Source organism: Mesoplodon bidens (assembly GCF_964165515.1).
Source record: "Mesoplodon bidens genome assembly, chromosome: 10".
NCBI lineage: Eukaryota > Metazoa > Chordata > Mammalia > Artiodactyla > Ziphiidae > Mesoplodon > Mesoplodon bidens.
The window spans coordinates 69,247,001-69,362,016 of NC_138172.1; the positions used below are offsets into that span (position 1 = coordinate 69,247,001).

The 115,016-nt window shown below is 44.1% G+C and overlaps 3 protein-coding genes across 3 annotated transcripts; 1 reads left to right on the forward strand and 2 right to left on the reverse strand.

Annotated features, from left to right (window-relative positions):
• Nucleotides 1–3,705: 3,705 nt before the first annotated feature.
• On the reverse strand, nucleotides 3,706–4,260 carry TMEM217B (transmembrane protein 217B; the record flags this gene model as incomplete). The annotated part of the gene is made up of 1 exon (XM_081246804.1): nucleotides 3,706–4,260. The coding sequence occupies one exon, from the start codon at nucleotides 4,258–4,260 to the stop codon at nucleotides 3,706–3,708; it is 555 nt and encodes a 184-aa protein (XP_081102930.1).
• Nucleotides 4,261–13,331: 9,071 nt separating this feature from the next.
• Nucleotides 13,332–13,907, reverse strand: TMEM217 (transmembrane protein 217; the record flags this gene model as incomplete). Its single annotated transcript, XM_081247380.1, has 1 exon — nucleotides 13,332–13,907. The coding sequence occupies one exon, from the start codon at nucleotides 13,905–13,907 to the stop codon at nucleotides 13,332–13,334; it is 576 nt and encodes a 191-aa protein (XP_081103506.1).
• Nucleotides 13,908–35,672: 21,765 nt separating this feature from the next.
• TBC1D22B (TBC1 domain family member 22B) lies at nucleotides 35,673–100,240 on the forward strand. The gene is made up of 13 exons (XM_081246602.1): nucleotides 35,673–35,873; nucleotides 48,951–49,007; nucleotides 55,709–56,016; nucleotides 58,364–58,543; nucleotides 59,091–59,161; nucleotides 60,571–60,699; nucleotides 61,812–61,877; nucleotides 65,677–65,791; nucleotides 83,569–83,675; nucleotides 84,133–84,208; nucleotides 86,727–86,854; nucleotides 87,120–87,215; nucleotides 98,331–100,240. The coding sequence occupies exons 1-13, from the start codon at nucleotides 35,818–35,820 to the stop codon at nucleotides 98,457–98,459; spliced, it is 1,518 nt and encodes a 505-aa protein (XP_081102728.1). The 5' UTR covers nucleotides 35,673–35,817; the 3' UTR covers nucleotides 98,460–100,240.
• Nucleotides 100,241–115,016: the final 14,776 nt, after the last annotated feature.

Consider the following 115,016-nt stretch of genomic DNA (forward strand, 5'->3'; position numbering starts at 1 on the left):
TTTTATTTATTAGAAGAGGGTTGCTAGCCCAGCCTGCACTCAAGGGGAGGTGACGAGTGTGAATATCAATTGGTAGGGACCTTTGGGAACCATATAGAGGCACCTGCCACAGCAAGGAGGCGATTGGACCAACAAGTACAGATTTCAGGGAGAGGTCCAGACAGGAGCTGTCCATATGGGGGTTACCCATGACGGGCCTGAGCCAGGAGAGCTGGGAATGACCCAGACAGAGAAGAGAAGGGCACCAAGGACTGAGCCTGGGAGCTCGTCAATGTTTGGAGGTCAGGGAGATGCAGAGGGACCAGCAAAGGAGATGGAGGAGGGCCAGTGATGTAGGTGGTGAATGGAGAGTGGTGGCCCTGGTGTCCCATAGGCCAAAAGAGAAACCTGTTTGCAGGACAGGGAGGGATCAGCTGGTCAAAAGCCATGGAGAGGTCTGGCAAGGGAAGGCTGAGCTCAGGATTGGGCAGCGTGGAGATCAGCTTAACAAGAGCTGTCTCAGTGGAGTGGAAGGAGTTGCAGAGAGAATGGGAGGCTGGGAAGTGGAGGTGGACACAGCACTTTCCAAGGACTCTTGGTGTTGAGGTGCTCACAGCCTTGTATCTGAGGGCAGCAGGTAACTCTTAGCTGAGCTAATTCTTGGAACTCTGTTTCTCTCTCCACCCCTTCTACACACACACACACACCCACACCCACACACACACACACCCACACCTGCACCCACACACATGACCTTCCCACTGCTACCCCAGCTGGGACAGGGGATTAAAACCCTGAAGTTGGCCTATTTTGTTTTTTGTTTCTGGTACCAAGTTACACATTATGAGACTAGGGTGGAGACACATGCTATTAATCCTCAGTCATCAGCTTGAGGTTCCCTAAATCCCAAAATCAGCCACCCCTAGAGGATCTGGTTAAGAAGGCAAACAGCACTAAGCAAAAGCTTATTGCTGACTGCCATCTGGTGGTCATTTTGGGACCTGGCCTGGATCTAAATCTGTCCCTCACGGGGTGGTGGAAAGAATTGAGGGAATTGTTAGAATACTACCTGGCACAAATTGTGTTCAGTAAAACTGGGCTGCTGTCTGTGCTCATGGTTTGGAGGAGCATGGTCAAAACAGTGGCCCTGACTTCACTCCCAACATTTTTTGAAGGAAAAGGAATTATTCTAAAAGGAGGTCCCTCTTCTTATCTTGGTAAAAGTAAGAGTGCTTCAGGGAACCAAGTAGGACAGTCATATAAGAAGTTAGATGATCTAGGGACTTCCCTGGTGGTGCAGTGGTTAAGAATCCACCTGCCAACGCAGGGGACATGGGTTCGAGCCCTGGTCCAGGAAGATCCCACATGCCACGGAGCAACTAAGCCCATGCACCACAACTACTGAGCCTGTGCTCTAGAGCCCACAAACCACAACTACTGAGCCTGAGTGCCACAACTACTGAAGCCCATGCGCCTAGGGACCATGCTCCGCAACAAGAGAAGCCACCACAATGAGAAGCCCGTGCACTGCAATGAAGAGGAGCCCCGCTCACTACAACTAGAGAAAGCCTGCACTCAGCAATGAAGAACCAGCGCAACCAAAAATAAATAAATTAAAAAAAAAAAAAAAGAAGTTAGATGATCTAGATCCAAATCCTGATTTTGATACTATGGGACCTTGATCATATCACTTAAGTGGCCTGAGTCTCAAGTTTCATCAAACCATAAAATGGGAACATTAGAATTAAAAACTATACAAGGTGAGACTTCCCTGGTGGCTCAGTGGTTAAGAATCTGCCTGCCAATGCAGGGATCACGGGTTTGATCACTGGTTCAGGAAGATCCCACATGCCACAGAGCAACTAAGCCCGCGCGCCAAAACTACTGAGGCTGCATGCTGCAACTATTGAAGCCCTCACGCCTAGAGCCCATGCTCCGCAACGAGAGAAGCCATCGCAATGAGAAGCCCATGCATCGCAACGAAGAGTAGCCCCTGCTCGCTGCAACTAGAGAAAGCCCGTGAGCAGCCAAAAGCAAAACAAAACGAATGAACAAAAAAAAACAAAACAAAAATTATACAAGGTGGTAAATGTAAAGAGCTCTTATTAAAGGTACTCTCCATTAGTTAATAGTAGTGGCATACCAGCTCTAAGCACTGGGGGTGTGTTGCTTTAAAATAGTGGTTCTCGGGCTTCCCTGGTGGCGCAGTGGTTGAGAGTCCGCCTGCCGATGCAGGGGACAAGGGTTGGTGCCCCGGTCCGGGAAGATCCCACATGCCGCGGAGCGGCTGGGCCCGTGAGCCATGGCTGCTGAGCCTGCGCGTCCGGAGCCTGTGCTCCGCAACGGGAGAGGCCACAACAGTGAGAGGCCTGCATACTGCAAAAAAAAAAAAAAAAAAAAAAAAAAAAATCGTGGTTCTCAACTGGGGGTAATTTTGCCCCCCAGAGAACAACTGGCAATGCATGGTGATATTTTTGTTTGTCACAAGGCTGGGGGATGCTAAAAAAAAAAAAAAAAAAAAGAGGCTGGGGGATGCTACTGACATCTAGTGGGTAGAGGCCAGGGATGCTGCTAGACATCCTACAGTGCACTGGACAGACCCCTATGAGACAGAATTATCCAGTCCAAAATGTCAATAGTGCTTGAGTTGAGAAATCTTGGAACTTTTTCTTTTTAATTTTTAAAAAATTTATTATTTATTTATACATTTATTTATTTTATTTATTTATTTTTGGCTGCTCTGGGTCTTCGTTGCTGGGTGCAGGCTTTCTCTAGTTGCGGCGAGCGGGGGCCGCTCTTCATTGTGGTGCACAGGCTTCTCATTGTGGTGGCTTCTCCTGTTGCAGAGCATGGGCTCTAGGCGTGCAGGCTCAGTAGTTGTGGCTCGCGGGCTGTAGAGCACAGGCTCAGTAGTTGCGGAGCACAGGCTTAGTTGCTCCGCGGCATGTGGGATCTTCCCAGACCAGGGCTCGAACCCGTGTCCCCTGCATTGGCAGGCGGATTCTTAACTGCTGTGCCACCAGGGAAGCCTAGAACTTTCTTAAATGGGGATTCTTCTTGCTGTGTTATGAACCAACATGAGGAACTGCTTTCTGAACATTATGAGGAAAGCAGAGTGATGCATGAAGTTGGAAAGGGGGTCTACAGTTACACGCAGGAGTAAAATGAGGCTCCAGATTACTGTGCTCTGCGACATGGTAGCCACAAGCCAGCCACACGTGGCTATTGAAACTGAAAGTAATTAAAATCAAATAAAATTTTAAATTTGATTCCTCGATTGTAATAACCATGTCCCAAGTGCTCAGTAGCCACATGTGGCTAGTAGACAGCACAGATGTAGATCTGTTCCATCAGCACAGAAATTTCTATCAAATAGCACTGCTCATAAAGGATTCAGCAGAACCAGGCATCAGTGGGGCAATCCACAAGAGAAAAGTTAGAAACTAAGGATGTGCAGAGAGGAGGGTACAGTGAGAGACAACAGGATACACCAGTGAGATGGTTAAGTAAGCACAAGGGCGGTCTATAATTAAATGCCAAAACAAGTCACAAATACACATGTATAATAACTGATCCACGCAACCCTCCCTCCCCCAAGGGTCATTCTTAAGCGCATAAAACTCGAGAACCCAGAAAAGGCAAGGAGAATCAGCAGAAGGCAGGCAGGGAAGGGCAAGCCACCGCTGGGGAGCGCTGTCCCTTTCTCTCCCTTCTTCCTGGCACAGTTTAGTTTAACTTGCGGTGCAAGGTTCCCAGCCCGACAGGTGGCCACGAGACAACTGTACCAACAGAGGAGTGTTTGCAGCGGCCTATCTTGCTTAAAGTCTTGAGGTCCTTGTAAAGGGAGTACGCATACTTGGTGACGAAGGGCAGACAGAAAAAGTGCAGGATCATTCGGGAGACCTGGAAAATCAAGTGCAAGTACCTCAGCTCCTTGAACTGCTCTTTGATGGTCCCATTGGTGAGCAGGACCACGGAGAAGCTGAGGAGCTCATAGGTGATGATCCACATGGTGTAGCACAGCAGCCCTGCGTAGTTGCTGATGTGGATGCAATAGAGGAACAAGGAGCTGACCATGAGGGTGATGGTGGATAGGCAGATGTTGATGTGCTTCTTGTAGGTCGTGACCCAAGAGACTAGCTCAGACTTTGTCTCCTTGTAGATGCTGAAGTTGTCCTCGTAGCCGATGTATGCAACCTCGTTCACTTCAAAGATGAGGAACTGGATGGTGTTGAGGATACAGAAGATGCCCATCATGAAGGAGAACTTCTTGTCATTCATTTTATACTTGTTTTACCAGAGCATCGGCTGCAGGAAAAAAAAAATTGTGGAGATACCTGACAAGAGGTCAGTGCTAGCCCAGGACAAATCCTCAAGCCACTAGATGTAAATGGAAGAGCTAAGAGTAATAAGGGTATATAGACAGACAATAGGCTGGAAGTCAAGGGACACGGGCTCTGACCCTGCTCTGGCCTCACTAGCTACAGGTGAGCACATCACTGGGAAGTGAGGGCATCACTGGCCTGGAATAATCTTCAGGTAGTTCTGCTCTTCCAGCGGCAGCCATGCTTTAAGGTGGCACAAAGGGTACTCCTGTTGGTGTCAGGCTTGTGGGAATTAGGAAGTTCCTGTATCTGGAATAATGGTAGAGTCAGTTCTGGGCTCCTACTGGGATATTCGTGTCTCCAAAGAAACACATTTTCTCAGAAAACTAGCATGGCTCCTCAAGGGCCTAGAATTATCCCTGACCTTCCCCTCGGCCCCCTTTTCTTTCCTTCCAAGCCCTTAAAAATGTAATTTCCCTGAGTTACTCCCTGGGTCTGACCCAGAATTGTCCCAAGTCACAGGATTCAGCCAGCAGTGAATGGAATGGGGCAAGGTTTACGGATCCAAGGCTGACTATCTCATTTGCCCAGGGTGAAGGTGCCACAACAATAAGCCAGGTCGTTCAGGCGACAATCCAGCAGGCAGACCCCCAGCTGCAACCTAGGTTGACCTGAACTCTAGAGGCTGGCTCCAGCCAGGGTGGAGTTGCCTAGCACCCTCGGAAGACCTGTTGAAGGTATTTATGGCGGAGGGCCCAAGGCTGTGGTAGGGCGGGCCCTGGAGCAATCGTCCCTCCCAGATCATATCGCCTTCTTACTGGCTCCTGGTTCGGAGAACTCCAGAGCAAAGCTGCCTCCTCTTCATTCCCCACACTGGCCAGCTACCACTGTGAGGGCAGAGAGAGGGGGAACAGTCACACACGAGGGGAACATGTGCAGGCCTCTGGTTGATGTGTTTCCGATGAGGGACAACCAGTTGGAAGTTCGGTATGGTTTCCTTCTAAGGTCACTGGACAGGGCTCCTCTTCAGTCCTGTCAGAGCACAGACAGGCTGCCATCCGCCTCCCTCCAGCCTTCTCCTCACTCACTCTATCAATCCCAAATATTCTTTTTTTTTTTTTTTTTTTTGTCAGTAGCAATTGTTTTATTGCTATGGTAAAATATACATAACATAAATCTTACCATTTTAACCCTTTTTCAGTGTACCATTCAATGACGTTAAGTACATTCATACTGTTGTGCAAGCATCACCACCCCCCACCTCAACTTTTTCATATTCTCCAAGAAAAAACTCTGTACTCATCAGACACTAATTCTTCCTCCCTCATCTCCCGCCAGCCTCTGTTAATTCTACTTTCTGTCTCTATAAATCTGACTACCTCTAAGTACCCCATATAAATTGAATCATACAGTATTTGTCTTTTTGTGTCTGGCTTACTTCACAGAATAATATTTTCTTTTCTTTTTTTAGGTTAAAAAATTTTTTTTATTGGAGTGTAGTTGACTTACAATGTTGTGTTAGTTTCTGCTGTACAGAAAAGTACATCAGTTAGACATATATTCACTCTTTTTTAGATTCTATTCCCATATAGGTCATTACAGAGTATTGAGTAGAGTTCCCTGTGCTATACAGTAGGTCCTTATTAGTTATCTATTTTATGTATAGTAGCATGTATATGTCAATCCCAATCTCCCAGTTTATCCTTTCCCCCACCAGCATAGTATTTTCAAGGTTCAGCCCAAATATTTTTACACCTTATTCCCCACTAACCTCCCAACTGTGTGTGACTCCACAGTTCAGTCCTTGAGACACAGACCTCTCACTGCACCCCAGGCCCTGAAGGGTCCCATGTGGGGTGGGAGAGGCAGTGTACTGGCCGGTGGATAGCTGCACCGATACTTCCCTGTCCGCATCAACTAAACCTCGTCCCCACTCACAGAGCAGCTTCCAGAGCATTTAAGAAAAATCTTTCTTGCTCCTGTGGGGGCCATGGGTCAGAAAGGGGGCAAAGAAAGAGACAGAATTTCAGGGGAAAGAGAAAGAGTAGCTTTATTTCTTTGCCAGGCAAAGAGGGAACACAGTAGGCTAGGCCTCAAAAACTGTGCCCCTTCCCTGGGGAATAGGGAGAGGTCTTATAGACAGGGCTTGTAGTGGGAGGTAGGTGATAAGGATCAAGGCAGTGATGGGCTTGCATTCTTCTGATGGGTTGATGGTGAGGTAAGTAGGAGTCAGCATCATCAACCTTAAGGTTCCAACTCCTCTGGGGTCCACATGCTTGTGGGTAGCATACCATCATTAATAGTTACCTTCTCCCACCTGGAGGGGGTTTCAGTATCTGAAAAACAGCTCAAAGATATCTTTGTGTGACCTTATCTCAAGGCTGCACTATTGTTTCTCTTGACTGTTTGTTTCTCCCTTGTCTGGCATCCCCTCCCTTCCCTAAATAACAACTGCTTGAATCTGTCCGTTGGAAGTCGGGGAAGGTAATGGAGGCTGAATGAAGGCTATTTCCAGTAATCAAAGAAATGAGGGACACAGAAAGTCTTTGTGCCCAGGAGCCCCACAGGGCCCAGCTCAGTGTCACTGGCTGGATTATTTTAGTACATTATATTCTCCACCCCCCCACCCCCTCACCACCCAACACCCACATGTGAAGCCTCTGATGTTGCTTCTCATAGAGGTGCAGCTTAGGATATGCCCACAGTGATTCTAGGATAACAGTGGTTTTGCCAGAACTCTTCTCCCTCTTTCTCTGACCACATCCAGCTGTTAAGGCCTACTAATAGTTGGCTGATTGCCCTTTTGTTTTCAGTACTGACATGGGGCATAAATTGCTCTATAGACCATCCAATCAAATTCAGTCTCCTTTGAAGTAATATTTCCAGAAGTCAGTGTTTGATGTTCGTTCTGACCCCAGGAGGGCTTCTTCCAATCGTTTCTTTCCCCACTTCTCTCCTGAAAACTAGCTAGCCTACAGTTTAGCCTGAATCTTCATGTGTGATCTACACATCTCTTCTCAATTGCCTTTTGCCACAACTGTCACTATTTAGAGCACCTTTAGGCTTGAACTTCTTGTTCTGTTATGTAAAGAAAACCAGTTCCTTTGGGGGAGAGATTGCAAATATCTGTTTTATGGCTTACTTCTCCCCTGCCTCAGCCAAAACCTCTGGTCCACGGCTCTGGCATTGGGGGAGGGGACAACTGTATGCTTCTGTCTTAGTGATACTCCTGCTTTAGGAGCTGAGTGCTGTGTGGGAAAGGGAAGACAGTAGTCTGGGGTCATCCTGGCTTGCCTCTCCTGTCATTGGAACCACTACCTTACAACCTGGGGCAAGGGCAATTGGAGCCCCAGTATTCTCAGTGGTGCCACACCTAAGGTAATGCCTCCATCCCATGAGTAGGGACTAGGCATCAGAAGGGAGCCGCACCTCTTAGCCTCAGCAACAGGTACCTGGGACACAAGGTGAGAAATGCCAATGTCTGGCTCCTCCTGGGAAGAAAACCCTGACTGGGGGATAAGGGAAAGGGAGCCCTGTGTTCTTGGCTGCACCAGTCTGGAGTAGAGTTTCTACGTGGCTGAGCTGGGAGAGGGGCAGAAAGAAGTGGTTTTGAAACCATGTAACTCAGATTGGGACTTGAACCCATGGTCTTTTAACTGAGATCACACCTGGTCTCAAGACTTAATGAAGTTCAGGGACTTCCCTGGTGGAGCAGTGGTTAAGAAACCACCTGCTAATGCAGGGGACATAGGTTCGAGCCCTGGTCCATGAAGATCCCACATGCTTAGGAGCAACTAAGCCCATGCGCCACAACTACTGAGCCTGCGCTCTAGAGCCCGTGAGCCACAAATACTGAGCCCATGTGCCACAACTACTGAAGCCTGTGTACCTAGAGCTCCGCAACAAGAGAAGCCACTGCAATGAGAAGCCCACCCACCGCAACAAAGAGTAGCCCCTGCTCACTGCAATTAGACAAAGCCCGTGCACAGCAATGAAGACCCAACACAGCCAAAAATAAATAAATAAAATAAAATAAATAAATTTATATATTAAAAAAAACAGATGACAATAGTGGGCTTCCCTGGTGACGCAGTGGTTAAGAATCCGCCTTTCAGTGCAGGGGACACAGGTTCGAGCCCTGGTGCAGGAAGATCCCACATGCCTTGGAGCAAATAAGCCCATGGGCCACAACTACTGAGCCCATATGCCACAACTACTGAAGCCTGTGTACCTAGAGCTCCGCAACAAGAGAAGCCACTGCAATGAGAAGCCCACCCACCGCAACAAAGAGTAGCCCCTGCTCACTGCAATTAGACAAAGCCCGTGCACAGCAATGAAGACCCAACACAGCCAAAAATAAATAAATAAATAAATAAAATATATATTAAAAAAAAAAGATGACAATAGTGGGCTTCCCTGGTGGCACAGTGGTTAAGAATCCGCCTTTCAGTGCAGGGGACACAGGTTCGATCCCTGGTGCAGGAAGATCCCACATGCCGCGGAGCACCTAGGCCTGTGTGCCACAACTACTGAGCCCGCGCTCTAGAGCCCGTGAGCCACAACTACTGAAGCCCACGCAACTAAAGCCCATGCTCTGCAGCAAGAGAAGCCACCGCAATGAGAAACCCGCACACCACAACGAAGAGTAGCCCCTGCTTGCTGCAACTAGAGAAAGCCTGTGCGCAGCAACGAAGACCGAACGCGGCCAAAAATAAATAAAATAAAATAAATACATTTATTAAAAAAAAAAGATGACAATACTACCTAAAGCGATCTACAGATTCAATGTAATCCCTATCAAAGTCCCAACAGGGGCTTCCCTGGTGGCGCAATGGTTGAGAGTCTGCCTGCCGATGCAGGGGACACGGGTTCGTGCCCCGATCCGGGAGGATCCCACATGCCGCAGAGCAGCTGGGCCCGTGAGCCATGGCCACTGGGCCTGCGCGTCCAGAGCCTATGCTCCGCAACGGGAGAGGCCACAGCAGTGAGAGGCCCAAGTACCTCAAAAAAAAAAAAAAAAAAAAAGTCCCAACAGGATTTTTTTTAAGAAATAGAAAAATCCATCCTAAAATTCATATAAGATCTCAAGGGACCCCCAATGACCAAAACAATCTTAAAAAAGATGAACAAAGTTGAGGGTCTCACACTTCCTGGTTTCAAAATGTATTACAAAGCTATATTAATCAAACAGTGTGAACGTCTGGCATAAAGGCAGACATATAGACCAATAGGATAGAATAGAGAGCCCATAAATAAACTCTTGCATATATGGTGTTATGGACAAAATTGTGTCCCCCACCCCAACATCGATATGTCGAAGCCCTAACCCCCAATATGACTGATGAGAGGGCCTTTAGGGAGGTCATAAAACTTAAATGTAGTCATAAGGGTGGGGTTCTAACCCAGTAGGATTGGTATCCTTATAAAAAAATGAAGAGATACCAGAGAGCTCACTCTGTCTCCCAACCTGTGTACAGAAGAAAGACCATACAATGACCAGAGAGAAGGTGGATATCTTTAAGCCAAGAAGAGAACTCTCACCAGAAACTGAATTTGCTGGCACCTTGATTATGTATTTCTAGCCTCTAGAACTGTGAGAAAATAAAAGTCTGTTTTTTAAGCCACCCAGTCTATGGTATTTTGTTATGGTAGCTTGAGCAGACTAATACATATGGTCAAATGATTTTCAGCAGGGTGACTAGACCATTCAACGGGGAAAAGGACAGTCCTTCCAACAAATGGTATTGGGAAAACTGGATATCCACACACAAAAGAAGGAAGTTAGACCCTTACCTTATACCATATACAAAAATTAACTTAAAATGAGTCAAAGGCCTAAATCTAACAGTTAAAACTATGAAACTAAGGGGAAAGCTTCATGATATTGGATTTGGCAATGATATCTTGAATATGACACCAAAAGCATAGGGGAAAAAAAAGAAAAAATATATAAATTGGACCACACAAAAATGAAAAACTTCCATGTATAAAAGGACACATCAAGGGACTTCCCTGGTGGTCTAGTGGGTAAGACTCTGTGCTCCTAATGCAGGGGGCCTGGGTTCGATGCCTGGTCAGGGAACTAGATCTCGCATGCATGCTGCAACTAAGAGTTCACATGCCACAACTGAGAAGCCCGCATGCCGCAACTAAGAGCCCACATGCTCCAACCAAAGATCCCGCATGCCGCAATGAAGATCCGGCATCCTGCATCTAAGACCCTTTGCAGCCTAAATAAATAAATAAATAAATAAATAAATAAATAGTAAAAAAGGACACATCAATAGAGTGGAAAGGCAACCCGTAGAACAGGAGAAATTATTTGCTAATCAGATATGTGATAAATAAGAATGTATAAAGAACTTCTATAACCCAACAACAGCAACACAAATAACCTGATTAAAAATGGGCAAAGGACTTCAGTGGACATTTCTCCAAAGAAGATATACAAGGACCAATTAACACATGAAAAGATTCTCAACATCACGAAACATTAGGGAAATGCAACTTAAAAACAGAGTGAGATACCACCTCATACCGTTTAGGATGGTTACTATCAAAAAACCAAAATAATAAGTGTTGGGGAGGATGTGGAGAAATTAGAATCTTTGTGTACTGTTGGTGGAATGTAAAATAGTACCTCTGTGGAGAAAAACAGTATGACAGTACCTCTAAAAATTAAAAGTAGAATTATCATATTATCCAGCAACTCCACTTCTGAGTATATACCCACCAAAAGAATTGAAAGCAGAGATTTGAACAGATACTTGTACACCAACGTTCATAGCAGCACTAGTCACAATAGCCAAAATTTGGAAACTACCCAAATGCCCATCAATGAATGAATGGATAAATAAAATGTGGTGTATTCATATAATGGAATATTACCCAGCCTTAAAAAGGAAGAAAATTCTGACCCATGTTACAACACGGATGAAACTTGAGGACAACCATAGTCACAGCAGCATTATTCACAATATCCAAAAGGTAGAAGCAACCTGAATGTCCACCAACAGATGAATATAATATATATATATATATAATATATATATTCCAATATATATATAATATATATAATATACATATTCATATATATATAATGGAGTACTACTCGGCCATAAAAAATAATGAAATTTTGTCATTTGCAGCAACATGGGTGGAACTGGAGGGTATTATGCTTAGTGAAATCAGTCAGACAGAGAAAGGCAAATACTGTATGTTTTCACTTATATATGGAATCTAAAAAATAAGACAAACTAGTGAATAAAACAAAAAAATGGGCAAAAGATTTGAACAGACACCTTACCAAAAAAGATATAAGAATGCTAAATAAGCACATGAAAAGGTGCTCAACATCATTTGTTATTAAAGAAATGAAAGTTAAAACCACAATGAGATGCCACTATATACTCACTCTCTCTTCTCTCTCTCTCTCTCTCTCTCTCTATATATATATATATATATTAGAATGGCTAAAATGAAAAACATATTGTCTATACGAAGTACTGGCAAGGATGTGAAGGAATTGGAATTCTCATACACTGGGAGTATAAAATGGTACATCCCCTCTGGAAAAAAGTTTGCTAGTTTCTTAAAAAGTAAAAATGGTATTTACTCAAGATAAATGAAATCATAAATCCACACAAAGCCTTGTACACAATTGCTTATAGTGTTCTTATTCATAATTGCCCCAAACTACAAACCACTCTATGTCTTTCAGTGGGCAAATGGATAAACAATCTGTGGTACATTCATGCCATGGCATACTACTCAGCAATAAAGAATGAACTATCAACATACATAATGACATGGGTGAATCTTTAAGGTCTTAGGCTGAGCAAAAGAAGCCAGGCAAAGAAAAATAAAGATTATGTACTGTATGATGCCATTTATGTAAAATTCTACAAAATGCAAACTAATATATAGGGACAGCAAATCAGTACCTTGTGATGGCTGGGGGGTGTGGTGCAAGAAGGGGCAGGAGACAGGGATTAGGAAGAAACTTTTGGGGGTGGTACATGTGTTCATCAGTTCAATTACGGTGATGGTTTCACTGGGATATACTAGTGTCAAAACTCACCAAATTATATTCTTTAAACATGTGCTGTTTACTGTATGTCAATTATACCTCAAGAAAGCTATTAAGTAAACAAACACTTAACATAATGTCTAATGTTTGAAGTAGAGGTTTGCTCGGTTTGTCTTCCATTCTGGCTTAAACTGCTTCTGACAATTTCTGAACCTGAATTCAAAGTGAAGTTTGTTGTTATGTGATAGTGTGTAATCTTGTGCTGTCTTTTGTGGTTGGCTAATTGATTCATAAACATGATTTAGTTTCTCCCACTAAACTGAAAAATCCTCAAGGTCGGCCTCATATCTTATACTTTTCTGTATCCTCCTGCAGTGTCCAGCACAGTGACTGACAGAAAAGTTTAACGAATACCTTTTGATTAACCACAAGTGTCTTTTGTGCTCCTTGAAAAATTTGGGGGGCGGGGAGTCAAGACAGAAAATGAAGTATGATTTTTCTCTATTTTTATTCTTTTACTTATCTGGAATATAGTATAGAGGACGTAGGGAGAAAAACCATAACACAAAGCGACCTCAAGGCCCCAACACTATTCTTTGTGCTATAACACTCAGATATAAATACAGGTTTGCCTGTCGCTGGGTTACATCAGAGAGCTGTGGGTTGAAGGCTGATGAAGATATACCAAGATGAAAGGATTGCCAGACTGCAATTCAGTTTGATTTCATTCCTCACCCTCTTCGTTTTGACCAATAAGGAGGTAATGACAAGACAAGGGAAGAGGAACTCAAAGAGTGCTTGATAATAAAATGTCCTTTAACTAAACATCCTTAATGAGCAGCGTGTTCCAGTTGTGACTATAGTCACTTTTCTCTCCGTATCCCCCCAAAAGTGTGGCAGTAGAGTCTCTGCTTGCTGAAAAGTGAAAGAGATGGAAACTGAACTACCATGAGAACCTGGGAGATCTGCCTATCACGGAAAAGGGCCAACGTCATTGACTATACTGGCCGGTGGGTAAAGTGTATTATCTTTGATTTCCGCCGTGGGAATTCTCCACGGCCTGTAGAAATACGTCTGTTGTAGGACATGATATTGCCCTGGCTTTGATTTTTGTAGATCATGTAGGCATAGGTGATGACAAAGTACATCCAAAAACAGTGCACCAATATACGGGACACCAAACCAAACCAGCGCATGATTCTGACCTCTCCAATGTTAGAATCATCATTGGTAAGTGTTTGTACTACAATGTTTACAGTTTCATAGAAAAAGATCCAGATGATGTAGATCACCAGGCCCTTGTACATATGGGCGTATACTGAGAATAGGAGCAAGAAGCAGATGATGATGGTGATGAATGATAGGAAGAAGACGATAGTCAAACTCCAGCAGATCATGAACTGTTTTATCAGGATACTTGTACTCTTGGTCTGTGGGGTAAGCTCAGTGCAATTGCTTCTCCTTAAGTACTTCTGTTCGAAGATGAGGTACAAGTCGATGGCCATGATGGTAAAGACCCCTGATAACACGGAGCCCGTTTTGGCGGTCATCCCCCAACAGTGCTGCCGTCTCATGCTGAGACCTCCTGTGAAGACAAATAATATGGGGGAGAATTCTGATTCCTGCCAATGTGGTAAATTACCAGGGTTTCTACCTCCTTCCCCAAATTCACTTTGAGAAACAATAGAGAGAAATATGGAAACCAGGCAATAACAGCTTTGAGAAAGACAGAAGACTGTTTAAAATTAATTGGGAGTGTGAGTGGGGAGGAGGGAGATGCAGTCTGGGCCTTGGTGGCAGTGAGCAGATAAATCGGAGAAGTTGCTCTCAATGCCGGCTCCACATTACAGTCACTGAAAGTCAGCACCCCACACCAATTAGAACATTCTCTGGGTAGGACCCAGGTATCAGTATTTTTAAAAACCTCCCTGTGATTTTCATATGTAGGCAGTATTGAAAAACCCTGAATAGAAAAAGTTAGTTTACATATTTTTAAATTTTGTTTATTTATTTTTGGCCGCAGGCTTCTCTAGTTGAGGCACGTGGGCTTAGTTACAGTATGTGGGATCTTAGTTCCCAGACCTGGGCCCCCTGCACTGGGAGAGTGGAGTCTTAACCACTGGACTGCCAGGGAAGTCCCAGAAAAAGTTAGTTTAAATTATGCTCTTATCTCTTCCAGCACTGCTTTGGGCAACCATTGCTGCCCCCTGATGGGGAAAATTGGCCGCATTATCCAGGCACTGAGTGCAGGTATCTCAGGAAAAAATCAGGGTAGCGCAATGGCCCTGCTGGGGTGAGTTGATGAAAACAATTAGGCTTTGAGCAATCACTCCTCCACTACATACCAAAACTTAAGGAATACAATGAAAGGCGTACTTTAAGGGAAATTTAGAAACTTAGAATAGAATAGCCTTATCATGGAAAAAGAAAAGGCAATAATGAACTGAGCATTCAACCCAAGAAGTAAGGGGGAAAAAAAACAACCAACGATAAGAACCAAAAAAAAAAAAGAAAAAGAAAAGGAGGGAGAAAATAAATACAAGAACAGAAATCAATAAAAAGGAAGAAAAGATAAAACAGAGGGACTTCTGATTGCTAAGGTTATTGGGGCCAACTTGCTGCAAAAAAACCCCCCAACAACTAAAAACTGCTGTATAAAATAGTTTTTAAATATTCTTGAAAGCACAGAAGAGCTGACAAGATAAGAGGTAGGAGACCAAAGACTATTGGAATTCAGGAATTGGGACCGGTAAGCAAACATGAAAGTCAAATTTGCTCCGAGGGTATTTGCCAATCTGGGCAAGCTTGAATTTCATTATGAGAACTCTGTAAGGTAAGGAGGAATGAAATTAAAGCTCAGGGTCCACCAAGGTGGGGAGTCTATTTTTTAAAAATTAATTAATTAATTAATTTAGGCTCTGTTGTGTCTTCATTGCCGTGCGTGGGCTTTCTCTAGTTGTGGCGAGCGGGGGCTGCTCTTCGTGGTGGTGCACAGGCTTCTCATTGTGGTGGCTTCCCTTGTTGCAGAGCACAGGCTCTAGAGAGCAGGCTCAGTAGTTGTGGCTTGCCAGCTTAGTTGCTCCACGGCATGTGGGATCTTCCCGGACCAGGGATCAAACCCATGTCCCCTGCATTGGCAGGCAGATTCCCAACCACTGAGCCACCAGGGAAGTCCTGGTGGGGAGTCTATTAGAAGGCCTTCCCTGTATTAGTCATGGCCCCAGAGGTCTATGATTAGAGTAAAGGGGAATCAGAAGTAAACCTGCCCCCACATCTTGTCCCAAGAGACCCCAAGGAAAGTGAACTTAGTACTACACTGAACATATGCGGGTGGGGGCGGGGGGAATCTCTCCTTGAGACATTGTAACCATAGCTAACCTGTTTATAGATTTGTAGCCCAAATTACATGAAGTATTCAAAAAAACTTTTAAGTCATAAATCTAGTTTAAAGTAGTCCTAAACTGAAGTGTCTCTAAGTGCCTGGCAGAAGCAAACTCAGACCCTCTCTGGAAGGATACATCTTTGTGCTGGTCCTCAAAGTATCACCATCAGTAATTTTTCAGGGACAATGACTAGTACATAGTGAAAAATAACTGAGCATACAAGGAACAAGGAACTGAGAGAACCAGCAGAAATAACAGAACTGCAAAAACACCACATTATTAAACAATTATGATTAGGACTTTTTTTGAATTATTTAAAATTTTTATTTTATTTTTAATTTTGGTAAAATACACATAACATAAAACCTACCATCTTAACCATTTTAAAGTATAAATATTTTATACTTACAATAGTCATCCTAGTGGCTAACAGTGAGGACATTAGAATTAGAGAAGTTAATTTATTTTGCCTAAGGCTGTACATCTGGTCAGTAGCAAAATCAGGATTTGAACTCACACCTGCCTGGCTCTAAAACCAGTCTTAACACTCAACCCACTTGTGCCTTATCTGCCTCAGAGATTTGTGAGCTCAGAGAGCTCAGAGACTCTATTTATCCCACAGCTCCTAACAAAGGGCCTTGCCTAGAAAAGAGCCTTGATTAGAGCAGACCCTTTACTAGCTTCCTTCTGCTTATTCTTTTTTTTTTAATATTTATTTATATATTTGGCTGCATTGGATCTTTGTCGCTGCATGCAGGCTTTCTCTAGTTGCGGTGAGCGGGGTCTGCTCTTCGTTGCAGTGCTCAGGCTTCTCATTACAGTGGCTTCTCTTGTTGCAGAGCACGGGCTCTAGGTGCACGGGCTTCAGTAGCTGTGGCACACAGGCTCAATAGTTGTGGCTCGTGGGCTCTAGAGCACAGGCTCAGCAGTTGTGGCACACGGGCCTAGTTGCTCTGCGGCATGTGGGATCTTCCCGGACCAGGGCTTGAACCCATGTACCCTGCGTTTGCAGCCAGATTCCCAACCACTGCTCCACCAGGGAAGTCCCTCCTTCTGCTTATTCTTAAATGTTAGTCTTCCTCAGTGCACAAACCAAGACGCTCTTCTTACTTTATACTCTCTTCCTAGGTAACATCATTTATTCCCGTGGTTCAGTTGCCATCTACACACTGATGACTCCCAAATCCAGTCCAGTCTTCTACTTGGAGATCCAAACCTGCACACTAAACTCTTCTGCCTCCATTTGGGAACTCTCTTTGGACTGCTCAAGCTCAATATGTTCCAAACTGAGCTTACAATTTCTCCCACCCCACCCTCACCTGCTGCTACGACCTGCTGATATTTCAGTAAATATCAGCGTCCACCTGCCCATTTCCCCATGTACCTACCTTTCTCTCCTCCCCTACATTCAAAAACACTATGTTCCATCTACCCTTCCTCCCACGTATCTCTCGAATCAGTCATTGTTTTTCCCATCTCCACTGCCACCACCATAGTCCAATCACCACCATGTCTCCTCTGTGATTAACACTACTTATGCAGTTGTAGTCTTGATATAATCATGCATGGTGACCCAGCCATGTTGGGAGTTTGGGAGGAAAGGCAGTGCTTATGTGTGTATGGGATAAGAAGTCCTCACTATCATGATGGGAAGTCAATAGAGAATGTCTAAAAATGATTAATCAAGAAATAGCAGTATAAGTATGTAATTTAGAGAAAAAGAGGTACATAGGAGGGGAAATAGAAGAATTGATGTGGTTGCCTGTGGGAAGTATGACTAGGGGTGAGGGGAGTACAGAGGACTGAAGTTTTTATTATAAGCCTTTAAGTATTATTACTACACTTATATAATTTTAATAAAAATAAATTTATGAAAATATAGTTGTTCCATGAATTCCTAATAAATCCAGATCATTAAATAAATCCCACTGGCTCCCTTTTGGCTGGTGTAACTTTAATACAATATGTTCGTAGCCCCAGAAATGGTTTGCTGGCCTCATGGAAGCACGGTTTGCTAGATAACTCTGTTGTAGTCTGAACCAAGAGCTAAAAATGTTACCATGGAAAGTAGTTGGTGATAGTGCAAAGTCTTTTCTGTTTAATTAATTAATTAATTAATTAATTAATTAATTTTTGGCTGTGTTGGGTCTTTGCTGCTGCGCGTGAGCTTTCTCTAGTCGCAGCAAGAGGGGGCTACACTTTGTTGAAGTGCGCAGGCTTCTCATTGCGGTGGCTTCTCTTGTTGCGGAGCACGGGCTCTAGGCACGCGGGCTTCAGTAGTTGCAGCACGTGGGCGCTGTAGTTGTGGCACACAGGCTCTAAGGCACGTGGAATCTTCCTGGACCAGGGATTGAGCCCGTGTCCCCTGCATTGGCAGGCAGATTCTTAACCACTACACCACCAGGGAAGTCTGTCTTTTCTGTTTATTTATGAAATTTTCTGAAAATGATACATCATTTCAACTACTACACAACTAGAAGAGATTCTGATTCCATCTTTGAATAGTTACAACATTTTAAATGGTTTTTAAGTTAAAGATATCTCTACGTAGATTTTTAAATAAACTATACTAGAAAAATAAAAAACTTAAAATAACAGAATATTGTAAAAGAAAGAGTTGATTTTTATCCTTCCACTTCACTTTAACATCATCCTTTTTGAACTCAGTAGAAGTGTGTAATGTTTATTTTTAAATATTCTGTTTTTTGGGACTTCCCTGGTGGTCCAGTGGTTAAGAATCCACCTTCCAATGCAGGGGACACGGGTTCAATCCATAGTCAGGGAACTAAGAACCCACATGCCGCGGGGCAGCTAAGCCCAGGTGCCTCAACTACTGAGCCTGCGCACCACAACTAGACAGCCCGCACACCACAACTACTGAGCCCACGCACTCTGGAGCCCATGTGCCACGACTAGAGAAGCCTGCACGCCGCAACAAAGAAGAGCCAGTGCCCCACAACGAAGACCCAGAACAGCCAGAAAAAAAAAAGAAGTTCTGTTTTTTAGGCCCTGAACTAAGCTTTTATCTTACTTGAGCAGGTCTCATTTGACAATCCGCAGATCAGTCTAGTCCTTTCTGAGTGGGGCTATATTTAGGGCATTGTCATGTGCCTTTTTTGTTTTTTGTTTTTTGTTTTCGGTACACTGGCCTCTCGTGGTCTCTTCCGTTGCGGAGCACAGGCTCCGGACGCGCAGGCTCAGCGGCCATGGCTCACGGGCCCAGCCGCTCTGCAGCATGTGGGATCTTCCCGGACCGGGGCACGAACCCGTGTCCCCTGCATCGGCAGGCGGACTCTCAAGCACTGTGTCACCAGGGAGGCCCTTTGTTTTGTTTCTTTGACCACGCTGCGCGGCTTGCGAGATCTTAGTTTCCCACCGACCAGGAATTGAACCCAGCCCCTCAGCAGTGAAAGCGCAGAGTCCTAACCACTGGACTGTCAGGGAATTCCCTGTTTTGTTTTTTTGGAAGCTCTGCCCTACCAGGTTCAGCCTCAGGGGTAGGGAGGTTCAACCTTGGGGGAGTGAGTTAATTAGTCATGTTCTGAGCCATCCACCCGTATCCTGAAAAGGCAAGGGAAGAAATAGATTGTAGACAATGTAAGGGAGGCATCAATATTAAGAACAGCTTCAAATCACATGAAGCTATTAGCAAATCTGGATGTGACAGAGTTAGTCCAGTTAATAACCAGAAAAGAAGAACGTAATAGGTACTTTTACACTGAGAATATAATAGGTACTTCAGTAAAGAATGGTTTGAGGATGAATAAACTGCTACATATTCACACAATGGGATGTTAAACGGTAATCAAAATGAATGACTGTAGCAACACACAACAACTGGAATGAATCTTAGTAATGTAATAGTAAGTAAAAAAAGTACCAAAAGAAGATATACAGTTAAAAACAACTATAGATATATATTATACACACACACACAATTTTTGGACTGTATATATAGAAGCAATAAAACTATATAAGGGGGCTTCCCTGGTGGCGCAGTGGTTGCGAGTCTGCCTGCCGATGCAGGGGACATGGGTTCGTGCCCCGGTCCAGGAAGATCCCACATGATGCGGAGCGGCTGGGCCCGTGAGCCATGGCCGCTGAGCCTGCGCGTCCGGAGCCTGTGCTCCACAACGGGAGAGGCCCCAACAGTGAGAGGCCCGCGTACCGCAAAAAAAAAAAAAAAAAACTATATAAGGAAAGCAAAGGAATGATGAACTTAGGACTCTAAATTACGATCACCTTGGGCCAGGGGAAGGAAGTGAAATGGGCTGGGCAGATCATATACTCAGATCTAAATTACTGACAAGATCCTAATTTTATTTTGGGTAGAGGATTTGAGGGTACATATTACTTTATTAAAAATAACTAGTATTTTAAAAGTAATTAAAAGAGCTATGCATGGATCAGTGAGGAATATGTCATGCACCGAGGATTATGATGTCTAATTGTGAGCATATGAAGAACAATAAAAAATACTAAAACAAAACAAGGATAATAACAGCATTTACCTTGTAAAGTTGCTGTGAGGATTAAACAAGTTAATATATTTAAAACACTCAGGGGCTTCCCTGGTGGCGCAGTGGTTGAGAGTCTGCCTGCTAATGCAGGGGACACGGGTTCGAGCCCTGGTCTGGGAGGATCCCACATGCCACGGAGCAACTAGGCCCGTGAGCCACAGCTACTGAGCCTGCGCGTCTGGAGCCTGTGCTCCGCAACAAGAGAGGCCGCGATAGTGAAAGGCCCGCGCACCGCGATGAAGAGTGGCCCCCGCTTGCCACAACTAGAGAAAGCCTCGCACAGAAACGAAGACCCAACACAGCAAAAATAAATAAATAAATTACTAAAAAATAAAGAGTCCTTTTAAAAAAAAAAAAAAAAAAAAAAAACACTCAGAACAATACTTGGAACATGGTAAGCACTGTACTATGTAGGAGTTTTTGCTATCCTCATTTTTGCTTTATGCCAAGGGGTAACCACTATTTATTATGCATGTAAAACTACTATTGGGAATTCCTTGGCAGTCCAGTAGTTATGAAACAGGAGGGAAGGGGGCAGGGCACAACCTTTAAAAGAATGACATAGCCCAAGGGCACGACGTAAACTAATTAGAACCAAATAGGTCCAATATAACAAGTTGAATTCCACTAGACCTTAAGCCTCCATATACGCTCATTGTAACACATCAGCAAGATAAATGACACACCCACAGGTGCCATGACAGTTCCAAGGCCAACCATAAAGGTCAAAAAGTGGGCAGTGACCCAATTTATGGAAATCCCCACCTCTTCTCCCAAATAGCTGGAATACCCCTCCCACTCATTAGCCTATGATATTACCCACCCCTATAAAAACTGACAACCCCATATCCTGGGTCCGCTTCCACCTTCTGAGATGGCCCACACTCTGTCTGTGGAGTGTGTTTCTCTCAAGTAACTCCACTTCTAACCTGTCACTTTGTCCCTCACTGAATTCTTTCGGCGATGAGACATCAAGAACCTGAATTTCATTAAGTCCTAAAACCAGGTGTGTGATCTCAGAAGACTGTGGAGGGCTTCCCTGGTGGTGCAGTGGTTAAGAATCTGCCTGCCAGGGCTTCCCTGGTGGTGCAGTGGTTGAGAGTCCGCCTGCCGATGCAGGGGACACGGGTTCGTGCCCCGGTCTGGGAAGATCCCACATGCCGTGGAGCGGCTAGGCCCGTGAGCCATGGCCACTGAGCCTGCGCGTCTGGAGCCTGTGCTCTGCAACGGGAGAGGCCACAACAGTGAGAGGCCCGCGTACCACAAAAAAAAAAAAAAAAAAAGAATCTGCCTGCCAGTGCAGGGGGGACACGGGTTCAAGCCCCGGTCCAGGAAGATCCCACATGCCATGGAGCAACTAAGCCTGTGCGCCACAACTACTGAGCCCACGTGCCACAACTACTGAAGCCTGCGTGCCTAGAGCCCGTGCTCCGCAACAAGACAAGCCACAGCAGTGAGAAGCCCGCACACCACAATGAAGAGTAGCCCCTGCTCACCACAACCACAGAAAGCCCGTGTGCAGCAAGACCCAGCACAGCCATAAACAAACAAACAAACAAACAAACAAATAAATAAAAACAAACCATGGGTTTTGGCCGGGTTTGAGTCCTGGTCACGTGGATTCAAGTCCCAATCTGAGTTACATGGTTTCAGCTAATGGTTTCATCTAGGACTACATGCTTCCACTGCAGGGGGCATGGGTTCCATCCCTGGTTGGGGAACTAAGATCCCATATGCCGAGAGGCGCGGCCAGAAAAAAAAAAAAAAAGTGAAACTACTATTTATTAAGCTGCATTGCAACAGACACCATCAGCTTCCCCCCTAATACTCATTTCCTCTTTGCTAACAGAAGTCTTCTTTTGTCTGGAATGGCAGTGAACTTAGGACACAGGCTAAATATTTGCTTTTCTAGATATTTGCTTGTATCAGGAGTGTCCATTGGACATAGTTCTGGCAAATGACATATAAGCAGAAATCTGCTGGGATGACGTTTGCTTTTCCTGATAAAAGAGGATGATGTGGCTGGCACTATTGTAAACAGATAGGTTAGGGTTCCCCAGAGAAAGAGAACCAGGAATGGCTTTCTTGACATAAGAGAACGCATTTTGGCCTAAGCCATTTTGTGATCTAAGCCTGGCCACAGTGCTTGCCCTTGAACAGGTCTCAGTAATTAATGATCTTAAGAGAGGGAATGCAGAAACAAGGGAGGAGCAGTCAAGAAACAATAGTGCAGCCTTGGGGCAGGGCCCTGCTTCCTCAAGGGGTATATATAACAATAAACATAAAATCTTTTTAAAAAAATTTTTATTGAAGTATAGTTGATTTACAATGTTAATTTCTGCTGTACAGCAAAGTGATTCAGTTATACATATATATACCTTTTTAAAATATTCTTTTCGGGCTTCCCTGGTGGCGCAGTGGTTGGGCGTCCGCCTGCCGATGCGGGGGACGCGGGTTCGTGCCCCGGTCCGGGAAGATCCCACATGCCGTGGACAGGCTGGGCCCGTGAGCCATGGCCGCTGGGCCTGCGCGTCCGGAGCCTGTGCTCCGCCACGGGAGAGGCCACCGCAGTGAGAGGCCCGCGTACAGCAAAAAAAAAAAAAAAAAAAAAAAAGAAAAAAAAATATTCTTTTCCATTATGGTTTATCACAGAATATTCAATAGAGTTCTCTGTGCTATACAGTAGGACATTATTGTTTATCCATTCTCTATATAATAGCTTACATCTGCTAACCCCTACCTCCCACTCCATCCCTCCCCCATTCCGCACCCCCTTGGCAGCCACAAGTCTGTTCTCTCTCTGTGAGTCTGTTTCTGTTTCATAGAGAGGTTCATTTGTACCATACTTAGATTCCACATATAAGTGATAGCATATGGTATTTGTCTTTCTCTTTCTGACTTGCTTCACTTAGTATGATAATCTCTAGGTCCATCCATGTTGCTGCAAATGCATTATTTCATTCTTTTTTATGGCTGAGTAGTATTCCATTATATATATGTACCATATCTTCTTATCCATTCATCTGTCCATGGGCATTTAGGTTGCTTCCATGTCTTGGCTATTGTAAATAGTGCTGCAGTGAATATTGGGGTACATATATCTTTTCGAAGTATGGTTTTCTCTGGATATATGCCCAGGAGTAGGACTACTGGGTCATAGGGTAGCTCTATTTTTAGTTTTGTTTTTTTTTTTTTTTTGTGGTATGCGGGCCTCTCACTGTCGTGGCCTCTCCCGCTGCGGAGCACAGGCTCCGGACGCGCAGGCTCAGCGGCCATGGCTCACAGGCCCAGCCGCTCCATGGCATGTGGGATCCTCCCGGACCGGGGCACGAACCCGCGTCCCCTGCATCGGCAGGCGGACTCTCAACCACTGCGCCACCAGGGAAGCCCTATTTTTAGTTTTTTAAGGAACCTTCATACTGTTTTCCATAGTGGCTGTACCAACTTACATTCCCACCAACAGTGTAGGAGGGTTCCCTTTTCTCCACATCCTCTCCAGCATTTGCTTAACAAAATCTTTTGAGTTTTGCAGGAACTAAGGCCCCCACCCAGGTGGAGGATAGGATGGTGATGTTGACCCTTCTGACTTTACATCAACTAAAGCTTGGACTCTGTCAACCTTTGCCCCAATTCTATGCTGAATTCTCCTCTGCTTGAGTCCTCTCATGAATATGCATGTACCCTTAGCTTAAAACTTCCCCAATTTTGCTGTTTCGGGGAAGCACTGCTTTGGGAAAGACCCCTAGTGTTCTCCTTACTTGCTGCAAGTATTAATAAGTCCTTCCTTCTTTGGCTTGGATGTGTCTGTTGGCTTGGTTGTGTCTATTGGCTCAACATCCACCAAGAGGCAAACCCAGTTTTTGGGTAACACTATCTCTACATCTTCTTTCTTCTTAGCTTGAATATACTATGTTGCCTAGATCCTCAACAGTCATTTGTTACTATGAGGCAACAGGCATGAAGACAAAAGCAAATATGCCAAGGATGTCAACATTGAAAAAGAAAGTCTTTTTGCATTTTATGGATTACTTCTGAAGTTGAATATTATTTTTATTTTTTTGGCCGCACCATGCAGCATGTGGAATCTTAGTTCCCTGACCAGGGGTGGAACCGCGTGCCCCCCCTTCAGTGGAAGCATGGAGTCTTAACCACTGGACCGCAAGGGAAGTCCTGAAGTTGAATATTCTTATAAGTATTGATATGTGATTTAAAAATCTATGTTTAAATAAGTCTAGAAGATCATTTTGATAAGTAGAAAATAAAAATACAAAGTGATGAGAAAACATTAAGGCATAATTTAATTAATAGTATTTTTCTTTCAGTGATACCTGGAATATTAGTGCAACTTGCATTTGATAATATCTTAGATTTACACAGTTATGGTAAGAACTTTACATTTTCTGTTCCTTTCACAATTTGACTTGTGATCCCAGCAGAGAATGTTGCAGCCAGCTCTCTTCAGCTGGATCTCTTTGCATTATTGGGTTGAGGGAGGAAAATACCAACGTCAATGAGCACATTATAAGAGCCTAAGGCACCTATATCAGTTAAGAGTACATTTGGCTGTGGAGAACAGACTCGAACAATAGTAGTTTTTTAAAAAAGAGAGATTTATTTTCTTCTTATAACAAAAAGTCTAGCAGTGGCAGTCCAGCCTTTGGACATTGGCCACTGAGGGGCATGTCTGTGTGGATAATGAAAGGTAGGATAAAAAACTTTTTTTTTAAAACTCTTTAAGTGTATTTTACTATCCCCCTCCGAACTATTATATTAGATATCTATTGCCCTGTAACGAATTACCTCAAACCTTAGAAGCTCACGATAACAAACATTTATTATCTGATCATTTCTGTGTGTCAGAAATCTGGGTGTGGCTTAGCTGGGTAGTTCCGGCTCAGGGTCTCTCATGCGGTTCAGTCCAGCTGTTGGCTCAGCTGTGGTCATTTGAAGGCACTACTCAGGGAAGGGCTCTAGACTTCAAGCTGGTGTGGCTGCTCACTGTGAGAGGCTTGATGTCCTAGCCTCAGTGGTCCCACTGTCCACAGCCCCGAAGGTTGTGGCTCACAGCTCAGTCCCCAGCCTGGGGTCCACACAGACATCCTGTCACTCTGGGGTCTGGGAGGGAGTCAAACACAGGCCCCAAAGTGGTCAGAGCCAGGCACCTCTCCATTCCCCAAGGGTAGGGAAATCCCACTTGCTGTAGGGGTTGGGAATGAGTCCCTTCTCCCTCATCTTTTCAAATCTACACCCACTACCCACCCACATCATCTAGATTTCTGCCTTTGAGAGCCTAGATTTTCCAAAACAGAAGTATTTTAACTCTCCAATGGGGGAAGAGATGCTCAGTCATCTTAAACCTACAAAGGAAAAATGCCTGTCACGCTTTGGTGGTGTATCAACCAACAAGCAGGAAACCAGCCCCAACTCTGAATGAGGCAATTCTGACAATAAATCACACTGCTGCATACAAAGTCCTCACGATTTGACTCCAGTCCAACTTTCCAGGAACATCTCTGAGCATTCCTTCTCATGTTTATAATACTCTGACTTTCTCAAATATCTTTTCTTCCTGTCTCCACCTGGCTCACTCGTACTCATCCCTCAAGGTCACTGGAATCCTCAAGAAGGTGCCAGGGCTCTAGTTTGGCATTTGTAATTCTCTTGGCCTTTCTTTTATGGTTATAAGCCTCACACCAGTATCACAAACAGGAGTGTGACAGTAAGCTCTCCTCTGCATTTGTCTCTTCCACGGGAAGGAAACCACTTCCCAGAAGCACCCCCCAGCAGCCTTCCCTTCATGGCTCACTGGCCAGAACTGGGTCACATGGTCACCCACAGCTGCAGGGGAGGTTGGGGAAACCAGTTCCTGACAAAGCTGAGTAGAATTGCCATCATTAGTTTAGACATATCATGAGTTATGCCCAGACTGGGAACACAGTTGCCTCACCTCTCCAAAAGATGAGTCCCCTTAACGGGGAAGAAGGAAGGAAATGGCTAATAAAGTCTACCACAGAGATCCTGTTCCATTAATTATCCCTTCTTCCCCAATGACATGGCAAGAACTCTTACTATCTGTTTGCCCCTTCGTCCACAGAAGCAGGATTTTTAGATATACACATGATTGGCCAGAATAAGGTTTGCCTTTCCTGGCCTCCCTTGCAGTTGGGTGTAACTGTGTGACCAATCTCTGAGAATGGGTTGGAAGGGGGAGAAATGAATGTAACCACCAGGTGTTCAGGAGAAAGTCATATCTTCCCTTTCCCTCTTCCCAATGGCTAAAATGTGGATGGAGTAGGGAGTCATCTCAGACCAACTGGGCAAGGACATGATAAACACAGAGAGAAGGATCTAGGCTTCTGAAGGTTCCCAGAGCAGAACTGCCCACTTACTTAGGCTCTTACATGAGAGAGGGAAACTATAAACTCCTATCATGTTTAAAGCACTGTTATTTTGCAGCCAAACTTATATCCTAATAAACACAATTGCCTCCAATCCTCTGCCTGTAAGCATGCCAAAGTCTTTCCCAGCTCAAACAATCTCTCCTTTGACCCTGTGTCTCTCTCTGATTTACATTCAGGCTTTGCGTTAGGGCAAGCAACAGGTACTGGCCCTTGGCTGATTTAAGCAGAAAAGGCATAGCTCATAGATGTGTGGAAAGGACCAGTTATCTATTGCCACAATGATGCTACATAAACAACCACAAAACTTCAGTGGCATGTAACAATGAACAGTACTTAGTTCACAAGTCTGTGGGGTTCAGCTTATCTGGGGCTGGGCTGAGCTGGGCTGATTTCAGCTGGACTCACTCGAGTGTCTGGGGTCAACTGTTGGTTGGCTAGACAGTTTTGTTGATTTTGGCTGAGCTCATTCATATGCCTGAGGGTCAACTGGCTGTTGGCTGATCTAGGATGGCCTCAGCTGGGATAACTCAGGGAGACTTGGCCTAGGGCCACATGTTTCTCATCACCCAACAGGCTAGCCTAGACATGTTGTAATGGCAATGGCAGAGGACAACAGTGAGAGTGCTACAGATTGAATGCTTTTGTCCTCCCCAAATTCATACGTTGAAAATCTAATGCCCAAATGGGATGGTATTAGAAGGAAGGACCTTTGGGAGGTGCTTAGGTCATGATGGTGGAGCCCTCCTGAATGAAGAGATCCCAGAGAAATCCCTTGCTCCTTCCACTATGGGAGGACATGGCAAGAAGTTGGCAGTCTGCAACTCAAAATAGAGCCTTTGCCAGAATCCGGCCATGCTGGCACCCTGATCTTGGACTTCCAGCCTCCAGAACTGTGAGAAATAAATTTCTGTTGTTTACAAGCCACTCAGTCTGTAGTATTTTGTTATAGAGTCACAAATAGACTAAGACAGAGAACAAGTGCAGCCACCCAAGTGCTTTTCAAGCTTCTGCTTGTGTAATGTTTGCGAACATCCATTGATCACAGCAAATCACAATAGTCAGTCCAGAGTCAGAATGAGAAGGTCCCATGGGACTTCCCTGGTGGTCCAGTGGTTAAGACTCTTGTGCTCCCAATGCAGGGGGCCTAGGTTCGATCCCTGGTCAGGGAACTAAATCCCGCATGCTGCAACTAAGACCGAGTGCAGCCAAATAAATAAATAAATATTTTTAAAAAAAGAAGAAAAAAAAAGAATGAGAAGGTCCCACAAGATAATATGGATGCAGGGAGAGGTGAAGAATTGGGGCATGAATGCCATCAGTCTACCACACCACATTCAGAGGTTTTGCTTACAGGATGGTAGCCAATATCACACCACAGGGCTGGGCTGCTGAAGACACTGCTGCCGCCAGCAATGAGCATTTGATATCGTAGTTACACTGAGAGAGAGGCCTTCTAGCACCAGACTCTAGATGTTGCTGTTGCCAGAGCTATTCCCCCAAACTGGGTGTTGCTGTCACAGCTGGCACTGCCCACCAAGAATGGATTTTCTTGTTCTCTTTTTTCTTTGCCTCATAAGCTCCTCCTGATTCAAAGTCTAGTTTGGGAAAATTTTATTAGCAGAGCCTATGACATGTGCATATGACTTAGTTCATAAGGAAGGATGGAAAACTAGGTAGCTGCCACTTTTAGCTGCAACACTGGTAGGTGAGCTCTGCTTCTCACAAAGTTTCATAGAGTGAAAAATTCTCCGTACATGGGAAAGGGGTTTATATTACAGGCAACTAAAGAACTAAAACAGAACAACAGTGATGAGGGGGAGGAAGAGGAGGAAACTAGCCTTTCTTCACAGCTAAGCTTCTTCTTTCTCTCTCTCTCTCTTTTTTTTTAGGCTGCACCACGTGTCTTGTGGGATCTTAGTTCCCCAACCAGGGATTGAACCCACGCCCTTGGTAGTGAAAGTGCAGAGTCCTAACCACTGGACTGCGAGGGAATTCCCCTACAGCTAAGCTTCTTGAAAGAGTACACCTAGCTGACTTTTCTCTTCTACTTTTCTTCCATTCCACTTCTATAATAATCAGTTATGGCCACACTAACAATGCAAAACCCAGTGGTTAACAACCACAAGCATCTATTTTTCTCACTCTTGCTTCAGGCTGCAGATCAGCCTGAAACAACTAAATGCTCACCAGTAGTAACACAGATAAACTGTGCTATTTATAAAATGGAATGTTATACAGCAGTGGAAAATGAGGGTAAATCTCAAAACCATCCTGTTGTCTAAAGAATCAAGCAACAGGAGAATGGATACCATACAATATCATTAATATAAACAATACTTTACTTAAGGTTACAAACGTAGGTTGAAAAATATAAATACACAGAGGATGATTAATACAAAATTCTGCACAGTGGTTACACCTGAAGGGAGGAGAAAGGGGAATGCCCAGAGCAAGGGACCTCCAAGAGGCATCTAAGGTACTGGTGATGTCCTGTTGTTGCATCGTGTGGAGAGTGGATACATGCAGGCAAATGCTATTATTATTCATCAAACTATACATATTAATTTTTTTAATTAATTAATTTTATTTTTGGCTGCGTTGGGTCTTCGTTGCTGCGTGGGCTTTCTCTGGTTGTGGCAAGCGAGGGCTACTCTTCATTGTGGTGTGCAGACTTCTCACTGCAGTGGCTTCTCTTGTTATGGAGCACGGGCTCTAGGCACACAGGCTTCAGCAGTTGTGGCATGCAGGCTCAGTAGTTGTGGCTCGCGGGCTTAGTTGCTCTGCGGCATGTGGGATCTTCCCATACCAGGGCTCAAACATGTGTCCCCTGCATTGGCAGGCGGGTACACATTAGTTTTATACATTCTTTCGTGTATGTGGTATATTTAACATCCCATGAGAAAAACCTACTACAGGTGAGGATGTGAAGCAATGGAAACTCACTCATTGCTGTGAGGACCAATATAAATTGGAAAAACCATTTCAGAGAGCATTTTGCAGAGTCTAGTTAAGTGGAAACTGCATATTCTGTGATCCTGCAATATTTTTCTTGGGTGTCCCTAGGCGCCTTAAAGCAATGGGTTTTTCAAACTTTGTGACAACCGCTTACTAAGAAATACATTTTACATTACAATCAAGTACACATAAACGCACACAAACACATGTGTGTATAAGTGCATATAAAGTTGAAATAAAAATTTTGCACAACAATGCCTTTTCCTATTACATGTAACAGGGTCTGATCTTTTCTAATCCTGTCTATTCTTTTTTTTTAAAATTGAGATATAATTGACACATTATGTAACTTTAAGATATAAATGTTCCTGTCTATTTGATTTCATTAAAGGTCACAACCTTTAATGTCAACTCACTAATAGTTGACAAACTGTACTTTGAAAAACACCACAGTAGAGAAAATTTTGCACATGGTAAATGTGTAAAAGAATATTAATTGAGCACTGTTCAAAATAAAAATAACTGGCGATGACAATTGAGGAATATTTACATAGTGGAACACAATAAGGCGGTTAAGTTGAACAAACTAGAGCTCCTTGTGTCAACAGAATGCAGCGTGAAAAAACTCAGTTGCTGAAGCATATGTACAGTGTGTTGCTATTTATAAAGTTTCAAAACATGAAAAACATGTTTATAGATTCGCACATATATAGTAAAACTGGACAGTATGGATGAGAGTGGATCCTGGTTTCCACTGGAGAGGGAGGGGAATGGGATCAAGGAGGGGTAAAATGGGGACTTATAGGTTTTTTGTTTCTTCATCTTGTTATTTATTCTTTATTCTTTTTTTTGGCCACTTGGCTTGCAGGATCTTTTTTTTTTTTTTTTTTTTTTTTTGGTTGCGTTGGGTCTGTTGCTGCACGCAGGCTTTCTCTAGTTGAGGCAAGCAGGGGCTACTCTTCGTTGCGGTGTGTGGGCTTCTCATTGCAGTGGCTTCTCTTGTTGCGGAGCACAGGCTCTAGGAGTGTGGGCTTCAGTAGTTGTGGCACGCAGGCTCAGTAGTTGTGGCGTTCGGGCTTAGTTGCTCTGCTGCATGTGGGATCTTCCCGGACCAGGGATTGAACCCATGTCCCCTGCATTGGCAGGCGGATTCTTAACCACTGCGCCACTAGGGAAGTCCCGCGGCTTGCAGGATCTTAGTCCCCGACCCGGGACTGGACCTGGGCCCTCGGCAGTGAAAGTGTGGAGTCCGAACCACTGGACAGCCAGGGAATTCCCTGTTCTTTAGTCTTCGCTGCAGGGTTGGCAAACTACTACCTGTGAGCCAAATCTGGTGCACTGTTTTTGTATGGTCTGTGAACTAAGAATGGTTTTTACATATTTTAATATTTGGGAAAAAAACTGAAAGAAGAATAATTTGTGATGTGAAAATCATATAGAATCCCAATTTTTGTAGCTACAAATGAAGTTTTATTGGAACACAGCCTTGCTAGTTTTGCAAAGCCGAAAATTATTTACAGCCTGGACCTTCATAGAAAAATGTTTGCCACCCTCTAATTTATTATGTGACATATATTTCATAATAATAAAAATATGGCAGCATTAGAGAAGAATTCTGGAAATAAAATGATGTATAATTCTACTATCTAACAAAATTTTCTAAATTTCTCCATGTTTTCTTCTACTCTGACAAAACCCATATATTTTTATTGAAATCGGGCAAAGACATTTTGCATTCTGCTTTTTCCCTGCTGTACCTCGCTTCATAAACCTTTTTGACGCACAATGTAGCATTCAAATTTGCACGATTTAATGACCTAGCATGCTTCAAGTTTACAAACCACACGCTGTAATTTGTGTAACTGCCTTCTCATGTTTAAACCTTTATATTCTTTTGATTTGTCCCGTTTATTATTGGTTACTAGGCAAAGAATACCTTTGTACACAGAGATTTTTCCCCCCCTCCTTTTGACTTACTTTCTTAGAATAAGTTCCTAGGAAAGAAATTCTTAACCTTCCCTCCACTCCTTCAAACTCTAACTACTCTCTCTTCCTTTCTTTACTCCTATAACCTTGCTTCTTCAGTCTTTTTGCTTAGCTCTTTGCCTTCCCTAACATAATTGATCTCTCTCAGTTGGCTCTGTCTAGTGGTTGTTTAGGTACCGCAAAAACTCTCTTGCTTTTAGATCCCAGCTTGACCTCACTGTCCCTTTGGTGGTCCAACATTTTGCAGTACATTGTGAGGGCTGCTTCTTGCTCTCATTTCTTAACCCTTCCTCTTAGCACAGGGTCCACTCCACTCCTACACTGAGGTTAAAGTCAGCCAGTGATCTCTTTGTAACTTAGTCCAAAGGCTTTTTTCTTGATTTTTATCTCCCCCTGGAGCTGCTACTCTGAAAGGCCCTTCAGGTCTTTCTCTTTCTTTGCCTGCATATGTCTCCATGCACAGTTTATCTCTTCCATAGAACTTTCTCTAAAGATTGGGATATGCCCACTCTTTTGAGTGTGCATTCAACCCAGACATAGCTCATTCCCTTTGCTCCAAAGAGCTTGCAGGCAGACAATATTGAGAGTCTTCTACTTAGAATTTCAAAATCAAACCTTTGTGATAAATTTAAGGATCATAGGCCATATTGTGCCAAGTAACAGAAGATCTACAAAGTGAGGTCCACAAATCGGCAGCATCAGTGTCACCTGGGAGCTTGTTAGAAATGCAGAACTGTAAGCTCCACCCCAGGCCTACTAAAGCAGAATCTAGACATTTAACATGATCCCCAGGTGATTCACATGTACATTAACGTATAAGAAGCACCAGTATCGTGGACCAGTGAGTGCCTATCCCTAAGAGTCTCCATCAAAAGTACTCCAAGGACCCCTTGGGAACCTCAAACCAATGATTTTCACCTTTAGTTGGGCAAAATTTGGTGTGATGGTGATCTTGCTGTCACAGCTATCACCCTTTGATGGACAGGTGGCTAAGTGTGTGGCCACCCTCCTTCATCATTTTAGGTACAGGTTTATCCCTCTGAAGATGCAAAAGGGTTTGAAGAGGACAATCTTTCCCAAGAAAGGAAGACTGTTCTTCAACCAAGAGCATAGGTAAGCTTATAGACTCTTTGGTAAAGTGGACACATCCTGCTAGGGGTGAGAAAAATGGTTCCTATCATCTTTTCCAACAAAAAATGTGTGTGAACAACATAGAACCAAAAGACAAGAATAGTTTATACTCTTCATTCTCTCATTCAGTAAATATTAAGCACCTACTGTGTGCCAAGCACTATTCTAGGTGAGAATAGCAGAGAAGAGCAGAGAACAAAGCAGACAAAATCCTTGCCTTAGTGGAATTTACATTCAAGGGGGTGGAGATGGACAAGAAACAGGTATATAGTATGGAAGGTAGGGAGAGTGCTTTAAAGAAAAATAGAGTGGTGGAGCCCGCTATTTAAGGTGGGTGGTAGGGGAGGGTATCCCCAAGGTGAAGACACTTGGGAATATAGAATGTGGAGCAAGCCATCCAGATATTTGGGGGAAGAGAATTCCAAGCAGAGGAAATGGCTAATATAAAGACCTTGAGGTAGGAACATGCTTGGAGTGTTTAAGGAATAGCAAAAAGGCAATAAGTGTGGTTGGAGCAGATTTAGCAAGGAAGAGAGTGGAACCAAATCATATAGGGTCTTTAAGGAGCTTGAATTTTATGCCAAGGGTGATGGAGCCATTGCAAGATATTGATCAGAGGAGTGACATAATCTGACATTCTAAAAGGCTCTCTCTCTGCTGTGTGGGGAACAGACTCTAAGGGGGCAAGAGTGGAAGCAAGAGGCCTAATAGCAGGCTGCTGTAAAGATGTGGGTGGTTTCGATTTGGGTGGTTATGGTGGGGGTGAAAAAAGGCCCAACAATCTCAACTTCCCTAACAAAGAGTATTTTTAAAGTTATCGCTAGACAAGTTGAGTAAACTTTTTTTTTTTATCTTGGATGGGAAAATGGCTTAGATGTAAAAAATAAAGAGTAAGAATATTAAGGGCTTCTCTGGGTTGAACAATGTTAAGGCATCCCCTGGGAATCAGTGTTATTTAACATTTCATAAATGATTAAGAAAAAGGAATACTTTGAGACATTTCTAGGTACACAAATTATACTCTGCTTTCCACATAGGAAAATGTCAAGTCAACAGGGGGCATCTCCTGGAACATTTCTAAAGCTATGTGAATTGGCTGGAAAGTGGCAGGTCACTTGCCAGGTGGACAAGTGTAAGGCAGCTCACATAGGGGGAGACAATTCAGATGACATCTTTAAGATAATGAACTCTGAACTGCCAGCTGCCACCGAAGAAAGGGATCAGAAGTTGCTGTAGATTAGCCCTTCAACACATCAGCTCTTGTAAAATCCAAAATGCCAGTAAAAGCTCTGGTGGTCCAGAGTAAAGACAAAACATCAGTTTCAACAAAAACCTCAGGAAATCCCTTTTGGATCTCAGTATGCAGTGCTAGCCACCGCATCCTAAGAAAAAGAGTCAAAGAAAGGCAGCTTAAAGGATTAAAAGGATAGAGCAGCTTTTGTTTGATGGAGCAAATGCCCATAAAGGTGACTATCTGAGACAGGATAAGATGAAAGTCTATAAAAAGATGAGAAATTCAGAGAAAATTAAAATAGCCCTTTTCATACAATCTCATGATTGTAAAATCAGGGGACAAAAGAAGCTTGAAAATGGAGGCATTTCTGTGTAGAAAGGGGCCATCAGAGGGCATATAAAAGAAGGTCCTTTAGACCTTCCAATATGTGGAAGGACTGTGCTAGCAGTAACCAGGAGTGGGGGTGGGGAACGATCAGCCTATCTCATCAGTCCTTCGTTGAGACAAAAACTACTCTGGACTAGGGTGTGCTCCCTGCACCCCACCCCCCCAGCCCCACCTCTGTCACTGTGGTATACAACCACAGAAACTCAAAAAGAGCAAAAAACACCGACAAGACAGTCAAAGGATTCAAAATGCTAATATTAAATCTCATTCTGAGTCAAAACTAGGTTGAAAATAAATTCAAGGGTGAAGGATTTATAATTGATTAATAAGGGACATTAAGGATGTTTGAGGGTACGTCCTTAATCTTTGTGATTCATGCCTTGGAGATGCGATATGTCCTCTCAAGAAATGTTACTTTGTAGTCTGAACTGTATAGATAAAATAAGAATATTTCGGGCTTCCCTGGTGGCGCAGTGGTTGAGAGTCCGCCTGCCGATGCAGGGGACATGGGTTCGTGCCCCAGTCCGGGAAAATCCCATATGCCGCGGAGCGGCTGGGCCCGTGAGCCATGGCCGCTGAGCTTGCGCGTCCGGAGCCTGTGCTCGGCAACGGGAGAGGCCACAACAGTGAGAGGCCCGCGTACCGCAAAAAAAAAAAAAAAAAAAAAGAATATTTCCTAAACAGTTTGTCAGCATCTGGGTTCTCATAGTCAGAAAGTGACAGTTATTGGTTGAAACAGAGATTTGATCATTTGAATTTCACCTACAGCACAAGTCCTTTAATAGTGATCAATTACCTGAGGAGAGCGAGGCTCTTGTGAACCAACCGTTACTCACGTGTTGAACAGTTAGCAACTCTGGGCCATCGGGTCAGTATCGATCTTCCTCCACAGATTAAAATATATCAGGGGCCGAACGGAACGGGGGAGGGGAGAAGGTAATAACTAGAGTGTCGTTGAGTTGGGAGATGTTAAAAATGGGCTGCAACCAACACATGGGCCTTTATTTTTAGGTCAAAGATTTATGTATATAAATATATATGCTCTCCCTTTCCAAAAAATATTAGACTCAGGAACCTCATTACCCCCAAAGAAAACAGCACCCTCTCCTCCTTCCCATAGGTCCCTTTCTTTACCTGCTTCTTCTCCTGCCTGGGTTAAGGAACTTTCAGCCCCGCCTCCCGGCTCGTCCAAGCTCCGCCTGCCCGGTTCACCTGTGTGCCCAGCCCCTGACGTTACCGTTCGGCTTCAGCGGCCTGCAGGATCCCAGCTCCCGATTGGCCTGTCTGACCACAGCCTGCGCAGCCCACCAATGGCAGCGGCGCTGGGTGGGAGGGTGCCCACATCCAAGATGGCGCCCCCGGGAGCTGGGAGAGGGTGACCGGCAGCGGGGAAGCGGCCTGGGCTGGCCCTGCGATTGCGGGGTCCTGGGGGCATCTCGCTGGGTACCCCCCTGGCCAGCCTACAGGGCCTTCCCCGGGCCGGAGCAATGGCCGCCGAGAACAGCAAGCAGTTTTGGAAGAGGAGCGCCAAGCTACCGGGGAGGTGAGCCTAGGACGCTGAGAAGAGGGGATTGGACCAAACCCTTCCAGATCCTAAACCCTAAATCCCGCGGGCCTGGGGCGTCAGCGACCCAAGAAGCCTGGTTTGGGGACCTGGGCGGGGGGAGCTGGGGCTGCCTGGTGGCGGGAGGACAGCTGTCAGGCAAAGGAGCGGGCACCGAGCTTTGGAGGTGGCTGGGTGTGGGAGCAGACCCGGGACTGGGGGCGTAGGGCTCTGGAGGGGCTGCCCTTGGCCGGGAGGTGGCCGGAGTTCGGGCATAGGGGACAGTGGAATTGGGTGAATAATCAGTGTCGGTCCTGGGTTTGGAAGGCCATCCCCAGAGCTGCTTTTCACTTTAAACGGAACTCCTTCGTGGGGGGCAGGGGGGTCTCCACCGCGCACAGGTGGTTGTTTGCACGAGGATGGCCCCTTCCGTTGCTCCCCCAGCTCTGCACGTACGAATTTTTCTCCTGGACTCCCAAAAAAGTTTTGGTGGGAGCGTCTGCGGGGGGACAAGAAAAGTGAGGAAAATTCTTAAGCTCGACCTTACTTTATCTTGAGTTGGCCCTTTCCCGTTAGGAATTATTACAGGGTGACCTAGAATTGAGAATATTTCTTTAGCGTTTCCTAAGGATTTGTTCAACCCCAAGTGACCTCTTCCCCTCTGCCTGGTAATGTACTTCTTGAATTAAATTGTTTAGTAGGAGAACAGACTTCCTAAGTTACTCGCCACTCCCACCATCACCCCCTTTTTGGTATATGTTGAGTCTCTTAGCAGTTGTACATTCGTCAGTCTACTGTTGGTTTATAGTTTAAATTTGTTAGGGCGTAGTCCTGAGGAGTAAAAGGAGTGTATATTACAGTCTTAAATTTAAGATTTCTGACAGCCACAGTCTACTTGATAATGAAATTCATGTTTGGTTGTGCCCCACGTGCTACCCTTCCTTATTGATTAATTCAGGGATAATCCTTTAAACCTGTGGTTTTTTTTTTTTTAATAGCAAGAGAGAAATGAGGGTCAGTGGTTGCTATACAGCAATCTTATTTTATTTAGGATCCTGTTAGATATCTGGGGATCAGCTTTAAGTAATACAAGGGAATGCAGAAATAGCTTCAGGTTAAAGTGCTGTGGAATCCCAGTGTTAATATTAATGCTAAAGACTTCTATGTTTTTAGATAGGCACCACTTCCTGCCAACTGATTCTTTTTCCTTCCTGGTCTAGGGAGCTCTCCGGTCTCGCTAACTGCTGTTCTCTGGGGATTTCCATGGTGCGATCATTAAATTTTGACATCTGAAGGTTATAATCAGAACCTATGGGAAAACTGTTAAATCAGGAAGCAGTGTTTGAGATGTGGGACATGGCAAAGTATTTTGTGCCTACTGACTGCTGGTCGTTATTAACAATTTTTGTTTTCATATTTCCTCTTTTGGATTGTAGAAACAGTCATCTTTTTTGCAAAGCACTACTTTTGTGAGATAAGAAGAGCAGTCTTTTCAGCTTCTTCAAGTTTCTGGCTTCCTTTTTCATTTTGAAGAGGAATATACAGGAATAGAAGAGAGAACATTTGAGTTCTGAAAGACTTGGATTATTATGGGACTGTTATCTGTGTGATCAAGGGCAAATGGTTTACTTAATCTTTTTAGGCCTCAGTTTCCTTATCTGTGAAATGAGGATAAAAATACTTTCTTAAAGGTTCCTGTGAGCATTGAATTAAACACCATATTTGTAAAGAACCTAGGACAGTGTTTATTTAGTGCATTGTAGTTGCTCGATAAATACTAGTTATTAGTATTACTGTTATTATTAGAGAAAGTAAACATTTAAAAGAATGTTTCTCTGATCCTTACTCCAGTGCTAGGTATTTATTTTCATTGTTTATCTTAAGGCATTAAAGTGTTGCCAGAATTCATAATAGTACCTTGCTTGTTGAAGAGAAACATTGTTCAGCTGTGTGCTTTTAGCAGGGAAGCCCCAGGAGCCCCTGGTTATGGGAGAAAACTAAAGTTCTTTTAGATAGAAAGTGCTTTGATTTAAGGAAAATATTAGGATATTTTCTCAAGAACAGAACTTTTGCATTTGTATTCTTTCAGTCATACTGAAGAAAAACTTTCTCTGGTTGGGGAAATGACACAGATAACTGTGTCTAGGTCCATGGCAACCTAGAAGTGAAACTAGTTTACTCTTTACAAATTGAAAGGTAAAAATTCAGAGAGGGCAGATTACTTTCAGTTTCTTTGATCATGATCCAGCAACCTTAATTACAACAAATAGGAATTTTATGTAGTAAAATAGCCTCAAGTTCAAAATGAATTAAACATCCTTTTGTAAAATAACAGCTTTATTGAGATAATTCACATATCATAAAAATTCACCCTTTTAAAGTGTGTAACTCAGTGGTATTCAGTATATTCATCTAGAGTATAAATGGTTTTGTGCAGCCGTCACCACTAATTTCAGAACATTTTCATCACCCCGAAAAGAAACCTCATAGCCATTAGTAGTCACTCCCCATCCCTTCCTCCCTCTGGCCCCTGGCAACCACTAATCTTTCTGTTTCTATGGATTTACCTATTCTGAACATTTCATATAAATGGAATAATGTGATATGAGGCCTTTTGTGCCTGGTTTCTTTTATTAAGTGTAGTGTTTTCAAGGCTCGTTCATGTTGTGGCATGTATCAGTATTTCATTCCTTTAATGGCTAAATAATATTCCTTGTATGGAAGTACCTCATTTTGTTTATCTATTCATTAGTTGATGGACATTAGGGTTGTTTCCACTTTTTGGCTATTATGAATAATGCTATGAAATTCATGTGCAGGTTTTTGTGTGAAAGTATGTTTTCTATTCTTTTGAGTATATGTAGGAGTGGAATTGCTGGGTCATATGGTAATTTGATGGAATTAAACATCTTTTTTAAGTTCTTTCAGTAATTCATAAGAGCCCCATGTACTTAATACATCAAATGGCCCTTGTGTGGATGCCTAGGAAGACAGGACGTAGTATGTACCATGTGGTTAAGAATACAGACTCTGGAAACTTGAAACTAGTAGATAAATAAGTTCTGGAGAGTTAATGGACAGCATAGTGATTATAGTCAACAACACTGTATTATAAACTTCAAAGTAGCTAAGAGACTAGATGTTAATTGTTCTAACCACAAAGAAGAAATGATAATTATGTGACATGATAGAGGTGTTAGCCAATGCGACAGTGGTAATCATATTGCAGTACAGTCAGCCCTCAGTGTCTGGAGGGGATTGGTTCCAGGACCCACTCAGATACCAAAATCTGCAGATACTCAAGTCCTTTATATGAAATGGCAGTATGGTTGGCCCTCAATATCCGTGGGTTCCACATCCATCCGCAGATTCAGTCAACCGTGGATCAAACTTCGGAGGGCGACTGTAAGTGTACTGAACCAACAGAATGTACATCTTAAACTTACCCAATGTTATATGTCAATTATATCTCCAAAAAAGGAGAAAAAACAAAAAAGAATGCAAGCTCTGGAACCTGACTGCCTGGTTTCAATTCCCAGCTCTGCCACTTTCTAACTATGTGACCTTGGGCAGTTACTTAACCTCTTTGTGCCTTAGTTTCCTCATCTGTAAAATGGGGACAGACTGTCTACCTTATAAAGCTGTTATGAGGATTAAATGAGATAATGCATAGAAAGTACATAGAAGGTACTCACTAATATTAGCCATTATGAAAATGATAGTTGTGATTACAGTAGCTCCTATTTTTATTTGTTTCTCCTAGTTGCTCTAGTTTCTGAAACTGGAATTGAAAAACTTTGATCAGTGGTGTGTCTGGAGCCCCCAGTGAATCCTGGGTGGAAAAAAATACCACCTATTGTTAATTAGGCAGAGGATTTATGGAGGCACAAAGAAGCCTAATGCAGGGTCTCTGGCTGTCAGGTGTTCGTTAGCGATGAAGAGTATGATTTTGAGCAGTGGTTCTCACACTTTAATGAGTCACCTGGAAGGCTCGTTAAAACACAGATTGCCTGGGGCTTCCCTGGTGGCGCAGTGGTTGGGAGTCCGCCTGCCGATGCAGGGGACGCGGGTTCGTGCCCCGGTCCGGGAGGATCCCACATGCCGCGGAGTGGCTGGGCCCGTGAGCCATGGCCGCGGGGCCTGCGTGTCCGGGGCCTGTGCTCTGCAGCGGGAGAGGCCACAGCGGTGAGAGGCCCGCGTACCGCAAAAACAAACAAACAAACAAACACAGATTGCCAGGCCCCACTTCCAGAGTTTCTTTTTTTTAAATTAATTAATTAATTTTTGGCTGCATTGCGTGTTTGTTCATTGTGGTGCACAGGCTTCTCATTGCAGTGGCTTCTCTTGTTGCGGAGCACAGGCTCTAGGGACGCGGGCTTCAGTAGCTGTGGCTCAAAGGCTCTAGAGCACAGGCTCAGTAGCTATGGCTCACGGGCTTAGTTGCTCCGCGGCATGTGGGATCTTCCCAGACCAGTCCTCGAACCCATGTCTCCTGCATTGGCAGACAGATTCTTAACCACTGCGCCACCAGGGAAGCCCACTTCCAGAGTTTCTAATTCAGTAGGTCTGAGGTGGAACCTGAGAAGTTGAGCTTCTAAGAAGTTCCCAAAGGATACCGCTACCGCTAATCTGGGAGCTGCACTTTGAGAACCACTGAGAAAAAGAGCCCTGAATTAGATGGAAAGAAAGCTGATTCCTAGTGCTGGATGCTTTTGCCGTATGGATACTGAACAATTTTTTTTTTTTTTTTTGGCCACACCAAGAGGCATGTGGAATCTTAGTTCCCCAACCAGGGATCGAACCTGTGCCCCCTGCTGTAGAAGTGCGGAGTCTTAACCACTGGACTGCCAGGGAAGTCCCTGGATACTGAACAATTAATGCATCTCTGTTTTGCTGTCTAATAGCATCTCTCATGTAACACATCCAAGCAGAACTCTTGATTTCCACATCTGCCCACTCCTGCAAAGCTATTCTGTCCATCTCACTTAATGGCCCATTGACCAAGTTCCTCAGACCAAAAATCCTAATGTCTTTCATCCTTCTCTTTATCTTCCTGCCACATCCAATTCATTAGCAAGTCCTGTGTTGGCTTGTCAAAATATATCCTGAATATGAGCTGTTCTCACCACTTCTCCCTCTGCTACCAGGATCAGACTGAGTCCTCTCTTGCCTGGACCACTGCTATACCTTCCTAACTGGTCTCCCTGCTGTGAGTGGAGTCGGTGCCCCTAATCCCCGTTGTTCAAGTCAGATGTAGTTAGGAGGCTACTGCAGTTAGTAGAGGGAGAGGTTAAGAGGGCTTGGACTAGGGCAATGGCCATAAAGGACAAGTTTGGGAATATCTACAGGATTTGGTAAATCATTGGATTTGGGGAGTAAGGGAGAAGGAGGTGCCAAAGAGATGTCACCTTCAGGTTTCTGGCTTGGGTGGTCAGGTAAGATTGTGGTGTCCTATCCTCAGAAAAAGCCACATTTTTGGACAACGTACTAACTACTCCATGCTCAGTTTTCTTATCTATGAAATGAGAAGTCTGGATTAAGTGAGCTCTGAGGCTCTTACCAGTTCTGACGTTGAATGTTAAACTTGCCAACTCCAACTCGTGTCACTGGATATTTCTCTTTTGCTCTGTCACTCACAAAAGCATGATTGAGAGGTAAGAGTAGATTTGGGGGGGGTGCCAAAAATGGGTTTTTCTATCTTGTGCTTTTGAAAGCAGTGAATCACTGGCCCCACTGAACATCTGAGTGTCACGAAATTGTAGAATGTTAGAATTCCACCCTAAGAGCACTGCCAGTGAGGAAACTGAGGCCAGAGAGGGAAAGTGACTTGCCCCAAAGGACACTGTCAATTTTTTTTTTTTTTTTCTTTGTGGTACGCGGGCCTCTCACTGTTGTGGCCTCTGCCATTGTGGAGCACAGGCTCCGGACGCGCAGGCTCAGCGGCCATGGCTCACGGGCCCAGCCGCTCCGCGGCATGTGGGATCTTCCCAGACCGGGGCACGAACCCATGTCCCCTGCATTGGCAGGCGGACTCTCAACCACTGCGCCACCAGGGAAGCCCTACACTGTCAATTTCTTGACTCCTGGTCCACACTCTGCTACTGCTTCCCCCTTCCCTCAATCTCTGCTAAGATTTAGACACCGTCTGTCCAAGCACCGCATCCAGTCCAAGGGTGTGGACGCTGCCATTGAAAAGATGTGGATGAGACTTGGAGTAGGAGAGACAAATGTGAGCCAAAGCCCGGCTCATTTCCCACGTTCTTATTTCCAATCCTTCTGGGAAGGGCTTCTCCCTCTTTTTAAGCAGAAGTGTTTATTGTGAAAGTCAAGGAGCTCTTTTAACATTCAGTGAAGTTGAGAAAAGTGTCTAATCACTTGAATTACTTAGGAGCCCATGGATTTTTAACTGAAACTGTCTCTGTCATTTGGTCATTTTTCATAACACTAATGAATCTGATAGTAGACTCGGCGTAATGGTCCCAGCCTATCTGGGCAGGTACATTACAACCTATTCTTAGCTTGGAAATGCTTTATTGATAAAGTCAGTGACTAGAAGATACTGAATTATCCCTGAAACAGCCAGTTCTGGAAGACTTCCATCAAGTGAGTGTGTGACCCTGCATTGATTGCCAGCATGTTTGGCTTTAAATTGGATAGCTCTGTTCCCATGTTTGCTTTAGCTCCTCTGTCAGTGCTGAACAAACACCTGTTGATTTTTTCCTGCCAAGCTTTTTGCACCGTTCCGACTACGTGAACCAGCTATGCCAATACATCCTTTGGCATTGGTTTATTGAAGAGAACAATGGAGGTTGACCGAGATTTTTGCTTCATTTTGTCTTCGTTGTATCACAGCCCATGGCATTCATTTCTCTGTGTGTGCAGTGTGATTTCTCTGAGAGGCAGTGTGATTGCCTCTTGTTTTTAGGTCTAACTAAACAGAAGTCAGCTTCAACAGAGGCCTGGGTTTCGTATAGTCCCAGCCTTGACTCACTAAGGATTGTTAAGTGCCTGCTGGTGTGTGTCATGCTCTGCCAGGTGGTGAGGGGACTACAGAAAAAGACATGGTGCCACCACTGCTCAGTAGAAGCTGAAAAACTCCTTGGCAGCACAGCTTCCCCTGGTGAGGATGCTGCATATTACTGCCTTTCCAGTTTTTCCACTGAACATATGTTACTTTTGTAATCAGAAAAACTTAAAAGCAGAGCTGGGTAGGAACACATTGTTGAGTGAGAAAAGCAAGATGTAGACCGATATGTACATGCAGTCTTTTATGTAAAGTTTTAAAACATAAAAAAGATATTATATGTTGTTTATGGATACATGAATATATGTAAAAGTACAAAAGCAGATGGGAAGGATTTTGTACCCACTTCAGGATAGTGGTTATCTCTTGGGGAGGCAGGGTAATGGGGCTGGGGACTGCAATTGGGACTTCAGAAGTCTCTCTAACGCTTTAGTTTCTTAAAAACAGAAATGTGAAAAGTGTTAATATTTGTTAAGTCAGAGTGATGGGTTCATGGATGTTATATCTTTCTCTGTACTTTTCTTTGTGTTTGAAAATGTGAATTAAATGCCTTTTACATTTGTGGTAGAGCAAATGTTTTTTAAATTTGTGTTGGAGAAATCAGCCAGCTAGCCATGAAATTAAGTAGTATTTAAAGTAGCATTTATGATTTAGCATCAAAGTAAGTCATAAATACAGTATGATGTCATTTATATAAAGTCTTTAAAACATGCAAAGCAACACTATATATTGTTTAGGGATACATACATAGAAAATGTAAAAACAAAAATGAGGGTGAAAAATACCAGATTCAATAAAATGGTTTCCGGGGAAGGGAGGAAGGGTTGTGCTGGGGTTTCAGCTCCATAATGTCTTATTTCTTTTCTTCTTTTTGGCTGTGCCACGCAGCATGTGGGATCTTAGTTCCCTGACCAGGGATCAAACCCACATCCCCTGCATTGGAAGCGCAGAGTCTTAACCACTGAACCTCCAGGGAAGTCCAATAATGTCTTATTTCTTATGTAGGTGTTAAGCACCTACCTGGGTGTACCCTATATTATGATCTAAATCTAGTTTATTTTTAAAAATAGCTTATTTTTTTAAAAGCAATATAAGCCCTGATGTCTGCATTTTAGGGAATCAGAGAAGGAATGGGTTAGTGGATGTTCAGAGAAGGTCTCATGGGGCAGTGGGTGTAGAATTTGAAGGAATTTTTTAGGATGGATAAGATTTTGAAAATGAAGTAAGCAGAAGAGCCCAGTTTAGTACTTAAGGTGTTTTTGGAAGGTGGAGTGGAGACCAGCCTGCTCTAGAGTTGAGTTTGGGTTTGGGAGGAGTGGATGGTACAGGTTGATAGGTGAATTATACATGCCAGGAGATTGAGCACCTTAATCACCAGGCTCTTTCCGTCTGTCTTCATTTAGTCTCTGGGATCATCTGGGCTTCTCTTCCTTTTCTAACTTCTTGCTTCCCCTTTTTGAGATTCAGTAAACTGATAAATTATACAAAGTGTTCCTGGTACAGATACATCATGGTTTAGTTCAAGAATATGTTAACAAGTTCAATTTATGCTCTGATACCTTTGCTGATGAAGTGCATCATTTATCTTGGCCTTTCTGGCTGTGCCAGCTGACATCTTTAAAAAATAGCCTACCATGATTTTAAGATCCCTTTCATGGATGGTAATTGATGGCCTTTGGTCTTTAAACCTGCACAATTAGGATTGGTTTTTTTCTCCATGGATGACTGGCAGGTGGTAGTACTCATTTATGGAGAGAACCTAAGGATTCTCTCATATTTTTGTACTCAGTCACCCAACCCAACTTACCCATTTGAGATCTTCCTGCAAAGTTTATTCTCTGATCTTTATATTTTACTAATATAGAAGCTTATGGACTTGGAGAGTTCAGGTGTACTCAGAGTATTTGCAAACGTTAAAGTAGAAATCAGTGGCCCTTTGGGTTTTCTAGTTTGTTTGTGCTTTTTGTTTTGTCTAAGCTTTCTCTCTCTAAGCCAAACTTTCCTGTATTCTTTAATCCCTCGTATTTTCTCTCTTCCTTTCCTCTGCCAAGGAAACTCTATAAATACATTCAAGTAGTACTGTTTGTATTTCTGTGGTCCTACATGTGATGGTTAATTTACAAATTACTTAACCTCCCAGAGAAGTTTAGGGAGTAGGGATTCTTACAACTAAAAAGGTCAGGGACATAGTCATAACTAAAGATTGTACACAAGAATATTCCCTTTGGGGAACCTCTTGCACTGTTGGTGGGAATGTAAATTGATACAGCCACTGTGGAGAACAGTATGGAGGTTCCTTAAAAAACTAAAAATAGAACTAGCATACAACCCAGCAATCCCACTACTGGGCATATACCCTGAGAAAACCATAATTCAAAGAGAGTCGTGTACCACAATGTTCATTGCGGCTCTATTTACAATAGCCAGGACATGGAAGCAACCTAAGTGTCCATCGACAGATGAGTGGATAAAAAAGATGTTGCACATATATACAATGGAATATTACTAAGCCATAAAAGGAAACAAAATTGAGTTATTTGTACTGAGGTGGATGGACCTAGAGTCTGTCGTACAGAGTGAAGTTAGTCAGAAAGAGAAAAACAAATACCACGTGCTAACACAATACAGACACAGATGTAGGGAATGGACTTGAGGACATGGGGAGGGGGAAGGGTAAGCTGGGAGGAAGTGAGAGAGTGGCGTGGATTTATACATACTACCAAATGTAAAATAGATAGCTAGTGGGAAGCAGCCGCGTAGCACAGGGAGATCAGCTCCATGCTGTGTGACCACTAGAGGGGTGGGACGGGAGAGTGGGAGGGAGACACAAGAGGGAGGAGATATGGGGTTGTATGTATATGTATAGCTGATTCACTTTGTTATACAGCAGAAACTAACACACCATTGAAAAGCAGTTATACTCCAATGAAGATGTTTTAAAAAAAAAAAGAATATTCCCTTTGGAATCTTAGTAGAAATCAATGTGAATTGGCTACATTTTTATTTAAAAGCAACTTTAGGATCACATCTGTTATGTCAAAGTAGGTACTTGGTAAACTTGTTCTATTTTCTAAATGTTAGGTGAGGAATAAATTACAAAAATTGGAAGGAGGAAGAAAACCAACATTTCTTAAGCACTGAGTGTGTGCCAGGCAGCGTTCACCTCACTACTTGCTAGTGTTACTACCTGCAGAAATTGTGCTGAAGGGCTTCTTACACATTATCCCTTTTAAACCTCCCAACCCTCTTAAGATTGCTTAATTTATTTCTTAAAAAGGTGATAATGTACACAATACTAATTCAGAAAGGTACAAAAAGATTTGCACTGAAAACTAAGTCTCTGTCACAGGGCCCTCCAGTCATCAGTTCCACTTCCATACCACTGCTACTGGTGTCTTATGTGTTCTTTCAGAGATACTCTATAAATACATAGACATAATCGTATATAATTATGTGGATATATTTTATTTTAAAGATTTTTACAAAAATGGAGGTATTATGCATATAATTCTGCATCTTTTTTCTTTAAAATAAATTTATTTATTTATTTTTGGCTGTATTGAGTCTTCGTTGCTGCATGCAGGCTTTCTGTAGCTGCGGAGAGCGAGGGCTACTCTTCATTGTGGTGTGCGGGCTTCTCATTGCAGTGGCTTCTCTTGTTGTGGAGCACGGGCTCTAGGGTGCACGAGCTTCAGTAGTTGTGGCACATGGGCTCAGTAGTTGTGGCTCACAGGCTCTAGAGCACAGGCTCAGCAGTTGTGGCGCACGGGCTTAGTTGCTTGGCGGCATGTGGGATCTTCCCGGACCAGGGTTCCGACCCACGTCCCCTGCATTGGCAGGCGGATTCTCAACCACTGCACCACCAGGGAAGAGCCCTCTGCATCTTTTTTCAACAAATGTTTCATGTCAGTGGATATAGAACTGCCTAATTCTTTTTAACAGATGTACTGTAATTTATTTAGCCAGCCCCATTGATAATACTCCTTTTTCTTTTTTTTTTTTTTTTTTTTTCTTTTTTTTTTTTTTGCGGTATGCGGGCCTCTCACTGCTGTGGCCTCTCCCGTTGCGGAGCACAGGCTCCGGACGCGCAGGCTCAGCGGCCATGGCCCACGGGCCCAGCCGCTCCGCGGCACATGGGATCCCCCCAGACCGGGGCACGAACCCGCATCCCCTGCATCGGCAGGCGGACTCTCAACCACTGCGCCACCAGGGAGGCCCACTCCTTTTTCTTTTAATAGGCAAGTTCAGCCCGTTTATATTTATTGGAAAGACTGATATATTTGGTTTTAGTTCTATTTTTAATATTTTCTTTAAAAAATCTTTCACTATCAGGACAGTACTTGCTTTGGGAGGTAGGTGTGTGTGTGTATATTCTGATGATTTGAAAGGTTTATCTTTTTATTCTAGTGATTGCGTATAACTTTTTACCATATTTCTTCAGACAGTATCTATTGACTCCCTGCCATGAGTAATGATGAAATTAGTAGTTATATTTCCTGCCTCCTCCTCACTTGCTTTTAGTTGATTATATTATTTTTCTTAGTTTTATTTTATATCTTGAAACATACTTATACCTATATTACTTGAGCTATCAGCTTTAAATATCTTTTGAGCCTTGTCAGTAAAAGATGAGGAAATCAGTCTACTTATTTCAATCTACTTTTTCCTCCATCCCACTTTAACATTTGCCAATTACATTATTTTTACATTCTCTTCTGCAACCATAAAGCCTCAAATTTAAGACTCAGGCTTAAGGTAAAATCAGTTAAATGCTCTCCATCAGTCCTTTTGCCATAGTTTCTCCATTTATTTCATTATTAATAGAAGTTTTTCCTCTCGTAGTTTCTTCAGGAAGGAGTCAGGGAGACCATATTCCCTGAGTTCTTACATATTGAAACATGTTTTTCTGTCACCATTGTACTTAACAGTTTGGCTTGATAAACAATTATTTTCAGGTCACTCTTTTTTTCTTTTTTTTTTAAACTGTGAACTACTACAGAAAAGTACATGAAACAATTGTTTGGTATAATACTTGATAAATAATCTCAAAGTGAACACCCCAGAATCCCCCTGTGTCTGTTCTCTCTCACACCTCCTTCCTCCCCCTCAGTGATAACCACGTCCTTTTATGTTAAGCACTCCTTGCTTTCTTTATAGTGTTACTACTATGGATGCACCCCTAAACAACAGAAATCATTTTTGTCAGTTTCTGAAGTGTATATATATATATAGAATTATACAGTATCTACTCTTTTATTCTTTGCTTTTTTGCTCAACACGACATTTGTAAGATCCATTCACGTTACTTTCAGCCTTACTCCATTTATTTACATTGCTGTAAAGTATTCTATTATGTGAACACATGACAGTTTATTTCTCTGTTGATAGACACTTGGGTTATTTCTAGTTTGGGGCTAAAAGGATCCATAATGCTATGGACACTTTTATATGTATCTCTTGATACACATATCTATATATTTCTCTAAAGATATATATTTGGGAGTGAAAATACTGGGTCTTAGGGTATGCATATTTTGTTCTTCCTAGACACAGCCAAACTTTTTTGAAGTGGTCGTAGCTCTTTATACCCCTACCAGCAGTGTGTGAGAGTCCCGTGGGTCACTCTACTCTTGATTTGTGGTGTTGCTTCACTGTCTTGTAGTCCAAGTGGTCCTTTGGGGTAGGTGATATTCCAATTTTATAGATGAGAAAGCATATTCAAAGTGGTCAGGTAATTTAATGCAAGTTTATAGAGGTAGTAGATGCCACAACTGGCATTTGAACTCTGTTCTCTCCAACTCTAAAGCCTTTCCATGCTGCCTTCTTTACAGATAGAACTTCCTGACAATCAGTTACGTAGGGCGCTGAAACCTCACCACGGAAGATGAACATTTTTTTTTAAAGAGCAGGGTGCTATCCTTTGGCTTGGGTATAGTTGTTCTCGGAGGCAACCTGGGTCTCAAAGTCCCTTCCAATGTTGTGATTCAGGTGGTACTCACCCAACATATTTACTTTCCTGACAACTTGCTTCTTCCTTTTTTCCTTGCTTTTAGCATCCAGCCCGTGTATGGAGCACAGCACCCTCCTTTGGACCCTCGGCTCACCAAAAAGTAAGTCAAGATATTTTTCCTTTCATGCATGTACTTCTCCTAAAACCCCGGAACCCTCCCCTACTTTGTTGAAATGACAGTTTCCACTTGGACCTTTTCTAGCATCTCCTCTGCTTTATTTTGGATCAGAAGATGAGCAATCTTCTTACCTCTAAGCAGTCCATTACTAAGTGGAAAATTAACTTATATCAAAGATTTTTTTCTTATATTGGAAGCTGGTATATGTAGGAGTTTAGTGTTGGATTCTCTGTTCTGTGAGAAGGTCTTTATTGATTAAATATTGTCCTGAAATTGAATGATTGATCACCTTCTTCTGGTTTCTGGGGCCCATTGCTTCTGAATATATATATAGGTCTGCCCTCTTCCTTGTTCTCTGAGAATTGAGGCAAATAGAACAGAACTGTGGGGCTGGCAGTTTTCAGGTCCTCTTTCTCTTTGACACACTCAAGGAAACCCAGCCAGACAATGGAGTTAAAAGCTCCCTGGAGACTATTTCTTTTTTTCTTTTTTTTTTTAATCCCACCCCACCCCACCCCACCCCCTGTCCTGAAGGCTATTTCTTCTAGTAACATTCTAGTGAATTATTTTCTAACACAACAGAGACCCTAGTTAAATCCAAGATGTGTGGGTGTGTATTTGTACCCCCAATTATCGCTTTATCACATCTTTCTCTCATAGGCCATCATTCAGCCACAATAAATTTAAATGAGGAGATGGGTCATCTTCTCGCATGTTCTAAGAACTTTTGCCTCTATCTTTGAGCAGGCTTAATCTTAGAGACTTATTTCTAGGAAAGTTGTTGCTTGTAGTGAAAGCTGAATGATTTGAGAGGTACAGGAGACCTAGGTTCTCATCCTTCAGGGGCCTGTGTGATAATATCTACCCTTTCTTTCTTCATAGTCAACGGGGAAGTAAAGATAATGTACATTAAAGTATTTTGAATACCTAGAAAAATACCTTATCAAATATGCATCATCAATATTTTAATATTCTTTTAATAACTTAATGTGTGGTGAACTTTCTATAATTCTACCAACTCATTCTTTTTGCAATTTGGCCAATGTGTAGAAGGTACAGTCTTCTGAATTACTATAGAGGCATGACTGCTGTTCATTTCTGTAAAATGCAGAATTTTTATATCAGGAACCGCTAGAGTGTAAGCTCTCTGTTCACCACTGTACCCTTAGCACCTAGACCAGCAGGTTGCACATAATAGGCACTGAGTAAATATTTAGGGAATGAAGGAATGAAGTCCCTGCATTTACTTAGACAATGGGTTTTTCTTTAACGTTTCTTAGTATGTACCTTGTATTAGATCTTCTTAAAGGGAAACATGTTTTCTGTGGTATTTTTGTGATATTTTCATTAAGTATAATGAATTTTATTTCCTCGTTTTTACCATCCGTGGACTCTCTGGTCTGTTGGCCAGTGTAACAGGCACTGTTAATTACCTTCCCAACAGTCTTCCCTGCACCTGCTTCTTCCTTGCTCAGGAACCACAGTTTTATTCAGTTCTTGAGCAGGTGACAGTGTACTTAGAGTAGGTATCTGGTTTAGTTTAAGCCTTTTATAATAATTCCTTGGTAATACCAGTGACTGGTCTATGATGGGCTCATCTCATTGGTTCTGGCCAATGAGATGTAAAAGAAAGTCTCCTGAAGGAGGGTTCTTGGAAGGATTTTCTTTTTTTGACCAGAGAGAGATCATTTTGTGAAGAAAGCTGCATTTTGCCTCCACTCACATTTCCTGCTTTTCAATGCGTTAGTGTGAAAATGAGATGCGAGGGACTTCCCTGGTGGTGCAGTGATTAAGAATCCGCCTGCCAATGCAGGGGACACAGGTTCGAGCCCTGGTCTGGGAAGATCCCACATGCCGCGGAGCAACTAAGCCTGTGCGCCACAACTACTGAGCCTGCGCTCTAGAGCCCACGAGCCACACTGCTGAACCTGCATGCCACAACTACTGAAGCCCATGCACCTAGAGCCCGTGCTCCTCAACAAGAGAAGCCACCACAATCAGAAGCCCGCACGCTGCAACAAAGAGTAGCCCCTGCTTGCCACAACTAGAGAAAGCCCACGCACAGCAACGAAAGCCAAACGCAGACAAAAATAAACAAATAAATAAATTTTTTAAAAAAGAAAGAAAGTGAGATGCGAAGAACTGTAACAGTTAACTTGTACCCTGAGGGAAAGACAAGAGAATTGCAGAGACACCAGCTCAGCGCCCTGACATCATGGTCTTTACAACTTAAGCGTCATAATTGAGTATTCTGTTCCTTGTAGCCAGTTCTGTTCGCAGCCAGGATTTGTTGATTGGTAATAGATCCATTACAGCATAATTTATAATGGCCTTTGATAAACACATGGCTAATGTAAAATCTGCCATCCACCTGTATATAAGGCAGTGGGATATACTATCCTATTTTATGTTTGGGTCAGAGTCACCATACCTTCTCTGCATCTGTCATCAACTGAGTTTTCCCTGATTCTGTATTTAGGGCAGGTCTTGAGGAATATCACCATATCCCAAACTGCCAAGGCAAACTTTATATACTCTTGTTTTTCCCACCTATTTTTAATTTATTTTTATGTTCATTTTTTGGCTGCGCCGCAGCATGCGGGATATTAGTTCCCTGACCAGTGATCAAACCCGCGCCCCCTGCAGTGGAAGTGCGGAGTCTTAACCACTGGACCACCGGGGAAGTCCCTTTTTCCCACCTATTAATGGTATAAAACCATGAATGTTTCCACTGGTCATTCAGCAGAGTTGTATTCATACTTTCAGTAGAAGTAGTTATTTAGTCTGCAATTTGGGAGGAATATAATTGTCACTGAATAAATTGCATCCCTTTTTTGTGCATGTGGTGGTTTGGTATTACCACTCTACAATCTGGGACAACATCTAGGTCTGCACTGGACCATTTTACAATTCCAGATTGTTACGATAAAACATTTATTGCCCTTATTTGAGTACCTTTGTTTGGGACATTTTTATTACTTTCTCCGCTACCTGATTACCGTTCCACTTCAGGCTACCATTAATTACTGTGTGGTTAATCCTCATCACAGCAGAAGCCTTTACATTGGGTCTTCAATCATCTAAACTGCACGAGCACAGCAAGTCATTACCCATCTGTGTATATTGACTTCCATTTGCCAAATTATTACCATTAGTGATAATATTGCCTGCAATAATTTTTATAGCTCAGATAAAACTAGTCTTACTGCAGAGCGGCCCCATTGGCCACTTGATGGTATGATAAACTTCTAAATTTATTGTTTTCTGAATTGATATCCTAGTTCTGAGTTATAAATCTAGTTCATGTGAAGCCACACTAGTCATTGATATGACTGGATTTAGCAAATTCCCCACTTGCTTCACACCCCTTTACCAGTGTCAAATGTTATTTTTCTAAATAAATTTGTGTTGTATTTCTATTAAGTGAACAGCCATCTCAGTAAAACAACATAGTATTAATCAAATCACAGAATGATTGATCTTTTGTTTCCTAACCCATATAACAAACAAACTATAATTTGGCATACAGATGTAAGGAGGTATGGTGAAGGTGTCTATGCGAGGCCAGGTTGGTTGTAACTTTGATATAGTTCTGTTTAAGTAATTTTGGTTAAACTTCAAGCCACACTGTGGCATTATTGTGCCTCAGGTTAGTTATAGATTAGTTTGGACCATGTTAAAATTAGGCAGCCTGTAAGCCAGAGGCACCCCCAGCTAGAATTACCTGAATTAATATTTTACTGACACTCACCATGGCCCATCTCTTGGTGTGTTATTTTTTTTGTTGTTTGTTTGTTTTTAAAATTTATTTATTATTTTCGGCTGCATTGGGTCTTCGTTGCTGCGTGCGGACTTTCTCCAGTTGCAGCGAGGGGGGCTACTCCTCGTTGCGGTGCACGGGCTTCTCATTGCCGTGGCTTCTCTTGCTGCGGAGCACGGACTCTAGAGCGCAGGCTCAGTAGTTGTGGCTTGCTGGCTTAGTTGCTCTGCAGCGTGTGGGATCTTCTTGGACCAGGGCTTGAACCCATGTCCCCTGCACTGGCAGGCAGATCCTTAACAACTGTGCCACCAGGGAAGTCCCTGGTGCAGTGTTTTGATCCACTCCAGGGTGTGCATATGCTTCACCCAATGTTAGACTAATAGCATCTAGTCAGTTCTTTGACCTGAGTTAAAATTCAGCTTCTTGATTCCTGGTTTATTTAAAGAATTCTTAAGACATCAAGAGGGTATTTAAGAAACATCAACCAAGGAAAAAAAAAATAACCTTGGCATCCAAAGTACTCTTTATCACTCCATTGGAATCGTCCTGTGCAATCTTGAGGTACACATGGTCTCTAAGGAGGAAAACAATAACAGTAGCCACATACTCCTATGCAGCATTTTTTTGATGGCAGATCTTTCTTACACATCCGCCTATTTGTTCTTGACAGTGAACCCACTGAGGTGAGTACTGCAGGTTGTGGATCCTGGATCCCCTTTCACAGAGGAGAAGCATAGTGATGAATACAGAACATACAGCCTCAAGAGGTCTGCAGAGAAGTAATTTGCCTCTGGCTCATGGATTTTTTTTTTTTTTAATATTTTCAGATGCTTTTAAAAAAAAATCTTTATTGAGGTATAATTGCTTTACTGGCTCATGGATTTTGTTTGTTTTTGTTTACGCGGTACGCGGGCCTCTCACTGTTGTGGCCTCTCCCGTTGCGGAGCACAGGCTCCGGACGTGCAGGCTCAGCGGCCTTGGCTCATGGACCTAGCTGCTCCATGGCATGTGGGATCTTCCCGGACTGGGGCACGAACCCGTGTCCCCTGCATCGGCAGGCGGACTCTCAACCACTGTGCCACCAGGGAAGCCCTCCTTCACGTTTGAACTGTTACTTCTTGTAATCTTATGTTATCTCCTGCATCCTGAGTGATAGAATGATATATTTTCCTTTACTCTGTGCGAGACTAGTGTTTGAAAATATGCCTCAGGGATATCTTTTTTGGTGTTAATAATAGGGACTCTCCGATGAGCTGTATGAGTTACGAGTCTGTATTTATCAATGTTAGGAACAATTATCTTTCAGAATAACTATTGGACGTATCTAGGGAGATGGGATGGGTATTAGACCACCCACCTCTACCCAAAGGGATGAAACATCTCTCGGAAATGGGGGAACTTCAGCTCTTCCAGAAGAGCCTTGTTTTTAGTCTAGAGTTGCCCTGCCTTGCTGAGGGAAACAGTGAGGCATTTTAATGATGTTTTTACCCCTCGCATTCCAGTCCTCAGGGATGCTAATTAAGACTGAATTAGAAATGTCCCAACTACCTAGTCCCCTGGAACCAGAAAAAGGGCCCCCAGACCTTAAGGGGTTCACAGAGAGGAAAAGTTCAGGGGGATTTCCCTGGCAGTACAGTGGTTAAGACTCCACACTTCCACTGCAGGGGGCACGGGCTCGATCCCTGGTCAGGGAACTAAGATCCTGCAATCCGCGTGGTGCAGCCAAAAAAAAAAAAAGAAGAGGAAAAGTGCAGGAAAGTAGGAAAGGTCTACATCAGCGGTCCCCAACCTTTTTGGCACCAGGGACTGGTTTCATGGAAGACAGTTTTTCCATGGACTGTGGGGTGGCGTGGGGAGATGGTTTCGGGATGATTCAAGCGCATTACATTTATTGTGCACTTTATTTCTATTATTCAGTCATGTACTGTCTCCACGATTTTTTTGCTGTATTCTACGCTATTATTTATTAAATACATTTGAAAAACTTAACTCGTATATACTCAGTTAATTTATTTTTAAAATAAACCTTATTAGTTCCCTAAGTGGAAAACCAGTATCATTTGCCAAAAATAGAAAGTAACCTTAAAAATAAATACAGTGAAACACAAAACAATCTTATTAATTAACTTCTAAGTCAGATTCTGTTCTTACAAAATGTTGATCCTGAGACTGCCCTCACTTTGTTAAAAAATAGTCGTAAAGACAGGGTGGCAGCAAACTCAGATCTCTCCTCAAGGGCAGCAGGACTTTAACAGAATAAAAAGGGAACAACTTGTTCATTTTGGAACTCAGTGTTTCATAATACATGTGGGCTACTTAAAATTGTCTCTTGTTCTACCAGTAGTTGATGTCCTGCTTTAAAAAATAGTTTAGGTTATGTTGTCATAACAGATTAACTCTGAAATCTCAGTGGATTGACACAACAAAGGCTTATTTCTCACTCACCCCACCTGTCCAGAGTAGAGGCAGGTGGGTGTGGAAGGCAGGCTCCGCTCCACGTGGTCACTCTGTTATCCAGGCTGAGGGAGGCGCCACCATCTGGAGTTGTCATGATAGAAGAAAGCTTACAGAGAACTCACACCTGTTCTTTTATACTCTGGCTCCGAAGGGACTGCCTCACTTCTCTCCTTAGCCCATTGGCCAGAACTAGTCATATAGCGTCACCTAAGTGCAGGGGGGCTGGAAAGTATAGAGGAGCACATGGAATATTTGGAGAGTGTTGCTGTCCTTGTTTTGTCTGGCTCTGCAGCATAGAGGTGGTCTGGATGCATCAGATGAGGAATGGAAATGGATATTTTTTTGTTTGAAGAAGGTAATGATTGTGCATGGGATAGTTTATAATACTATTAATATTATATTAAGCAAGTGAAGATGGTCAGATGTGTCAGACCATTCCTTTGTAACGGTGTCTCCTTTCTTAAAGCTTCATTAAAGAGCGGTCAAAAGTCAGCACGGTTCCTCTGAAGAATAAGAAGGCCTCCAGTTTTCATGAGTTTGCCCGGAACACCAGTGATGCTTGGGACATTGGCGATGATGAGGAAGAGGACTTTTCCTCCCCTTCTTTCCAAACTCTGAACTCAAAAGTTGCTTTGGCAACTGCTGCCCAAGTGCTAGAAAACCATAGCAAGCTGAGGGTGAAACCAGAACGGTCCCAGTCAACGACATCTGATGTTCCTGCCAGCTACAAGGTCATAAAGTCCAGCAGTGACGCCCAGCTGTCCAGAAATTCCAGTAAGTCTGTCCAGCTCCCATCCTTAGGCTCAGCCTCTTCAGCAGAGTGCATTTTAAATAAAAACAGTTTTTTTTAGGGCCTCTCTCAGATCTCCCACTGGATGATAAATAGGCGAGCTCAAGCCTGAGGGACATCAGTGAGCCTAACTGGTCCTGAGCTGTACTTACTCCTCCCACCTGGATGGCTGCCTGGCCCTGGGACCCGGGGTTTCACTTCCTGACACCCGAGTGTTGCCTGCCATTCTCTTCTTCCTTTACCTGTGGTGGGGTCCAAAACTTCTGTGGTTTGGTTGCTTCATATTGCTTTAGGCCTGGTCAGGTTGAAGACTATTGACTATATGTAGTTACAGTTGTTAGTGGCTGAATTTCACAAATGTTTGGCACTGTTGGTTGACTTCCTCAGCTGTGGGGAACAGCCACTAGCATAGGTTGTCTTTTTCCTGTTCCTGAGCGACGGAGTCCCTGTGTCATGGCTCCCTGCCCACCAGGTTGGGTGGGGTGGGAGGAGATACCCTTTCTTTTCAGGAAACTGGCAGCAGTAACTGGTTGAGATGATGGTGGTTTTATCAGATGTTTGGGGATGCTCGGTGTGCTCTTTTAAGTATCCATTGCTGTATTTAATGTTGCCCTGAAGGGTTTTATGGAAGCCAGTAATTCTGAGCTGGAGGGGGAAGTGCCCTCAAGCTAGTGAAAGTTAAAACAGCTGACTGGTAAAGGATGAAAAGAAAGTAGAATGTCAGAGCCCTGGCGCGTGTCCTGGCTCATGTTCTAAGAGAACTTCTTTTACAGTTTCAGACTAAGGTTGTGGTCAGGAAATTAGGCTGAAAGGCCTTTAAAATCATTCAGTCAGATGGGGACAGGCACTGGTTGGATGAATCCTTAATTTTTATTTTAGCCTGAGCAGTGGCTTGGAAACTATCACAGGAACTGACTGCTGCCACAGTCACTTTCTGTTGCTGATTCGGGCCCCAGCTCGAACCTTCAATGACGTGCCCAGGACAGGCATTCAGTGTCCATTGACCGGGTGGCCACAGCTACAGGCTGTGGAAAGTGTCTTCACACGTGATTGAGGGTCTCCACAGGGTCCCAGTGTGAGGGAAGGCCCCACCACAATCCCTAATGAGTTGCCCTTGTGCAGCCAGGACTGCCCAGAGCATTCCTGTTATGAGGTTCCCTCCTGGGAGCATCTGTCTGTCAGTCACTGATTCTGAAAGTGCACACTGGTCTGAGCTCTGCAGCGTGTGGTCTGCGTTTTCTAGGCCCTGTGTTACACTAGGCATCCAAGCCAAGTACTCCATGGCAGTTGTTTCTGTAAACCTTCTTGTCATGCTGGTTGATGAATATTCACTGTTTTATTCTTGTTGTGACTACTACTTTTTAAGGCCCTAATATGTAAAGAATACGAAACAGTCATGAAAGGACAGTCAGAATTTAAAACTGAGTTTCATTTGGGGTAGTAAAATAAATAAGGCTTTTGGAGTCAGGCAGACCTAAGGTGGTATCTCAGCTCTCTCTTGCAAATTTCTTAACCTCTCTGAGCTACAGTTTCCTAATCTCTAAAATAGTGATAAATTCCTACCGTATGTTGGAAGCATCAAATGAGAGGTCATATGTAACTGTGACCAGCACAGTGCCTTAATAAGCATTCAATAAATGTTAGTCCTATACTTCTCATTTCTCCTACCTACCATCTAGTTTAGAAGTGTCTAGAACTGGACACAGAGTTCAGCTTGAGTCTGTGTTCCTGTTATTTCAATTAGAGAAATGTGATTGGCTGGTGAGAAATATGGGAGCACAGAGGAACCTGCCTTAGGCCAGAGCCTCTCACGTGTGTGCAGAGCACAACTAGTGGGCCAAGAACAGGTGAGAGTTGTGCCAGAGGTATTGACCCTCTCAGCCCTTGGGGCAGCTGGCTAGGGCTGGGGCTTTGGGAGAGCAGCCACCTCTGTGGAAAAGGAAGGCAAACACTGCCTTTGACTGCGTTGCCCCAAAACTGGCTATTAGACCCCAAGAAAAGTTCCAGGCTGGGGTAGAAAGAAAACAATTGATTTTCCTCTGAAGTCACAAAAAAAGTTGTCACATTTGCTACCGCAGCCGGAGTCTCTGTTTGCACATAAGGTGCCTTGGTATGTATGATAAAAACGCAGCCCTTCCCCTGGGCGGTTGAATGGAGCGCAGCTGGGTTTCCATCCCCTGGCTGCTCCACACCGAGCACCTTCAGGCAGCACACAAACCATGAAGCCGCAGCTCTGGTGGAGGAGACCAGTGCTCAACAGTCAGGTTTAAGGTTTCTCAGAATCTGTGCTCTTCACACAGCTTGTTCTCTTTCTCTTTCAAATTATCTCAGGTGATACATGCCTGAGGAACCCGCTCCACAAACAGCAGTCACTCCCTCTCCGACCCATCATCCCCCTTGTTGCCCGGATCTCGGACCAGAACGCTTCTGGGGCACCCCCGATGACCGTCCGGGAGAAAACCCGCCTAGAAAAATTCCGTCAGCTTCTCTCCAGCCACAACACCGACTTAGGTGAGTCCCCGTGAGCCCTGGGCAAAAGCTAGGACCTCTTGGTGACTGGAATTCTCAGAGACCTGGAAGCTATTGCTCTTTATTCTTCCTTCTTTTACTTTTCCAGCATCTCCTGATCTGGTGCCCATTGAAGTGACATGCAGGTATTAAGTCAGAAATACGTTACTAGGAATTAGGGACCAAATTAGGTGGGACTGGATTCTCTGGCCTGTAGCTGTTCTGGCTTTGGTCTCCCCTACTTCCAGGTGATTCTTACTGAAATCCACACCTACTGGCCTTTCTCTTCCCCTCTAACTCTAATCTCTGAGCTGACTGGATCACTGCTGCAGAGCCGTGGCCTTGGCACTTTGCTGCTCAGGGCTGTGTTTGGGGCTTTTTCCCTGTGCTTGTCGGTAGCTGGTGGTGGTGGTGGCAGCGGCAGTGGTGGTGGTGGCGATGGCAATCGTCCTACTGGAACGGTGGGAGGCACCAGGCAGTGCTGGCTGAGGCTTGTCTTAGGGCATCTGTGGGAAGGGCTAAATCCAACAAAGCCTTTATCTATTTGCAGATGAACTGAGGAAGTGTAGCTGGCCAGGGGTTCCCAGGGAGGTTCGGCCTGTAACCTGGAGACTCCTGTCGGTGAGTTCTACCCACTGTGTAGAGAAGTATGAGCCTCATACAGTCCTTCTTACCTGCTGAGGTTAGTCTGGTCACATAAGTCTTGCTCCGTAGACTTCTCTAGTCCTACCAGTTGTGGCAGACCTGTGGGACCGTAGTCCTATTTCTTTGCACAAAGAAACAACATTCTTGAGAGTTTACTCCCACACATGTAGAAGAGCACACGTTTGTGCCTATAGTCCTGATCTTGCCTTCTCAGCACCGAGGAGGAAGAATACGGTGAGGCTGGGTGAGCTAGCACTTGTTTGAACAGGCTCCCACATTCCCTGGGCTTCCCTCCTTTTTCAGTAGGAATAACCAAGGTGGTTGAAACCCACTTTGCAACTGTGAAGAGGTGATAAACGGGCCTCCCTCAGAAGCCTGCACTAGTCTCACGTTCACTAAGTAATGGGACACTGTGCCTGTCACTGTGATAGGAACACTTTGATTTCCTGAGCCTGTAAAATTCATTCATTCGTTCAATAAATCCTATAAGGATTTATTGAGGGCCTGCTGTTTGCCAGGCATGGTGCCAGGTGCTGTGAGGACATAGGGAAGTGAAGACGGCACAGCCCCTGCTCTCCAGACGCTTGCTTGCTCGCTCGCTATGGAATGTATCCCTTAGCTGCCTGCAAGGGGACGGCTCTCTCCTGACTGCCCCCACCCCCAGTCTTGCAGCCGTGTAATCGTTGCCCCTGCTTCTTCTAAGTTTAAATGCTATTAGGAGTAGATGTGGTGAGAATGGAAGGGGAACAGGAGATGTAAGAATTGAGAGTGGGATCCAGACCAGGGATAAGAATGTAAGTTGGCCTGGAGCTGGGGCCAGGAGGGGAGCTGCTGCCAGCAGTTCTGTGTCTGGATGTTGCAGCTGCTGTGTCGCAGATTCCATTCAGGTTCCTAAGCTGGTAGTTCTGAATGTTACTGTAGAAAAGAACGTGTAACCGGCACCGACTCATGTGGCACACCACTGAGATATGCCACAGAGGCGGCCACCTCCCCGTGACCCTGGGAACGTTTGTCTCATGCACATGCAGCCCCAGGAGGTCCTGACTTGGGTCCAGTTCCCTCCTACTGACCTACATTCGCTTCTCTACTGTGCCAGCTCTGGAACTCCGTGGTGCTCCAGCAGTACCCGCTCCTAGCGCAGTGCAGGGGGTGCAGGGGTAAATAACCCTGGTTGGCTGTGCTTCATCTGCCCACATGTGCATCTCATTGAATGAGGAGAGGGCAAACACTGGGTGGCCAGAACCAAGATGGGATTTACGCTTGTGTCTTGGCAGCTTTCTTTCAGTTCCTGTGATAGTTTCCAAGCCACTGCTCAGGCTAAAATAAAAATTAAGGATTCATCCAACCAGTGCCTGTCCCCATCTGACTAGCAGTCTTGTCTACAGGGCTATCTCCCAGCAAACACTGAGAGGAGGAAGTTGACCTTGCAGCGGAAGCGGGAGGAGTATTTTGGCTTCATTGAACAGTATTATGACTCTCGAAATGAGGAACATCACCAGGATACCTACAGACAGGTACAGTCATCGCCTGCTGCCCTTTTGCTCACTAGTCATAATCTTAAGGTGTGGCTCCTGGAAGTGCTCTGGGGGTGCGAGTTTTCCAAGTCTTCAGGCTACAGTGTGCTGGTTAGGAATTAAATTTATTCCCAGAACTACTTCCCCTCTTTCTAATTCAGTAGCTCTTATCTTAGCCATTTTAAATAGATAGATTCTGCGGGGTCCTGGTCAGTGGCAGTGCTTCTCTGACTTTAATGTGCATACACATCACCTAGGATTATGATAAAATCCCAACTAGGGATTATGGTAAAATGCAGATTCTAATTCAGGAGGTCTGGGGTGAGACCTTCACTTCTAATGAGCTCCCAGGTGATGCCACCTGCTGCTGGTCCACAGACCACACAGACAGTAGTAAGGGTTATGGGACACAAGCTGAAAGATGAGTTCACTCTGTGGTCCATGCCTCTGGACTGTGACATCAGTGTGTCCTTCTGGCAGCTGCAGTGCCTCTTTAGCAACCATGTTTGTCTGTCTGCAGGAGCCGTAGCCATCAGCAGCCTTAGCAGGGAGTGTTCTATCATTGCACATAGTGGTCCCCACAGCCTGCGGAAAGGTGGAGGGTGTGAAGGGGAGTCTCGTGGTTGCAGAGGGGAAAATACTGGGGGAGGCAACTGTCTACAGCAAGCTCCAAGAATTGAAGTAGCCTCTGCGGCTATTGACACAGTCCTTAGGGTTGTTAGACATTGGGAAATCCCGAAGCCAAAACCAATCATCATGACTTCTTTGGTAACAGAAGTCAGAACTTTCAGTGCCAGGTATTAAAGGCCAGCTCCCTCTAGTTCTCTATCCTGGCATGTTTTTGCAGCTTTCAGAGCTCTTTTACTTCTTGGGAACTGTGGTTTATTTGGGAAGGTTTCCTCACTGTTCAAAAAGCTATTGCTGTCATGGGAATGTGTTCCAGATGCACAGGTAGGTAGGTTTAACTAGACTATTTTTGTATGTCAGTCAATTCTTTCTAAAGATAAATTGTGCTCTCACTCTTACTCCCTTGATTTCCGGTTCCTAAGAAAATAACTCCTGAAAAGAACAAACTGGCATTTGTGTTTTTGGATACGGCTTCTCTTTTTCAGATTCACATCGACATTCCAAGGACGAATCCTCTCATTCCATTGTTCCAGCAACCACTTGTACAGGAGGTGAGGGAAGTGCTCAACATTCTCAGTCCTCTGCCCCCCATCTTTCTGTGGCACCATCTGTGTGGATGTGTGCTTAGCCCTCCCTCCAGGCATGGGCAGGTTTAAGGCTAATCGTGATAGTGTGTTCGCCTATGGAGCTTTGGTCCTTTCAGAGCACTTTCTTATGCATTCTCATTCGATCCTCATAACAAACCTGTGGGCTAAGTAGCACTTTGAGAGGCTAAGGGACTTGCCTAGCATCTTGAGTCTACCTGGTGACAGAATGAAGACAGAAACTACACCCTCGAATTCCTAGTCCTGTGTTTGCTCTGCTTTATCTAGCTGGTGGTAGTTGTGTGTGTGTGTGTGTGTGTGTGTGTGTGTGTGTAGTAAACATACGTAACAAAATTTACCATTTTAACCATTTTTAAGTGTACAGTTCAGTAACATTAAGTACATTCATATTGTTGTTCAACCATTACCACAAGCCATCTCTACAACATTTTTTCATCTTCCCAAACTGAAGCTCTGTACACATGAAACAATAACTTTCCATCCCCCAGCAACTGCCATTCTACTTTCTGTGTCTATGAATTTGACTATTCCAGGTACCTCAAATAAGTGGGATCATACAGTATTTGTCCTTTTGTGACTGGCTTGTTTCACTTAGCATAATATCTTGAAGGTTCATCCATGTTGTAGCATGTGTCAGAATTTCCTTCCTTTTTATTTTTATTTATTTATTTTCTTGGCCGCACTGTGCGGCACGCGGGATCCTAGTTCCCCGACCAGGGATCGAACCTGCGCCCCCTGCATCGGAAGCATGGAGTCTTAACCACTGGACCGCCAGGGAAGTCCCCTTCCTTCCTTTTTAAGACTGAACGATATTCCATTATATTTGTATAAGACATATTGTTGATCTGCCATCTGTCAGTGGACACTTGAGTTGCTTCCACCTTTGGGGTATTGTGAGTAATGCTGCTCTGAACATGGGTGTACAAATATCTGAGGCCCTGTTTTAAATTCTTTCGGATACCTACCCAGAAGTCAAATTGGTAGTGATATGTTGAGACCTAACAAGTTGGCAAAGCACATGAAAGGTTTCAGTGGGACTGTTCATCTTTTGACCAAGCAGTAAGTATTGATATAAACTCCTCAAGATTAGGGATTTCCTTTGCAGCTTCATAGTAGCTAGGATACCGGATGTAATTGCTCTTTGAATTATATTTTCACTCATCCTCATAATAGAGAAAATGTGATAAAAAATGCTCAAAATAATTTCTGTTTGACTTTAGATTATACTCATAATTCTGTTTAAATATAGATGTGTCTACTGATGGGATCGCTCATAACTTACCACTAGCATCAAGAAGATTTTGAGGGTGACACCATTATTTTACCTGTAAGAGTCAGCTCAAAGGAAGCTAAAAGCCGCCCAGGATCCCTTTGTGTCTCCCGTTCAGCTTCCCATGGCTCAGCCCTGCTTATTCCTCATTTTAACCTGAAGATGTTCAGATTCTTCTCTCTTACCTGTGCATGGTTACTTTAAATTTGGAGACAGGGAAAGTAGTTTATTTAAAAGGCTTCTCCTAGTAGTGGAACCTGCCTACAGAGAAAGAAATTCAAACTGTAGTCTTTCCAATTTTTCTTGAATCACCTTTCCATCTAGCAGACTGTAGTTATCATAAACAGAATAAATTGCCAACCAAGGAGCAGAAAATTAAGTAACATTGAATATTGAAAGACTTGTTTTATAAACCTAAAGATACTTGAGAATTGACTATAGTAAGTGAGAATTACCCACACTAGTAGAAGAGGTGTCTCAGAGGTAGACAAGATTGTCCCAGGCTTTTTCTGTAAGGAAGATTCCATGGTCTCCCCTGGTAACCAGGCTTGGTGCTCATCTATTTCTCTCTCTTTGGCGTTTTCACTTGCACAGCGTGAGTGTGTCTGCACTGTCCCATCCTTACTAGAGAGGGATTATTGCAGGTCTCCTGATTCTGAATGGTTAGCTTCCATGCGCTTGGCCATTGTTTAAGCCAGTCACCAGGGATTTGTGTATTCACAAGGAGCTGACAGTGTGAAGTAGAAGCCCTGATAAGTCCTTCAGAAGGATTGATCCGGAAGAGCTTTTAACAGAGACATCCAGACAGACACAGGCCACAGGAGGTGTGAGGAGACAGAGTGGAGCAGGGAACTCTTGAGATCTTCCTGAACGTGGTGGGTCTAGCTTGAGCCACAGTTTCAAGGGAGGGAGGACGGTATTTAGCAGCAAAGAATGTAAGAGGGGTCCCATTGGAGTGTTGGGCCTAACACAAATGAGGACACCACACACTTCCCTCAGCCCCGGGGAGCAAGTGGGCCCATCTAGTGGAGGCAGAGGCCAGCTCATTCCAGGCTGGGCTTTGCTCTTACTGCCTGCGAGGGCAGGGGTGTTGACGGTGGGAGTGTTTCTTGTCTCTCTCTGCCAGCTGGAAGGCAGACTCAACACAAGGGCTGGGAAACATCCTTTATTGTGTCTGGATTCTCTACATCTCTCCTACACTGGCTAACCAACTCCAAAACCATACGACCACTTCTTTTTTACTTTTCCCCATGGGGGGTTTTTTTCTCCCTTGCACCTGACCTCCGAGAGGGCCTCTTCAATCTGCCCACAGAGCTGACTGACTCTGGGCTCTGCAGAGCCAGGTGCTGTGGAGGCCCCTAATCTCCTGTCCCCCCGCATGTAGTCATTTCCACCTCTGTCATCCCTCTGGTGTGGTTCAGAGACCTGAGGCAGCCCAGTCAAAGCCTGTCTAAGGAATGTATTGGGCCCAGGAGTTGTGGTCAGCAGGATGAAGCCAGGGGATGAGTATCAGCAAGCTGAGAGAAGACAGGGGAAAAGCTCCAAGGGCATAGTGAAAACAGAGAGGAGTGTAACAGGCTGCGACAGGGCTGGACTCTGTAAAAGGACCATAAAGATCTTTTCAGGGACATCCCTGGTGGTCCAGTGGTTAGGACTCCGTGCTTCCACTTCAGGGGGCACGGATTCGATCCCTGGTTGGGGAATTAAGATCCTGCGTGCTGTGCAGTGCGGCCAAAAAAAAAGATTTTTTCTTTCTCCCCAGTCCTCTGGCCTCTTGTGGCTAATGTACTTAACCCCAGAGGCTTTCCCCATGGAGGCCCTGGCTGACTTCTCTGTTCTCAAGTTCCTGTCTGTAGGAGTCCATAGGATTTGGTTTATTTGACTTCCTGTCCCCAGTAAATGTCTGGGTTGCATCCTGATATGTGAAATGACTTCCTGCATTTAGAGTCTGTCACTGGTTCCTAGTCAAGCTGGGTTAGAACTAAATCCAGATCTAGATCTCCTTCCGTCTCAGCAGGGAGAAAGGGGAGTGTGGTAAAGAAGGCATTTCCTCTTTAAATCCTGTAATGACCGAAAGAGATTTAGAAAATGTATCAGAACTTGGATATTCTGATATCTTGCTCCTGGAAATAGAGAAACAGCATCTACAAATGAGCATGGTGGCCTGAATTAATGACATCCACAGCAAACCTTTTTCTAAGCCATTTGTGTCACTCTCCTTTGCGTTTCCCAATTTTATATCACGTTGGCTAGATACTGAAAAGAGAAAGGGCAAGGAGCACCTACCCCCGTTTAAAAACAGTTAGTGTCTTAGAAACTTTTTATATTTGTAGACTGCCTTTGTCCACAATATTTTAAAATTTTTTCTACAAATTCTGTAGCAACGCTGAGTTAAATTGTGAGGTAGGTAAATGGAGGGAGGGAGAGTATCCCCGTGATTTAACATCATGTCGTCTTTTTTTCTCATTTTCCTAGATCTTCGAAAGAATTCTATTTATTTGGGCCATCCGACACCCTGCCAGTGGGTATGTCCAAGGAATTAATGACCTGGTCACTCCGTTCTTTGTCGTCTTCCTCTCAGAATATGTCGGTAAGAAGCATGAGTACCAAGTTGAAAAAGCTATTGCTCTTTCTTATCTGTGGTCTGTTTGTTTTTCCCAAGAGTGCAGCCAGTGGGCACATCTTGCTGAAAAAAGATAGTGGCTTTAGAATACACAACTAAACCTGTTTTAACAGCAGCTGCAGCAGCAGCCTGGAATTTCTCTCTCGAGATGGTCACAGATCTCTCCTAAGAAGACCTTTGCCAAAGAATGACCAAATTGATATATTTATGTTCTGCCATAAACAGATGGTTTGATGGTTTGACTGAGGTTCCTTTTGGATTATTTTGAACTCACCTCAACTGCAGGCCCTCATCTGTGAAAGCTGGAATTTTAGATTATACATTAGGCCTTCACACTTCAGTTCACATGCTGTATCTTAGGAGCAGGATGTGGACGTATAGAGCAGGAAAGGTGCCAGAATCTAGGTAATGGAATGGGCCAAGGAGAGCTCTGGGACCTTGGTTTCTCCTCCTCTTTCTTCACCTCTTACCCCACTGGGTTCTTGTCATTTCGAACAGAGTGATTCGCTGTCACGGCAGCAGTTAGGTTTTCTTACAGCTCCAGCCACCTGCTCCAGCCAGGCCTAAATCAGGCAGAGTCTTAAAAGGCATTGAGGATGCTCCACTTTTTTGGTTTCCTCAGTCACTTGTGCTTCAAGACTCATAGGAAAACCTATCTGTCATGGCCTGATGCTTTGTTCTCTTAGTCAAAGAGAAGTTCATGTGGGAACAAGAACATTGAAAAGGATTTTAGAAAACTATCCGTCTACTCCCCTCATTTCACAGATGGATTGTGAGATTCCTAGCCTCCTTATTAGTGGCAGGGCTAAGATCAGAACCCTCTTCTTCAGACTCTGAGGGTGGTGGGTTATTCTTTTTGTAGAAAGCCATTGCAGGGGGTAGGATGGTAATGAGAAGGGGACTGGAGTGGAGCCCCTTGGAGGGGGAGGGCATAAGAAATGTCTCACTTGATCCTTCCCATTCAGGTTTTCTGGTGGGACTCAAAGGCATGGTGTTTTGGTCTTTCATGAGGCAGCCTTTTTTATTTTTCATTACTCAAAACGTAAGGCAACCTAATGATGCCATTCCTTGTTCCCCTTAAGTGACAGCAGCCAGGGCAGAACTGGGAGTAAGGGTGGAAGGTCACACTCTTGTCCACTCTGTCCAGTGACCCTAAGCAAAAGCATATAAATAAAGCTTTTGCTAGAGAACTTTCATTTTCCCCTCACATTAAGAGGTCAGTTTTCAGAGGCACCTTAATTCTGTGTGGTTTAACTTTATTAAAGAGCGGTGCAGCTGGTCTGTTGGGATTTGGGGGTTGATTCTTGCAGTAGTACTTTTCTGAAATGGTATTCAAGGATGAGCCTAGGAAAGTATTAATCCATTCATTAATCTACATTTGAGGTCTGAACGCTGGCATTGCCAGTTTTTATGCCCATTAAGGGAAATCCTCAGCAGCTGCAGTTCTAATTGGATATTAACTATCTTGTTAGCTGTCATTTATATTTTGTACCAAATTTTCCTTTACCTTCTATAGGCGCCCATCCCATTGCTACCATCAGCCCCACCAAGCACTGTGCCTTTCTTTTTTGTTTTTAAATAAATTAATTAATTTATTTATTTTTGGCTGCATTGGGTCTTCGTTGCTGTGCACAGGCTTTTTCTAGTTGCAATGAGCAGGGGCTACTTTTTGTTGTGGTGCACGGGCTTCTCATTGTGGTGGCTTCTCTTGTTGCGGAGCACGGGCTCTAGGTGTGTGGGCTTCAGTAGTTGTGGCTTACGGGCTCAGTAGTCGTGGCTCGAGGGCTCTAGAGCGCAGGCTCAGTAGTTGTGGCGCACGGGCTTAGTTGCTCTGCGACATGTGGGATCTTCCCAGACCAGGGCTCGAACCTGTGTCTGCTGAATTGGCAGGCAGATTCTTAACCACTGCGCCACCAGGGAAGTCCACTCTGCCTTTCTTTGATAGATATGACTGCATTCTGATCTGGGTGTTTGGTTTGTCAGTCTCACCTGCTGACCAGTGAAACCACTGCTGATCCACAGTGTTTACACAGTGAAGCGTGGGCTTCTCTGCCCCTCCTCAGCAAGGAAGCCTTTCTTGGCAAGGCTGTACTCAGTTTCACCTCTGCAGCAGACTTCAGATGGGTGTTTGGTACCTCCTCCTAGAACTAGGAAGGCGGGGCCCATTCTTTTTTTACAAAAACTTTTCAGTTTCAAGCATATGTACAAGTAGAAAAAATAATACCATAAATCCTTATATACCTGCCACCCAACTTCATAACTCTGTCCATTCTTCACCCACTCATCTTTGTGAGTAAGCAAATTTCAATGTCAAGCACCATATAATTTCATCCATAAATATTTCCATATGTACCTTTCAAAGATAATGATTAAAGACACTCACAGCTGTAATGCAATTATTAACATCTAAAAAGTTATAATAGGTCCTTAATATAATCTAATATATAACACTATTCAAATTTTCTTGATTCCCGTAAGTATATTTAACAGTTTGTTTGAATCAGGGTTCAAATCAGGTCCTTTAACAGTTTGTTTGAATCAGGGTTCAAATCAGGTCCACACATTCTACTAATTGGTTGATATGTCTCTTAAGTCTCTCTTAATCTCTCAGTTCCCATCCATGTCTCTTTTCCTTAGGAGTTTGTACCTTTAGCCCTTATTTTTCCAGTTTTCAAAGTAGAACTTGCCAGGCCAACCAGTAATATAACCCTGATTTTTTAAAGCACTTTACCCTTTGCAAAGTACTTTGACTTAGCTGATTTCATTTAGTAGCCCCCAATATCTCTTTAAGGTAGGTGTATCAACCTTTTTTTTTTTTTTTTTTTTGGTCTTTCTCTAGTTGGTTTTTTGGGGTTTTTTTTTGGCTTTCTCTAGTTGCGGCGAGCGAGGGCTGCTCTTTGTTGTGGTGTGAGGGCCTCTCACTGTTGTGGCCTCTCCCGTTGCGGAGCACAGGCTCCAGACGCGCAGGCTCAGCGACCATGGCTCACGGGCCCAGCCGCTCTGTGGCATGTGGGATCTTCCCGGACCGGGGCACGAACCCGTGTCCCTTGCATCAGCAGGCAGACTCTCAACCACTGCGCCACCAGGGAAGCCCATATCAACCTATTTTAAATGAGCTTTCCAAACTCAAACCTAGGTCTTTTGCTATGACTGCATTCTGATCTGGGTGTTTGGTTTGTCAGTCTCACCTGCTGGCCAGTGAAACCATTGCTGATTGCATTTAGTAGCCCCCAGTCTCTCTTTAAGGTAGATGTATCAACCTATTTTAAATGAGCTTCCCAAACTCAAACCTACGTCTTTTGACCTAAATACCTGTGCTCTTTATAAGAATTGGTGGTATCTCAACTTAGATCTATCTAGTGGCTCCCTCTTCTCCATTCCCTGCTCCAAAGCAGGCAGCACATTTCTTATTGCTCCTTTTCTTAAAAAAAAAAAAAAATACAGTAGAGGTACATACTCATTTTGAAAAATCAAGGACTTCCCCAGTGGCACAGTGGTTAAGAATCCACCTGCCAATGCAGGGGACACGGGTTCGAGCCCTGGTCTGGGAAGATCCCACGTGCTGCGGAGCAACTAAGCCTGTGTGCCACAACTACTGAGCCTGCGCTCTAGAGCCTGTGAGCCATAACTACTGAACCTGTGAGCCACAATTACTGAAACCCATGTGCCTAGAGCCTGTGCTCCGCAACAAAGAGAAGCCACTGCAGTGAGAAGCCCGCACACCACAACAAAGAGCAGCCCTCGCTTGCTGCAACTAGAGAAAGCCTGCGCACAGCAACGAAGACCCAGTGCAGCCAAAAATAAACAAATAAAGAAGTAAATTTATTAAAAAAATAAAAACAATATAGAATTGTTATTACCTCACCCCTACCCCCCCATCACCAGAGATAACTACTATTGACCTCTTGGTGTGTATTTTTCCAGTCCTTTTCCTGTGTGCAGATAGAGCTGCATATATTATTTTTCTTTGTTGTATACAGAAAACTGGGATCAAACTTATCCATACTTTTCTCTATCTTGCTTGTTTTCATTCACAAATATCTGGTCAGCTTTCCAAGTTTGGACATATGGATCTACCTCATCATTTTCAGCAATTATATTTACTTTCATCAAATTTTACTATAGTAAACAATTCTTTTATAATAGGACATTTAAATAATCTATAATTTTTAGCTATTATAAAGAACACTTCAGTGAATATCCTTGTACATATTTCTTATGCATTCGTGTTAAAATACATGTTTCCCTGAAAGAGAGCCCATAGAATGGAAATTACTAGTCCTAAAAGCATGCCAAATAGGTACCACTCCAAAATTACACTGCAAAAAGGTTTACAGCAGTTTATACTCCACTAATGTTTGGGTGCACTCTTCACATCCTTAGCAAAACTGGGTATTTTAGTCTAACTGTGTTTCACCAATTCGGCAAATAAACCATGGTTTGTGTTTCAATTTTTATTTCCACTTGCCCATCAGTGAGGTGGTTTATCTTTTCTTTTGTTTATTAGCATTTGTTTCTTTTGTCATCTGCTTGTTCAAATCTTTTATCCAGTCTATGGCCATACCACCCTGAATGCGTCCGATCTCGTCTGATCTCGGAAGCTAAGCAGGGTTGGGCCTGGTTAGTACCTGGATGGGAGACCACCTGGGAATACCGGGTGCTGTAGGCTTAAAAGAAAAAAATTCTTTTATCCAGGTTTTTCGTTTTTTTTAAATAACTTTATTTATTTATTTATTTATTTATTTATTTTTGGCTTCGTTGGGTCTTTGTTGCTGCATGCAGGCTTTCTCTTCATTGCGGTGTGCGGGCTTCTCATTGCAGTGGCTTCTCTTGTTGAGGAGCACAGGTTCTAGGTGCGCAGGCTTCAGTAGTTGCAGCACACGGGCTCAGCAGTTGCCACGCCTGGACTCTAGGGCGTGTGGGCTTCGGTAGTTGTGGCACGTGGGCTCAGTAATTGTGGCTCGTGGGCTCTAGAGTGCAGGCTCAGTAGTTGTGGTGTGCGGCCTTAGTCGCTCTGTGGCATGTGGGGTCTTCCCAGACCAGGGATCAAACCCATGTCCCCTGCATTGGCAGGCGGAGTTTTAACCATTGTGCCACCATGGAAGTCCTATCCAGTTTTTTCTATTGGACTGTTGGTCTTGTTTTGTAAGAGCTTTATGTGGATTAGATATATTCATTTTTCATCTGCTATGTATTAAAAATATTAGGTCAAAAAAAAATATTAGGTCAAACCACATGAAATTGCTAATATTCAACCATTTTTGACACATCCCTCCATGGGAATTTTATATAGTTCAAGCTAATTCTTTTTTTTTCTCCCAGACCATCATTTGTCTTTTCAACTTTGTTTATTGTGTCTCCTTATGTAGCACTTCCTAATTTTTATGTGGTCAAATCTGTCCATTCGACAGGTATTTATTGAGCTCCTCCTATGTGCCAGAGGATAGAGTGACAAAGATAACAGATGTGGGCCCTGCCCTTATGGAGCCTCCCATCTAGTGAGGGGTTAAGGGGCTCACAAAAAATTAAACAAGTCATTGCAAAGTGTGAGAAGGACATGAAGGAAATACCTCCTCCTTTATGGTTTTTAGATTCGGTATATTGCTTAGGAAGTCTTTCCCCACCACAATATTATAAGAATATTCTTCCATGTTTTCTTCTAATATGCTGTGGTTTTGATTTTACATTTAGCTTTTTAAATTCCATTAGTAATTTATTTTCCTGTACAGTGGGGGCTGAGATTTAAAGTTATTGTTCCAACTGGATAGTTCATTTTTTCAACACTATTTATAAATAGTACACCCTTTCTTCACTCATGTGAAATCTCTTTTCATAATATAATATAAATTTCTTTATTTATATGGTTTACTTATTTCTGTCCCATTTATCTCCATTTCTATGCATGTACCAACAGCTTGGATTTTTGACCTTTGCAGTGTGTTTTATTATTATTTCAGGGCTAGTCTCTTTCATCATCCTTTTGTAAAAATTGTCTTGGCTCTTCTTCCAGGTGAACTTTAGAATCAACTTGCCAAATTCAGGATGTAGGGAACCCTTCTGAATTTTTATTGGAGATGCAGTAAATTTACAAATTAGTTTGGTGGGATATTTTTTCTTTTTTTGATAGCAGCTTCGTTGAGATGGCATTCATATACCATACAATTCACCCATTTAAAGTGTACAATTCAATGATTTTTAGTATATTTATAGAGTTGTGTAACCATCAGCACAGTCAATTTTAGAATGTTTTCATCAGCCCAAAAAGAAATCCTGTACCCCTTAGCCATCACTCCCAAGACCCCGCACCCCCTCTGTTCCTAGGCAACCATTAATCTACTCTCTGTCTCTATGGATTTGCCTTTTCTGGACATTTCATAAAAATGGTCATTCCTTTTCATGGTCAAATAAATACTCCATTGTATGAATATACGACATTTTATTTGTCTGTTCATCAGTTGCTGGGTATAAATTAAGCTTCAAAGAAACAAGGCATACAGACTTCCCTCCAGCCTCAAGGCCTTTCCTGAACTAGATTCAACATTGTTTGTGGCCTTCAAGAATAGTTCTCTTGTCTGAGTAATAATGCTGCTTTTCTTCCCTTCTCTAACAGTGCCATATCCTAGTAAGGCAGCTACTGTGAGAGGTGTATTGTTATGACCTCTCTGATATGACTCTCCCTACCACAGGAGGCCTCAGGTATCCTTCACCCATGGAACAGGCCAGGCAGTTGCCCTCGTCATCCCAGGCAGGTATCATCAGGCAGCCTTAGCCCACCACCCCATCTTACTGAGCTGTAGCGTGGAGGACGTGTCCTAGTAGAGCTGTGGGATCCACATGCCACCAGGACATTGTTTGGCCTCTCTCCTACCTCCTCCCCTATCTGTTCTTTATTACTTTTATAAATTGGTACCTGAGCTGGCTTCATGCTTTGTGTCATGTTTGTTGTAAAATAGTTGAAAACGGGGAGAACCAGTGACTCTCCTCTGAGTTGCTAGAGGATTTTTCTGTAGCTGGCTTAGCCCCCCAGTAGCCTCTTTATCTGCTGAAACCAGCTGCTCACATAGAAGTGGGTCCTCTGTGGATAAGCCAGCTATGTCTGGGTCCAGAGGTGACAGTGCTGGAGGGTCACCCCTGGGGAGATACTGTCTCTGGACTGTGACCCCTGAGATGGTAGAATGCCTTTAGACTCTCATCTCCAAAACCTTTTGGACTTAGATGACATTATTGATCTAGCTTGGAACATATTAAGGCCAAATGTAATTGATGATGTGGCCATCACCAAATTAAGCTGCGTAACAGCAACTGTTTAAGTGATGCAAATGAGGAAATCGTATAGAAAAGTGGGGCTCATGACATGTCCTGTTTTCAGAAGAAGAGTGGTGCCTGGTGATTTCTTTCGTTACAAAATGAAACACTGTCAAATAACTCTCCCCCTTCTCCTCTGCATGAAGTAGTACAGCAGGATTTTCATTTCAGGTTTTACTTAGAAGCATGACAGCAGTAGAACTCCCAGAAGGGAAGTCTTTCCCATACCTCTGACTCATGTTCCCTGCCTGACATTTACACTCAGGTATGTCATAAATGACCAGTTAGGATTAGCTTGTCTGCACTGACAGGGAACCAATACCTTAAGCAAGAGAGAAAAGCTCACTTCTCTCACATTAAAAGTCAGGAGGTAAGTAGTCTGGGGCTCCATGGTATCAGGGATCCAGCCTCCTCTGTCTGTTGTTGTCCTGCCATTCGCAGCATGTGTTTTTGTACTCATGATCCAAGATAGCTGCTTGTGCTCTAGCCATCACATCTATATTCCAGCCAGTATGGAGGGGGAAAGGAAGAAAGGCATACTCCTTCTGTTGAAGGACACTTCCCAAGTACATGACACTTGGTTTTGAATCTCTCTTGTCTGAACTTAGTCTTATGGCCATTCCCATCTGCAAGTGAGCCTGGAAAACACAGTCTGTATCCCAGGTGGCCAGTACCCTTACAGGTCCTTTCACCAAGGAAGAGTGGGTTATAGTTATTTATGCATAGTGACAATCTTTGCTATCCCTAGGCTCCTCAGACTCAGTGTTTGACTAACTCCTCTCCATACCCAGCCACACTTTTCTCTCAGTTGCCAGCATTTCCTGTCACTTAAGTCAGAAATGCTAAGACTTGTTCATAATTATTTTTTCTCATTCTTGCATATCCAATCAGTTACAGAGCTCTGATGATTTCATGTCCTAAATATTTCTTGAATCTGCTTCCCTCTCTGTTCCTCCTATGACTACCCTAGCTTAGCCCTGGATTGCTGAAATGGCCAAGTGTGTTTTCCCATCTCTGGTTTTTGTCCCCTTCTTCCCATCTTTCACACCATTTAAACACAGACTTGTCGGTGCAGCTCCTTTGCTTAAAACCCTTCACTAGCATCCCATCACCTACAGTTAAAATGTCCACATTCTCAGGAGTTCCCTGGTGCCCTAGTGGTTAGGATTCTGGGCTTTCACTGCCATGGCCCGGGTTCAATCCCTGGTTGGGGAACTGAGATCCTGCAAGCCACACAGCACAGCCAAAAAAAAAAAAGTCCAGATTCTCTGGCCTGTGCAAGGCCCTGTGTGCTCTGCTTCCTGCCTCACCTCTTAAACTCAGAAATCCAAAATTGACAGTTTGAATCTAAAGCCTTGTCCTGTACCACCTCTTTATCCCCTGGGCTAATCCTTGTGCATCCTTTAAGACACCCCTCCTTCCTGGAAGCCTGCCCTGAGACTTATTCCCTACCCCCACCACCCCAGTGGTACTCTTTCCGTAACCCTGTGCATTTCCCCTTTGTAGGACTTTACCACACCAATTATTGTGTGTTTCCCTCCTACCCTCTCCCACCAGACTGTATGATTCTTTGAGGCCAGAGACTATTTTAAACATCTTTATATTCCCAGTGCTTTTATTTTGGTGTCCAAAATAGGCATTCCATACTTGTCTAGATGAATGAAAGAATGAAAATTTCATAACGTTGCTAGATATTCAGGAAATAGTGCAGCTTTGCTGGGCTTGGCCACTGGAGGGCAGTGAATTACAGTATTCTGCTACTGTGCTGAGACAGTCAAAAGTTCTCTCTCTTGTAAGGGATGGAGATGGAGTTCCATCACTCATTCAGCAAATACTTATTGAGGAACTACACCGTGCCAGGCACTGCTCTAGGCACTGGGGATACGACCATAAACAAAGTGGACGAAAATCCCTGCCTTTCACTTCTAGGTATTTATACAAGGAAAATGAAAACATATAGTCCCCCAAAGCCTGCGTAGGAATATTCATAACAACTGTATTAATATAGACAAAAATTGGAAACAACCCAAATATCTGTTAATAGGAGAATGGGTAGTCACACAATGGAATAGTACTCAGCCATAAAAAAGAATGAACTACTGATAAAAGCAAGAACATGGAAGAAATCATCTCAAAAACCATTATGTTGAACAAAAGAAGCCAGATACCAGAAAAGTACACATTGTATGTATGATTCCATTTAAATGGAGTTCATAAATAATCTACAGTGATAGAAATCAGAATGATGGTCGACTCTTGGTGGGAGATTGATTAGGAAGAGGCAAGGAGAGACTTTATAGGGTGATGGAAATGTTCTCTATTTGGACTGGGGCACTTTATTACACGATGTATACATATGTCAAAACAGAACCGTGCGCTTATGTGTAGTCTAATGTATGTAAATTATATGTAAAACGAAATCCCTTCCACTGAACGTAAATTCTGATGAGCAGAAACTGACAATAAATAGAAAAGTAAGTAAGGTATTTGTTACCTTGACTGTGATAAGTGCTATGCAGGAGAACAGAGGAGGAAAGAAGGGCACAGTTGTGCCCTGTTGGCAAGAGTGGGAACAGGAGCAGGTTTTAATCAGGGTAGTGGCCGGGGTCACACTGAGAAGACCATGTTTGAACAGAGTCCTGAAAGAGGGGAGGGGGTGAGCCATGCAGTTAATTTTTGGTAGTTAACACTCAGATTTTCAGAGGAAAGGAGTTGTTAATAACTCCCCACATGCCCAGGTACCATGGCCCCTGTTGCTGTGTCTTGCTCCTGGGCTGCTGTGGATTATACTCCAGCTCCATGCTCTTAGATCCTGGGAGGCTTCATTGTCCATCTCACGCCCAACTCTGCCCTGCCGATCCTCTTCCTCCCCACCTGGCAAGGTGTGGAGGCCAAAGATGACACTGGACAGGCTTCCGTAGTCTTTCATTGTCTTAAGAGGATGTTCCTTTTTTTCCTTTTAAAATGTAAACTTCGTATTGAAGTATAACATACACTTTTTAAAGTACATATGTCATGACATGCACAGCTCAATAATTTCCCCTAAATAACCAGCACCCAAGGGGAACATTTCCAGCACTGCAGAAGTTCCCTTGTGTTCCCTTCGAGCCCCTCCCCTCACCCCCACAAGGGTAACTATTTTACTGACTTCTAACACCTCGATTTGTTTTGCCTGTCTCTAAACTTTATATAAATTGAATCATAGAGTAAGGGTATTCCACTTTGCATTTTCATGCTACGGGTTTGGAGGGAACTGGGAGTGAGACCGATGCTGAATTTTTAGCACTCACCCTGTTTGGGACTTTACCCCTTTCTTCATGGTGCCTCCTGGCCCCGTCTTCATAGATGCAGCAGCCTCATATGTGATAGTTGAGACATATGAGACTCTTTCCAGCAGCAGCAGACATGTATGTGGAGACGCCCAGTCAGAGTGCTGAGCTGAGCTGAGCTGAGCTGCTTTCAGCAGACAGTTGAGAGCAGTGTGAGCATTTGGTGGGATGTCCAGTGCTGGATTTTCTCCCCTGTAGGAGGTAAGCTCTCCAAGGGCGAGTTGTAGCTTGTCATCTCCGGCACTGTAGGACCCAGCCTGCTCTCTCCCTGGTGGTAAACCAAGTGACACATGCATGCTCACTTGCTGTCTCTCTCATCTGACCCCCCCAAAAATGAGAAATTAGAGGAGAACTTGAGGTAGCCAACATAGTCAAGATGTTTGAGCCTAGATGAGGAGCCTCTGGGCAGCTGACATTGGCACTGGGGACCTTGGACTCCCTAGAGCCTGTTCACATACACAGTGTCTTGGTGACACGCTGCCTGGCTCTGTGGGTAGTCTTTGGGCAGGTCCTAGAAGGTGAAGTGTGTGCTGGACCTGGCCCCTCCCTTGCTCCATAACCTGAATACTCATATAGTTCAGGTTCATGTAATCTGAGGTCATAGCCAGCAGCCACTTGTGTTTGTTAAATAAAAGTAAAAGTAATCCAGGAACCTCAGGAAAGTAGAGATGGTTTAGTGATATGTTGGTTTTTAAAATTAATTTTAGCCAGGCTGCTCCACGCTGAGTAGTAGACAGCCAGAGATCATTCTGAGTTAATATTTACCTTTTAGTCACTGCCCTGATTGACAGGCACGGCGTCGGGAAGGGCTCCATGGTCAGCTGCTTCTCTGTGTCTTGGAAACAGCACGTCTCCTCTCACTCAGTCTGGAACATGGTCCTCATGAAGAAGAAAGGCCCCGTATGGGTCTCCGCTCTTTAGGAGCCTCAGAAGAAGTCTTTCCTCTAATCTCCTCCCTGTCCTCGCTGCCTTTTCTTTGTCAGGTGGTTTGACTTTTCTGGGTTTAGCTGAGGGTTCCCTCTACTTTTTTTTTTTTTTTTAATATTTATTTATTTATTTGGCTGCGTTGGGTCTTCGCTGCTGCGCGGGCTTTCTCTAGTTGGCGGCGAGCGGGGGGCTACTCTTCTTTGCGGTGCGCGGGCTTCTCATTACGGTGGCTTCTCTTGTTGCAGAGCACGGGCTCTGGGCATGTGGGCCTCAGTAGTTGTGGCACGTGGGCTCAGTAGTTGTGGCTTGCAGGCTCTAGAGTGCAGGCTCAGTAATTGTGGCGCATGGGCTTAGTTGCTCCACGGCATGTGGGATCTTCCTGGACCAGCGATCGAACCCACGTCCCCTGCATTGGCATGCGGATTCTTAACCACCGCACCACCAGGGAAGTCCCGGGGCCCCTCTACTTTGTCCATGCTCAGCTGTGGTGGCCTTGTCTCAGCTGCTGCTATCAAATACTTGCCTGAAAAGACCAGATGAATAACACCCAACAATAAGTTTCTATAGCACTTGAACCACTTAAAAATTATTACATACAGATGATCAGATGAATTCCTTGACACTTTTCTTAAAACTGTGTTTCTTTTTCTTTTTTTTAATATATATATATTTTTAACTTTTTATTTTTGGCTGCGTTGGGTCTTCGCTGCTGCACAAGCTTTCTTCTAGTTGCGGTGAGTGGGGGCTACTTTTCGTGGCGGTGCACGGGCTTCTTATTGCAGTGGCTTCTCCTGTTGCAGAGCACGGGCTCTAGGCGCACAGGCTTCAGTAGTTGTGGCGTGCAGGCTCAGTAGTTGTGGCTCACGGGCTCTAGAACGCAGGCTCAGTAGCTGTGACGCACGAGCTTAATTGCTCCGCGGCATGTGGGATCTTCCCGGACCAGGGCTCGAACCCATGTCCCATGCATTGGCAGGCAGATTCTTAACCACTGCACCACCAAGGAAGCCCGAAACTGTGTTTTTCTGGATGAAATATTTAACTCTTATTTTATGAAGTTCTTTAGATGTATAGCTGAAAAGATTTTTTTTTCTTTTCTCAATCAGTTTACTTTTGTGATCAGAAAATATTATGTAAGGTATTCTTTTGAGTCCAGTTTAAAAAAAAAAAAAACAGGAATCAGGTAAGCCAGAGGCTTTGGAAAATAGAAGGGCTGTCTGTAGTCTGATGCCTTGAATCCTCTCATGCCTGCCAGTCAGGCTGATTAACTCTGACCCAACAGATCACAAAATCTAGAAATTGCCCTGCGATCACAGATGGTTCCTGGGACATGCCTAAAGCAGTTAGTGGACAAGTTAACTCTTGTCAGTTTAAGCAAAAGCCGTTCTTCCCGAAGCTGTAGGGGAGTGTTTGAGGCATAGGTGAGGCTGATTTTAGGCCCGAGATCTGGAGTTCTCAGAAAAATAAATACTTGACTGGGGTTACCACTCAGGTGGTACATTTTATCAGCTAATAATGCCGGGCTTGACAGCATGTTCTTGTCAAGCCCGGAATGGGCGATTTGATTTTTATAAAGAGCTTTTGGGTTTCCTCTTTTTGGATGCTTTGCCTCTTAAAACAGCCATAAAATATCCCTTAAAATCTCATTCCCTCCATTCTGAGTCCTGGCTGCTGAACGCTGCATAATAACAACCAGAGACGCTGCCCTCATTGGAGACTGTGTTGCTGGCATGGTTTCCTGTTCCAGCTTCAATTATATGTTGAATTTTCTCTCAAGTGGGACGTTTAATGATCCTTCTGAACAGACTGTTTATGCTGAATGAAGCCCTTCAGAGAGCATTTGGGCCTCCCCTTCTCTGCTGCTTTTTGGTGGTGCACTCAGCTCACAGTTTTTGACTGAATGTGTGAATTTTACCCTCCCAGCAGCCGGAACACTAAAACTAAACTCTCCTCCCACTCTCTGAAATGCTGGTGAGCTCTCCCACTGACCGTGAAAGCCATGGGCTAACAGGCAGGCCAGGCGTAAGGGCAGAACATGGGGAAACAACAACCCCCAACTCGAGTCCCCAAGAGAGGGTTCAGCATCGTATCTGGTCCCTTTCCCCCCTGGACAGCTAAAGATTTGGAACAGGCACAGTTACTGAGAGCTGTATCTTACCAACTTAAACCTCATGTTCAGTTTTCTTCCTTGAGACCAGAAGGTGGAAATGGAAAGCTTTGAAAATTGACTTTTATTCTTTAGGTACGTTTGGAATTAGGTTAGGTTTGGCTGCGAATAACAGAGATCTAAAATAACAGTGGCTTAAACAAGGTAGAAGTTTATTTGTTCCTCATATAATAGCAATAATACTAGCTGACATTTGCATAATGCTTATGACAGGCACTGTTAGCACTTTTCGTGTATTGACTTGTTTAATCCTTACAATGTGCATTGACACTGGTAGGATATTACCACCTTAACAGATGAGGTGTTGAGGCACGAAAGGTAAAGTCACTTGCCTAAAGCCACATAGGTCGTGAGTGACAGAGCCAGGATTTGAGCCACACAGTCTGGCTCCAGTTTGTGCTCTTAGCCACGTGCTCTTCTGTCTGACAGAAAAGCCACAGGTCACCAGGGCTGATGTGGCAGCTGTGCTCCCCAGTCTACTTGGGGACCCAGGCTCTTTCTCCCTTGTTACTCTGCTGTGTGTGGTTTCCATTCCCAGTGACATTCCCACTGCAATGTTCTGGAATGGTAGAATGCCCAGGTAGGAAAAGACCCTTCAAATTATTGTGGCACTCTGGATTTTCTTTTGGGAAACGTGTATGAATAGTGGGAGTGGTTTTGTCTTGAGCCTTCCTTGTGGCTTTCATTTTTTTCTTACAACCCTATTTTCTTTTTCTTTAATAAATTTATTATTTTTTAATTTTTGGCTGTGTTGGGTCTTCATTGCTACATGCGGGCTTTCTCTAGTTGTGGCGAGCGGGGGCTACTCTTTGTGGCGGTGCACGGGCTTCTCATTGCAGTGGCTTCTCTTGTTGTGGAGCACGGGCTCTAGGCGCGTGGGCTTCAGTAGTTGTGGCATGCGGGCTCAGTAGTTGTGGCTCATGGGCTCAGTAGTTGTGGCTCACAGGCTCTAGAGCGCAGGCTCAGTAGTTGTGGTGCATGGGCTTAGTTGCTCCACAGCATGTGGAATCTTCCCGGACCAAGGATCGGACCCTGACCCCTGCATTGGCAGGCGGATTCTTAAGCACTGCACCACCAGGGAAGTTCCACAACCCTATTTTCATAAAGAGGGAACTACTGCCTTGGAAGGTTGGTGTGATCAGTCTTGTTCACTAAAAAGGAGAACACACGCTTCCCTAGCACACTGCTGGGGGTCTGGTCCTGGAGAGTGGTCTGGTGGTACCTGAGGTTAGGTCACTTGAACCTGTGGCCCAGAGTGGTTCTCATATGGTTCCTCTGGCCATTGTTCATGGTAGTGGGAGTTGGAGGCACCTGGATATCCATCCATGGGGGGAACGGATATGTAAAGGGGTGGTGCTCTGTGTGGGGCAGTGAACTAGAGGTCTGTACAGCAACACGCAAGGATCTTAGAAATGTAAGATGAAGCAACAAGAAAAAGGAAATTTTATGAGCTGGGTCTTAGAGCCCAGTATCGCTTAATTAAATTAATAGTATATATATGGCCACTCCCCCCACACACAAGCCCCCACTATACAATAAGTGTTTAAGTTAGAAAAATAGAAAGATTTTTTTTTTTTTTCCAGTACGCGGGCCTCTCACTGTTGTGGCCTCCCCCGTTGCAGAGCACAGGCTCCGGACGCGCAGGCCCAGCGGCCATGGCTCACGGGCCCAGCCGCTCCGTGGCACGTGGGATCCTCCCGGACCGGGGCACGAACCCATGTCCCCTGCATCGGCAGGTGGACTCTCAACCACTGCGCCACCAGGGAAGCCCCCAAAGATGGTATTTTTTGGAAGGATTTTTTTTTTGCGTGGTTTCTCAGACGGACCTTTATATATTATCTTAAGTCTTCATTTCTTCAGGCTTAGTGTTGTTTTACAAAATCTTGTTTGTTCTTTTTTGGTGGTGAAAGGCAGATGTAGTCAGTGGTAGCCCCTTTTTTCTAAAATCATGTGCATTTTTTCCTGACTATAAAAATTATGCTTATTGTAGAATTTTTGAATAGTAAGGCTTAAATAAAATAAAAATTCTTTATCCCTACCACCTTGGGAATAAGCACTGTAAACCTTTGTGATATATTTTGTCTTTCCTCTGTGATTATATAAACACATAAATATTGTATGTGCAGTAGTTGAGAGTAAACCGTAAATCATTTTGTACTTTATTCCTTTCCCTCAATGCTGTGACATGCTTTCCCATGTCATTACAAATTCCTAGTAAACTTCATCTAAAATAAACTATATTGTGCCTACTGTGTGCCAGGCACTGTTGTTGACACTTTACTTGTATTAACTATGGACTTTTACACTGTTCCCAGGGTCATAGCTTTTCTGACAAAGCACCCCGCCCTCCCCAAAAGGGTTTTTACAGCCCTTGATGTCCATTAGAAAAACGCTGTTTATACAGGATGAGAATCTGAGAGTTCTTACACATTTCCCGAAGAAGGTTCAGATATAGGTCTAAATAGAGTAATAATTCTCATAAATGAAAGAGAATACATTTCATCACATGCCTGTGTCTCTCTGCAGCACCAGGGACTGCAGTGAACACCCTGTTTTCAAAACAGGCCTCCAAGGAGATAAGCTGCGTTTGGCACAGAACTCAAGGGCCTGAACATTTCCATGTGTGGCCTCTGACAGGCATGCAGGGACCTCTAGGTTGAGGTGGCCTGTCTTGTCCACCTCTCTCTGGCAGGAAGGAAACATCACGTGACCTCTTCCTTCTTCTAGAAGACTCTTATATTCTCCCCGCTTGTATCTCAGACCAGATAGACAACCTCTCACTCTTGTCATTTAGTCTGGGATTTCCATGAGACGCTAATAGGCGATCCTCTTTAAAAGAGGTCCCATGGCTAAAGAAGCTGGGGAAATGCTGGGTAAGCAAGGTTAAGGAGATTTACTTAATGCAGAATGTCTAATAACCTCTCAAATCCTTTTGTGTGCTATGATCTTCGTGAATCTCCAAGACGAGGATATATAATGCAGCATTTCTCAACCATATTTGTCTGTGGAACCTTTTTTCTTGAGTATCCTATAGGATTGAGGTTTTGCAGAACCCATCTTGATAACTACCAGATTGGTGAGATTAAATCCTGGGAGCTTTCACGGGTTTGGGCCATCTTCCTTCACACACTCATCTTCACTTCTGAGTGGTGAGGCCATGGGTCTGCCTTGTCAGAACTGGGGGATCCCATCTTTAAAATGAACTATTGGGGCTACCTGATCCCACCTTTTCTCACTACCTGTGTGAGTGTGCTAGACAGTTCAGTGAATTTCTGAAATCAAAGAATTTTTCCAGACCATCTCCAGGGAGCTGGATATAGCTCTTTTTAAAAATTCATTTATTTTTATTTTATTTATTTTATTTTTGGCTGCGTTGGGTCTTCGTTGCTGCGCATGGCCTTTTCTCTGGTTGCGGCGAGCGGGGGCTACTCTTCGTTGCAGTGCGCAGGCTTCTCATTGCAGTGGCTTCTCTTGTTGCGGAGCACAGGCTCTAGGTGCACGGGCTTCAGTAGTTGTGGCATGAGGGCTCAGTAGTTGTGGCTCACGGGCTCTAGAGCACAGGCTCAGTAGTTGTGGCTCATGGGCTTAGTTGCTCCACGGCATGTGGGATCTTCCCGGACCAGGGCTCGAACCCATGTCCCCTGCATTAGCAGGCAGATTCTTAACCACTGTGCCACCAGGGAAGCCCCTGGATATAGCTCTTTGAACAGGAGGCCCGAAGTATTTTTTTTCCTCAAACTAAATGAACAAATGCAGTGGAAGAGGAAGATGTGTTGGACCCAGCAAAACTGGTGTGAGAAATGGCCTGTTCAGCATTGTAAGGAGATCCTCAAGAGCCTTCCTGGGACACATTTGCCCATCTGACAAGGGGACGGGGAGGGCAGGCCCCTGTTCCTTGGCATCGCGTTAGCCTGGCTCTCTCCTGGCCTTAAGGACCCTGTTGAAGATACTAGACTCTGTCTTTCTCTCTCCATTTTTTGGAGAAGACCTCCGGACTTTCTTCACCTTTTGTTTTACAGAAGAGGACGTGGAGAACTTTGACGTGACCAATTTGTCTCAGGACATGCTGCGAAGCATAGAAGCCGACAGCTTTTGGTGCATGAGCAAACTGCTGGATGGGATACAGGTGAGTGGTTCTGCCCTTGTGGGACACCTGGGTTGGGGCTCCCTGCAGCCCTTTGGGTTCCTTGTTGTTCTTCTGTATCATACAGGGCCCCCCACCCAGCATGGCTCCCCCCCTTTTTGGTCCATCCATCTTTACCTCGTTCATTAGCTTTACAGCTTTCAAAAGGCAATGGTCTAGTGTCCCCTGGAGCCTAAGGAGGTTTCCATTGTTGCCCTGCCTTTGTCATCAGACTATACCCCTCCTTTCTTCTGTGCTCCCGGGCCATGCGGTTTGCCTCCACAGCCCAGGGCTCTTTTAGGCTTTCCTCACACTCTGCTGTTCTGTGAGATTCCTTTGTTCCCCAAAACACTGGCACCAGCTTCGGAAAAACAGCTTGTGTTTTATAAATGTATTTCAGTGAATATGAGGGATGGTGGCACGACTGTTTGGTTCATCCTGAGTCCTATGTTGTTTGCAGGATAACTACACCTTTGCACAACCAGGGATCCAGAAGAAGGTCAAGGCACTAGAAGAGCTTGTCAGTCGGATTGATGGTAGGTTCAGAGGAAGAATTCTCTAGCAATAGCACAGTGTGATTCTGACACAAGCCAGTTATGCTTGTGGGCATAACTCAGCCCCCTTCCTAGCCACGACCCTTTTCAATTCACTCTATGCTGTTGGCGGCACTGGCATCCTTCCACATCTCAACCGGAAGGTGAGGTGAGAACTCTGCTGTTATGTCAAGTTCTTTTCTCTCCTTAGTTTTCTACCACAGGTCTGGCAGTCCTCCTTCAGCATCTCTCCTCAAATTCACTCTTTCTTCTCGATGTCCATAGTCACAGCTCTGGTCCAGCCTTGCTTGGATTTTTGCAACTTCCTCCTAGAAGGACTTGCCTTCTCCATACTCTTTGCTCTTCCACACCATCTATCACACACCTGCATCTTTCCAAAGCACTGTTCTGGTCATGTCCCTCTTTTGCTCTGAAACCTCCTGTGCTCTCCATTGCTTTTAGCATCAAGTCTGTAGTCTGACCTTGTCCTTCATGCTGTGATGTGACTCAGGACTCCTGGGCTCCATGCCGGGTCCCCGGGTCTGGCTGATACCCCAGCAGGACGTCCCATAGCTCCCTGTGACCTGTCTGGGTGGGGAATATGAGTTGTGGCTTCCTGAAGCAGAATGTCTTTGAGGAACAGGAGCCCTACAGTAAGTCCTTGGCTCTGGTACGGAATCATGGAGTGTTAGAACTGAAGGCAACTCAGGAAGCCCTGCTGTTGACTGATGAGGAAACTGAGGCCCAGGGAGAGAAGTCAGAATTAGTGTCACGTAGAGGTCTGACAGCGAGGTCTTCTGTTAAGAGGAATCTCTAGCACCAATTAATTCCACCAATTACTACACAACTGTTAAGTCCCATTGTCCGGTTTTCTATCATGGATTTTTCTGCTTCACCAAAGTATTCCCTTCCCCAGTGTAGAGACTGTGTATCTTTCTCCTTTCCCAGGTTCTCTTCCCATGAAAACCTTCTCTGATTTGTTCCACTCACTCCAGCTTCCTTTTTTTTTTTTTTTTTTTTTTTGTGGTATGTGGGCCTCTCACTGTTGTGGCCTCTCCCGTTGCGGCGCACAGGCTCCGGACGCACAGGCTCAGCGGCCATGGCTCACGGGCCTAGCCGCTCCGCGTCATGTGGGATCTTCCCAGGCCGGGGCACGAACTCATGTCCCTTGCATAGGCAGGCGGACTCTCAACCACTGCACCACCAGGGAAGCCCCCAGCTTCCTTTTATGACTTAGGATTTCAGTCTTCCCAGCATGTTGGATTATTTACTATTTTTATCCTGTGCATCGTATGTGGGATACTTTTAGCCTCTTTGCATTATTGCCCTGGCCCAGCTGTTAGCTCCTTGATGGGGCCCACATCCAACTCTCTTGCATCCCTCACTTGGATCCTGGTACAGGGCCTGTGCTAAGCTGTCTGACAAGGGCCAGGTTCCAGAGGGTCTGAGCTGTGGTTTTTGCCACTGCCTGGCCTGTCCTTTTTTTTTTTTTTTTCCCTTTTTCCAGCCCTCAAAAATACCTGAAAAATACAGGCACAGTACTTTAGGATGGTGGATTTTTAAATGTATATATCTTTATGCTTTGAATTATAGAAGTAATACTTACTCATTACAAAAATTTAGACACTCGAGAAAAACACAGAATAAAAAGTAAAAATCCTCCCCCTTCCTTAAATTCTACTCCCCAGAAATAACCATCGTTGATAGTTACTTTTTCAAAAATTGTATTAAGTATTTGCCCCATGCAGGTGCTATTGTAAGCACTTTTATTTTCTCACTTTATTCTCCCCCAAACTTTGAGGTATGGACGATTATCTCCATTTATAGATTAGGAAACTGAGGAGGATCGTGATTTCTTTTTTAATCCTGTCAAGCAGTATTTGAGGGGCTGTCATGTAGAACAGGGGTCAGGTTTGTTTGGGTTGCTCCAGAATACTGCACCAATACCAAGGGGTGGGAGTGGGGAGGGAGCTAGTGTCTGCTAGTGTCGACAAGGCACTTTCTGGTGAATCACTTAATCATCAGTGGGTGAGGCTGCCCTTGAGTGGAGTCGGTGAACCTCTTTCACTGGCGGTTTAAGTCCCTGCTGGCTGCCATCTGTCAGGGATGCTGAAGAGGAATCCTCACTGGTGGGAGGATGGCCAAGGTGACCTGCACCGTTCTTTTCCATTCTGGGTTCTTCTCTGATGAGTACCAAGGTCAAGCAGCCAAGTGAGCCTTATGTCTCCTGCTCTATGGCTCGAGCAGCCGTGTGAAGGAAGAAAGGTCCCTAGAATATCACTATGGGGTGTTCAAATAGTTCTACTACATGCAGGGCTGAGTAGTAACCATGCAGTGTTGCTGTGAGGTGGTGGAATCAAACGTAAAGGATGGTTAGATGCCCGTTTGGCCCCTCTGTGTCTGGCTTCTCCAGGGAGAGTGGCTGAAAAGAAATGGAAACCACCTTTCTGGCTCATGTGACTCTTTCAGGGTCCAGTCCCCTAGGTTACTCTCAGGGGGCCAATGATACTTTCTGTTTCAGAGCAGGTACATAGTCACTTCAGGAGGTACGAGGTCGAATACCTACAGTTTGCCTTTCGTTGGATGAACAACCTGCTTATGCGGGAGCTTCCCCTTCGCTGCACCATCCGCCTGTGGGACACATACCAGGTATGAGGAGACCCCTGCCTTCTCCATGCCAGCCTGTCCCTGAGGCACCCAGCTCCCTGCCGGGTGTGCAGTATAGCTGCTCGGAAGTTCCCACCACCTCCTTTCTACCTCTGTGTCTGCCTTAGCCTCATGGGCAGGGCCTCTGCTAAATCTTTTCAGGCCTCTGCTCACCCAGCCATTAAAAGGGTGCTGTTCTGCTTTCCCACCTTGCAGAAGGATTGGCTCTGAGAGGGCTCGGAGACCTAACGGTTTTTTCCCTCCCCAGTCTGAACCAGAAGGGTTCTCCCACTTTCATCTCTACGTGTGTGCAGCCTTCTTGATCAAGTGGAGGAAAGAGATCTTGGATGAGGAGGACTTTCAGGTGAGTGGCCTGGAGCTCCGCCTGCATGGGGGATGAGCGTCGGAATGGGAGTCATCCCTCTAGTGGGGCTGTGCGCATAGAAGCTACCACAGCAGGTACCTGGCTGGAAAGAGCAAAGGAGAAAGGATGCTCATAAGAGGGTGCCCTTCCCAGTTGGCAGGAAGGCACTGGGGCCCAGAGTTCTTCAGTGTGAAAGGGTCTTAGTGCCAGAAAGGCTGCAGAGCAGCTGGGCGGGTCCAAGGGACCTTTCAGTCATTCGCTGACCAGCACTGGTTGAATGTCTGCGACATACTAGGCACCATTGAGGGACTAGGACATACAGAAAGTAGAACAGAGAACTCTGCTCTTGTAGAGCTTACATACTAGTTGGGGAGAGACTTAAAGTAAACAAAAGCCTAGTAAATAGTAAATTAAAATGAATGTTAGAAGGAGATAAGAAATATAATTTTTTTAAAGGTAGAGCAGGATAAAGGGATTATTAGGTGGTAGGGGAGGGACAGGTTGCAATTTCAAAGTAGTCAGAATAGGCTCACTGAGAAGGTGACATTTGAGCAAAGGCTGGGAGAAGGTGAGGGGGCGAGCCATGTGGACATCTGGGGATCTGCGGGGAGAGCGTCCAGGCAGGAGGAACAGGCTTGCAGAGGCCATGGGGTCGCAATATGCCTGGGCTGTTGGTGGAACCATGATGGTGGCCAGTGTGGCCTGGAGCAGAGTGGCCCAAGGGAAGAGTAGGAAGAAGTGAGGCCAGAGAAGTCACAAGGGACCCAGATCATGGAGGACTTCGTAGCCAGAGTAAGAACTTTGGCTTTTACTCTGAGTGGAAGAGGGTCTTGAGCAGAGGAGGGAGATGATCTGACTTACGGTTTCAGAGGTTCACTCTGGTGTGGACTGCAGGTGTGGGCAAGGCTGGAAGCAGGGACACCACCCAGGAGGCTAGTGTAAGTCCTCCAGGTAACACACGAGAGTGGCTTGGACCTGGATGGTGGAGTGGAGGTGTCACAAGCGGCCTGAGCTTGGATATAGAGCCAACAGGAATTCCTGAGGAATTGTGTGTCGAGTGTGACAAAGGGAGGAGTCAGGGTGGCTTTACAGTTTGTGAGAAGCTGTAGGAGGAGCACGTTTATGGAGGAAGATCAGGAGTTCAGCTTTGGGCATGTTGAATTCTAAATGCCATTAGACATCTGAATGGAGAGGTAGAAAAGGTAGATAAATCTTAGGGGTCTGGAGTCGAAAGAGAGAACAATCTGGACTGGACATGTATGTTTAGGAGCCTTTGGCTAGATGGTCTTTAAAGCCAGCGCCTTGCATGAGATCCAAAGGAGGTGGGAGTGGACAGAGGAGAGAAGAAGGCCAGGCCTGAGCCCTGCACCCTCCTACGCAAGAGGTCAGGGAGGCGAGGCAGACAGGAAAGGAGGCAGGGGGGTGACCAGTGGGAGCCCAGCATCCTGGAACCCGAGGCGGGGATGTGAAGAAGCCTGAAGAGGTGGCGGAAGCCAGGCAGCTACTGCAGGGGACCCAGGACAGGGGGATGGGGAGTGGGGATTGAGGAGACAGGTTGCCAGGCTCTGCCATCTGCAGAGAGAGAGGGCTGAAGGCAGTTCGTGGTCGTAATCTCTGGGGGTGGCAGTGGGCTTTTGTTTTTCTGCTTTGTCCGTTGCTGAACTGAGGGGTTTGGGGGTTGCTTTTGTTTTAATGGGTAGATATTCCTTTTAAAAATGGGAGGGGAACGGGGCTTCCCTGGTGGTGCAGTGGTTGAGAGTCCGCCTGCCGATGCAGGGGACACGGGTTCGTGCCCCGGTCTGGGAGGATCCCACATGCCACGGAGCGGCTGGGCCCGTAAGCCATGGCCGCTGAGCCTGTGCGTCCGGAGCCTGTGCTCCACAACAGGAGAGGCCACAGCAGTGAGAGGCCCGCGTACCGCAAAAAAAAAAAAAAAAAAGGGAGGGGAAAAACCAGAGGAGGTTGAATGTTTTTCTAAGTTCTAACTGATACCGTAGGCGTTCTCAAGGACAGCAGCATCTCCAAGTGACCCCCGGGGAAGTCCCACTCTATAATTGGTGTTAGGTGGCTAAAGCACAGAAGCCTGTTCAGCAGATAAATGGAAAGACAGGACCCAATTTGCCCAAGGAAGGGCTTTGGAAGAAAAAAGGAAAGAGTGGGCTTCTGTGAGTAGGTGGTAGCCATGGGGCCGAGGCTGCAGGCAGTGGATACAGAGCCACAGCTTCCACAGCTTCTGCCAACCAGCAGCATGTGTGACGCCCTAGGATAAATGAGAACAAGGGCCTGGACTGGCCACGTGCTGGGCGAGCTGTCAGTTTTGTTAATGTGGTTGATGTGGAGCAGGATATCGAGAGCACAAAGTCTAGTTTGGTTATCATGAGCCAGGCTCGGAGGGCCTTGTCATATGTGATAAAAGTGCTTCCGAGATTAGCTCAGGGAGGTGGACGTGATTCCTGGAATGGCCTTTAGCCATTCACAATATCGATAGAGTACAGGACAATAGTCTGTGACTTTAAAACTCTGGTAGACATGGAGGTATTCTATGCTGGGTAGCATATTCGATTATCTGATGGACCTGAGGTCTTTCTGCACTAACCCACAGAATGACAGTGGACTTTTTGTCAGCTTATTAGCACCTAAGCTAGTCCTACTCATAGAGGAGTCTCCCCTCTTTCCTTTAGACAAAACAGAATGGGTGATTAAAGTTCCTTCTAACTCCATAGTTCTATAATTCTATGAATAATAAAAGAAAAACTGCACCTGGCTGTGTTAGGATAGACGAGCGGTGTCCCTTAGGAGAGAGAAGCATGGCACGGGTGTGAGGAACAAGGGCAGAAGAGCGTTGTGTGGGGTTGTGAGATGCTGTTCTGTGACCTCTGTAGAGAAAGAAGGCCCGTACATCCTAACTGCTAAAGGGCTGCCTGCAATGAAATCACTGCAGAGGAAGCTCTGTCAGTGAATACAGGTATCCCAGAGAGCCAGACAGGCCTAGTCTGGGGGAGAGAAGTTTTTAGCGCTAAAAGCTGAGTGACTTGAAGAGAAATCAGGTGAAGTAGCTGCAGATATAAAAGTTAGAGTTGTGGCAGTTTCAGCAGACTGACGATGTATCACCCTTAAAGAGCAGAGAAGGGGAGCCAGCTGAGGGTATAGGGTGACGCAGCAACCCTCCTTCTAAAGTTGGGGACTATGCAGAATAGTACAGTGGTTAAGCCACGGTCTCTGGGGCCGGTCTGCCTGGGGTCAAACCCTAGCTCTGCCATTTTTCTAGGTGTGCAACCTTTAGCAAGTAAATTGGCCCTCTATGCCTCAGTTTTCTTACCTGTAAAATGGGGATGAGAGTACTTACCTCCTAGGACTATTATGAGGATTATACAAATCACTACATGTGAAGCTGTTGGTGTACTTTGCATATGGCCCTCAAAACAGTGAGCTTATTATCACTAATATTACTTCCTGCAATGTACTCTCTGAGTCCGGGGAGCAATGAAGTGAAGACAGCTTTAGAAACCCAAGTCTCTAAGTGGTTTTAAACTTATCTGAGTAAACTGTGCTAGGCTAATCCTGGGTGAAACCAAGCTGGATGACCAAATGGGGCTGGAGAGGAGGTGTTCAGAGGGTGCAGGGGCAAAGGGCGGTGCCCCGGCTGTGGTGAGAGTGCCCAGAAGAAAGGCATCTATCTACCTCTCCCTAGCTGGGCGATTGTCTGGGGTCTGCCTGGGAGAGGGGACCAAAAACTGACACAGGAGGCTCACTTTAAGAGGTTTCTGGGACTTCCCTGGTGGTCCAGCGGTTGGGACCCTGCACTTCCACTGCAGGGAGCACGGGTTTGATCCCCGGTCAGGGAACTAGGATCCCACATCGCAGCGCAGCCAACAACAACAAAAAAAAGAAGTTTCCTTCCTGAGACCTCTGAGCAAGGGAACCTCAGGCGTGTCCGTGCACAGGTGCTGTAGGGGCAGACAGGGTCATAGGCTGCTTCAAATGAGAGCTTCCAGCAGAGCTGCACCAAGGCTCTTTCATGGTAGAGGGGGCCTCGGCAATTCTGGCCCTCAGCCTGGGCTGGCGTAATAGAATAATGGTGATAATGTTAGGTTGCATCTTATGAAATTATTTTTATAGGTCAAAACAATCAAGTATTGGCAATTTAATAAGGTTCAATCTAACTACTTCTTAGTACTTTTAATGTACCAGGCACTATCCTAAATGTCTCTCTATGTTAATTCATTGCAACAGTCCCACAAGATAAGTTGTAATCACTACCCCCATTTCACATATGGGGAAACTGAGTCACAGAGAGAGATTGACTAGGCCAAGATCACCCAGGGAGTAAGTGTAGAGACCTGGAATCTGTGCTCGGGGCATGGATTATGCTCTGATGCCTCTCCCTCAGGGCCTGGCCAGGCACTTCCTGGGGCACGTGAGCTTGGTTTACGTGGCCCCCCTCCCCCTCCTCCATTATTATGGAGGTAATAATTTCCTAGATACATTATTTTATGTAAGTCAGAGAGAACAGGCACTTGAGCAAATGCCTGGTCACCTGCAGCCTAAAGCGTCCCCTTGGGAAAAGCAGCATATTTGAGAGTCTAGGAGAGCATGGGACCCCACAGATGACTCAGAAGTGATGTTGAGAAGCCCCAGGCAGGGAACTCTAAGACTAATAACCACAGTTCCTTTAAATACATAAAAAGGGAACTGGCAGAGGAGTTGTGGGACCAGCTGATGACTCTAAACCAGAGTAGCAGCTGGTCTTAGAATCCTTTGCTTTCATCTTATGGAAGAAAACCTTGGAGAGATTCCCACTCTGAAACTGACTTCTGTCGGAGATAGGTCAGAGTTATTAAATGAAATAGTGCTAAGCCCGTGGGATGTTCCAGGCCTAAATAACAAACTAAATGTAAATAAATCCCTTGAACCAGATGGCGTCCACCCACCACTTCTGCAGGGACTTAAGGGTAGGATTGTGAAACATTGCCCAAATGCAGGCCCCATCTTCACAGATATCCAGTAAATTGCCAGTTTGAATCCTGCCCAGAAGGGTTCAGAGACAACCCTGGGACCTAAAGATCTTCCACCAAGAACAAGCTGGTGTGAGAAAGGGCACGATTCCTCAACATGTAAACAAAACAAACATTGGAGGGGGACTCGGCTTTCTCTGGTGGGGGAACTTGTACTAGGTGCTTTGACACCAGGGAAGCCTATGAATACGCTTGACTGAAAAAGTTTACATACAAGGACATGTTTTTGAAAGTTTTTATTGAGACCAAGGGAATTGTTTTGCTGCCTCACTGATTCTCAAAACGAGGGATTTGTTTCAAAATACTGATTTGACTAGGAAAGTATTTTTACATGCCTGAATACACTTAACGTTTGCAAAGAATGTTCTAGTATTGCTAGGTGATTCTGTACACAGTTTCATATTTAATAGTATATATTTAATGTGACCTGTAAGTTCTTTGCTGTTAATTATTACTCATCCTCTTTGGTTGTCCTTGGCCCTTATTACAGAGTAAAATTAATCAGCTCTTCCAGATTTCCTTCAAACAGCCTCTTCTATGACTTCTTTTCTTTTCATTCCTTCTCCATCATGTCCCACTTTTCTTACTCCAGGCATGCAGCATATAGTATAGTGGTTATGAGCACAAGCTCTAGAACCAGATTGCCTGGGTTCAAATCCCAGCCTAGCATTACGCTCTGACCCCAGGCAACTTCCTTAACTTCTGTGCCCCAGTCTCCTCATCGGTAAGATGGAGGTAATAATAAGTGCCTCATAGAGTTGATGTGAGGATTAAATGTGGTAGTAGAGTACATGTGAAGAACCCCATGTGGTGAGTAGTAAGTGCTCAGTAAATGATAATTACCATTATGAAGACTATTATGTTTCATGGTCCCCCTCTTCCTCATCAATTCTTCCATCTGTCGGGCATTCTCTAATGACTTTCCCCTGCATTTTTTCTTACCAAGGCCTCTTTGCTTGTTACCTACTATCCCTTCTCCTTTGGCCCCCTTGTCTAATTGTTGTCTTCCCCCTACCCCCTCACACATGGCTCAGATTCTTCCTCTGCAATATTCCGTTTCCTTTGGAATCTGTGGATTCTCAGAAGGTACCTTTTTCAGCCATTTTGAGCTTTTCTTTTCTGAAAGCCGTTGCCCGCTTCTGTTAACGTGGAAACACTCTCTGCTGTTTGCCCTACAAGCTGTCTTCTCACGACTGTAGTGTTTCACCTGACTGCATGTTATGCTTAATGCTCCCATGAGCTGGCTTTGTAACAAATGTTCAGTTGTTCCCCACCCTAGCAGTGTCTCTTCTCTACCCCTTGATTAAAGCACCTGATTTGTGATTAACACCTTCTTTCCCCACACATGATAATTTGGTTTCTACTTCTTTATCCCTAATTTATCAGTGCATGGGCAGGGTTCCCATTGTTACAGCATTGTGTGGGCAGCACAGTTCCTAGGCATGGCCACCAGGTGGCAGAATGGTTCCTCCACCTAAGCCTCCCTGCCCTTCAGAGAGGTGGGAGGTTGACTTTGGTCAGGGGAAGAAATATTTCAAGGCTTCTGGGAGGTTTCTAGCAAGACTAGAAGAATTGGAAATTACAGGTAGAGCTTCTCCTATCAAAGAATATTCTCTTCTAGAGAGGTCACCCCTTTGTTGGTTATTTTTGCTTGTCAATTATGCAGGTGTGTGTAACCATTATAGAAAAATTAGAACTACCAGTAAGCAAAAAGAAAAAAAAAAAAGTTACCTGAAATCTTACCACACAAAGGTGATATATCTCCTTCCAGACATTTTGCCATGCAAATCCATATGAATAAAAACATATTGTATGTACATAACTGTTCATGGAAACATTTTGTATATGTTGTTTTTGTAACCTCTTTTTATCACTGTACAAAATATAGTGGGTGTTCTATAATGTCAGAAAGCATAGATCTATATGATTTCCCCCATTTTTGTATTTTTTTCACATTACATGAGTACATGCTTGTACAAAAATTGTGAAAACATTAAAATAATAACTTGAGTGCAGGGTTTTCCAATTTACAGATTTATCTTTTTTCTTTTCGCTGCGCCACACAGGCCCGTGGCAGTGAAAGCGCAGAGTCCTAACCACTGGACTACCAGGGAATTCCCTTGACTTATGGCTTTGAGTTCTGTTCTCAGGCTTGGAAATCTCAGGGACAGGAGTTACAATTAACAAAGTTTGTTGAATGAGAGTATTCAGTGCTGGTAGAGATCTAGGGAAATGAGCATTTTTCTGGATGAGCTTTAAGTACCTTTAAAATGTTCATGCCCTTTGATACAGTAATTGCATTCCTAGGAACTTAGCCCGAGGAAATCATCTAAAATATGGCTTTTTGCACAAGGCTGTTCATTGTAATTTCATTATAGTGAAAAACTAGAAATGATTAAATGCTCAAAGCAGGAAGATGTAAATTATGGTACATCTGCATCATGGAAAATTCTTTGGCCGTTGAAAATGTCTAAAAGGAGTTTTTAATATTAGAGGAAATGCTTATGATAAATGCTAAACAGATTCAAAATTATTTAGAGAAAGTATTTCAACTGTGTAAAATGTGCAGAAAAAGGACTAGAAGGAAATATGCCAAAACGTTTAAACGTGGCTTCCTCTTGATTATAAAGTTAAGGGTAATTTATTTTTTGATTTTTTACTTTTTTACAAAGTAAACAAAACTTTAAACTTCCAGAGAATGTGTATTACTCGAAAAAAAATTTTATAAGTAGGTAATATACAAAGACTTTATTGTAAAAATTGAAAACAAGGGGACGTATGATGAGAAAAAGTGAAAGTCTCCCATCCCCAAAGGTAACCACTGTTAACAGTTTACCACCTAGCCTTCTAAAAATTTTATATACTTATGTACATATACAAACATATAGTTGTGTTTTTTCTTCTACTTCAGTGGGATCGTACTATGAGTATTTTTCTGCAACTTGCTTGTTCCCCCGCCCCCCTAAAATGTCTTTGATATCTTTGCACCTTGGCATATGTAGGCCTGCTTCATTTTACAGGTGATGCCTTGTATTTCATGATTTGGATAACTGGTTTATCTAAGTGTCCCATACTGACAAGACACTTCCCTCGTGTCCTTTTCCCCACTATTTGAAGCAGTGATGCAGTGCAGACCCTTGTACAGGAGTGTGAATATTTCCTGAGGAGAGGTACATAGAAGTTGAGTTGCTGGATCAGAGACCATGTGCATTTCTGGTTTTTTGTTTTGGTTTTGTTTTGGTTTGTTTGTTTGTTTTGGCCGCACTGCCACAACTTGCGGGATCTTAGTTCCCTGACCAGGGATCGAAACCGGGCCCCGGCAGTGAAAGCTCCAAGTCCTAACCACTGGACCGCCAGGGAATTACCTGCATTTCTGGTTTTGATAGATGTGGCCTGTGTTTGTTAAGATGATATAAACTTGTCTCTTGAAACCAAGACCAGAGAATGATAGTGGCATAAAACAAGGTAGTTGTTTACTTCTCTTCAACTAACAGTCTGAGTGTCGGAGCCCAGGGCTAACAGGGCTCCAGAGTAGCGGGGACGCGGATTTCTTCTCTTATGTTGCTCTGCCATCTTCAACACATAGCTTTATTCTTACGGTCTAAGATGACCACTTCCACTCCTCCATTCATAGCCATTTTCTAGGAAGGAGAGAAGGGTAAGCTTAGGGCAGAACCCAGGAGTTACACTGTCTCCAAAATTGGCCAGAACTTAATCATGCTGGCCATACATAGCCTTGATGTGCTGAGGCAGCTTTGTGCCCTGCTAAATTTCTATTGCTAAAGGAAGAAATTTTATAAAAGATATGCAGGACCTCTACACTGAAAACTACAAAGCATTGCTGGATGGTGCAAATCAGCCAAAGGCAGGGTTCTAGCATGTTGGTGGGCCATTGATATTTTGTATATATCTATTCTCATCCGTTTTTTCCATTTGATGGTTTTCCTTTTTTTCTTACTGATTTGTAGGTACTCCTTTTTTTTATTGTGGTTATTTATTAACCTTTTGTCTTTTATAAGTGTTATATTTTCTTGCAGTCAGTTTCTTATATTTTAACCTTGTTTTTGTGCCTCCGCATATTGAGGTTTCAAAATTGTATCAAATCTGTCAGTCTCTTTTTATCTCTGGGTTTTGTCTTGCTACTATTTCTTTAATAATCAGAAAAATAAGAAGAATATCCAGTTCAGAAAGAAGACAGAGAAAGAACACAAAGTAGCAGCAGAAGCATGGGTAGCTAAATTACAGAGATAACCTAAAGTCTCACATTCATTTTTTTTTTTTTTTTTTTTTTTTTTTTTTTGCTGTACGCGGGCCTCTCACTGCTGTGGCCTCTCCCGTTGCGGAGCACAGGCTCCGGACACACAGGCTCCGCGGCCATGGCTCGCGGGCCCAGCCGCTGCGCGGCATGTGGGATCTTCCGGGATAGGGGCACGAACCCGTGTCCCCTGCATCGGCAGGCGGACTCTCAACCACTGCGCCACCAGGGAAGCCCTCACATTCATTTTTTAAAAATTTATTTAATTACTTTATTTATTATAAATTTATTTATTTAATTTATTTATTTTTGCCTGTGTTGGGTCTTCATTGCTGTGCGCGGTCTGTCTCTAGTTGCGGCGAGTGGGGGCTACTCTTCGTTGCGGCAGGTGGGTTTTTCATTGAGGTGGCTTCTCTTGTTGGTGGAGCACGGGCTCTAGGCGTGCGGGCTTCAGTAGTTGTGGCACGTGGGCTCAGTAGTTGTGGCTTGTGGGCTCTAGAGCGCAGGCTCAGTATCTGTGACTCATGGGCTTTGTTGCTCTACGGCATGTGGGATCTTCCCGGACCAGGGTTCGAACCCGTGTCCCCTGCATTGGCAGGCGGATTCTTAACCACTGCGCCACCAAGGAAATCCTCACATTCATCTTTTACTCTAATATCCTCTTTAATAGGCTATCTCCATGGAGCTGTTTGAGGGACCTGGGCTTTGAAAACTGAATAAGATTTAGATAGGGAAAGGAGAAAAGAGGAGGTGTTCCAAGTGAAAGGAACAACCTAAATTAAACCCTGGAGGCACAGATAAATGTGGCTGAAGTGGACCTGGCTGGATGAGGCTCATATGTTGGGAACAGTGGGAAATCAGCTGGACAGGTTGGTTGAGGAGAGTCTTTGGAGAACAGGGCAGAGGATAAATAAAGTGATTACAAGTGAACATTGGGATTCAGAGAAAGATGTCAAATGCAAAAGGGTACATAGCAGCCTTATCAATAAAGGTTTTGTTTTGTTTTGTTTCCTTAAAGGAAACAAATTAAGTATCTAATAAAAAGGAAAAAAGGGAAACAGGTTGAGTCAATTAAGGTATAGCCACATGCTAGAATACTGACATTGAGAATAATCATTTTTGAAGGCTGCATGGGAAAACACAAAAATTATAGTAGAAAAGGATGGTTAAAAAGCATGTAGGGCTTCCCTGGTGGTGCAGTGGTTGAGAGTCTGCCTGCTGATGCAGGGGACGCGGGTTCGAGCCCTGGTCTGGGAGGATCCCACATGCCGCGGAGCAACTAGGCCCGTGAGCCACAACTACTGAGCCTGCGCGTCTGGAGCCTGTGCTGCAACAAGAGAGGCCCCGATAGTGAGAGGCCCGCGCGCCGCGATGAAGAGTGGCCCCTGCTTGCCACAACTGGAGAAAGCCCTCGCACAGAAACGAAGACCCAACACAGCCAAAATAAATAAATAAAATTTTTAAAAAAACATGTAAAATCATAATTATTATTACAACTATTTAAAGAAATATGCGTGTGAAAAAAGACTAAAAAGGAATACTTTGAAATTAAGAGAGGTATATTTGGATGATGAGTGATTATTTTTCTCTTTTAAAGATCCTTATTTATTGTTGTCATTCTCTATTTATAATATTATTAAAGAAGCAGGTGTTAGTGGATCAGAGACTCAGCAGAGGCTATTCAAGCCTTCCTGAAGGTGAACTAGGGGCCAAGGGCTGTGTGCCGCCTGGGAGGAGGGAGATCAGACCCTTGGGATGCATGACCCAGGAGAAGGGGCTCCATTCCAGGGCCTGCCGGTCCCTTGGTCAGTGATAAAATGATGAAAGTCCTTTCTTGCATTCCAGGGTCTCCTCATGCTGCTACAAAACCTACCTACGATACACTGGGGCAACGAAGAGATTGGGCTGCTCCTCGCTGAGGCGTATAGACTCAAGTACATGTTTGCCGACGCCCCCAATCACTACCGCCGATAGGTGCTGTCTCCCCGCGGGGACCCAGACTGCCCCCATCTCTGATGGCAATCTGATCACTGTGGCCACTGTGCGAGCCGTGGACCCCGGCCAGGAACCACTCCTGCTGTAAAAAGCTCACATCCGCCACCCAGGTCTTAACTTTTTGGCGTGCCTGTCCACCACTCCATGTCTCCAGATGGCTCTCCTGGACCACTGTCAGTATTCCATGACGTGTGGATGGGCCCAGCTCTGGGAGAGGACAGAAAAGGAGGTACAGGGTTGTCTGCCCCTTTAAAAGAAACTGGACAGAGGCAGGGGAAGGCTCAGGGTCTCCAGTCACATTGCCCTACCTGGACTGGCTGTCTCTTGCCTCCCAGCTCCAACTGATACTGTTGCTTTTTTGTGACATAGTTTGATTTGCTCACAGGTCAAAAACGCCTTATGTTTTCAAAAGACTCCTGGCCCCTCCCCTCTACCCCCAATTCCTAGCCTTTCCCCTTCTGCCCAAGTCTGAGCCAGTGACGGGCAGCTTTTTAAGACCATTGTTCTCAGATGGAGGAGGCACTGATGCTTATAACTCTGGGAAGAGGCCTACACCCAAGGGCTAGGAATTTCATTTTTCCTTTTCTCACCAGACATCTGTATGTGTGCCTGCGTTTGTGTGTGTATGTGGGTATACACACCCATCAGCATTTAGTTACATGTCTGAATGTCTGTGTCCAGACTATCCCCATTGCAACCAGCTGGGAAGGGCCCCAGTGACCACATACACAAGCATCCCTTGAGAAGGATCAGGGCAGGGGAGGGAGAAGGGGCTTTTTACCTCTCCAGACCCTTTTTCCATGATGACCCACTCCAAGATACTATGTGTAAATTGTGTTACTATGTATATGGGTAAAGATGTATAAATATATGTCTTCTTTGTAGCAGATATGATTTTATATTTATAATGTGCATCAACATGTGAAAGCAATCTAGGTCACTAGCACAAATGAAGTTGCCAGGCAGGTGGCTTCAGCACCTCCAGGTTGGTTTCTGGGTGCCCTCCTGTGAGGGAAGTGAATGGGAGTCTGCTAGAGTGAGCACAGCCAAGCAGATGGAGCTGCTTTGAAGACCGGGTGGCAGCCAACCCAAGCATCAGTGTCTCAGAGTTTTTCTCTCCCCGCCCCCCGCCCCTCAATCCCTGCCCCAGGCCTTTGTGGAGCATCTGCCGTGCCCCTTACACGTCTTCAGCGATCAGAGCTCCCCACCCTTCTCCCCTAGCAGCCTCCCAGAGAGAGGACTACAGAGGCAGAAGCCCTTCTGCATGTTTTAGCCCCTGCCTTTCCCCTGGAAGCTGGGGAGGGCTTTTGTTTTTACATTTTTAAGTCAGCATTGTATTCAAGACAGAAGCTGTGACTGATGCTCAGTGCCAAGGAGAGGGGTTCCTGTGTGTCCCTGGGGTTTTGGGCTCTTCCCAGAGAGAGAGGTGTTCGGTGTCCCCGACTCACCATCACACCCCACACAGCTCATGAGATGTGTGACCTGTGTTGGATGTTGGGTGTTTGGTAGTGAAGAGGTGGCAGGCAGCCGGCACCCTCTTGGAAAGCCAGGCAGTTTTCCCCTGTGGGTAAGGCCCTGAGTCTGCCAGTGAAGCCCACCACGCTGGCATGTTACATTTCTCATCGGGAGCTGTTTCTCAGGCATTCTTTCTAGCCCTTTCCTTTTCCCCTTCAGTGTGCCTCAATAGTCTCCTTCACAGAGTGAGAGGGCTGTGACCCTCCCTCGATGGACTAATTAAAGAAAGACACTTGTGTTCCCAAGTGGTGGTTTTATTTTTTTAGTTTTTATGTTTGTATGGGAAATTGTGGATAAAGTGAAAGAATTGTAAATAAACAGTGTATTTCCTCCTCCACTGCTGATTTTTCTGCCATGGATTTGTGTAACCTGGAACCTAACGTCTCCTTTTCTCAGGTTCTTCGTGCTGACGCCAGTAAGTACGGGGGAAGAGCTTTCTGTAGGGCAGGCAGGGGACCAACAGAAGATAAGGCAGCCTCGGAGGATGCGGCAAACACTTGCTGAGCACCTCCTCTGTGCAGGACACTGTGGAAACTACAACAATGAGTAACGTGGTCCCTCCTAGCTGATGTTTATAGGGCGCCTTGCCGTGTGCCAAGCACTGTGAAAAACACTTGAGGATTATTTAATTTATCCAAAAAGGAGTATATAATGTAATGGAGGTTAGAAAATGGACTAGAATTTCAGTGCTGTATGAAAGCCTAGAGATATCTAGCTCAACAACCCTCACTGTTCGCAGAGGAAAACCCAACCCAAGACCAAGGAAGGGAGCATCAGAATGAGAACTAGAGGACAGGCCTTGCAGCTTACCTGCACTGTGTTTTTCCCACCAAATCATGCAGAACTAAAATGTTTTGAAAGACTGGCCCTCCATTTAGGGTTTTCATTAAGGTTTTGGTTTTGGGGTTGTTGGTTGTTTTTGTTTGTTTGTGTTTTGTTTCGTTGGTTGGTTGGTTTTTCTCTTGGTAACCTTACTGTGAAATGTCTCGAGAGGCAGTTGACTGCACTTTTCTTCTACAAAGAATAGATTGGAATGGTGGTTTCTCCACCTAGAACATCTTCCTGGGGATCCCTGGAGAGTGTTTCTTGGTTTCATTAGGATTAGATTCAGCTACATGTAACACAAACCAAAAATAACAGCAGAGTTTACACAACATGGGAATTTACTTCTCCCTACCATGAAAGTCCAAAAGTAGGCAACCCAGGGCTGGTGTGATGAGTCTGTTTCACAAAGTCTTTAGGAACCTGGACTCCTCCAGGTCTTCATGGTCAAGGTGGCAGCTAGCACTCCAGCTACTACATCCACTTTCCAAGCAACTAGATGGATTAAAGAAAGGAGACAAAGAAGAGTGCAGGAAATGTGTGAGCAGTGTTCTATAGAAGGTTCCTGAAGGCTGCTCCATAATATCTCCTCTTACAACTCACAGGCTAGGACTTAGTCCCATGGTAGGTCACACCTAGTTGCAAGGGAGGTTGGGGGATTAGTCTATTCCAGGCCACCATTTGCCTGACTCAGAATCAGGATTCTATACCATGGAGGAAGGGGAGAACAGATACTAGGATTCAGGTAGCAATCTGTACAATAAGAACTTACGAAAATAAGTTGAAAATGGAGACCAGACTTTCCCATAAGCATATGGGAGTGGGGTGTAGATCTGACTGAAATTCAAGCGATTGTTCACGATTAACCTTAGAATTTAACCTTTTTCATAAAACATGGACAGTCGGGACTTCCCGGGTGGCACAGTGGTTAAGAATCCGCCTGCCAATGCAGGGGACACGGGTTCGAGCCCTGGTCCGGGAAGATCCCACATGCCACAGAGCAGCGAAACCCATGGGCCACGACTACTGAGCCTATGCTCCTAGAGCTCGTGCTCTGCAACAAGAGAAGCCACAGCAATGAGAAGCCCACGCACCACAATGAAGAGTAGCCCCCACTCGCCGCAACTAGAGAAAGCCCGTGCGCAGCAATGAAGACCCAATACAGCCAATAAATAAATAAATAAATAAAAATTAACAAAACGGAACAAAACATGGACAGTATTTCTACTTGGTGTTATTTGGACCAAGACCATTAATTGTTCCTGAGGCTGGTAGAGAAAATAACTGACCTGGACTAGCCTTCATTCAGAAGTTCTGCTTTTCATTTATGTAGGAAGTTAATCATTTTCTGAAATATGTTTGATCATGATTAGGAAATTGGTGAAAACTTTCAAACTAATCCTGGCGTACTTTGACCTGTAGTTTATCTATTCTTTCTGCGATCAAAACCTCTACGGTTCTACTTAAGTAGGCCTTACCTCTGTTTTTATTCATCTGTGAGGGGACAGTGGCACAGATTCTTCGAATAGTGACCTCATTTGCTCCTAGAGGCATGAATCTCATTTTGAGCTTTTGGCTTGTCTTGGATTGGACTTTCCATGTCAAACAGCTTTGTAAAGCTTCAAGGATTGGAGTCAGAACCTAAGGCCCAGTAACTGAGCTCTTCATTCGTCTCCTCAGGACTTCCAGGATTCCCTTACCAGTTGGAGACAGTTTTGATTTATTAGACTCACGATGGAAAAGATGAGATTCACAGAGGATCAGAGAACATAAAGCACATTGTACAAGACCAGACTCTTTGGAACCTGTGCCAGCTTGCCAGGATAGCCACAGCTACAGCTGATCAGAGCATGCCCTTATTTTGGCAAAGACTGCATTAGAATTATTGGAAGCAAGGAGAATCCCTGTTGAGTTTGATTCAGCAGGTGGTTTGTGAACTGTGGCTTCTGGGTGATGGTGTTTGTGAACTGTGGCTTCTGGGTGATGAATGTGAAAGTCCCTGCTTGAACTGATAGCTGAGGTGGGGAGTCTGGGAGCCAGACTTGGGGGACTCACTGCTTTTGCTGTTGGGATAACACGCTTGTCTCTGTAGTGACCGAAACACACCTGTCCTACCCCACCCAGCTATCTGAGAGAGGAAAACCCAGACCTTCTCTTCAAGCCACTGGTCTCCAAAATTTTTCTCCATCCCTTTAACCTATGTCTTTATATTTAATGTAGGATTCTTAGAGGCAGGATATAGTTGGGTCTTATTCTCCAATCCAGTCTGATAATCTCTCTTTTTTTTTGATTTTTGCATTTAGACCATTTACAGGGAATTCCCTGGCGGTCCAGTGGTTAGGACTCCGCACTTCCACTCCAGGGGGCACAGGTTCCATCCCTGGTTGGGGAACTAAGGTCCTGCATGCCATACGGTGTGGCCAAAAAAATTAAAAAATAGACTTTTTACGAATGATATGGATGTGGTTGGATTTAGGTCTACGATTTTATTTGTTTTCTGTTCCTGTCCCCTTTCCTGCCACTTTTTGGATTATTTGAATATTTTTTAGTATTTCATTTTAATATATCTATTGACTTTTGGTTATATCTCTATACTTTTAAAGAGGTTGCTCTCAGGATTATAATATACATATCTAACTACTTACAGTTAATATTTTATCACTTCAAGTAAAATGTAGATGCCTCACAACTATATAGATCCTTTTACCCTCCCCTTTTTATGTTATACTGTACTTGTTGTATAAATTATGTCAAGGTACATTGAAAACCTTACCATATACTGTTATAATTTTTGCTCTCAATAGTTATACATAATTTAAAGAACTTAAGAGGAGATACTTACAATGTATGTTCTTCCTTAATTCCTTAAGTTCCAAGTTTCCCTCTGCTCTTATTTCCCTTCAGCCTGAGAAACTTCCTTGAGCACTTCTCTTAGAGCAAGTATGCTAATTAATTCTCTTAGTTTTCCTTCATCTGAGAATTGTCTTCATTTTGTCTTCATTCCTGAATTTATTCTCTCTGGATATAGTTATTTTCTTTCAACACTTTAAAGATGTCCCACTGTCTTCTTGCTTCCACAGTTTCTAATGAGAAATCCACAGCCATTGAAATCATTGTTCTATATCTAATTAATCATTTTTATCAGACTGCTTTTTAAAAAAAATTGTAACAATATGTACATGTACATAATATAAAATTTGCCATCTTGAGCATTTTTGGAAGGGTGACCTGGAAGTCTAGTGGTTAGGACTCGACGCTTTCACTGCCAGGGCCCAGGTTCAATCCCTGGTCGGGGAACTAAGATCCTGCAAGCTGCAAATTTTATATATAAAATTTGCCATCTTAATCGTTTTTGAGAGTACAGTTCAGTAGTGTTAAGTACATTCACATTGTTGTACAGCCATCACCACCATCCATCTCGAGAACTCTTTTCATCTTGCAAAACAAATTCTATACCCATTAATAGCTCCGTATTTTCCCCTCCCCCAGCCCCTAGCAACCACCATTCTCTTATAGTTTCTGTCTCTATGAATTTGCCACTCTAGGTACCTCATATAAGTGGAACCACACAGTATTTGTCTTTTTGTGACTGGCTTATTTCACTTAGCATAATGTCCTCAAGGTTCATCTATGTTGTAGCATATGTCAGACTTTCTTTTTTAAGGCTAAGTAGTCCATTGTATGTATATACCATATTTTGTTTTCCCATTCATCTGTCAGTTGGCTTGCTTCCATTTTTTGGCTATCGTGAACATTCCGCTATGAGCATGAGTATATAAATATCTCTCTGAGACCCTGCTTTCAGTTCTTTGGGGTATATACCCAGAAGCGGAATTGACAGATCATATGGTAATTCTATTTTTAATTTTCTGGGGAACCACCATATTGTTTCTCAGAGTGCTTTTAAGATTTTTTTTCTTTTTCTTTGGGTTTATGCGTCTGAGTGTAGGTTGTTTTGTTTCTTTGGTTTTTGGAAGGTTGGTTTGTTTTGGCATTTATCCTGTTTGGGGTTCACTGAATTTCTTGAATCTGTAATTTTATGTCTTTCACCAAAATTGAGAATCTTTCAACTATGTCTTCAAATTTGTTTTTTTTCCTGCACCAATCTCTTACTCCTCCTGTGGGACTCTGATTATAGGAATGTTGGACCCACAGTCTCTAAGACTCTTGTTCATTTGTTTGTTTAATCTTTTTTTCTCCTTTCTGTTCTTCAGATCTATCTTAATCTATCTTCAAGTTCATTGACTCCTTTTCTGTCATCTCCATTCTGCTATTAAACCCATACAGTGAATTTTAATTTCGGATATTGTGGTTTTCGGTTCTAACGTTTCCTAAGTCTTCTATGTTGAGCAATTTTGGATTGTATCCTGGACATTTTGAATACTGTGTGTGAGACTCTGGGTCTTATTGAAATCCAGCTCTCTTCCTGTTGTTTTGTTTTGTTTTGTTTTAGCCACGCTACATGGCTTGCAGGATCTTAGTTCCCTGATCAGGGATTGAACCCAGGCCCTCGGCAGTGAAAGCACAGAGTCCTAACCACTGGACCACCAGGGAATTCCCTCCTGTTTTTATAAGTAAAGTTTTGTTGGAACACAGCCCTGCCTGTTTGTTTACATATTGTCTATGGCTGCTTTGGCATTACAACAGCAGAGTTGGATAGTTGTGATAGACTGTATGGCCCACAAAGCCCAAACTATGTAATATCTGTTCCCTTATGGAAAAAGCTTGCTGACCCCTGCTGTAGAGAACGTTGATTTTGTTTTGTTTTATCAGGCAATCCAGTTAGGTTCAAACTGCAAGTTCTGTCCCATCTTCTAGTTCTGATGCCATTTCAGTTTTTCAGAGGCTTTGCTGTGCTGCTTAGGGTTTGTTTTGACCATGTAAAACTCGTGCTAGTTCATACACAGAATTACGGGATTTCCTTTCTAGGTGGCTCCTCTCTGGGATTCTCCCTGTACTCTCTGGTTCACCAGGGCTCATTTCCTAGTCAATTAACCTGAATGACAGTGTTTCTCTTGACATTTTAGCTGCCTATACTGCTGCCACCACTGCCCCACAATCGAGGGCTGCCCTTGGGACAGGTCTGGGAGAGAGAGAAACATTTTTAATGAGAATTCTGACTTGGAAGAACCCTTTTCCCAAGTCCTCTGGTCAGAGAGATGGGGTTTGTGACATAATAAGAAATATATATATTTGGTCTCTGTCTCCAGTTCCTGACACAGAGCTCCTAAAACCCTTGTAATTTTTTGAGGGATAGGGGTGTTAGGAGTATCTTTTTTTCTAGCATTGGGTCTTTGCCCCCCACCCCCACCCCCGGTTTCTGACATAGATCTCCTAAATCCCTTGGAATTTCCTGAGTGGTAGGAGCATCTTTTGTTCTAATGAGGTGACTCTTGGTGGGCTCCTGGGTGGCTTCAGGATTGGGGGGCTGGTCACCAGAAAGACCAAGCCATGATTAGAAGCTTTGAATTTTCAGCCCCACCTCCCATCCTCTGGGGAGGGGAGGAAGGTTGGGGATTGAATTAATAATTATGCCTACATGATGAAGCCTTCATAAAAAACCCTTACCAAAGAGATTCAGAGAGAGTCCAGTTGGTGAACACATCCATGTGCCAGAAGAGTGGTGCTCCCCAACTTCACAGGGACTTTTCCAGACCTCCCCTAACGTACCTCTTCATCTTCCTTTATAATAAACCGGTAAATGTAAGTGTTTCCTTGAGTTCTGTGAAATGATATCGCAAATTATCGAACCTGAGGAAGAGGTAGGTTATGGGAACCCCCAATCTGTAGCTAGTTGGCCAGAATATAGGTGACAACCTGGGACTTGTGACTGGCATTTGAAACGGGCAATCTTGCGGGACTGAGCCCTTAACCTTTTTTTTTTTAAATAAATTTTATTTACCTTTAGCTGCATTGGGTCTTCATTGCTGTGCACGGGGCTTTCTCTAGTTTTGGAGATCGGCGGTTACTCTTCGTTGCGGTGCACTGGCTTCATCATTGCGGTGGCTTCTCTTGTTGCAGAGCACAGGCTCTAGGCGCGTGGGCTTCAGTAGTTGCAGCACGCAGGCTGAGTTGCTCCGCGGCATGTGGGATCTTCCTGGACCACGGCTTGAACCCGCGTCCCCTGCATTAGCAGGCAGATTCTTAACCACTGTGCCACCATGGAAGCCTGCCCTTAACCTTTGAGGTCTGCACTAACTTCAGGTAGTTAACGTCAGAATTGAGCTGTAGGACACACAGTCGGTGTCTGAAGAGTTAAGAGAATTGGTTGGTGTGGAAAAAACCCACACACTTTTGGTGTCAGAAGTGGAGTTGTGAGTAGAGTAGAAGAAACAAGAGTTGTTTTCTTTTAGGTTTCTCTCGGTTTTTGCTGACTTTGCTACTGTGAAGCTCCCCACTGGGGCCTACTCTCCGGTCAAAGCTGAGAGGAAAAAAAGGAAAAAATTTGAGAAACTTAACCAATACAGATAGCTTCTCCAAGCTCCCTAATTTACCTGCTTGTTTACTTTGCAGAGTTCTCAGGTAGTTGTATTTTGTTGAGAATATTTAGTTGTAACTGTTGGCAGAGAGACTGCAATGGGCTTATTTCATCTTGTCCAGAACCAAAAACCCTTCAAACGTTTTGATCACAACCTACAGTAAAAAAACACATTTTACACTGAGACCCAGTACAGACACACACACAAATACGAGCAACGTTTCACAAACAGTGCCCACCCTCCCTATGCGTGATGGCCTCTGACCTGTTCTATTGTATTCCATTTTTCAAAAATGCTGGTCAAGACTCATTACCGTTAACCTGAGTTTGAAAAACACAGCTCCAAACATTATTACAGAAATGAGAGAGAGAAGGCTTCTACTAGCTGTAATAAATGTAAGCACATTTCAACAAGTCCTGAATAATAAATACTAAAGATGATAGTGCAGTGAATTTATGAGTCAAAAAAATGTGATGAAAATTGCGTTATATTACCTTGGATTGTAGAACTCAAGGTTCTCCAAATGAGAAATAGCCCCACTGTCTCCCCTTTCCCCAACCCAGATGAAAGTGAATTGAGTTAGGGATCTTTGTGATGTTTGTAGTCCCAAAGTAGCCAATTCAGAGTGATATGATTCAACTGTAAGTCACCCCAAGCCTGATTTTATATTAGGTGCTTGATACCATGTATTACTTGTAAAATAAACAGTCTGAAGCCAACTCTGCAATGAGAGGAAAACAAGGCAGTAATTATTGATACCTGATTCCCACCGCCTTCTTTCCCTCCCTCTTGCCTACCTCCTCACCGCGCACCCCCTTTAATAAAATCAGATGGGTAATAAATATTTAAACCGGATACTGATCCTTGGCAAGTTAAAGAACATAGATGCTTAAAGAAACAGCCAGGTGCAGCCGCATAGCACAGGGAGATCAGCTCGGTGGTTTGTTATCGCCTAGAGGGGTGGGATAGGGAGGGTGGGAGGGAGGGAGACGCAAGAGGGAAGAGATATGGGAACATATGTATATGTATAACTGATTCACTTTGTTATAAAGCAGAAACTAACACACCGCTGTAAAGCAATTATGCTCTAGTAAAGATGTTTAAAAAAAAAAAAAAGAAAGAAACAGCCAGGGCCCCAACAAAAAAGGAAGAAGGTAGCTTCCTACAGTACTAATTTCAAGTACCTCCAAACCATCCACCTTAATTACTGATTACAGATACTCCAGAATATAATAAATTCGATGACTTATAAGTACTTCCAAAATATAATAAACTTAATTAAAGGTATCAGAAATATCTTACGACTCTATACTTGAAACCCTATGTTTACATAAAATAGCACTTAATAAACAAGCTGTTCAAAGCAGTTGGTCCCTTTTTTCCTCCTCACCTACTTCCTGTTTTCTAAAACAGTTCTCTTTCAAAAATAAAAGACAGGGCCTCCCTGGTGGCGCAGTGGTTGAGAGTCCGCCTGCCGATGCAGGGGATACGGGTTCGTGCCCCGGTCTGGGAGGATCCCATATGCCGTGGAGCGGCTGGGCCCGTGAGCCATGGCCACTGGGCCTGCGCATCCGGAGCCTGTGCTCCGCAACGGGAGAGGCCATAACAGTGAGAGGCCCGCATACCGCAAAAAGAAAAAAAAAAAAAAAAAAAAAAAAAAATAAAAGACATCTTTCCTTGATTCTTTCAGCATAGAGTCTTCCATTTTGGAGATGGGCAGAGGAGAGAAGGTGGGAGGATAAATGAGTAAGAAAAAGGGTAGAATGAACAAGAATGTGGAGGGTCAGCCTCAACTCTCCACCTCTGACCCCCACCCCCAGACGCAAAGGCTGGATCACCCCTTCTGGGATTCTACCTCCCTTCAGTTACCCTGAATTCCTCCCAGTCTAAGAGACCCATCTGTGCACTCACTGCCCACCCCACCCCCAATTGTAGCAGTCTATTGAAAAATTGGCCTGTGATCTCAAGGTTAGAGAGTACTTAAGGAGAAACACAGGACCTCACCTGAGATGCTACATCAAGACCCCTTTCTTCTCTGCTCTATCTTTCAAAAAAACACAATGAAAAAGTCCCACCTCACCTTTACTGTACCTCACAAAGAGGAACCATGCTTCAAATCAATTGGCAGAGATGTGCCCCCGATTGAATCAACCCTTGCTCACAGAAAGAGCTCTCTCATTTAGACATTTTAAAAACCCATCTTGCTTGGAGACGGGTAATAAAAGTTTAAAATTGATTGAAGGGATTTCTACTTTATAACTTCACCAATTTAAAGAGAAGAAAACATCTTGTTTTCATGCCTGGACAAGGAAGCATAGAAGAGGCATAGGGAGATAGAGTTTATACCTGCAGGAGGTAGCTTCTGCAGAAGCTAGCAATTATTGGGTACTTACCATGTACCAAGCATAACTATCTTACAGGAATCAACCAAATCAATTTTCACAACAATCCTATAAGTTAAATGCTATCCTTATCATTACCCTTACCTTATAAATGGGGAAACAGGCTTGGAGAGGTCAAGTAATTTGCTCATGATCTCATATCATAAGTAGCGGAGCTCGGATTTGAACCCAGACAACTTAGCTCCAACTCCACACACCTCACTACCATGCTGCAGTAGCCTCTGGTTTACCACTGAATTGAGTAAGGGCTGGTCCCACAAAAACCACAGAGTGAGCAAAATGTGATCATTTGTACTCCATCCCCTTATGCCACCTCTATTCCAGGGAGATAAAAAGAAAGGAAATGGGAGAGAGGGAAAGAGAAAGCTTTGTCATGATCATCATTTTAATTCATTAACTTCAGTTCTAAAGTCTGCAGAGACAGCTATCTACCAAAATCCATGCTTCCCTTTCCATAGTATACAATGGTTTCTGGGAATTGGCTGATTAACCGGGGACTACATTTCCCAAACTTGCTTGGATCTAGGTGGTGTCGTGTGACTAGTTCTTTCTAATAAAATATATATCACTTTTGAGACAAGACAGTTAAGAAGCAGGTGTGCCTTCTCCATTCTCTCATCCCCTGTTTTGCTTTCTGGATGCAGAGGACTCCAAGCCCTGGGGAATAGAGGAGCCACAGAATGATAGTAGTCGGAGTTCCTGAGTGACTTAATGGAAGGCTGTCCACCAACCAGGAACACTGCTCTGAATAATTATGTGAGTAAGAAATAAACTTCTATTGTGTTAAGCCACTGAAATTTGGTGTTTGTATGTTACAGCAGCTAGCACTACCCTAACTAGTATATAAAGTAGACAACCAACAACTCTCCAAGTGTCCCCCCACACACACCCTTCCTGTTCCATTTCTTAATCGCTGTGTAACAAACCATCCCCAAACCAAATGGCTTAACATAACCATTGTATTATGCTCACAAACTCTATGGGTAAGGAACTCAAATGGGGCACAGCAGGAATGGTTTAGATCTACTCCACGATGTCTGGGGTCTCAGCAGAATGACTCAAAGGCTGGTATCCTCTAGGGGTACCTTCATTCATAAGTCTGCCATGTTATTTGGGACCTCAGACTATTGGCCAGAACATGTACATGTGGCCTCTTCATGTGACCTCTCCACTTCGTCATGGTTGACTGGGCTCTAAGAGTATCCCAGAAAAGCCATGTGGAAGCTGTATCACCTTTTATGTCATAGCATCACTTCTGCTGGAGTCATATACCCACCCAGGTTCAAGGGAAGGAAATACAGATGCCATCTTGCAATGTGAGGAATGTCAGTGTCACACTGTGAGAGCATGTGGCATGGGCGATCTTGTTGCAATCATCTTGGAAAACGATCTGCTGCACTTTCCCCATATTGTTCTTCTCCTTTTCCCTTTCTTCTTCCTGCCCTGTGCTTCCTTTTCTGCTTGCCATTTTCCTTTCCCATTCCCCAAGCCTCTCCTTTGCCAACTCTAACATTCCTCGGCTCTTTTCAATTAACATTAATTGGGCATATGTAATGAGACAAATGTTAGATCTACAGATATAGATAACAACCTACTTCCTTTTCTGCATCCTGCTCTTTCTTGTGCCTCCATTCTTCCCTCTTGAGATGGGTATAAAGCAAAATTTCTCAACCTTACCACTACTGACATTTGAGACTGGATAATTCTCGCTGTGCGGGCTGTCTTGTGATTTGTAGGATGTTTTGCAACATCCCTGGCTTTTACTCACTAAATGCCAGTAGCACACCTGTCCCTGTCATGACAATCAAAAATGTCCCCAGACTTTGCCAAATGTCCTCTGGGGCTCAAAAATCACCCCCGGTTGGGAATCACTGTTAGAAGGGAAGATATAGGGGAGGTGGAGTTAATATAATCCCCAAATATTAGAAGGCAGTAACTCCAAACTGTTTTCATCATGCACTCATGGTGTCAAAATAAAGTCTGAGCATACAGCCCGATATATGAATATTTATTTATTCATAAAAAGTCTATACATATTCTCTATGTTCTTTTATGTAAGTAAAAATATTCACAAAACTGGACATTTTTAAAAGAACAGGATAAAATCCTAAACCTGACATATTCTTTCCACAAGCAAATGGGCCACCTTGTGCACTCCCTGGGATATGGCCATTCCACCTTAGAGACCACTGCCAGACAGTAATGAATGCAACTTTGGGGCTAGAAAGATCTGGTCTCCAGCCCTGGCTTCAGTTCCCTGTGCTGCCATTTACTATAGAGTTTCATTCATTCATTCAGTAAAAATACCAGGAATGCAATGGAAAACAAGACATAACCCTCAAGAAGCTCATGGTAATGAGACCTTGGGCAACTCAGTAGTCTCAGGTTCCTCACAGGTAAATGGATGCAGGATGGTGTGAGAATCAAGTAAGATAATATATGAAAATTTTGTAATAGATACTAAAAAGTACCTACTAATTCATTGCAGGGCTATTTGTGATCGCGAAAGACTGAAAAGGACACAACCATATATCAATAAGGGACTGGTTCAATAAAAAATGGTACATCAGCACAGTGGAGTAATATACATCTGAAAAGAGGAAGGAGGACTATATGTTTATACTGCTATGGAGTGATGTCCATGATATATTGTTAAATAAAACAGCAAGATGCAGGCGTGGGGGAGGGTTGAATAGGTAAAGAATGGGGGATTTGTTCAGGGTGATGAAACTATTCTCTGTGATACTGTGCATTGTCGGAAGCCATCCTGGAGCCATTGCACCATGACAAAGTCATGAACAATGGAAGGCGAAACTGCAAGGCAGCGCCATGCCAGGAAGGTGGACTACAGCTCCATTGTTATGTTTTATGATAATAAATTTACATACAGGGGCAATTTTGGGGGTATGTTGCTCCACGTGAAAGAAAAATTCCTCTAGGACTCCCCCTCCTGAAACTACCATAGAATGGGAAGTACCCACTAAAGCCCCGGGGAAATAGGTAAAGAATTAAGAGCCTGGAACTAAGGGGATGTTTTTATGAAAAACACCCTCTAGTATGGAATTATGGCCATGGGCCGGAGTTCCTGATGACGACATAGGAAATTTATGGTTCTATTATAAAGGAAGATTAATTATAGAAAAACAAATGACTAGAGCAGAATTCGTTGCCAGGATAGGGAGAAAACACTGTCTCAGTTGAAGGAAACAACGAGAAAGAGCATGCAGGTACATTGTAAATATTTTCATGGAACCATTGTAAAAGGTTGCTCATGCAAGAAGAAAAATAGGAACAAGTAGCTTTAACTTTTACAATTGAAATAATCATATAACTGCTTGACTTGGTTACTAAGAAACAACCTGTGATTAATGGGAACTTGGGGAAATATTTTAATAGGATATCTAGAAACTAGGGGATATTTGTTTTAAAAAATCTTTATAGAATATTTTGAGGTTTGATTGTGCTAAGATTGTTTGGCCACGTACCTGGTAATGTAATCAACTACAATATATAAACCTGTGATTGTAAACAATAGAGGGAGAATGAAGAAGAAGAATCAAGAATAAAGACATGAGAGAAAGAAACATGCAATGCTGAAGTAATAGAATTATTTCCTTCGCCGACGCTATCCATCCCTCGGGTATCCCTGGACTCGCTGGAGCTGGACTCCGGCAGTGCATGACACTATGCATTTGCCAAAACTCATAGAACTTTACGTTCAAAAGAATGAACCTTAATGTATATAATTTGAAAAAATCATTTAGGAAGTCAGGGGATTTCATATAGAATGCAGATGGTGGCAAAAGAATATAACTGTATGAAACAACCTCTTTGAAGTGGGTGGGGGAAAAGGGTGCTGACCTAAGTAAGTCTGGAAATAATCTATATGACTAAAGGCAAAAGACCTGTGTATAAGTTGTGTACTCTAACTGATAAAGTTGTTTTCCATGGGTGTATGGGTTAACAATACTATAACCACTATACATGTATACTGGAAATGATGATTAAGTAAATGGATGGCAGGTGGTGGTTGAGAGTCCGCCTGCCGATGCAGGGGACACGGGTTCGTGCCCCGGTCCGGGAAGATCCCACATGCCGTGGAGCGGCTGGGCCCGTGAGCCATGGCCGCTGAGCCTGCGTGTCCGGAGCCTGTGCTCCGCAACGGGAGAGGCGACAGCAGTGAGAGGCCCGCGTATGGCAAAAAACCCCAAAAAACCCCCAAAACAGAAACAGACTCACAGACTTAGAAAACAAACTTATGGTTGCCAAAGGGGAAGACGGGGAGAGGGATAAATTAGGAGTTTGGGATTCACATATACACACTACTATGTATAAAATAAACAACACGGTCCTACAGTATAGCCCTGGGAACTATATTTAATATCCTGTGATAAACCATAATGGAAAAGAATATGAAAAAGAACATATAGGGACTTCCCTGGTGGTCCAGTGGTTAAGACAGTGCTCCCAATGCAGGTGGCCCAAGTTGGATCCCTGGCCAGGGAACTAGATCCTGCATGCGGTAATGAAGATCCCACATGCGGCAACGAAGATCCCGCATGCCGCAACTAAAACCGGGCGCAAATAATTAAATAAGTCAATAAATATTTTTTTAAAAAGAACATATATATGTATAGCTGAGTCACTTTGCTCTACAGCAGAAACTAACACAACATTGTAAATCAACTATACGTCAATAAAATTTAAAAAAATTCATCCATTGGAAGTGTATGCTTCAAGGACTTTTTAGTAAATTTATACAGTTGTGCAATCATCACCACAATCTAGTTTCATTTTCTTAAAAAAATATTTTATTTATTTATTTATTGGCTGTGTTGGGTCTTTGTTGCTGTGCGTGGGCTTTCTCTAGTTGCAGCGAGCAGGGGCTACTCTTCATTGTGGTGCGCAGGCTTCTCATTGCGGTCGCTTCTCTTGTTGCGGAGCGTGGGCTCTAGGTACACGGGCTTCAGTAGTTGTGGCACGAGGGCTCAGTAGTTGTGGCTCATGGGCTCTAGAGATCAGGCTCAGTAGTTGTGGTGCACAGGTTTAGTTGTTCCATGGCATGTGGGATCTTCCCGGACCAGGGCTCGAACCCGTGTTCCCTGCATTGGCAGGCGGATTCTTAACCACTGCACCACCAGGGAAGCCCTATTTATTTATTTTAATTCCCTACACTTGATGTACAATATTATGTGCCGGTTTATTTTAATTCCCTACACTTGATGTACAATATTATGTGCCGGTGTATACCACAATTCAGTTTTAGAACATTTCTATCACCTCCGAAAATTCCCTCAAGTCCATTGCATTCAACCCCC

Excerpts from the sequence above, each read along its gene's own strand:
- TBC1D22B (XM_081246602.1), top strand. The coding sequence starts at position 35,818 with ATGGCCGCCGAGAACAGCAAGCAGTTTTGGAAGAGGAGCGCCAAGCTA. Across the intron at positions 35,874-48,950 it reads AGCGCCAAGCTACCGGGGAG|CATCCAGCCCGTGTATGGAG; the intron begins GTGAGCCTAGGA and ends CCTTGCTTTTAG. Across the intron at positions 61,878-65,676 it reads AGCAACCACTTGTACAGGAG|ATCTTCGAAAGAATTCTATT; the intron begins GTGAGGGAAGTG and ends TCATTTTCCTAG.